At 41.1% G+C, this 144,179-nt stretch overlaps 1 protein-coding gene across 1 annotated transcript; it reads right to left on the reverse strand.

The window, feature by feature from the left end:
- Positions 1 to 12,621: 12,621 nt before the first annotated feature.
- On the reverse strand, positions 12,622 to 114,565 carry CDH6 (cadherin 6). Its single transcript, XM_054163991.1, has 13 exons — positions 114,387 to 114,565; positions 80,802 to 80,917; positions 59,452 to 59,807; positions 36,469 to 36,763; positions 34,870 to 34,989; positions 32,947 to 33,114; positions 31,176 to 31,363; positions 29,517 to 29,770; positions 23,681 to 23,817; positions 19,580 to 19,701; positions 18,664 to 18,781; positions 18,326 to 18,577; positions 12,622 to 14,201 (listed from the first exon to the last, which is right to left on the reverse strand). The coding sequence occupies exons 3-13, from the start codon at positions 59,680 to 59,682 to the stop codon at positions 13,711 to 13,713; spliced, it is 2,376 nt and encodes a 791-aa protein (XP_054019966.1). The 5' UTR covers positions 59,683 to 59,807; positions 80,802 to 80,917; positions 114,387 to 114,565; the 3' UTR covers positions 12,622 to 13,710.
- Between the last annotated feature and the right edge of the window lie 29,614 nt (positions 114,566 to 144,179).

Below are 144,179 nucleotides of genomic sequence, written 5' to 3' on the forward strand. Positions count from 1 at the left end.
TTTCTTGGGCTGTTTTCTCTCGTGCAATGTTGTATCCCTGCGATAGAGTAGTAAAAAGTCCTTATCTCAACTAACATCTTTGTTTCCTGAGCCCTTTTTCACCGTGTCCACTTGCGGGGATGGAAGGACTTGTGGGAACTGGCTGTACTAATGTACTGGCTGTGAGGGACATCTCTACAAAAAATGCTCTATAATGATCTCTGTTTTGTGCTTTTAATATCCAGCAGCAGCACACTTCTTTGGATGCTTTTTCATATAAGAAAGACTGGATCAGGTTTACAGCTGTATTTAATCACATGGTCCTGTATGTAAATGTCTAACAGGATTTTTGGAAGTGACTAAGCAGACTGAGTTCCTGATCCTTAATTTCACTGTGTTGTCCCTGTATTCCTTCAGACATCTGCTCCATGTTACTGATAAATTGGTTGGAGTGGAAACTACCATTTTCTGTGTGCAGTGCTGAGAACATAGGCCTTGCCCATTTACTCTCTAGTACCAACTTGAAAGTGCCTAACAGCAGCATAACAAAACTAGGGGCCATTCAGTGGGAGTTATTATGAAGTAAAAGGAACCATGCAAAAAGGCACCACACAGCCAGCTCATCTGATGAGGAGAGTGAAGAACTCACAACTGGAAACACTGTGCTTAGCAATTCAAGATAAGGCATCGTTTTTCTGTTCTTTGTAAATAGGATTCTTAGGTTGGATGTATAAAAAGAGTGAGAATATATTTTCTTGCTACCTCTGATTGTATATTTAGTTATAAATATTGACTAATAGGGAAACAGCTGCAATCTGAGAATGGGCTTGTGCTGGAACCATGGTGCCAGGGAATAGGAATCTCGATCTTGTCAGAAAATGTGTATAGGAGCCCATGAGCTCCTTCACCCATGCTGTCATTGGCTGCTGTCAAGCAGAGGATTTAGTTTCAGTGTTGTGAGAAACCTTAGGCAATCTCACACAATGCAAGTGAGAAAATGACAGCCCTCTGATGATGCAGCCAGTTTTCCTGATCAGCGTGATTGTATGAGAGCGCTGTACTTAGTTATATCGATTTGTCTCTGAGAGCTCTTTCTGCCACATAAATCTCATCGAAAATCTTTAAAGATTTTGCCCCAGAGTGCCACTATGTTTTCTTTCTCAGTAAAAAGAAGCAGAGCCTGGAATTCATTTCTCAAGTTTTAACTAGAATAGTCCATTTACGAGGCAGATCTGAATGCATCTCTATTCTACATTTTGAAACATTTAAAAACAGCACTACACTTTATGATTAACCTTCACATCTAAGCAGTACTACAAAGAGCTGTATCTATCTCCTCTCCCTTTTCTAGTTTGAGAGCCTCGAATAAAGAAAATCAGCTTGCTTTTATGTCATTTCAGATGGAGGAATTTGAAAGAGCATTGTGCTTATTATAGCTCAAGCCTTAGGTACTTTAGGCATCATATTATAAAGATTCTATTTGTTCTGTTCTGGTTACAAAAACCTGAGCATACTTCTCTGATGATTATTTTTTTTTTTGAGTAACTAAAATTATTTTTAAAATAAATATCTTAAGAATTAGTTTTTTAAACTCAGCCATACCTAAGAAATCTCAAAATATAAATTCACACTAATTCTCTTTGGAGTTATCCACAATTCTTGAGTGTGATTGTATGCCTGGCCACTAATTTGTTTCTAGCACATATGTAAGCAAAGGGAGGCGGTTTTTAGGCTGTTCAGGTACAGAACAGCTTATGTGATGGGGCTCTAAATACTTTTGCAGTACTAAATGTTTGGTAATATTATTTTATTCTCTTGAACAGGCTACTAAATTACTCTGTGGCTTTCTCTGTCACTTGCACAGATGCAGCAGTCTGTCCACACACTGTATTAGGAGACTGGGGACTTCATTACGTTCTCTTTTTTAACTTCTAAACAAACCAACTTCAAGAGTTTTTACAAATAATAGATGAAAAGATGTCATTTATTCATTTAAATTACATGGCCCAGAGCAACTTAAATATAATTATCACACTGTATGATAAAGCTAACTTCTTAAAGCCATGAGATGGCTAGCAACATCTGTCATTAGACAAGCATCCCTCTACAGGGTGGAGCCATTTTCAACAAAGGAAGGTATTGCCTTAATCCAGAACATAACAGGAAATCAAACAGGTTATCATTTTTCATTTTATGCAGAGGGATACACCACTAATTTGTATGGAGCCAGTTTTAAAGAAGTGAGCATTGTGCCTATGCCTTCAAATGGATCAAGTTTAGTTGTGTTCATGAACCCTGGCCTAGACTATGGTCATGTTTGTAAATTCTCCCCAAAGGGGAGGGAGGCCTCTAACCTACTGCTGTGCCAAAGAGATTGAGCAGTGGGAAGGCAGTCTAAGTAGAGAGTGTTTTTTCTTTGATTAATTGAAATATCTTGTGGATTTTCTCACTTCATTGCAGTATTAGCTCCAGTGATGACAGGAGTAACTCACATGCTGTCATTACTGCACATATAGAAAAGAGCTTTTGGACTTTACCAGTGATTAAAAGGTACCTAAGGAGTGCCCATAGCTGTGTGCATCAATGAAATGTGAGTGGTCCATTCACTAAAGCGTGGGCTAAATACCCATCAGAGTTTCAGAAGACAAGATGGAGTTAGATGGTAAGGCTGAGTAATTGTTAGCATGAGAGCTTTTTATATGTATATAGTTAGTATATAATGTAAATGTTTATGAATGTGTCCAGAGTATAAAAGAAAGGAGATGTAAGAATTTGATGATGAAGCCGAGACCCTGACGATACAATGAGAGTTGTTTATTTTAGTTTTGCAAGGTAATGGTAAATGGGCAATAAAATGAAACGCCAAAGTGTTGGCACAGTGTTTTATATATTATGATACTCATGTCAGAGATCTTTGCTCTAGGCCTCAAAAGCAATATCTGTAATCTAAGTCCTTTTGCCCTCTGCTACACATAGTGCTGGTTATCAAACAGTTAACTTGTATTGTCTTTGAGGAATCCCATTTCACCACTGCCAGAATCAATGATAACATTCTGACTTCACAAATGAGCAAGCCCATGGGCCAGATGGATGTTTGATAACAAAACATTTGAAAGGCTCTTTCTGCAATAAAGAGCTATATGAAGTATTTGTGCTAAAGACAAGTACCAATCTTTTATCTCAAGGGCATTTGTAATCAATATTATATTACAGCTTGATTAAATACCAAGATATTAGACTGGTGAATCTCAAAGTGTAGTTTTTACTTTGTTGGTCAAACACAAACGTAAAAAATTTTTAGGGAAATGTTGACAATACTGGAAAACAGCAAAATCAAAATAGTGTCATAGTTACTCTTTCTGAACATGTGAGCTTGGCACGGAGAAAAGCTCATCATCGGATTGGTACCTCGCAAATGCTGTAGGTGGGCAGAATACTATACCCTTGCTGCTAAATACTTTGCCTATTTATCCTGCACTGCTGGCATGTAGGTAGTGGAACATGTGGAACATTTCTATGTACAGCTTTTAGATTAGTATTCAATGCATGCATAAAAGGTGGGTGCCTCTTAAAAAGCTGGTGGCATGCATGGGAAGCCAGATAGAAAAGCTGAAAGCTTTTCTTCACAGATACATAATAAGGGCTATGTCTGGTATTGGAAACTCCATAGATTGGATGGATTTGAAACTGTGGCAAAAAAAGTAGATAATAAAGAGAATAGAGGCCATGTGAAGAGGCATAGTTTGGAGCAGTAATAGGTGGTTTGGCTCTCTTTGTCACTGAATTCTTTTTGTCCCTTTAGACTTCCTGTCTTTGGCAATATGTTTTAGGTTCATATGTACCTGAACGAGAGTAATGAGGTCTTAGACTGGTGTGAGAAGGAGGAATTAGAGAGAACCTGGCTCCATACTGTTTAACTATAAAAGAGCTGAGCAATCAAAATGCCTACTAGTGGCAAAACAAAACTCTGGTTTTTGGTTCTGACAGGGATGCCTTGGTATGTGAGAGGAGAAAAATACATGAAATTAGTAACAGGGTGAAGAGTATACCCACTGTGAGCCAACATGAGACTGAGCCAGCTGTCCCCCAGCCTTTCTTACTCAGTCACTACATCAGCTTCCTCACTATTTTACTTACCAGAGCTCTTTTATTCATTTCTTTTCAGTGACTTGCTACCAAAGTTTAGGTTTGCTCTATAGGGACACTTTTGGGTTTATGTTATTTTATTAAAGGAGGTTTGAGAGTTTGTTTGTTCTAATAAGCTGGAGCTATAATTGGGAAATGGGTTAAGCTTGTTTCCAATTAAGATAATTGATGTGGAATACCCAATTGCATCCTGAGAGAGAGAGAAATAAGTTCCCCAGCTGAGTTGTAGAGGAGAACAGCTTTGTCTAACAATGTAGGTAGAAGCAGATGGTTGGGGGGGGGGAGGGGAAAGTAAAACCAATCAGAAGGGGATTTATTAATTTGTTTATTAATTAAGATGCATGCATGAGCAGACAGCCAATGAAGTTCTCAGTTAAGAAAGACAAAGTTGCAGCAGGGGTTCCAGGGAAAGCTGTATGTATGGTTCGTTGGGGGGTTTTTTGTTTGGTGGTTTGGGTTTTGTGGGTTTCGATGTTTTCTTTGGGGTGTTTTGTTGTTGGTTTGTTGCACTTTTGGGGGGGGGGTGCTGGGGGATTGTATTGGGTTTGGGGGGAGTGGTTGCTGTTCTTGTTGTTTTTATAAATGTGGAAACACTGCAAAACATTTTGTAAGCTTCAAGTCAGTATGTCCCCTTGAATACAGCATTCTTGTCTCTGTTCCCCCGATTTTAGAAAGCTCCCACCCCACACACTCCTTTTGCATTAACAAAGATAGGCTGTATTGAGCCATGAGTATCTCCATAGCTAGCAAAAAATATGCATGGTTTTGTGAACACTGATTTGCCAAGGATAAAAATTGCATAAGGAATACTAGAGCAATGGGGTTTATTTGCTTTCTAATTTGTGGGGAATAAGGAAAGTAGAATCAACTTTTCTGATTGGAGGGACAGAAATGCCTGGGGATCTTGATGTGGGGACAGACCTGTTTAGAACCTGTTAGTTGGTGCAATCAGTTTGGAGAAAAGAAAATGTAGAGGGTGGGTATTTGCTAGATAGCTGTCAGTGCTGATAACAAGGAAAAATGTACTAGTGCTGGTAAGAAAGAGGAAAGGCTTCAAAGACTTTGGATAAGAATATGTACTCTTCTTCCCTTTTTTTTTTTTTTTTAAAGTCTGTACCTTATCCAATTAACTTGGATTTAATTTACAGTATTAACATTATATGAGATCAAAAGTGGAAGGACCAACACTGAAGTCACTTGGTTGCTCATGTAAGTGATCATTCTGGCATTTTTTATGCAAGCATTCAAGCAATAGTTAAATTGATGTTTCCTTTGGCTTCCTCGTTTGAGCTGTTACTGAAATTCAGCAACAGTTAAACCTTTATTTTTAAATGAGACTGTAGGCTTTGATGGCTTGTCTAGTTCACTTGTTTGTGTGATGACTTTGTTAGTATTAATGAAAGATGTGTACTGAGGTGGATGTGGTTTGTATGTTGCTTGTTGCAGGGGTGTTATTTTACTTAGATAAGCCTAGTAAATAAGTTCCTGAGGATCAGATATGCTTTCTGTTTGGAATGCTAGCTTTAGCTGGACTTTTCTTTGTGATCGAGGTGCTCTTTGATCTGGTAAATGAAGTAAGATAATTGCAGCAGATTCATCCAAATAAAAGGGTTAGGATCTTTCTTTTGTCCTTCTGGTACTCTGTACATGTGGAGGGTTGCAGAGATTGGACCACCTCTCAGCAGGTGGACAGTCAGGTTTCTTGCTGATCTTACTGTCTTCACTTAGAAGATGAAAATCTCAAGCAGACATTTTGTGAAGTCTTGTAAGTCTGCTCTAACATGTAACAGAACCAGAAACTGGAACAACTGCAGCCTCTCTATGCATGCTCCACCAAGACTGTATCCTTATTTGGCATATGGAGGGGAGGTGGATGTAGCCTTCATGTACAGTGCCCTCCTTAGTTTCTGTGATTTGGTGTTCAGATAATGAGATAGTTAATAATAAAACACTTCCAATTCCTGTGTAGACCTATGTATTTATAGCCTTATGATCTACTACTGAGTGTCTTAAAAAAATCTCCAAAACACCAAACCAAAAAATACACAACACCCCACCTGGTTTCTTAGGCTATTCGTACAGAATTTTTCTTCTGGAAGTGCACCAAAGATTGCAGGTGGATGTTAAGGCTAATTCCTCTCATCACTTACAAAATTACTCAATTCTTTCAGAAGCCACATAGGAGTTTGTCTTAAACTAATTGGGTTTTGTGTTTTTTCTGTGACTTTTCCTACTTTGTCCTTGTATTTAGGAAGAATTTTAGACATTATGGAATTTCTGGAGATGTAGACAGATCTTTTGTTATGGAAGTGTTAATAGTATTCTCTGCAGGTTGTCTTCCTTATGTAAATGACATCAGGACTCCCCATAAATGAACCAAGCCTTTAAATCTTTTTTGGACCTCACACAATGCAACACAAATAACTAAACACTGCTATTAATTATATACTTCAAGGAGGGTATTTGACATGTTTTACTTTGGCAAAGCTCCTGCTGACTTCTGGGAAACCTTGGCTCATCAAAGTTAGGCCTGTAATCGTAGACTAATATCCTCCTCATAATAAGCATCACTAAATGATGCCTTCTGAAATTATATCACTCTTTTGAAAGGCCTTATTGATCACAGAATAAGTGATCTTTCTGCTCTTACAGCACACTGCAAGCCAGACATAAATGGCATTTGAAAGACTGAGTCAGTTTATTCCTGTGTCTTAAAGCGATTGCAGAATCTTTATAAGGCTTGTCTTCATGATAGAGAAAAAAAAAAACAAGTTAGAAAAAACCAATTTATTAAGTAATATCATATAAATAGCTTGTTACAAAAATCAATTTGCAAAAAGGCAAATTCACTGTGTGAGAAATTGCTGTTCAAATTGGTTTCTCATTAAATCCTTAAATTTCATATCCCACTGCCCTCCCCCCAAACCCCTTCCCACCAAAAAAAAAACCCAACCCAACCAACCAAAAAAACCCCAGTACAGTGAACAGGAAATATAAGGGAGAGAGTGCACACTCTTGTAACAAATTGCCCATCCATGCTGCAGAAGAGATAATCATTCCAGCATGGCCCCCTCTGCAACACAGGGAAGCCTCTAGGTGTAAATCCTTTGGGTAACAAAAATCTCAGTGCCTGCAGATGTTCCCCTGTGCTGAGTGGTGACCAGATCCACCTGATGCTAAGGCTCCCTTGGCATTACCAGCGGATAACATTACAAGAGACCGTGTGTCTGGAACTTGCCAGCAAGTGAATCTTCCTAGGTGGTGGCATCAGTTTGAATTTATGCTTTGAAGTATTTTTAATTAAAAAAATAAAAATAATAAAAAAAAAAATCAATACTGAAAAGCATTTATTTTAAGAGTTTAAAAATCACAAATCACAATAGGAGTTTGCCAGATTGATTTTGCTCAGTAACACAGTTAAGATGCACATAGCATTTATTATAAGGCCTTTCATTTCAGTTTAATTTTTCAAAGCAATGAAAGTAGTCACAGAATTAAAACAGTACAGTGATTTTTCTAGAGTTTTTTTGTGTCAAAATCCAGAACAGTTTTGTTTTTGCAGTGGTGTTTCTTTGTTGTGTACACCTGAACGCATCATAATTCTATACATTTGTTTCTTTAATAAACACTAAAGTAATAGATCATAGAAAACTAAAAGCTTATAGAAAGTGTCTCAAGGTATATTTACATAAATAGTGCAGTCTCATAGGAAAGGTCAAAACCCCATGGAATTGGAAAAGATTTCTCTGTATGCTGAACTTATGCCTTATTTGTCAAATTGACTTTGAGGAAGGAGAAATTTAAAGTTAGCAGCTCTTTTTTTTTTTTTTTTTTTAAACTATTTTTTTTTAAGAAAGCAAAAGACACGTGCAGGAAACCAAAACAAGAGCAGGTTTGTAAAAATCTACTTTGAAATCCAGTTACTCTACGCAGATGAAGGCAGCTTTGTGGCTTTCAAGTGCCATGCACCCGCTTTGCCTGTGACTGATTACCTCACCCCCAGCCCCCGTGCAATTCACCTTTTTGTTTTTTTTCCCCTGCTTCATGAAACTCCTACTTCTCTAACTCTTGAATCCCTGTAACCCCAGCCACGGCTTTTGGATACCTATTGCTGAATCTTAGGAACTGTTTAGGATAAAGGGGGTAGCGTATGTCAAATGCAGGTCTGTGCTGGAAACCGTAATAGTGCAAAATGAAGAGCAGGATCAAGATCGTCTTAGCTGTGCCTTAAAAAACTGCTGAGGGGAGAGACTAACATTAAAAAGTTACGTTGGCTGCTGTGTTTTTTTTTCCTTCCTAATGGAGCAATCGTGAGGCTATAGACATTAAGTATGCTTTTGTTCCTCTTCATTCTTATGTACAAAAACAACCTTTAAGGAAACAAGCCTTTCTGAAGTCCAAAGGGAAAATAAAAAAAGTGCTGTTTTTGACATTTATTGGAAGAGACTGCCATTTAACAGATTTAGAGGGGCTGGGAAAAAAACCTCTGACATATATGTTCATACTCATTGGAAGTAGCATAATGACTGTTAATTTGTTACCTCTTATTTGACAAGGGACCTCAGACTGCAGTGTTAATTGAAACACAAATGGGCAGAGGATGACAGCATCCAGTGGGGACACTGGCCTTCTGAGATGTTTCAATACTACTTACAGCCAAAGGAAACATGGAGAGATTTAAAAGAAATGGGTGGCAGGAAGAGCTAACTTGGTATTTGCAGAGCTACCTGCTCAGAATTACTGTCCGTAGCTCACCCTGCAGAAGGCCATCAAGATAGATCTGCTGCAGAAATTCAACATGTTTTAATAATAATCACAGGGAACTTTCTTTCCTTGAGATCTGCTGAAAATTGTCTGAATTTAATTTGCTTGGTCTGAAAAGGATGATGTCTGTCTTCTATCCATGCAAATCTTCCTCTGGTTGCTGCAGGAAACCTGGAAGTGTTAGAAGTGGCTGTGCATTGTTGGCCCTGCTTAACACAAATCTGGTTTTGAAACATGGCCAGCTACATCCATTTCATGGCCAGATTATTTTTTCCCTTCTTTTTATTCATCCTGTACATGTATGGACTCACTTTTCCAAATCCATTTCTCCCTGCTTGACTTCTTTATGATTGTTCTGTTTTTTATGGTACTACAGATAATCAGTTGGGGTTTGTGTGACTTTGTGGTTTTTTTTTTTGTGTGACAAAGAAATGAAACATTATGCCATGTACTGTAGCCTGCTACTTCCAAAACTGGTTGCCTCTCCTGTTCATTTTTAAGGGCTGGAAATACCTGCCCGTAGAATGAAGTAAGATCTGACAACTAGCAAAATAAAAAATGTCAGAAAAATATCTCTGTTTCTTAGGATGAATTTAGAAAATACTTACGGTGGTGCAGGTGCAACTTTCTGCCTTAGCTCTCTTCCAAGTGCTTGTCTACAGAGTGAGAAGTCCTAGCACAACTGCATTGGAGGTATGTGCTGCTGTAGGATAAAATCAGTTTAAACCAGAAATAATAATTCTTCTGGAGGAAAACCATCCATTTTTCTGGAACAAATTTGCTCTTTTGGTAGCTGGGATGAAATAGCCATACTAGAAACCTTACTCCATTTTAAGGGCAGTAGCATGACTGGTATAATCTCTTAAAGAAACACACCCATCTATCATGTTAACCCCACTGAATTCCTTGGAATCTTTTAATAGGTCCTGTGTGCTTTTCCAAATTAAAACTCAGATGCATTGCTCATCTCTCTACCTGGCTTAAACTTCCTAATATTATTTCTTCTCAAATATGTGTGGCTGTAAAAAGAGCAGGCTTAGAACAGCCTTGAGCCCCACTTCATAGCCCACAGTCTAACACTTGTTTATTATAAATAATAAATCTAGCATAGTGTGAAAGCATTGGTAAATACTAACTTCTATCATCGGGCTCCCTGGCATGCACCAAAGTGCAGAGAAATACTACTGCAAAGTTTTCTATTCACTGCAATGTGGCACTTTAAATATTTAATATGCAGTAATGGTTCTATAAATTGCATTTTGTGGTACTGCCAAGCAGGAGGACAAGACAGAATTGAACCCTTCTTGCTGTGTGAGATGCTAAATCTGTCTGGTTTGCAGGAGAAAACAGACCTTAAAACCTAGATGCCTAAACAATAATTTAGATGCAAGTTTGCCTTGAATTTTCTTACAAGAATTCAGTTGGTATTCAGGCACCATAGTTGTGGTGACATAATTTTATATATATTTACACAATAGGCACAAGTAGCCACTCTATTATCACTTAATGGACAAGATAAAACCAGCTTTCAGTTAGAAAACAAAGCAAAAAAGAACTCCAAAAAAACCCCAAAACCTAAAACTTCTGCATGGACTGCTATTAGCAATCACTGAATCAGACAAAACCACTGTACAACCATAGAAAAGTAGTTACAAGGAGAGTGATGATTCTACTGTCTTGTTACTCCACCCCAAAGAGATACTAGTGCAAGCTGACCTGCAGGGTAGCCCAGCACTGTCTTCCATCACGTGACAGTGATGCCCTCTTCCTTGTGAGCTGGAGTTGGCTTGCAGGACCAAATAAGTGTGCGGTTTCACAGCCATCTCTGCCACTCCCTGTGCACACAGATCTAGATCTGTTTCCTTTGGGCCTAAAGAGGAGAAGGGACAGTTTACTAGTTTTACTAGTTTTAAGCTCAGTGTGACGCTGACCTTGAGGCAATTCCATACAGTAAGAGTGAGACACAGGCTTGTGTTTAGGAGCAATTCTGAAAAGCTCCCTGAGGGATATACTGTCTCCATTGACTGTATGAGGAGAGCAGCCTGAAGTGAGTGACCCGTGGCAGGTGGTGCTGGGCATCTGCTGGTTCTTCAGATACCTGAAATCCATATGGTCCGCCCTGTGTGCCAGAGACAAGGTTTTGGAGAAGTTGTTTCCTGGATGTTCTGATTTCAAGGAAGCCATGAAAGACTAGACTTTCACAGAATCACAGGATGTTACGGATTGAAAGGGACCTCCAGAGATCATCAAGTCCAAGCCCCCCACCAAAGCAGGATCATCTAGGGCAGGCCACAAAGGAACGTATCCAGATGGATCTTTGAAAGTCTCTAGAGAAGGAGACTCCACAAATTCTCTGATCAGCCTGTTCCAGTGCTGCATCACCCTCACTATAAAGAAGTGTCTCCTCATGTTGGAGTGGAACTTGTGTGTTCTAGCTTGTACCCATTTTGACTCGTTCAAAGGCTTTTACAATATAAATTCTTAAGGGGCCCTCAGTAAGATGTAGTAAGCGCCTAGCTGTGCCATTGCCATTGTAATTGGCACGAAAGGCCCAGCTCTGCCTTAATAATGGAGTTGGACACCTTGTTCTGCTAGACTGAAGCATTGTGAGGGGCCTCAGGTGAGACCAGGGGTTCAGAAACTCTGGGCTTGTCCTCTCTGAAAATCCATCTAATCGATTATGCTGGGCATCTGCAAGCAATGAGATGCTTTGCCCTAGACCAATGAACATGCTCCTCAGTGTGAAGGAGTCCTTCCCACTTCCAGCCGTGTAGCAGAGTGTGACTCGCTTATCCTCTTCACTGTGAGCCGGTTAACAAAACCTGAAATACATCATCGTGGTTCTATGAGTCTAATACTGTTTTCTTTGTTTAACTCTCTAGGAGTAATGAGTTCCAGGGATTCAGTCTTAAACCTAATAAACAGTAACGTAAAAGGAATTTTTCCCCCCCTTCTCTCTTTTTAGAGTAAATTTGAGCTGCTTAGTTTTCAAATTGATTCAGTTAAGATTTTGGGGAGGAGGAAGAAAGATCCATTCCTGCAATTCTGTTATTAAATACTGTTTCAAAATGAAATGAATGAGACTAGTTGTATTTGAGGTATATTAAAATAACATTTAAAATGCCATCTTTCCTTGGCACAGTACCATAGACTGCCTCCCTACTTTGGAACACAGTACAACTTTAGCTCCTGGAATTGGACATGTCCATGGCAGCCTCTTGGGGTTTTCTCCATTAAGCCTCTCCTAGGTGGCTGCATTTGAAGAGTAGCAACTGTGTGCGTTTGACAAATCAAGGGAAATACTGAATGGTGCAGAAGCTGTAAAGAAAAGTGGTTTGGCCTGAAACTATGGCATCTTCCTCCCACTTCTGGACAGAAATAATGTAGTTTGGCAAGGAAGATAAATGTACAGAGAAAGACTTGTGATTAACATTTTACCTTTTGTTGAAGTGTTGAAGAACCCTGTCTGAATAGTTTATGTATAAAATGAGTTGTAGTTATAAACCATACTTTTCAGGCCACTGGAACGATGATCAGTTCTTTCTTACTGTTGCATTCAGGGCTTGAATCGGGGCGGTGGGGGAAATAACTACCCAAAAGCATGAGAAATTGCTTCCTTCTGCAGTATGACAACATTTTCAATTTCTGAAGCATTTTCCAAATGACTTACATAACTCTTAAAACATCCTGTTGAGGTAGGCATTATTTGCCCACTTTACAGATAGCAGCAAAACTGGGCAGAGAGTAAGTCAGGAAGCCATCTTAGGCATCCTGGTAGGGAAGGTTAGGACAAGAAGTACTTCTTCCTTTGCACTTGTTCTTTTTGCCCCAAAGGGTGATAGGCCCTTTGAGGCTCCTGCTCCCCTCCTGCAAATGAGAACAAGCAGAAGTAGTTGAGTATGAAAAGTCTGATTCCCACCTCCCCAGCAGAGTGGCCATCACTGAACTGATGCACAAAAGGAGGCCAACCAAAGAAGTATGATGAAAAGCACAGTTACGATCTGCTCCTTCCTCCAAAGTCATGACCTAATCTGGAGCTAGATTAGATGACTTGCCCTGTATCACAAGGCAAGTCTGGGTTAGAACTAGGAAACCATCCAAGAATTAGATGTTGGGGCCAGTGACCACACATACATGCACACACGCACATCTCTCCAGCAGTGCTAGGTCAGAAGAATATATACATAGCAGTCAATGAACACTCTCTCTCTCTCTGTGTTAGTATGATTCAGTGCATTTGGGGCAATGGCAAGCTCTAGAAAAACACTTAGATTTGAATGACCATTACACCCTTCTACCCTCCTTATGAGTAAAATGCTTGTTTGATGTTTGTTTTTCTCAGCTTACTCGTATAATAAACCTTCATTCCATCACCACTACTTTTGACTATAATACACAAGGTAAACTAGGGTATCTCATTACATTGGGATGTGCAATACACAATTAATTGCTGAATAGTCTGAATACAAGTAAAAAGAGCAAGTGACCTTAAACAGTAATATACTCTGATTTACAATATAAGCAGAAAAAGTAAAAATATTGCTCCCCATCTGATCCTTTTTTCCCTTTCCACCACTGCCATGCCAGTAAGATTGGCTGGGTAAACTGGATGCACTAAAAAATAAGAATTTTGCCTCTTGGAAGCTCATATAATGATACTAGAAAAAGTTTTCTGACAGCTGATCCACACGGGCTGCAGTCATTATACAACTGGAACAGGTAGAATTTCACACAGCTGTGGAGAAATAGAAAGAAATAGCCACTTCACTTATCTCAATGCTGTTTCTGAAAACGAGTAAGGGGGGGAAAAAAGGCAACATATCAAGAGTCTCTGTCACTGTCCATTGCGCCATACATATCTGCCAGCTTTTTAAACCGAGGGCCCCAGTCACTGAGGTAATCATAGTCCTGATCTCCTTCTGTAGTCACTGACTCCAAGGAGCTGAGGGATTCGGCCACAGAACCGTTACCTTCGTACGCATAGGTTGCTAACGAGTCATATGGGGGTGCTGTTGGGTCTGTATCATTGTCCTTTAACCTTTGGTTAATGAAATCTCTGACATCCGCGTTATCTCGCACTGTTGCAGTTCGCCGTGGCATAAAAAGTGTTTCTGGCACAATATCTCTGCGTAATTTATTGTCATCTATGGCTTCAGGATTCCTCAGTGTGCCGATATCAAATGCCTGGGTGTCTTCCTCTCCACCACCTTCATCATTATAACTGACAATGTTGTCTCTGATGTCTTCTTTGGAAATAATCAAAGGCTCTTTCTTCCGCTGCCGTCTCAGTGCTGCAAACAGCACTACTGTAACTGGAAACAAAAATAACAGGGGAAGAGAAAGGGAAAGGTTAATCCCTAGCTCCATTAAAACGCAGAAGAAATGCTATGCCTCTGCTTGAATTCAAAGTTGTAAAAGATGTTTTGCAAAACTGCAAACACACACATCAGGTTTTCAGACTGTGGTTGTTCTGCCGGTGAGTACCCTGGGAGATGAGATGGCATGAACATGCACTAGAAGAAAGGAAACGTCAAGCTTGTAAGAAGCCATGTAGAATGTCTTTTTGTCAGCGGGCACATTTTTACTCAGAGTCACACAGCAATTTCATTGCCTTTAGAACAGAACAAGTTTCATGAGAGTTGAGAAGTAGGAAACACTTTCTCCCAAAGCAAGAAACATCAGATGTTACTTACCTTAACCCTTGGAATGAGATGCAACTTGTGCTGTGTACCAGGCTAGTACCTACTGGGCTAGGATAAAAGGTTATCAGAGCTGTATTTTAAGATAAGTAAATCTGTCCTCTTCTGGAGAAAAAAAACAACCAAACAAAGAAACTTGGAATATGGAGTGGATTTTTAGCCAGCACAAAGTCCAGGTTTTATTAATGCCACTGGCATATTTTTAAAAAGTACATCACCTTAAAAAAAGCACATCTTAAGTCTTGCATGATGAGATATGGTAAGGGTATTTTTTAATCTGACAAAGGCATGAGATTTCTCAAACATATTTTATGCCTTCCATTCTACATTGTCTGTACATGCATTTTTAATTTATTTGGAGGTCAGGAGCTTTTTCCAAAGCCCTGATGCAAATTCAGATATTTTTACCCAATGGTACTGTTGAAGGAGGCACAGAGGATGAAAAGGAGTCTTTTCAATACTATTTCCCTTAGAAGCTTATTTCAGATTGTTTAGCTGAATTCTACCTTAAGATGGTGAATGGCTGAATATTTACAAATTAACATCATCAAGGAGCAGAGATGTATTAATACTACCACTGTTGCTTTATTAGTCTGAGATCCACAGTGCCCAGTATTTCAGCTCTGCTGTGCAAAATCCAAGAGATGAGACATTTTACTGTCTTCATTGTTCGTTCACAGCAAATCAAAGCAGGAGCTGTCTAAACTCATTGGTATGAGATTATAAAGTGGATCAAAATTATCTTCCATATTACCTGTGTTTCTAAAGCTGTATGTAAGTTGAAGCACACCTAACTTTTTCTTTTTTTTGGCAGTCCCTTCCTTATTTGTAGCCCTATTAAAAACAATTCCAAGGGCTAAGGACATTTTCTACTCAACATTATAGCCCTTTGAAAGCTGTCTGTCTTAGCTTCCTTCAACAAACGGCTGATTTTTTTTTTATTTTTTTTTTTTTAATCTGATGGGCTTCCCTGCAGGATTGTTTTGAGCAAGATGCTTTCTATAGGTGTGCTCAAGCATGTTGTGGAAGTCTCTTTCTCTCCGTTGATTACGGAAGGATCCCAAGAACACAGGAAAATGCTGTAATTCCTGATGTGACTTTATTGTAAGAATAGTGTAAGGGACAACATCTGTTGATATGAGTTGAAAGGAAAGAAATGAGGAGGTGAACTGAAGAAATTAGAGAGCTGGTTCAGATGGTAAAAGCTTCAAGCTATTACCCTAATGGTGAGGATTTACTTATGGTGTGATGTAAAGTTCCTGATCTGAGTGAAGATTCTTTGTGCTGCTGTGCAAAAATGCAGTAAGAGAGAATTCTGTTCTTTAAGAGCATAAATCAATGACACTGTATGAGAGAATAGAATGGAATAGAATAGAATAGAATAGAATAGAATAGAATTAACCAGGTTGGAAAAGACCTTCAAGATCATCAAGTTCAACACCATCTAATCAATTAAACCATGGCACCAAGTGCCTCATCCAGTCTCTTCCTAAACACTTCCAGTGATGGTGACTCCACCACCTCCCTGGGCAGCCCACTCCAATGGCCAATCACTCTTTCTGTGAAGAACTTCTTATTAACATCCAGCCTAAACCTCCCCTGGCACAGCTTGAGACTGTGAGAGGATTGAGGGAAGGTCTATATGAGAAAAACAGAGATAGCTGGATAAAATTTTGGAGGACTTGAAAAACACAGCATCAGTTTTGTATGGGCTTCTGGATTATTGCCTGACAGAATGATCTGAGAAAGCATCAGAATGGTAGTTCTTATGAGGGGCTGCTGAAGTAACTCATTAACAAAACTGGTATTACACCCAATGTGCAAAGATGAAACTTAGGTAATTATGTTACATCTCTGATACTTGAATTTTCTTACTTTGTGCTGAACTCAAAGGTAAAATCTCCAAAGCATTGGAAGTTATATTTTAAGGTACATCACCTTAATTTGCATGTGAGTGTTTGGGAATGTCTGAGGCCTGCTGATAAGCTGTTAGATTTACTCAAACTGTAAATAAACTGAGCAATTTACAGGCATTGTTTTGTTGCTGCTAAACTTTAAGTTGTGGTTCAGATCTGCCCAGAGTATTGTTTTTCACTCAGTAGTGGCTGCACACACAAACCCTGCAACCAGCCTGAAAATAGAAAATGATATAGCTGAGTTAATTGAAAACCTGCTTATGGTGCATGGCGGCGTGAGCAGTAATTGACATAAAGTGCTGTTTAGCACACAGAATCAATTATTTTCGATTGACATAAACCAGTAAATCATTCAATGTCAGATTGATATTAATGAGCAAAGTTGTACTAATGAGTGCAAGACTATCTGCAGCATTAGATTTCTTTTTCTGGTAAGGAACTTGATAGAAAGTGAACTCAGCCCTTACAGGTGCTGATACCATGGTTTGGGAAATGAATTTAATGGTGAATTAAGGGTAAGATTGTTATTGTGGGAATCTTCTCTGAAAATGGGATAGTGTATATATGGGCAAGCCATGACTATACTGTTGAAGTCTGAGAACCACAACATGATCTTTGAGTCATCACTGGAGAGAGAAATTTTATTAATAGTAATGATCAGTAATGAGGGTGGTGGAGCACTGAAACAGGCTGCCCAGGGAGGTGGTGGATGCCCCATGCCTGGAAACACTCAAGGATTTGAGCCTTGGGCTCTGAGCAACCTGATCTAGTCCAACCCCCTCCATAGTAAGCAGGGGTATCCTTAATTAGATCAGGGTGACCAGAGCTCTGGTGAGCCTCACTTTGAATATCTCCAGGGATGGGGCCCAAACCACCTTGCTGGGCAAGCTGTTCCAGTGTTCCACTACCCTCATGGTAAAGAACTTAACACCCAATCTAAATCTACTCTTCTCTAGGTTGAAGCCATTGTCCCTCATCCTATTACTACAGGCCTTTGTAAACAGTCTCCATCCTTCTTGTAGGCCCCCTTCAGGTTTTGGAAGGTTGTTATTAGGCCTCCCCAGAGCCTTCTTTTCTCCAGGCATGTCCAAAGAAAATACAACTATTGCAGAAAGAAGTGGAATCACTTAGGAAACATTTTCTCCCTGGCATGACTGAAATGCTATAAAATTGTTCTGACTCCCTTCTTTTGTGTCTGGATACTAAAGGTCACTAATAGTGTCTGCCTGAGAACTGCCTGTGTTGTATTGTACAGTTCTCCCTGGATGAACAGACTATGGCTAATGGCTGAGGGATCAACCATCTCTGTTTGCTCTATGAGAGTGGTGGAACCTGAGTGAGAGGAATGTGAGAGATGTTGCAAACTGTCTTTATTTTTATTAAAAAATAAATATTGAGCACCTGTAAGTGCTGTAGGGAGTCATCTGTGAGCTCTCACACTCAGGATCTAATCTCTTCATACTTCCAGGTGCCTGGAGGGGAGAACCCCACAGTTTTTGAGAAAGTGCCTCAAGTAGCCAACCATTTCAGCATACTTTTTTTCTCAGAAGTACTCAGATTTCTCAATTTTGACACAAGAAGTTAATTGTTTAACACTAAGTTATCTGGCCGCCTTCTATGGTGATTAGTCTGTTCCACCTCTGAAACCGGTAAAGAAGTAACTAAGATTAGGTGTGATGTGTTCTATATTCCCTCAGAGAGGGAAGTACCGTAACACAAATGCAGGATACTTCTGCTTTGCTGTTGTTCTAGCCTTGGTATAATCACTTGTACCTGTGCAAAATAACCATGGAAGGTTCGGAGTGCCTCTGAGCTACTTACCAAGCAATATAATGATACAGAGAAGAATGGCAATAAGAGCCCCGGTGCTAAGACCTGTAGGATGAACCAAGGCTTCCGCGTTACAGGACAGCATCTTTCCTCGATGGTCACAAGCACATACTCGAATAGTCACAGTTTCAGTGCTGCTCTGGATAGGATACTCGTTGTCTGATATTACCACTGGCAAGAAGTAGGTACTCATTTCATGCCGGTTATATCTGGTTTTTCGGGTGAAAATCCCTGCTGTGTTGTCTGGAAACACAAAGCACACCTTATATCTTTATCTGAAGGATGAAAGCGAGGATAAGAAAATAAGAAAGGTCTTCCTAGAAATTCACCTCTGTTGTCCTGCAGTGTAAAGTTGGAGCTGCTGGCTGTCTCGGGAGGTATGGAGAATGAAAACTGATGTCCACTGTGAGAGTCGTCTTTATCAACAGCACTTAACGTTTGTATCAGCTGGAATGATAGGAAAAAATTACCTTCTGGGTCAGTGGACCTTATGCTTATTTATGTACTCTAGGATTGTAAAGCAATCTTATTGTATCCATTTTTTATCTGCATCTTTAAAGCAGCCGATGCTGCTATGGTGAGCTTAAGACAAGTGATTCATATGCTGCTGATTAGGATAACCGTGCTATTTTATCCTGTGCCACCAGCCAGTAACATAATGAACTTGAAAGCTGGCTGGAAAATCATGCTGAATTGAACCAGCAGCTTTGGGCTGATGGCACTGCAGACAGGTAGGAAACCTTTGCATGGGACAAGAAGTAAAGATGAAAGGTGGTGTTGACAGTCCAAGCTGACTGTCTGTTTATCTACCCAAATCTCATGTCACAGTAATTGTTTGTCTCAATCTTCCAAATTATCTGCTACTTTGAACCATTTAGTAATAGGACTGTTAGAGTGAGAGTTATCTGGCAGGAATTAGCTGTATCACAGACAGGACTTGCAACAGTTATGGACCTGAAATTGTATTTGAAGGAGACAGTGGAGGTGTCTGAATAAAGCAGAGAATCATGGAATGATAATTAATCAGGGATAACAAAGGGCAGTACAGAAAACAACAGTCTAAAACATACTGTCACATTAGCTGCAAGAATACTAAGTGCAATCAGATCAATGCAGCTACTGTTTAGTTTAATTTCGCAAACCTGCCAGTTTGATGCAATGCAAAGTATGCCTCTTGATGAGACAATGCAAGAGTAGTAACAAAACTCAATTCATTTGTAGAACTAGTACAAGCAGACAACACACCTGTTCTGCCTTTGCATTTTCACAGACGAAGGTCTCATAAAACATGGCAAACTCTGGAGCGTTGTCGTTTACATCCAGAACTTTAATGAACACTGGGACACGGCTACTTTGTTTTGGGTTGTCTGAAATGACAAAACCAGAAAGAACAGAGATTTTGTTTAGCACAGCTATTGACTTAGTGCAGGAGAAGATAAGGGAAAACTTAGGACCTCATTGCCTTAATTCTCATCACACACAACACTTTTGTTCTGCTGCTTTCTGCGGAACATGGTATGGGGTGAATTCCACAAAACGATGCTGTGTTATCATTACCCTGATTCTGTGTAAGCTAAACAGTTAAGATGAGTTGGAGTTCAGGATTTACAAATTCCTTTGAACACTCCACATAAGTATGTGTGACAAACACGTATATAAAAATACAATACTGGAATTAAATGAAGCCTGTTTATTAGCCTGACACACTTTGGGGGCAAGAAAGTTTTTAGAACATAATACCTCTGAAACAGGAAGACTGAAGAGTCATAAAGATGCAATTGTTGGGTTTTTTTTCCCCTCTCCATTGTAATATTCTGTCTCTTACATCTTGTGACACAGTTCCTTAAGCTACCATGATTACCCTTATGTTACAGAAATAGTAACTGCAGCTGTGCTTACATATTTTCTAATCCCTTTTGAATTGATTTGTCTAAAATTCGAGAGTTAACACTAAAGTGTAGCAGCCGAAGACCATCAACACTATATAAAATCTGTAGATCCCCATATGTAAATGTGGGGGTTTTTTCTCCTATAATGACTGCGTAGTGTGAAGAGACTGAATTTGACAGGGATACTCCTGAGCATAACATGCTGAGGAAAATATTGTTATCTTTCTAGATAAAAATCAAAACATTTGGAAATGCACCATGTTGTATAGGTGGTTGCTTTTTCTGTTGGGTGCAGACAGACTTTACACAAAATAGGGAAGAAAGGCCGCTGGCAGGAACCTTGCCTAAGCACCATCAATGATGAAACAGGCAAGACTCTAAGGCAAAAAATCACATCTTAACAATTAGTGATTCCTAAAAGGTGCAAGTTCTGTTCCCAAACCAATTTGTCATCACCAATTGAAAGGAAAAAAAGAGACATTGCCAGGACTTGGTCTGTTCCCTTGTGTGTTTCACATCACACAAAGGCCAGGTCACCCAGTCATACTCACTGTGGGAATGCATGTGACTGAAATGAGCTTCCTTTAAAACAAATGACTTCTCCCTCCCTTTCATGAGGGCTCACACAGCATTTTGCCCTGTTAATTTCCTACCCATGTTACTAATGCATTTTAACCTATGATTCAAGTGAAAAAAAGAGTGCAAGAAAATACCGCAGATCTAAGGCTCTATGTTCCTACAAGCATTCATTGTAGTAGCTTGTTGAGTTAGGGTTTAATAAAAGTCCTATTACTGTGTTTATCATGCTTTTATAAATTTGAAAATGCCTTCTCCAAAATTGGCATTGTATATTTGTACTAGAGAGCTCAGTCATTTGAACAAAATATTATGATTTTGAGCACCACAGCCCCATTGAAGTTAATGTGATTCCCTTAAGCATAAACCACTTTCTAATATGAATCACTGGACTAAATTCATTCCATGTATAAAATAATGGTTTATGTGTGATACAGACTAGGCTGAATTCTGTGATAAAATACATCAATACAAATGCTGAATTTTTCTAACAGGCAGAAAGCAAAGGTACTCATTTGAAGTCACAGGGCTGTTCACAAGACTATTTTGTAAGGGCATAGCTTTCTAACAAAAACATTCAAATATATTGGCAAACGTGATTCTTCTCTTTCAAGAATTACAATAGTTTTCTAACCTGCTTTTTGAGCAATGAATTACCTATTTTTGGTTTACTTCTAGGTGCTTAAAATTCTCACAATGTAAAATGATACTGTAGTTAATAGAAGCTTCATAAAAATGTTGTGCTCTATAGACATGGGCCTCTTTTCTGATTTAATGGAAATGGAAGTTGAAATGTATGTATACATCCTTAAACATTGGTTTGTGGTTGGTTTGTTTGCTTTGTCATTTTTCTAATTATTTGTTTGCATTATCCTTTAATTACTGCTGGTCTCCATTTCACAGCTCCACAGCCTCAACAAACTCAAACAAACATCCATTCATCTCTGTAGTGGTATGTTTTCTGTCGAGGCAGCAACCAAATTGTTGAAATGTGCCTTTTTTAAAAGAATGCAGCCTCAAAGTCTTGCCAATGGTTGATTCACCCTTATGTGTTAAGTAAAGAATATTGTAAAAGACTCTGGGAATTCTTGATATTTTTTTAGATTACTTCAGTGAAATACACTTGGAGTTTGAAGTGTTGATACATCACTGAGAGCAACCAGTGATTAGGTGGAATTTAGTGGACTGGGACTTTATCTAGCTGTCCTAGAAATTACTGGATTTCGCCAGGAATGTTAAGCAGTGATGCTTTCCATTCTGGTCTCTTGAGACTAAAATTAGTGAGGTAGCCTGGCTCAGACAAAGGCTTGTTTAAACAGTAGCTGCATTTCAACCAAGAAAATTACCCTTGGAAGGCATTTACCCCACTTATGCCAAATTTGGTCTAGGCTCATTGAAGCACAACCTGGGAAGTAGGTTGTTGCAGCCTGGAAGGATTCAGACTATAGAGAAGTAACAATTAAGACAGAAGCCCGTGTTAGATACAAAAGGTTTAGTCTGGCCCAGTAGAAGGTCTGCCCTTAGAGGAGGAGGCAAGGAACTAAATGAGTGTTTTGTATAGATTCTGACTTGGTTTTCAGACAGTATACAATTTTCTGTAGTGTGTATTATTTCACCTCTGCTAGGATCAATGCAAGTGTGCTTCTTTAAAGTTCTTGTGTTTTGTTCCTTTTTAGGCATTTATTTTTCCTCTCCTATTCTCTCCAGAAGCTTAGTCTGTAATGTACAGATCTTAACCCTAGATCACCCCTTCAAAGACTTAATAGAAACACAAACACCTGACTGATAGCCAGAAGTCAGTGTTTGGTACACCGAATCCACATACCTAGAGGGAGAAAACTATTAAGAAACATCATTCCTGCAGGCTCTAGCCCACTATCGTTTTACATAACCTATCTGCCTGCTTCAATAGCATTGTTTCACATGAGTTTTAAATTTAAGAAAGACCTGCAGAAAAAAGAAAGCTGTAGTCAAGTACTCCTTAGTTACGTTCTTCTCACTATTCAGCAGCTGATTGAGCTGTGTGTACATATACAACATAAGAAAGTAAAGGTTATATTGAATCAGAATATGGTTATGGGGTTTTTGGTGTTTGGTTTGTGTTTGGTTGTGGGGTTCTGGGGGTTTTTTGGTTGTGTTTTGGTTTGGTTTTTTAAAGACATTTAGCCTCTGAGTTGACCATGTGATGGTGACGTGTGATGGTGTTTATGTTAGTTCTATCCACCATTACACCATGCTTTACAAGCATAGGCACTGTGCCTCTTCAAAAGCAAATAGAATTGCATTTCCTAATACTTGAGCATGTCATATGCTTAAAGTATTAAAGAGAACTGTTTATTGAGGCCACCTAGCATGCACATCCTTATGTATATCCATGAGACTTCAGTTCCAGAAATCAACATGACTACTATTATCACAAGATTACTTCTTAGCAATCCTGAACTAATTGATTTGTAACTAAAAATTGTCATTTCAAAGGATACAAATTGAAGTTAAAAATAAAAATCCTTAAAACTGGACCTAGCTCAGCTTAGCCACCTTAGTCTTGTCAACATCCAGCCTGTACTACACTCAGTGTGGCTCAGACTGAATTCAGTTTGACTTTAAACCATCTTGCTTGCTGCATGCAATTGCAGAATTCAACAATCATGATTAGAAAATGCAGAATTGTTACCTTCCTGCTTTGCTCAGCCAAGTTACCTCTCTTCATGAACTGTTCCCTTAGTAAAACACAGAACTGCAGACCACCTCTTCTGCTTCTTTAGTACTGACTGGACTATCCCTATAGCCTGACATCTGCCCAGCCTTGCTTTCCACACACTCAGCTAGAAGGTTAAATTAATTACAGCAGGGACAGCAGTTCTATTTAGGTTTGACTTACTGATCTCTGCTGCTATTACTGTAATGTTGTGCCACAGCAGTGTTTCCCGGTCAAGGGGTTTTGAAGTAAATATCGAACCATTTCCTGAATTGATGTTGAATACTCTGTCCATATCAGTGTGTCGATCTACAGAGTACCTGCAAATACAGAGACAGAGGTTAGGAGAATGCTTTTCCTTTTCATTTCTCTCTTCTTAAACCATTTTTTAAGATGAGACATCAAAGAGCTAGTAAATGGGGTTGTCTTTTGTTTTCAGCACAGGTTTCAGTCTTTATATATTCACACAAAGAGGTAGTTCTGAACTACTGGATAATGACACATTGGAGGTCTGATTTAGAAGGTGGAGCATTGTCACTGACTAAATGAATTACTGCAGAATTTACATACCTCTGAGAATCATCAAAGCTTTGTTTTTAGTGAGAAATGTGAAGACTGTGTCCTGAAAGATAGGAAGTTTATTTTAAGGCTGAGTTGGCTTTCCATTTTAAGCCCCTCACTTTATTATTTGATATCTCCACTGTTCCAAATAATTTCTGATATTAAAGTTTGACAGCTGGGGTGCATTTCTGCCTTTCACTTCCCAGTATTTAAAAAGACTACCCCCTGAAACCAGGTCAGCATGAAAAAGAATCCATTATTCCAGAGTACATATCACGTGAAGCTTTGCTGTAATTCATTAGAACTAGCATGCTTAGCCCTGCTTGATGGTATTTATATGTTAAAATGAATGCTAACAAGCTCTGGAGGAGCTCAGAGTCTAAATATGTATTCAGATTGTCAGTGTGATCTCTTAGTTTTTCTGCTGAACTGAATCCAACTTTCAAAGCTCTTCAGTTCACAGGTGAGGATGCTGCTGCCCTGATCCCAGGGCAGCAATTGTGACTTTGTTTCACGTCTCATGAAGAGAAAATTCTTGCATAAATTGTGGAATTTTCTGATGGAAGTATGTCTCTGGTGTTGTTAAGGCAAGAAGGCAATTGCATTCTTCTGCTTTTGTTGCAAGCCTGAATGTGTCCTGCTGTACAATTGAGGACAGAGCCTTAGGAAGCCCAGTATGCTCCTTTAATGGCCTTGCAGGACATGTCTGTGGAGGTAAGGCAGCCACTGCTATCCCTTGTGTCCACACAAGGATAAAGATATGGCTGAGCTGGTATGCAGTCACGTGAAAACTGGGCCAGGAAAATGATTGGCAGAGTTTACTGCCACTACAAAACTGATAGGAATGCAAAAGCTGATGAAAAATTCACATTCCCTGCTCTATCCTAGGAGCAACTTTTTATTCTGCACAGAGATCCCAGTGACTGTGCAGTGCCATTTAACTTCTGAGAGAGCTTTTGTATGAAAGAACAAGAGAGCAGAAGAGTCCAGCTGAAATGTTTATGACAGAGGTTTAGAATGCTAACAATCTAACTTTGCTAACAATCTTGTAACTGCACCTTTGTTTTCCATTTGTTTGTTTTCTTCTTTGCAAGTAAAATGGGATATAATATTCACAGCAGATCAGGCTAGTCTTACTGTAAAATAAGAACTTTACAGTAGCTTACCTTCCTAAAACGCCCCTATAGTAAGTGTTAGTTATTTGCACCAAATTATTTTTCTTTTTCCACATTGCACTCCTATGGAAACAACCAAATAAGATTCAAAGGTAGCACCACAAAAAGCTAACTTTTGTGGATTTGCATGGACCCACTTTTCTAGTTTTTTCCAGGACTTAATTTAGTTTTTATTTGGTGCTGTCACTTGACCAACAGTACTTCAATTTCAGCTGCTTGAAATCTGCTGTGGGGTCACTAACCTAGTTCCTTCATGCAGCATTGTCACATTACCATCAGTTTGAAAAGGGTATGTAAGAAGGTATGTAACAGACTGCACTGACTGATGGGACAATTCCAGCAGGTTGTGGTGTTTTGTCCACATCTGAATTAGCATGTGAATTTGGTGACTTACCTGCAATGTTTGATGGAAACAAATTTACACAAATTAGTATAAACTCTCATATTTTGACAAGGTACTTGATATAGTAAATATATTATTTAAATGAATTCAGGCTTTTATATGCTATTATGTTGATATTTTATGAATTCAATTATTTTTCAGATATTCCATAGCATAGTTCTGTATCTTTTAGCTGAAATACTTTGGTATTTCCATTTGGCAGTAAAAGTAGAGTTTGCAGTCCTATTTGAAATGAAGTATCAGGATTTCCAAAGGCAATTGTAATATTATGTTTCAGGATCTTGATCTGCAAGGTATTAAAGTAACTAGCTTTAGGCATGAGTTGTCTATTTGTTGCCCTTTTTTTTCTTCAATTCTTCAATTTCACTCATGCTTCGTACTATGAATGGAGTTTAACAAAATCTCACTGCCTTAGCACATTATAATCACTATCTTTAAAACAGTTCCCAAATTGAATTTGTGGTACAGTATATGGAAAAGGATTTTTTTTCAAATGTTCTGGAATTTTGCAGACATTACCTGAGCTGTAACATTGAGGACCACTTCAAGATGCTGAGAATTTAAAAATACTTTGTAAAGCTGTATGTATGTTCAGTCATTAGTACTAAAAAAAAAACCCCAGCCAACAACCCAAGCACCAAAGAAAAACACCAACCAGAGAACAGCTTCTTAATGAAATGTTAAATTTATTTTTTCATATCCAAAGAAAATACATACAAGGTCAATGCAGTTAAAGTATATTCTAATTATACCATTAACCCTGGTCTAGAAGGATGATTTTAATAAGCTAGACTGTCACTTCTATTTCTCAGTTTGTATAATCCAGTCTCTTTTGATCAAGGACTGTTAATTATGTTGAATTGGTGGTAATTCTGACTTAGGGATCATAATCTAGTAAGAATTAAGCAGACAACATCAAACTCATTTTTACATTTATTTAATGAAATTACTGGTGCGTGTTTGTCAGATTGCAGGACTTCATCCCTTTCAAACTCTGAGGAATTGACAAGCTAGGAAGTTAAAAGTAACGTGTGGATTCCAGTCTCTCTTTGTACATAACAGGAAAAAAGAAGGGGCAAGAGAATCTAACACATGCAAATACGCTGTCAGTAAAATACAGAAACAAAATTAAGCCTTACATTTGTTTGCACATCATTTTCAGCTGGTATACTTTAGCAAATCAAATCACAGCAGGGAGAGAATTCCAGTGACTGATGAACTTCATTATGCCTCTGAGGAATTACTCGCAAAAAAGCTCAACTAGCAATTTGAAAAGACCTGATCTACAATACAGCCGTGGCAGTGCCAGTTGCAGCATGATCTTTTGCAGAATGCAGCAGTTCATAATATTTCTATTTACATCAAACACAAGCAGAATGGGAAACTTTTTCTAATAACACTGCTGGACTATGGAGTCTTAGTCAGGAGTATATTAATGTCACTACACATGGATGTATATTCAAATATAGCCAAACATCTATTGTTGTATTTTCTTAATGACATGTCACAGCAAAGCTTATTTATGGAGGTTGGACTGATGAAATGTAGCTCAACCAATGCACAGGTCATGAACGATTGTGCAGTTTTACAACTAGGGCAGGTATCTGCTTTGTATTTTGCTATTGCTTCATTGTCTTCTGATGTTCAGGAGCCTGCTGTCTAACGTAACCACAAGTCAGGAAGATTTGTGGGTCAGGAAGGCATGTGTGTGTAAATTTTTCATAATGCATTTTCATAATTATATTGTGAAGGTTTCCTTTAATGGAAGATCAAAGGGCCTTTCATCTAACAGAGTTAGAGCTCAGTTTGTTTTAAAAGAAAAATCTTGAGTAGAGGAGAAAATGGGAAGTTTTCATTGTAATATCAAGTATCCAAAGAATTTGTTTTTGGCCATCAAGAAATATTGACAAGCAAGTGACAAGTCATATATATACAGTCTAATTGCATCTTCCCTGAAGCTCAGAGTGAAAATCACCCTGTCAGAAAGATGCAGAATCAACCCATGCCCCTAAATTCTAGAAGATACCCAAGATATTAGCACCATAAAATTACATTCATTGCAGGCTAACTTCTCTGCTGATTTCCTTCTCCTCTTACTGATTTTCATGTTTCTTCTTGCTGTCTTTATTATTCTAACTTCTCCTTTTTTGTTTGCTTCTCCTTTCACCTTGAGTGTAAAGGAGACAAGTTTTCTGCTGCAGTGCATCAGTTTTGACACCTCTGCTAAATTTTACTCAACAATTATCTGATATTTTAATATGCAAAGTACCTGTACTGTATTAAGAACTGCCCTTGGAAAGATAGCTAAGTTTTAGCACACACATTCAATTAATAGAAAAGAGCCGGTAGGCAATACTCAACAATGAACAGCATAATCCCTATCCGCTGTAAATCACTTATAATTAGGAGCTGGAGCTGGTGTGAAATGCAAATGGTTGTAGTTATCACCACAGGGAAGAAGAGGAAAGCAGGGAAGCATTCCCCTTACTGTACAGTGCTATTAAATATTAAAAAGCAAGTTCATACGAAGACTGCAAGGGGCCTGGGTGTCACCCCAACCAATTTTTCATCTTCATGCCTGCATGCCCATGAAGATGTGTGGCAGGTTTACTTTCTGTCCCTGGGCTTCACCAAAGTCAGCAAAACATTATGCTCCATTTTAAATTACTATGCTCTGCTAGTCCAGAACTCTGTATAATTGTTGCGTGTCGTGATATAAATGAAAGCAAGCCTTAATTAAAATTAGAAGGCTTAGTCTCAAACAAGAATTCATGTGCAAAGCATATAAACTCTGCATATAAACTGAAGACAGATAGGCTTTTTGCCAGAAACCTTTCTAGATGTAGTTTCTTCATCTAGGAAATGAAAATGATAGTATTTACTCCTCCCCCAAGATGAGCGGAGAGCTTAAAATTTACCCACGCCTCATAAACAGTGTAAGCTATCTTGATGAAAGACAGTTGTTTGCAGAAGTGCAGAGTATTGGTAGATTGGATTTTTATTAAACCTGCATTGTTCCATTTTGTTCTTAAGACTACTATGGAATTTCCAAGGTGCCCAACCCAGAGACACGCTGAAAACTGACCTGGATTTAATATTACTGTATTTTTCATTTCCTCCTCTTACTGCTTTGTCACTAGCAATGAACTTTAATTAAAGCACATGACTACTTAAAAGTTCTTCTGTAGTCTCTCCAGTATGACTTAAGCACTCCAGTGTATTTTCAACTGTACTGAAACGACTTAGATGTTAAGTTCCCCAAAAATGAAGGCTTAGTTTTAACTGCTCCAACTTTAACTTCACTTCCTCTAAGACTACTTTATGGGTCCATGGCAAATACAATTTATAAAGTCCACGGGACTGATTCTTATCTTACTAACTTTACACTGATGCAAGTGTGATCAGTCTGTGTGTACAGGAGATACTCTTTAGGCATTTCTACTTGCTGTTTAAGAGAAGGTAAATGTGACCTCTGTTAAGCAGGTCTGCTTGGATGGGAGAAGAAAACACTGCTGAATCACCTCCCTGTCACGTAGCCAAGAGGATGCACTGTGCTGCACTGGGAAATGTTAAAGGTAGAAGGAGAACACTAGCATCTTCTTAGTGCCCTTTTTGCAGCAAATTCTTCCATGGTAGAAATAACCACAAACATTAGTTAGTGAAGAGGAGAGGATGTAATTCAAGATGAAAGGGCCATGCAAACACAATCACAAATACCTAGACATGTTTGACTGTAAGAGATAATTTACCATCTACAATACTCCATATTTAATCATACTCAAACAATTTGTTACAAGTGATTTGTGTGTGTGCTATTGTGAATAAAGCAAAACTAAAACTGAACAAAAATTATGTAGAAACTGAAATAGTCTGTGCTTACTTGACAGGGTTCTTGGCAGCATCTGGATCCTGAGCAGTTACTGTTCCTATTACAGTGTTTATTGGAACATCTTCTTTCACTTCCATTATGTAAGCTGGTCTGCTGAACACAGGGGGCTCATCTACATCTTCTACCTGAATTCTTACTGTAGCTGAGTCCTTGAATGGCCCAAGGTAGAGGAATCGAGGGTCCACATGAGTATTGGTAGCTTCCACTTTCAGAATATACAGGTTTTTCTTTTCAAAATCCAATGCCTGGGAAGATGAAAAAAGTTCAGCAGGTCTGTGAGGGCTGCTGTGATTTGTAGTCAGATGAGCAAAATGAATGGGGGGGTGTCATGGACATGCCTGTGCCAGATAACAGGGGCTTGAACTGGAATGAAAATGCCAGCAGAAAGGAGAAAGATCTCTATGCCACTGGTGATACATTATTGAAAAAAACCACCATTTTTTTCAGGGAATTCTATGCCTAGAACTCCTAAACACCAGTTAATCTTTCCTTCAGAAACAGCCTGAACTCTTCCTGCCTTTTATTTTGTCATTTTGATGTCATCTTCTCTACTCCTTACCCCTAAGCACCACATACAAAAGAGGGAAAGATTTTCTAGGAGGTGCTTGTTTAAATATTGGCATTCATCACTGAAAGGAAACACTTTAACATCTAGTGTCTGGACATCCAGGACCATCCATCAAGGAAAATAGGATTTTATGATAGACTGTGACTATATCACACTCTTCAAAGTACAAAGAAGCTGCATTTAATGATGCTTTGTTACAGTAGTTAGAGAAATGTGGGAAAAGAGTAGCCACCCCATTTTTCCATGATGTTGTAGCAAATTTGCAGGTTCTGTCAGCAACATCCAGAAATGCAAACAGAGTTAGACTGATATCAGCAGCAGCCCTGGAAGGCATCTCCTTGAAAACAAGTAATGACAGGTGTCGTACTGATATCACCAAGCAAGTACATGTTCAGAAAATACACAATGTCTATCTAGTGATGACTGCACTTGAATTGATGGAGGATGATATCTGTAACCTTATCAAGCTTGCCTGATAACCCACTGTAAACAATATTTCTCAAACCTTTTCTGACAGCCAATGTGCAACCTAGTAGATGATGTCCACTGTGATCCAGCAAGCACTGTGTAAAAGCATGTTGATGTGTTTATTAATTACACTTTTTTTACAAAATGTCAGTCAGAAGAAATTTGTCTAGATACTTTACTACAATATAGCTATATAATTCCACACCTTCTGATAATGCAAAGCCATGCTGATTATTTCTGTGGTCTTAACACAGCACATTCTAGTAAGTGGGTAAATTTCGTAGGGAGAAAATCACAGCTGGATGTTATTCCTTGAGTTATTCTGTGAATATGTTCAGAGTATAGAATTTTTTCCTCAGTCTCATCCCACTCCCTAGGTTATTTCCTGTCTCAAGTCCTTCAAAGTATGTGTATTGGTTTAGTAAGGAGGGTGTAAGAGGAAGGACCCCAATTGCTTGTATAAAATAAACTTTACATAGGTAATACAGAGATTGCTGATAGATAGCATTCAAATTAATTAACAACACATGGTGCACTAAAAAAGGAAAAGGAATATGTGCTAGATAAAGTTTTGACTGGTATTTCAGAGGCTGGGATTGTGTTAGGATATGTACCTTTTTGACAGTTATAATTCCTTCCTGTGTGTCCTTGTCTGTGGTAATTCCAAACATGTCATATCCATCCCCCTCGGTGATGCTGTATTCAATCTCTGCATTTTCATCCACGTCAGCATCATTAGCTTTTATCCTGCCAATTGGTGAGTCAGCTGGCATAGACTCAGGAGCTCTGAATTGGTATGTGCCTACAGAAGACAGAGAAGGAAATTTTGTCAGTCAGTAGTCTCATGGTATTTTGGACACTATCTTTGAGTCCACTTTCCATGCTGGATATGTACAGATGAGTTTGAGTTGCTGTGTCTTCAGACCTTCCTAGGGAAATGTGGGAGTCGGTGAGTTCCTCGGCCTCTAGGAGCTCATTGACTCCCACAATTCCCCCTTTTTGTTCAGGGAAACAGCCTTCAGCCTTACTTTCCTGTGGATAAAAGTAACATTTTTCTGTCTGTTTTCTAGTATGAAGGATGGGCATTTTGTTTTCCTATGAACATGTATCTCGCGTATCTTTAGCAACACATGTCCTTTTCTAGGTATTATCAGGGTCTCTGTTGGCAGTATTAAAATTGCATAACGAAAAACATCTTGAGGTCAAAGGACAAATACTGAGAACTGCTGAAAGCCAGTGCAGCTTACAGCCAAATTAAGCCCTGATTCCTACTAATCATGTGCTACATTGAATTCTAGTCTGAAAAAACCTACTTGGGGAATGTCAGCATTACAAAGCTGTATCTTTGCCTTTTATATTGAAGATGCTTATGTCCAAGGATGTATAATGAACTTGTCGGGGGCAGAGTGCTGTATTTTCTCTTAAGTTGTTCTAATTTAAATGGAAAGATTTTTCCTATAGCTATGAACAGACTTTGAACTTAAATGACAAGTTGCTTCCAATAACTTTCCCAGCGACTTAACCGCCAAAGCTTGCTGATTTGTCTGATATTTTCTCTCTAACAGCTGCTCCTGACTTTTGACACACACCGACTCAGTGATACACACACTGACTCAGTGATACACACACATCACACAGTGAGCAGTGGTTAGACAAAACCAAAAAGAAGAAAGAGAGAGCGAGAAGGAAGGAGAGAAGGGAGGAAAGAGAGGCAAAGAGAAGTGGACAAAGGCTGAATTGCTTCAAATCACTTATCACCATGAATGCTCATTAATAGAAATTACTTTCCAAGAGAGTATGCTTGGGTGATTCCCTTAAATATCACATACATATCTGCCAGATGATCTGAGACAGGGAGAGGAAAATAGGCAGAAATATCTAGTATATTTATGTATGTCTTTTGTTTCTGCGGGTAAAGAATAAAGGGAAATCCATTGAAGCAATGCTTCCTGGGTGTAAATAGTCATTTTGATAGAATTGCTCTCAGGATCATTTTACATACTTAAATAAATATGTTTCAAAACACAAATGTATTAGATTAGAACAGTTAGCTTCTAATGCAGCCAACCATAAGGTAATATAAATGATATTGAACAAGAAATATAAATTATATTGATCAAAGCTATTTAATAGGTAGGAAAAACAGAGGTTGTTTGTGTACATCACTTCTCAGACTGTCTGCTGCAACTGGAGTAAAAATACCAAAGATTTGTTTCCCAGTTATTGCAATGAACCTTAGCATGATGCTATTGCTTGCTTGTGCGTTCTTAAAGGAATTTTGATTCTCAGTTCACAACAGTAGAAACAACATCTGAGGTGAAAAAAGCCCCAACAGACCAATTTTTGTCCATTTCAGTGTAAAGACAGAACATAAATATTCCATACTCTGGGGGAAGCGAGGTGGATTGTCATTTACATCAGTCAGTGTGATGTTCACAGTGGTGGTTCCTGATAATCCACCCATCTGGCCTCCCATGTCCTTTGCCTGGATGACCACTTGGTATTGTTCCCTGTTTTCACGGTCCATGTTTAGCAAAGCAGTTTTAATAATGCCTGAAAATAAAAAAAGAGAGTTGCCAAGTAAGGTACTGACTTTGATGGAAATTCATAATAAAAAACCACAACAGCCTAAAGAACAAAACAATCTCTATGTAATAAGTAAACTTTGCCCGGTGTAAATTTTTACTGTTATGAGATGGCTCATTAAATTACAGACTTGTCATATCATATCTCAGGCTGCTGCCTATGTGACAGGCACAATATTAGTGGCATCCCCAGAAAGATGTTCTACTTATTTGTAAGCAGTGTTATTTTACATAACTATTTACCCCCTTTCAGTTCCATGCTAAATTCTTTCACTGTAGTGGAAAAAGGCTCTTTGTTCATTATAATGTGCTTCATCTTTTCTCTCCTCTCCTGTCAATATTATTGTTTTGACAGAGGTGTTTTGGGGTGTTTTTTTTTGAAAAGGCAAGTTAACTTCAGCAATTCATCATTAAAGAGGCAGTACAACAACATTACGAGGGAGAAGAGAAATTAATTAAGAAAATTATGAACATCCAAGCATGCCCAAGTATATGTATTCCTATTTATACAGGCATTGAAATTATGTTGCCAGTGACTTCTTGAAAGGCACAAATATCAGTTGTGAGGCAAACTCCTACAGAAATTTAATCATTTAGATTTACCATGAAGCAAAATGTTTGTATTCTCACTGGGTCTGTTAAGGCTAATAATGGGCTCCTTTGTAGACAAAAGAGGTGCAATTCAGGCACTGAAAGACATGGCAAAATTCACAGCAGCTCCAGCAGACTTACTTCACTTTGCAACATGTAATCTCTCCCTCCCTTTCTCTGCCTGAGTCTTTAAGTTTTATTTTTAAAACAATACTAGAACTTGATTAACTATTTGGGATAATCTGTTCCTTTCCTTTAGGGATGCTGAGGAGAACAGACTTCTCAAGCTTCCAGCAGCCTGTCAGATTGGATATTCCCATTCAAGAAGTTTCTTGAAATCCTTTGTTTCTTGTTGTAGAATTGTGTTAAAAATCTTGGGAAGGGACTATCTGTGTAGTTGGACAGTCAGTGGTACAGGAGATTCATCCATAATTCTGGTTTACATGCAGAGGTGCCAAAACTGTCTATTACTCAGACCATACAAAATGCCAGCCACTGTGCATAATTTAAACATCTTCGAAAAACAGACCTTTGAAGTTTGGGATTCTATTTGTTATCTTCCAGTGTAGCACAGCAGCCAATTTTACCTCTCCGATCATTATTCTTAATTAAGATTTCGTTCATAAAATTAGCATTAAAGTGATATCTTGCAGATGTTGAGAAATTATAATTACTTTAAATAAATTTTGAAGAAGCAGAAGGAGAAGGAAAAAAACAACCCACCAAACCAACACACCTGAGCAAACCCTCAGTCTTAATTTAGCCATTATGAAGATCTATGAGAATTACACACTTTTTTTTCCACACCCACCTGTTTCTCATTTTCATCTAGAAGCCAACCTATTTGGTTTAATTTAAGCATCCACAGCAGTCTCTGTACCCACTGCTTGTTAAAAATGATTGAAAACTGGTTCACATCCAGTACTAATTGTATTTATTAGACTTTGCTGGCAAGATTAAAATAATGTAGGTGTCATGTTTACAGATGTATCGCTCTATTAAGTTTGTCAGATTTTACACTGAGCAAGATGTAATCTCTTTGAAGTTTCTGTCTTAATATGTCCTAGCTTGGCTTAGCATGTCATTTTGAATTACAGACATTGTCACAGAGTGACAGATAAGGTCCCCTGACCTGTCTCAGATTCGACAGAGAAATATGGTTGTCCCTGGAGAATGCTGTAGACAACTTTAGCACTGTTCCCGTATGTGGGATCGTCAGCATCGGTTGCAGTGACTTGCACAACAAAGGTACCTGCAATGACAAATCAAAGAAAATTAAAAACCACAGAGTTTTTTTCATGACCAAGATAGTTTTGTGTTGTAGAAAAAACAATGTTAATGTGCAGGTCAAACTTGAGACAAAAAGAGATTCTCTTATTTTGTATAAGCTTCTCTCTTCATAAAAGACATATATCCAGAACCAAAATGATAGCTTGCTTCTCAGAGCATTAAAATCCACAGTTACTGACTGAATATGTGGATCCTTCATCATACCAGAAATGCACTGTTCCCCAGATATTGAAGACATTCAGAATTTGAATCTAGGTCAGTAATATACTTTTGCAAATTTACACGTGCTTGTAAGATGTTTGACATAGGAATGTAAACCTGGGGGGTTTATGTGTCTTCTAGAGAAAGCAATGGTATTGAATCACAGACAAAGTGTTATCAAACATAAGAAATGAGCCTAGGTCTTGGCATTTAAAACAGATTTCTGAATATTCACTTCACATATTAAAATGTGACTGTTAGGTTCTCTCTTCACCAGATGAGGTTTCACCCATATGACAAGTCCTGTGAATGAGAGGAGAAAGTATGCCCCAAAGTCTTTATTTTCATATTGCTTGAGCTTTATTTTAATCTCATTCTTGATTATGATTAATTAATGTTTCTATCCCTGGATACTAGTTGAGATTAGAAATGTGCTTCTTGTGGTTCAACTATCCATCGCTCTCTAACAAAGAAATCAAAATGACTTCCCTAAGAATCAAAGAATCAAAACCTGTCAACTTCTCTAGAAAAGAGCCAAACTTAAAATTGTATTTCAAGGAAGTTCTTTTATTTTCTTTTAATGCATTGATTCTTACAGCTTGATACACCTCAAATCGATAGAATTATTTTAGTGGACTTCCATGGACTTTGGAGCTGTTGTGCTTTGCATGAAAAGACTAACAAAGGTCATAGGAAGTTAATGGCGTACCTCAGATTAGTGACAAGTTGACTCGAGTGACAGTTTTTGCTCCTTAAGTGCATGCAACCACTTTTGTACCTGTCCTTTTCCAATTTTTTTAACCTTTCTGAGCTGAAGAAGGGTTGCTGAACTGATCTAGGGGTGACGTGGACACACTTAGGTGACCACAGATTGCCAGATTATTACACTGCTGTTAAATCATGTTAACAAAGCAAATTAAACTCTTTGGAAGTGTCACGCACACAGCTTAGCTCAGTGCATTTCCACTGTGAGCTAAACTAGATTGTATTAAGTTGCATTTTTTGTGGTACTATAGAGGGAGTGGATTTCACTCAGCTGACAACTCAGATTCCATCAAACTGTTGCCAGTATTTTCCTGGAGTTAGATTTATGTGTTGTTGGGTTTTTTAAAGGCTGAGGTGCTTCTCCTCTAGACTCAAACAGGAGATGTCTGTATTCAGTGCCTGTAAACTTTGAGCCCTTCATTAGCTCCACAGAAAGAACCCAGAGCAGACACTGAAATAATTGGTTAGCACCTACCAACATCTGACATTTCAGGAATGCTGGCATTGTAAACATCCTTTGTAAACATTGGCTCATTGTCATTGATATCATGGATCTTAATGATGAACTCAGATTCTGGTTCCACTGGTCTTCCAGTCCTTCTGTTTACAGCTTGGGCACGGAGTATGTATACAGGCTTTTCTTCTCTGTCTAGTCTCCTTGTGGCCTGGATGTCACCAGTGTTTTCATTGATAATGAAAAGGTCTCCTGCTCCATCTCCAGAAAGGATGTACTTAAGGGATCCATCTCCTTTATCCTGGTCTGAATGCAGCTGTTTGTGAAATGGGAATAAAAAAAAGTGGGATATAAATAATTGGAATACAGTTCTTGGTACTTTAACTGATACTGTGGTACATGCACTGCTGTTAATACCCAGTCAAAAGACTTACACTACTTTTGGGAAAAGAGGTGATACCACAGGAGAATAGTGAATGATAGTTGTGTCCTGATACTAGAATTGCAATGGTCTTCAGTACTGCAAGAAATTGCCTGAGGAAAATCATGAACTGAAGCTGCAAATCATCTTCCCAACCTAAACATCCATCAAACAGATCTATATGCTAGTGGCTTAGATGGAATCCTAGGAATATGTAGGACCTACAGTGAGGTCATACAGTGGAAAAATACTGGATTTGGGAATTGAAGGAAGCAAAGAATTAAAATGTGGCCAGGCCAGCCACTTCTGGAGTTTCAGTTATGAATGCTCTGCTCTTGCAGTCCTGTGGACGTTGTATAATCTACCACCCAGGGCAGAACATAACATACTGAACACATCCACGGGTAGCAGACAAATACAGGCGTTCACAGATGTGGCAAATGAAGAGCAGAGAAAGGCAGGCAGAATGGATCATTACAGCACTAGGAATGGAGATCAGTTATTTTATCCAGAGGGATATGGATCAAGCTGAAACATGGTGGAGGCAGGGGAAAAAAGGGAATATTAGTAATTAGCATGCAAAACACAAACTGCTGAAACATCTTTTTTTTTGCCCCCCCCAGGAGATTTCCACAACTCTTGAAATGCTGCTTAGCACACACACAAGGTATGACAAATTAAACCATACTCTCATGGCAGTTACATTGATAAAGGCCTATTTATCCCCCCAGCCTAAAATCTAGGCTAATCAACTACCATTTATTTTGTTGTTACATTAGAGAAAATAAACATTAAAATGACTTGTAATGGTGGGGCATAGGTGATGAAATTCATTAAAAAAAAAAAAAAAAAAAGAATATATTGGATAGCAGATTCCTAGAAATTACTGACTTCACAGAAAAGACATGCTATGAGTCAGGAGAGCTGGACTTTCTCAACCACCTCTTTGCTTTTCTTGTCCTACGTACAAGTTAGTCAACTACGTATTTTCCCCTGTGTGTGAAAGTTGTTAGCATTGCTGGATGGCATGCTTTGTAGAAGAGAAAGATATGTTGAAAAAATGTAGACAATCTTCACTTAGACTTTACTAATGCCTGGCTATGCCCCTACCAGGCTAGCAGGATAGCCACATGGTCAATTTTTTGGGCTTCCTCCAACTTTGTAGCCACGTCAGTTGTATGCTGGCAGCCTCCTGACAACCCACTTGGAGGCACAGTGCTCCACAATGTGTGTTTAAACCTATGGACCCTACAGAAACCATGATGCATGCAACAAGTCTGCATTAAAGGGCAAAACTCTTTGTAACCAACCATACCAGAAGTGTCCAGTAATACAAAATGCCAGAATTGTATAATGATTAATCATTAACAGACCTGCTGAGGCACTCTTCATAATTTTCTCCTTCAGGGAGAAATGAGCATTCAATGTAACTTTTAAAAGAGCCCTTTCTCTTGATAATAAGGATACCAATAGGTGGCCTTTTTTGGAAGCATTTTTCGTAAGTAGATTTCAGAACCTTGCCTGTATGAGATGTTACAGCTTAACTCTGCACGCTCATCTGTGTTGCAAAATTGTCCTCTACCCTCTACATGTAGTTGATCATGGGACAGATAAATGGACCATGGAAGATGGGTTATGGGATAGAGTATGTCTTGGGACATAGTGCTCGTGTCAGTTTGGCTGTATCATAATACTGTTCCACAATACAAAGTTACTTCAGTGCCTGGGTTTTCAGGGCTCCACTTAGAGGTAGATTGTTTTGTTTTGTTTTGTTTTGTTTTGTTTTGTTTCATGAAGAACTTGATTTTAGTCAACAGCGTTCTTTTCAATTGGTAACTGAACTGAGCAACACCTCAAAGGAAAGTAAAATCATGAAGAAGTGAGTCTATGCAATAAAAAGTAAATGCATCAGCAATTGCACTGTATTAATATTATAGTAACTTGATTCATTCAGGATATAATCTGGACACTTTTGTGAAATCACCCATCAATCACTGGCTGAGAATGAATGACAAATAAAGATTTTATTATGCCTTAGGCATACTTTTACTCATTTTACTTTAATACTACTGTTAAGTGAACCATCTGGTTCGTGCTCAATGACTTCTAGTCAGATAAAAACTGTCCAGATCTTGTCTGTCTTCCCTGCCCCAAATGTCCTGAGCCAAAATAGTGAACACGTACACAGAATCACAGAATATCTTTGATTGGAAGAGACCTCCAATATCATCTAGTCCAACCTTCTACCACAGAAGGCTTCCTGCCTCCAGGAAGAGGTGCTTCAAGTGCATGCAAGACTGCAGCATTAGCTGTCTGCATTTGACATCCTGCTTGTTGTCACATAGATAATTATTTTAAAAGGAGAAGTATTTTGTGAGTTTGGTTTTTTCCAAGTAGCCACAATCTGTAATCCCTTTGTTTGCAGCATTGCTGGCAGAGCCCTCTGAAAGGTGGCAGTGGAGTATCTTTAGCATGACAAAAAAGAAAAGGCAAAGTGAAAGCTGTGCTCAAAGTATTTAGAGCTTTTTTTTTCCCCTGAGTGAATATATTTGTTTTCATCTCCAATAGACAGTAATTCTTCACTTTAAAACAACACTCCAGGAAATTTTTACCAGGATTTTTAAAAATGAGATGGGCCCCATGCTACAGAAATAGGAAGTACTTCAGCAAGGTATATGGGAGAGTTTAGGGGCACGTTTCACGTGCTTTTGCAATAAAACTGTAAATGGAATTGATTCATAGATTCATGGAAAGATTTAGGTTGGAAGGGACCTTTTGGATGTCAGGAAGAAGTTCTTCACAGAAAGAGTGGCCATTGGAATGGACTGCCCAGGCAGGTGGTGGAGGCACCATCCCTGGAGGTGTTTAAAAAGAGACTGGATGAGGCACTTGGTGCCATGGTTTAGTTGATTAGATGGTGTTGGGTGATAGGTTGGACTTGATGATCTCGAAGGTTTTTTCCAACCTGGTTAATTCTATTCTATTCTATTCTATTCTATTCTATTCTATTCTATTCTATTCTATTCTATTCTATTCTATTCTATTCTATTCTATTCTATTCTCTCACTCTGTAGCACTGATTTAAACAGGAGAGTTAATCTCATTTATGAAGTGGCTTTAAGTTACTCAAGACAGCTGTAAATTGCAGTTTAGCTCCCACTAATGTCATATTGCAGGTTATGATTGATATCTGTCAAATCAGTGGGTAAGATGGTTTTCCATCCACCCTGTAGACCAAGTTCTGTTTCCTGTTGCGAATATAACACCTTACTCACTAAATTTCAGAGTAGTTACTGAACCTCTGCAAGGATCAAAGTCAATAGGCCTTGGAATGTACACACCGAACTGTCAGCCTACAATTATCCTGAAATAAGCTGCCTGTGGTGTCTTATTTTTTGTTTGTATATATAAGAGGAACTTGCTAATCTGGGGTTACTGTGGTCACATTTTTTTTATTCTTCATAATGAAATAAAGACCAATTATTAAAATAGTAAGTAAGTGGTAGGTAGCTAAGAGAGAATTATGGGTTTCCTCTTGGCAGTAGTCATAACACATGATTTTGCTCCAGATTTAATAGATCCAAACAAGCAGTCCTGTGTAGTAGTGAACAAATTCAACCACATGTATTGCTTGAGGTCACACAGTGCAATGCTACAGCATTCAGAAAAACTAACGCACTTAAAATGAAATTGCTAATACTATAATATTGCACATAGTTTCTATTTCAGATTAATAACCGTGCACTCTTTCCTGTCTCTTCTGGTGCTCTCTGTCCCTATATAATCAACCAATCTCTTCACTTAATATTATAATTAACACCATTAATATCATCAAATAATCAGCACCAAAGTTTTTGCTCCACTCTGTGTTAAAAGGAAAATTACATGGGTTTTGCACATAAGGTAATCAAGTATGAAATTTAAGTATAGACTTCTTCCCAAGGCACAAAAAAATACTCCCAAAACACTATATATATATGTTCCATTCTTACATATGCAAACACTGTATCATGTATGGTCAGGGCAAAATACCTACACAAATAATTTATTTCCAGCCATAAAAGATCCTGTCTTCTAAAAAGATATTCTGCAGGATCCACAGGAAGATCCAGCATCCACAGAAATAACAGATTTCCTATGGCTATGTGTCCCATGTTTTATGGCCTGTTACGCTAAGCTCTGGTCCCTTTCATGGTCTACATAACCTCTGACTCACCCCTCAGGCAAAGCATCCTGCTCTCTCTCATACCACTTCATCGGCTGCATGGTATTTTATTCTTCCTGCTCCAGCCTGTGTCCTCAAAGCATCTTGACTGCAAAATGCTGCTACTTCTCATGTTCTTTAAATATTGGCTGGAGAAAAGACAGTGTGGGCTGTCGCTGGTGGTGGCTTATTTCTGCATTTGTAGAACAGCCATCTGACCAAACAGTCAAGGTACAACACAGGTTTCTTTGCCTTATGCAGCTATGGTTCTTCCAAACTGTGTATGAAATTAATGGTTTTGACACTTTGTGTCCTCTATAAAATGCAAGTGAAAGCAGTTAATAGATTTAAAAATCATTTAGAGGTGGCCAATGGGAAGAGAGGCTGGAGTACTGAAGCTAGTGATCTGCTTAGGTCAGCTATCTGAAAGACTTAAGTATTAAGCCTTAAGAACCACTATTTCCAAAAGGTACCTTAAGCTTCTGTTAAAAATGAGAGGATGCTAAAAAAGAACTTGGCAAACAATGGCAGAAAGATGCTACAGTGCTTTCAACCTTTCTTGATGTTTAGAGTAACTAGAAAAGGTGACTCCTTTCCATTCTTACATAGGGTATTTTGAAGATTATATGAAGATTTATATTCTGCATCCTCAAAAGAGTTGGAGCTTGAAGTAAGATCCAAGCACTGTCAAACAAAAGAAAACAACAATACCTGCAATGCAAACAGTTCCAGACACAGCACCATGATTTTGGATGTACAGCTGTAGAAACAGCACTTCCATACAGGGCTACTTAGATTCTCATGTTTTTCCATCTCCTAACTAACGCAAGATCTTCTGTCCAAAGCAATCAGCAGTCTTCATTGCTCATCGCTTTCTTGAACTTACAGATGTCATGATTTATAGAATACCGTTTATAAATATCTGAGGGCTGGGTGTCAAGAGGGAGGGGACAGGCTCTTCTCCATTGCACCCTGTGATAGGACAAAGGGTAATGCATATAAGCTACAGCACAGGAGGTTCCACCTCAACATGAGGAGAAACTTCTTCACTGTGAGGGTCACAGAGCACTGGAACAGGTTCCTTAGAGGGCCTGTGGAGTCTCCTTCTCTGAAGACTTTCAAGACCCATCTGGATGTGTTCCTGTGCAACCTGTGCTAGATTCTGTGGTCCTGCTCTGGCCAGGGGGGTTGGACTCAATGATCTTTGGAGGTGCCTTCCAACCCCTAACATCCTGTGGTCCTGTGAACTATATAGTTATTAGTTTACTCTAAGTATAGTTGCTATACTACAGTTAATACAGTAAACCTGAGTATGGCTTAGTGTGCCTGATTCCCAAGTGTTTCAGTTTAGCAATGCAAATTTAACTTGCTTGCTTCCCCCTGTGCCTGGTGAAGAAAAGGTGCACCAGGTACAATGTTCCCATTTGAAGAGATGGTTGCTCTGGTGATTAGAAGATACTCCTGTTTTCCAGATGAGATGTGCTATTCTTGTGCCAGCATTGTTTTTCTGTTCTAAGAAGCTCTTCCCACGTACATAGATTCTTCCTCATCCAACATTCATAGATAATAATCCTATATTCTTTCAATATTCTTCTTTGCTAGGACACCAGCCTATATACAGTCTTTGCTTGCAAAAAAGGCACTTTTGAGTCCTCAGCTGGAATCCTGTTTATAACTTCAGTCTCTTACTTCCAAGTGAATGGATTCTACGCAGGGCCATTGAAGAAAAGGCTAGATATGAAGGGTTGATGATCCTAGTAATTTTTCTGTAATTGCTGCATTTCAATTGCCTTTCCTTCTGTACAAATGGACCCAGATCTTTGAACAATGATGTTAATATTTTCCTATCTCTATTAGAAATGAGTACAAACATTTGCAGTTTTCATTGCAGTATCAAATTAGCTTCCGCCATCCCATGACTGACTCAAACATGCCAGTTTTTCTCCTTCTCTTGCTGTTTCTAATTCATGACCATTCATTGGATTATTTTTAATAACTATTATTTCATGAGCATTGCATTTTCATCTTGCTTCTATTCCTTCCGTTTTGAAGAGCAGCCTTTTCTACCCATACGATATTCTGGTAAGCAGTAAAAGGTATGATTCAGTACTGAAATCAGGCATGCAAGCATGAAATCTGTAGAAAATTCATGAAAATAAAAGAGCACTGAAGAATCACTGACTTTATACAAGATTTCTGCATTTTGGAGTGTTGGTTTCTTTAGAGCCCTTGGAAAATTTGATGGTTAGACTCAGTGATCTCAGAGGTCTTTTCCAACCAAAGCAATTCATGCCTCTATAGACTATGTCCTATCTGGATTTTGCTTACATTTTTGGGTTTTGTTTATAAAAGGTTGTATAGCAGAACCAGAACTACTTTAAACCTTGGCTCATTCAGCCCTTTTTAATAGAATAAGTAACAGACTATGTTTTTATATAAAGTCTATATCAGAAAGCTGCCTTTTTTTTTTTTTTTTTAGGCAAACCATATCAGCCTTCATTGCATGGACTCAAAGGCATGTCAGAAGAAAAAATGCATTAATAAATAAGTAAATTGTAAACTACAGAAGGATCCAATACTTGCACTATTACACAGAATCACAGAATGCCAGGTTGGAGGGACCCCATGGATCATCTGGTCCAGCCTTTCTAGGTGATAGTGTAGTTTAAATGAGATGGCCCAGCACTCTGTCAAGTTGAGTCTTAAAATTACCATTGTAGGCAAATCCATTATTGCTCTTCGGAGATGATTCCAATGTCTGACTGTTCCCATAGTGAATCATTTTCTTCTGCAATCCAGTGGGAATCTCCCCAGGAGTAACTTGTACCCATTACCCCTTGTGACTCCTTGTAAAAAGGGAGTCTCCATTGTCCTGGTATCCGCCCTATATGTACTGGTATGTGGTAATAAAAGTCTCCACTAAGCCTTCTCAAGGCAGAACAAACCTCAGCCTTCACTCACATGGCAGGTCTGCCAGTTCTCTGATCATTCTCTGTTAAAATGCAATTTCTATTAAAAAGCAAATGGAATGTTTTAGTAAAGGAATCATCCAGAATGTAATAGGAAAAGGGTAAAACAATGCCCTCTAAGGCTCCTGCTTTAACCTAAGTACTGTTCTTAGATCTAAACCTGAGGATTTTTTTACCCCCAAAAATGCCAGGAGATTAAAAAACCAACCAAACAAACAAACAAAAACCCTTAAATTGCATCTACTGCAAATGGAGAAAACAACTAGATGTCAAATAGAATTGTTCAGTAACAGCAATATCACCTGCAAAGAAAAAAAATATCATCCTGATACCAAGATGTATAGGAGGAATAAAAAAACACCTAGAAAGAAACCTGCAGTAAGGTGATGCTATCTTTCTATTTCTTGAGAGCATCAAAATGTCAGTGATCTTTCTCATTCAGTGTCAAAAGCAGGAATGCCAATCTGTTCCCTGTAAATGAATGACACTAAGAGAAGCTAAAGCACAGTTATGTGCTGCTGAACAACTTCAGGAATAAAAAGGGACTGAAAAGCAATAAAAACATTTCAACATTCAGACACAAGCAGGCATTCAGAAGGCAAACTCAGAATAGAAGATGGTGGCATCTGATTTCAAAACAAACAAACCATGGAAAGGACACTGGTATAATAGTAAATGGTGGTGGAATGGAAAAAAAAAAGGGGGGGAGTAAGAATTAAAGAGCCTGGATCTGGGGGTGCTGATGGACTGCTGGCTGTCCACATGGCCAAGAAGGCCAGCAGCATCCTGGCCTGCATCAAAACCTGCATGTCCAGCAGGAGTAGAGAAGTGATGGTACCTATGTACTTGGCCCTTGTGAGGCCACAGCTTAAATACTGTGTTCAGTTCTGGACTCCACAGTGTAAGAAAGACACTGCAGTCCTGGAAAGTGTCCAGAGAAGTGCAAGAAGTCTGATGAGGGGTTTGGAGGGCATGTTGTATGAGGAGTGGCTGAGGGAGCTGGGGGTGTTTAGTCTGGAGACAAGAAGGCTAAGGGGGAGATCTTACTGCTGTACAACTACCTGAAAGGAGGCTGGAGTGAGGCTGGTGTTGGTCTCTTCTCCCAAGTACTAGTGATAGGATGAGAGGAAATGGGCTTAAGTAGGGCCAGGGGAGGTTTAGATTGGATGTTAGGTACAATTTCTTTACTGAGAGAGTGCTGAGGCATTGGAACAGGCTGCCCAGGGAGGTGGTGGAATTGCCATTGCTGGCGGTGGTCAAGAAGTGTACAGATGTGTGCTTGAGGATATATTTTGGTGATCATGGTAGTTGGGTAATGGACTTGATGATCTTAAAGGTCTTTTCCAATCTTAATGATTTTATGATTTGTCATTTGACCATGGACAAGGGCAGGCTGGAAAACTCCTTTCTCGTGTTGTGAGGGCTATATGTGAGGCTGCATGACCAAGATATAGAGGGACATCAGCCTGGGTGATGCCTGCATCCAAAATAGTGTGGCCAGCAGGATCAGGGAAGTCATTGTGCCCCTGTACTCAGCACTGGTTAGGCCACACCTTGAGTACTGTGTCCAGTTCTGGGCCCCTCAATTTAAGAAGGACATTGAGACACTTGAACGTGTCCAGAGAAGGGCAACAAGGCTGGGGAGAGGCCTGGAGCACAAGCCCTGTGAGGAGAGGCTGAGGGAGCTGGGGTTGCTTAGCCTGGAGAAGAGGAGGCTCAGGGGAGACCTTATTGCTGCCTACAACTACCTGAAGGGAGGTTGTAGCCAGGAGGGGGTTGGTCTCTTCTCCCAGGCAATCAGCACCAGAACAAGAGGACACAGTCTCAAACTGCACCAGGGAGGTTTAGGCTCAAGATGAGGAGAAAGTTCTTCACAGAGAGTTGTTAGCCATTGGAATGTGCTGCCCAGGGAGGTGGTGGAGTCACCGTCCCTGGAGGTGTTCAAGAGGGGACTGGATGTGGCACTTGGTGCCATGTTGTAGTAGTCATGAGGTCTTGGGTGACAGGTTAGACTTGATCTTTGAGGTCTTTTCTAACCTTACTGATTCTATGATTCTGTGTTGTGATCTTTGGCTTACAGAACAGGCTGGCCAAATAGTAGCTGGGAACATACTGTTCTATTTTAAACGCATGAGGCTACGAATAAACATCCATACTCTGGTGACTCTCACCTTTATGATACATCCTTCAAAATCACAAATGAGTTTTCTAACCTGAAGTGCCAACATGCAGCCACAGCTAATCAGCTTTGCAAAAAATCAATTGGAAAGTATTAATCCTTTCAACATTGCCTAAGGCCTATCAACTTTTTTTCCTCTTGGGTTCCCTAGCTGCTGCAGCTCTTCATAGTGATCAAACAGGGACAAAGGCACAAGAACTTTTGTCCTGCCCTGCAGTTAACTGTTACCTAGGACTAAAAAGGTCTCTTTCTGCTGGCCCTTTTCTCAAGGGGCAACTCATTATCAGGTCTTAATGAATATTCAGCAAAGCTTCAAACTATGTAAAGGTGTCTATGTTCTCCTGAGCTGAGTGGTGTTCAGCTCTTCTGTGATAATGCAGTTTTATTTGTTAGTCTTCCTATTATTTCCAAGCATAATTACAGCAGGAATTTAAAAGTTTGCCTTTACAAAGACAAAGCAGGTCTTTAATTTATAAGGCACAAGAGACTGTGATGTCAAGTCTGCTCTCTGTATGTATGGGCCCTTGAATTTAATGTTCGTTTATCAAACTTCTTGATTTTCTTTGAACTACTGTGTAATAGTAAGAAAAAAAGCTGATCTTTCTTTTACACTCTAAGGAACACAAAACAATCCTTTCTCTGAGTAATAACTCACTTCTCACTTTAAAAAAATTAAAAGCTCTTTGGTTGTAAACTGAATTTTCCCAGTTTTACCTACAGCAGTTGCATTTCACTATGCCTTTGTCTGAAAGACTAAAGAGCCCTCTTCATCTAAACAGTAGTGATGGTAACAAAAGGGCATTGTACAGACTTCTGCAATTACCCTCACAAAAGCATGAAGATCTGGTTGTTCTCTTAAGAAAAGCCAAGGTGGTTTAAAAAACACACAGTCCTATGCTTTTTTTCCGTGGTACCTTAAGACTCTGTGCTAAAGTGAAAAGGAATATATGAGCTTTCATTTCTAGCAGGTGAGCTGTGGGGTTAAGGAAAACTAAGTGCCTGACTTGTAACAACTTTCAATGGGAATACAATGAGTCCCTAATGGGCCGCATGCCTCCCTGGGAAATTTCTCCCTTAAATTCCCATTTTTCAATGAGAACTGTACTAATAATTCAAGAGCATCAAGTATCATTATTGCTTTTTTCCAAGTCAGAGCAAAATAGTTCCAATATCCTGATATTGCATATCTAAAAGACAGATATGGGCACAGGAAAAGGTACCTACAGCATAGTTAATGCACCTGTACTGTTTAAGCTTACTAATTAACATATAAACGATGTCTCATTTTCTTTCTTTCTTTCTTTATTTTTTATGGCAGAACACTTTTGTGGGTTTGATCTAAATATTTTTCAGTTAATTCAAAGGTCTTCAGCTGACCGTAATGGGACTTCTGCCCTGTAGGGCTTTACTCAGTCAAAAAGTGAATTCACATAGTAGTAGATGACAGCAAATACTCCACTGAGATAAGAAGAAAATACTACTTTTTTTTTTTTTCCCCTCCAGAAAAGAGTGCATCAATAATATGGTTTAATATATGTGCCCTAATCTCTAAATTATGTGATGTGTTTAGTTAGTCTATGTTATGGAGCAGCTTTGATTGCATTTGATTTCTCAGGAAATCCTTTTACTCAGGGACAGTTGCTTACTTTTTATCACTGATCACAATTACCCATTTCATCAGTGAGAAAATGTTTTCTTTGGACTCAGGAACTTTCAAAAACGTCTCAAAATTATGCAATGGGCAAATGCAGCACCTTAATGAAGGTATATGAATCAGTACATTTCTAATTCAGTGAAAATCCCTGTGAGGGTGGGGGAGAATCTATCTTAACAATTATCTAGGATAAAAAGATGACAAAACAAACCAAGAAAATCCCTTGGCCCAATATCCAGAAATGACTTATTGGAATACAGTTGAATAAAACATCAGGCTTCTTCAGCAAGTAACAGCTTCTGACTACTCCCTGATGGATGTGCTTGAAAGCAAATGCTCATCTTTTGCTTACTGACAAAGGTGACCCTTTGGTATTCTGAGTACTTGATGCTGACAATCAAATCCTGAAATATGTGTAAGAATTTTATATGAAATATAAAGGTGTGTGTGGCAGGGAAGAAAGGAGGGGAAATGGAGAAGGGAAAATACAAACACTTAAACAAATAAGAACCCACATTCAGATTTAAATGAAGACTTAATAAGAAGGAAATTAATTCATATCCACAGGTTTAGTTGAGTCTTTAATCTACCTGCATGCCTGGATCATTTAGTTCAGAAGCTGGGGAAAAGAAAATATCTCCATGCTGCTGTGTTCCCCAACTTTGTTTCTAAACTGAAGTTTTTATCATGTAAACATAATTAAGGATTTGACAGCAGGTACAATCTTAAAAAGCTTCACATTTAAATTTCCACAGGACCTTCTTCAAAAAGGCTGCTCAACTAGGAATATGTTTATGGGAAACTTTAGCCAAGGCTGCCATTGAATAGATTTTTCTTTCAGGTAAGTATTCCTCAAAGTGCATTAATCAAGATATGAAGTTACAGCTCACATGACTTGAATGCTGCAATTGAGGCATGTAGGTCCTTTAGAAAGTCCACTCCAGGAAGGCAGAGAGGAGAATTAGCAAAAGATCATCTGGATAGGTGGAGCTTCTCTTTGGAACAGGTGACAAAACAATCAAGAACTTGTAGATAAGAGGACAGACCAACACAAGACATCATGACAGGCATCTGCTACAGACCACCTCCTCAAAGAGATGAAGTAGTTGAAGTCTTGTTTATACAGATGGAGAAAATTCTATCATTGCAGGCCCAAGTACTTATGGGAGACTTTCATCATTCTCCTGTTTGCTGGAAGGGCACTATGTCTATATGCAAGCGAACCAGAATGGAGGATGCATTATGTTGGACCCATTACTCATGAATTAAAAAGAACTGCTCAGGGATGTGAAAGTGCAATTTGCCCACAGGCCCCAAAGATCCTTGAGCCTAGCAGAAAATTCTGGTGGAGTGAAGCATTATTCACAGCAGACAAGAAACCAATATATTAGGAGCCTTTTAAGTAAATTGGAAAAACTCATCTCCATAGGGCAACATTGGCTGGATCTAAGGATGCTAATTAAATGTTTTCGTTCTATAATGTCTGAAAAGCCATAATTGTTGGGGAATGTTCTAAAATTCTGAAAACTGTGAAAGGCATACCCATTCCAGAAGAGAGCAAGATGAAGAAGCTGAGAATGTAGTAGTGGCAAATCATGCTTGGCTAACTTGATTGCCTTTCATGAAGGCATGGATGGCCCTGTGAACAAGTAGAGGGCAGTCGATATTGTATGACTTTTCAAGGGTTCTGATGCAGTCTCCTACAGTACCCTGGCAGACAAATGAGTGAGATGTGGAAAATGTTTAATTAAGTGGGTGGAAAATTGGCTGGATAGACAAGCTCAAAGGATTGTGGTCCGTGGTATGAACTCTGACTGGTGGCTGATCACTAGTGATGTTTCTCTCACATTGATGCTGGAGGTAAATTTTACTTAATGTCTTAATGGCTCAAATGATGGAATGCAGTTTTGCAGCTTGTTAAAAAATGGAAGTTAGTTGGGTAGAATGTTCTCAATATTGAGAAAGCCAAGCTGCTATCTGGAGGGACCTCAGCAGCCAGGAGAGATGGACTTATGAAAAATAAGAATCATAGAATCATAGAATCAATAAGGTTGGAAAAGACCTCAGAGATCATCATGTCCAACCTGTCACCCAACACCTCCTGACAACTAAACCATGGCTCCAAGTGCCACATAGAAGCCTTTTTGAACACCTCCAGGGATGGGGACTCCACCACCTCCCTGGGCAGCAGTTCAGTACAGGCAAATGCAAAGTCCTGCATTTATGCTGGAATAACCCCTTGCAGCATTACAGGCTGGACAGGAGAAAGCGTTGCAGTGGAAGTATCTGGGCATTCAGACAGACAAAAAATTAAACATGAATCAGCTGTATGCCCTTGCTGAGAAGAAAGCCAACTGGTTTGTTTTAGTAGAAATATAGCCTTGACTGAGGATGTTGATCATTCTCCTTCATTCTGAGTTGGTGAGAACATAACTGGAGTACTGCATCTAGTTTTGCCCCTCCTTTGTACAAGAAAGAGATTAACAGTGAGTTTACAGAAGGGTCACCAAGAGGGTTAGAGGGGCTGGAGCACATGGTGTGTGAGGAGAGGAGAAGAAATGGGTTTGTTAAGAACTGAGAAGAGAAGGTTTATTGTTGTTTACAGTTACCTAATGGGCAGCGCTAGAGAAGGCAGTGATAGGATGAGAGGCAATAGACATAAGTTGGAGTGAAGGAAATTCTGATTAGATATTAGGAGAGGGAAAAATAAAGAAGGGAGAGATGGTTAAGCACTGAAAGAGGTGCCTAATGAAGTTGTGGAATGTCCATCATTGGAAATACACAAAATTTGAACACACACTCACTGCCCTGAGCAACTTGCTCTAATTGGACCTGCTTTGAGGTGGGGGTTAGATCAGATAGCCTCTAGGGGTTTCTTCCAGCCTTAGTTATTCTGTGATTCTATCTGCCAGGAGTGATAGTCAGTCCCAGGCTTCAGCTAATAGTTCAAGATCCAACATTGCCTGTCTAGGAATGTGAGTTCATTTTGACTGGAAACCCAGGAATTCTTTTGGTGAGAATACTTGCCTATGCTCTTCCAATTACATCATATCTAGTATTCATGAAAGAAGAGAATTCTCTCTGAAGCACACATAATTGGTGTGATCCTATCAGTCTAAATAATCTAAAAGGAATTTTTCATAAAATACTTTCTGTAGGTAAAATAATAGATATTTACATGAGGTGAGTTTATCAGGTGAATGCTCTACATCCTGACAGGCTTTATTACTTTAAAGTAGCAGAGGCTTAAGCTCACACGGTTTTACAATTGCCATGAATATTCATGCAATAATTTTCATCTACAAGGCATTAACTCTTTGCTTGCAATGCCCTTGGCACTTGTTACTTCCTGTATATACAGGACATTCTGTGAGGGGTTTTAGCAGTTGTAAGCAGCATTAACTCTCTTTTAAGTGACTGAAATGTGTAAAACCACACAATGAGCATGGGGTTGAAAGAAACCATGAATGCTCTAACACCTCTGTTTGCATGCCCTTCAAATCCTCTGCTGGTGTTCTGGTCAGCTTCATTGCAATGGCTGCTGGGTAGGATGGGGTATGTCATGGAGCCAAACACACAGTTAAACTGTTTGGTTCTGTCTTTGGGAGAACTTAACCTTCCATTAATGATAAATGACACTAAACACAGAAGTTATACAAGAGACCTGACTTCTTGTTGCCTTCCAATATGAAGATGTAGTATGGGCAAAGCTGACAACCATGCTAAAGATGACTGAATGACCATTATATGATCCTGTGCAGGTCAGTAAAACCTTCTTTGTTCCAGTACACATCTAATGGTAAAATATTGCTGGATATTTCACAAAGAGACAAAGAAATAATGCCAGAGAGACAATATTCCTAAACAGCAAGGCCATTCCAGCTGAGTTGTTCTGGACCCCTGCTCTTTATAACATGGCATATGCACATTAAGGATAGGAGGACTGCAGTCTTCGCTGAATTATATGACTCCAAAATAAACAGCTCTGAAAATCAATCCATGGGATTGATAGTTCTAACATAAACATTTGTTAGATTTCCCCTTCTCCTTTAATGTACATTTTTAACTTCCAGCTCACTGGGAGTATTTTATTTCTTTACAGCCTTTGATGTTCTGGGTTCTTGGTGGTTGTTAGGGGTTTTTTTGTGACATTAGAAGAGAGAAAGGATTGATATTTTTCCTTTCTCCTTTCTTTCCAGAGGGCAATTCTTCCCTTTCCTTCATCTGCCACCTCTGACTTGCATGATAACCACAAGCTTCACTGAATCCTGAAGTATTTGCAAGTGCATGCTGAGGTTTGTTTCACCCCATTAATGGTGAAAGCAAGCCACAGTCTGCATTAGCACATACGGATCAACAATATCAACAGCATTCACATCACAACACATTTTCAGTTTGTCTTTTGAAATGTTACGCTGACTGACCACAGCTCTCAATCTGCTGCCCTGTTGTGAACCTGTGTTCACCACTAGGTGAAACAGCAGCAAAAGAAAAGGGATTATAGTTTATGGTTTAATATTTTTAGTGAGCCAACTGTAAACAATGTAACAATGTGTAACAATGATTCTTTCCCTTGAACTGTCATTAGTCTGTATGTTCCACCTTTATGATGTTGCAGCTTTATAGTGAGGACTTTACTGTGCTGCATATAAGAAAATGGTAATCTCAGCTCCAAAGACCTGTGATCTAAGTAAATTGAACTAAAGCACGAACTTCACCAGTAGTCTCTCCCTGGGGAGGAATATTGTGTTTAGCTGTTTTTCTATAGGTAGAAGTCTAGGGGCACACAATTCAGGAAGACATGCACATCGCTACCAGGAGTAGGGCACGATAATCTGCGACACGATGTGGCCCAAAACATAAGTACTGGTATGAGTGGGTTGTTAGCATATGGAAAACAAGATTGTTTAGTTCAAGGCACAAAAAAATGAAAAATAAGAATTAACAGAAAGATTGGCTTGCAGGTTGCAGGATTTCATGCTTCTCTAGGTGGAATGGGAAGAAGGTTATGTACTGTTGCAGCCTAAGTACCATCATGTGCCATAATGCAGGAAATGTGGTATGTTTGAAACAGATGGTTGTAAGGATCTTATGTTGTGTAATATATTTGGATACAAGGATGATGCCAAGTAGATTCACAATTATGATGATCATAAACATTAACCATCCTGTATTTCCTGCCTTTTCATTTTCTGAGTAACATTCTTGTCCATCCCACCCATTCCTCATTACCTCCTTTCTTAGCTCCCATATGACAGTTTAAAATCTGCAAGCTGTTTCTGGATTGTCATCCTGGGCCTCTAACCTCTCAACCGTCCCTCATTTCAGAGTTATCTCTATTCCACAGAGACTGGCAGTACAGAGAAGTTCTATCAGTGCCAGTAAATCTTTCAAAGAGGAATATAAGACAAGTGTGTGTATGTGTGTGCAATACAATATAGGAATGAAGGGCACTTGGGAAAGTCAAATGGTGGAACATCAAATATGAATGATGGATGAGGAATAAAGGAAGTGCAGATGCACCATGGCATTTGTTCTACCTTTTAAGAGAATGACAAATATTCAGCCTCCTGAAGTGGAAGGCAGGTGACCTAATAATTTAAATGGGAGGGGTAGGGAAGATGGCAAAGAACTTTTATTTTTTTATTTTATTTTATTTTAATCTCAGTTTAGAAATCTGACTTCCATCTGTGCATAAAGTTATTTTACCTCCCTGTATACCAGTTTCCTCAAGTGTAAAAGGCTGATCTTTATGGTTTTTTCACCACACAGTTAAGCATATAATTGCAGTTGACTAACACTGAGACACATAAAGGACACCAAAAAGGATTCTGTGACTTTCTTGTCAGGAGCAAGGGTAGGAGTACTATGAATGGCCTTCAAAAGCCTTATTCCTCTGCAGAGAGAGGTGCAGATGGCCATTAGTACTCCTCAAGGACCACAGCACTCTCACACAGATAGTGTGCTGGAGGGAAGCCTACATTGGGAAGGGTGCAAAACTTTTGTCCTTCTTCTTCTTCATGGTAAAAGATGTGGGGGTCCTCTGAGAGGCACAACATAAAGTCAAATTTTATGTGCACATTAAGCTGTGGAAGAAGATTATTGAGGACTTGACAGGGACAGGGGTCTAGCCCAGAGCCTTGTTTATGCTCTGGGCAGTGCTGCAACCCACAGAGCACCTTACATTGACTGATTCAACCTGGGGGTGACTAATAGCTGTTTTCTATTTTGTTATGAAGCCACTTCAAGGCCAGGAATTGTTCAGGGCTGACAGGTCATTTAGAGACTTAAAACCTAGCTCTTGGACTGCCAGTTCTCCTGGAAGCAGAATGTAGAATCTAGAACTGGAGAACTGTTTTGAGTAGACTCCCTGAATAAATAGAAGTCACAAGGGGAACTTTTAATTGTAGACCTTGTAAAGATAACACATAATCACTGTGTTTGGAATAGGAAACTGCAGGCTTCGGGTTTGTATCATAATGCAAGTTACAAGGTAAAGAGAAATACTGAGCAAGTGTTTGCCAAAAGAACTGCATAAAGGATATTAAAAGTGCAGATGGCAAGAGTGATTTTAGTTAGACTTTTCACATCTTGCTTTTCTGGGGGAACAAAGAGTGCAGAATGCTAGCACACTTAACAATGTGGGAGAAAGTGAGGTTTCTCTTTCTAGTTATCATGTCATCCAATTAAGATGTGATGATACCTTTTAAACATTGGGGTAATGTGAGCCATTACTGCCTCAAATGCTGCAAATGCACAGACTGTATTACATGGCAATAATTTCCCTTGTGTCTGCTCACAGCCAGATATTTTTTTTTTTGTTGCAGTATGTCACTTAGTCCCACTACTTTCAGTGGCTTGGAGAGATTCTACTTTTTGTTTGATTTGCTTCTGTTGGAATACACTGCAAGGAATGATTCTGCTGTTTTCAGAATAGTTGTAGCCAGAAGTAAAAACAGGCAAAAGAAAGAAAAGCGATACTGAAACTATATTGTGATATCATTTAGCTCATACCCTCCTCCTCCAAAGCAGGATCAATGGTACCTTAAACCATTCCTGACAGAGGTTAATTTATAGTTCCCTGTGGTTCTTTCAACACCATACAAAAGGATTCTGGTTTTGCCTACAGTAATGCAGTATTCTTTCTTCTTCGCCAAGCCACACAGCAGCAGAACTTTGACTTTATCTTCTTTGAAAAATAGAGCTGTCAGCAGAGGATGATTGTTTATGATAGGTTGTACAGGTAGTAACATCAGATAGCTTCCAGACGAGCATACTGCTTGAATTATACAAACATCAATAAGACACAGTGAAAAAATGAAAAGTGTGTCTGGAAGTTTCCTTTTAGTTCCACGGTTGTGCTGGTTTTATCAGGAATGCAAGTTGTTCCTTTCCACTGCAGGCTGCCAGAAGTTGTTCCTGTGTTAATGAGTAAGATTTAAGACTTGTTCAGCTCTTTCTTTAGTCTAAAAGAAAGTGCCATCCTATCCCTTTACGTAACAATGATTTGCAGGTATGTACTTCTACAAGACTGCTCAGTGATGGATGCCAGTCTATAGATTTTATGTGGCCAATGGCACAGCCATGAAGTGACATCAAGTGCATACTTGCTTTTGAATAGAATCCTGGAACAGGGCAGACTTTCTTTCACTCTTTTGCTCAGAAATATCTGAAGGCATCTAGGGAATGTAGCATCTATCTTTATATACAGCTGCACTACCACTTCATTGTTTACCTGTGATTTAGAGATTTAGTCATTTACCCCAGCCCTTTGAAACAGTACTAAGCAGCCACAGGTACACCTAGATCTCTTTCAGAACCCAACTCTACTGTTGCAGATTTTGGCTAGGTAGTACTGCTGGGCAATTCTGTACTTTGATGCTCATGTAATCCTTTTATTTTATTTTGGGATTGAGTTCCTGCCAAGTGCCATAATTTCTGAACCAGAAAAAAAAGATATCTTCAGGTTAAAATGTCACCATTCCCATCAATCACACTTCAATGAATAGCTGTAGTTCACAAGTTACTCAGCAGTGCAATGAATAATTCCATTCTAGAACTTTGCTGCAAGTTCCTCATATTATTATTGTCTGAGACTAACCACGACTGGGAGAATTTCTACTTTATTTCACTAATATACAGGAATGAAATTCAGGAATATAAGAACTGGATAATAAAATGATGGATCTGGTGTCAGAGCCACAGCATACAGTCAACTGGAGCTTCTTGCTGGCAGCCACATAGTCTTGTCTAGTGTGATAGAGTAGTGCATTTGGGCTGACAGCAAAGTGTGTAGCATACAAAACTTTTTAGTAGCTGACAGTGCCCATGGGTTCCAAAAAAGGGCTACTTGGTTTTGTATGTGCTTAGGTGATTATCTCCTAAAGGATGGAAAGCATTTGGGTTAATTGGAGAGTTTTAGGCTGGATGATAGGAAGAAATTCTTCACAGAAAGAGTGATTGGCCATTGGAATAGGCTGCTCAGGGAGGTGGTGGAGTCACCATCACTGGAAGTGTTTAAAAAGAGACTGGATGAGGCACTTAGCGCCATGGTTTAGTTGATTAGATAGGTTGGACTTGATGACCTCAAAGGTCTTTTCCAACCTGGTTAATTCTGTATTCTGTATTTATGGAGCACAGCAGTGCTCTGGTCCCTGACTTGGATAATGCCTCAGCACTGTCTTCAGTACTGCCTTGAGCTGTGTCTTCAGAGAGATTACCTTTCCTTTTTCCTCTTAAGCCTGAATGCATTCCGCTTCACTTTTCTCACCTCTCCCCCCTCCCCCCCTGCCCCCCGTTTCCCACTCCCCTCCCCTTGGCCCCTAAAATTATTATGATGTGAATGTGGTATTTGCAGTATAAACAATTACAGGGTTTTACAATTGCAGGTTGGGCAGTTTATAGAAATAACGCTGATAGAATCTTTCATAACAGGTTTCCTGTATCCCACATTTTTATGTAGCTGTTTGATTGAATGGATGTTAACAAATTAAAAGACAAAAGCCCAAGTGAAAGATTTTTTTTTTCCCCTGTAGCTTATATGGAGTCCATTTTATAATTATGATGTTAATACCCACCAGTTTTTATAATTATGATGTTAATGCCCACTAAACACAAAACCCCCCAGATGACCCAGAGCTGAGTGGTTATACAGTAAGACAGAAACACAATTCCTCTTTTTATATATCTATATCTATATCTATATCTATATCTATATCTATATCTATATCTATATCTATATCTATATATATCTATCTTGTTTTAATAGATTTTCCTTTCCCCATTTCTTTATTCTGTAGTATAACATAAATACTATAGCCAAATATTTTTACTATATTTGGTTCATATTTAAGGTTAACATCTAATCCCCTGAGGAAATATATGCTTCATAAACACATTCATTATCTTCATTTGCCCACACCAATCAAGTTTAATTGTTCAGTTAAATTGCCTGGTTACCTCAATTTGGAGACATTCAGCTGTTTCTATCATTTATCCTCACACCAATACTCAACTTTCTCTGATAACAAATGGCTGCTCTTCCATGCCTTCTGGCTAATTGTTCAATTACAAGGGGGTGAGTAGTTCTGGCATTTGAAAGATGTGTGAAAGGCCACATGTGAACAGCCCCAGAACACAGAATCAGTGACATTCATGCAGTATTTGTTGTTTCTGTGCTTCTACCGATAGGTAGAATAACAACTTTTAAAAATAATGTCTACATTATTTTTCTCTCTGACTCCAGTTCAAACTTTCTTATTTTTCTGGTCCAACTAGATAATTTTTAAACTCTCAGCAAACTCACCCTGCAGGAATATTTACTTTCCCATCAGTCCCTCTGAAGCCAGTAGCTTCTGCTCTAATTCTGCAGAGGAGAGAAAGGGGGGCTTGGGGCTGAGCGGGATTAATATCAAAATTCACAGTGAAAATGACAGGCTGTAGGACTCACATGCTTTATCTTTGGAAAAAGAGATGTTCATTACTCTGATGCCCTCTGAGTAGACTGTCAAACAGGAGTGTGTGTTTAGGACTACTTCCTTCAACTGATTTTATTTTTCCTTTTTCCTGATTTTGTATTTCTTATGTGTTGTTTGTTGCTGAGCTTTTTTTGGTTGGTTGGTTTTGTTGTTTTGTTGTTTTTTCTTCACTGTCTCATCTTCTGTTTCTATTTGTGCTCTCTTTAGGTAATCTTTTCCTCCTAACTCCTATCCCCTCATTTGATGTCCCTTTCACCTCCATCTTGATTCCTGTTTTAGTTTTCTCTCCTTCCACCTCTGTCTAATTCTTCCCTCTCATTACCTTCTGGGTTTTTTTCTTACACTCTTGTCTTCCCTCTTTACTCCTCCCTAAGGCTTCTCTGCCTTTGGCTTTTTCCTGTAGTTTGGGCTCAATGGCACCCTTTATGAATGTTGATTATCCTGGTTGGAGCTCTTAAGACTATTACACCAGTTGGGTAGCTCTTCATTGAATCACGCCTCGTGGCCATTTACAGGAAAGGAGTGTCACATCCAGCTCTGACTGACAGATGATTGGCAGGAAAGAAAAGCAGCCACTATCTCTTCTGGGAATGCTCAGAAGCTTGCAGAGGGAGATAAAATGTCAAACTGCTGTGATCCGCAGCCTTTGCCAAGTGGTCTTGGGACATAATCCCATTTCAGTTTGGAAAACTAAGCTGTATTGTTTCTGCTTCAAGTGCCATCATCAATAGCATAATTTCTGCATTCTGCAAGAGAGACTCCTATGGACTGCAGCAGCTTGGGCAGTATAGACTCACTCCATAGGTGCATTAGATCTACAGTTCATCTGTGTTGTTATCTACAGGGAGGTCTGCTTCTCAGGGAGATGGGTACTCTCGGAGTTAAGCTGTGATTTTTAGTTGTGGGATTTTCATTTATTTGGTTTTGCTTTTAATCATTATTGTATTATTACTTTTATAGACTCTTTTCCAACTGCCAGCATGCTTTGAGCTTAGAAATGTTCACCTGCCTGTTGCTTCTTAGTGTACAAGCACAGCGTGCATCAACTCTTTGTAATAGCATGGATTGTGGTATTAAGGTCATGTCAGAGTCCTCAGTGGCACCACAAAACTTCATGAGAATGACTGCAGCATTGTTGTGTACAGTGGGGAATAAAAGGGCAAAGGGCTACCTTCTTCTGGATAGACAGAATCCTTGCCAAAATATGAGTACTGTGAATCCTGCATATCTTGGACCAAATCTTCTCCTGGTTTATCTAGCATGACTCTAGCAAAATGAATCAGCATAAGGGAAAATGCAAATTACATTTTAAAGCTAAAAATCTGGCCTAGACAACCCTAATAAACTGCATTATTTCTGGACAAAAATTAAAATTTGAAATCTTTAACACAACTGTGCATGATTGGCCATGGGACTTGCTGGTTCAATGAAGAACTTCCTGTTGTTGAAGCTGGAGTGTACTAACTGTTCCGTTGAGCACTCTTCAGCAGAAGGTAAGCAGACCTAAAAGTTACAGCAAGCATTGTTTTTACCCACTTGCTATTCCTGGACTTCCAGGGATTCTAAAAGCAAAATGTAGATGCATATGAAAGAATCTTACCTTGCCAACGTATTGGTAGTCAGTTCCTGTGTATTCCTCCAATAAAAAGAACTGATTCCACATCCAGCTCCTTTTGGAACGGTGGAGGTCTCGCCTACTGTTTCCAGACAATACCAAAACCTTTTCCTTTTCTGGAAAGCCACTAGTCCTTTTGGGTAATGGAGTTAAGAAACTTTGGTGGGGCTGACCAGCCCAAAACAGCAGCCAGAAGCAATGGTAAGTTCTCATCATGGCAACGCAAGGTGGTTTAAATAGCGACTTTTTGTCGTGTCCTCAAACTAACCTACTTTACTTCTGTGAATCCAATCTCATGCCGTCTTCCTTCTTTAAATAGCCTTTGCAGTCTCAAAGGATCTCTGAAAAAAACACCAAAACACACAACAAAAAAACCCAAAAAACTTTAGAAGCATTTTCAAAGGTACTTAACATTCATCACTACAGCGAGTAAGTCAAAAAAGTAGGAGAGTAATAATGGTTCTTGAAATGCCGCTTCCAGACATTGCAAGAAGTCTTTCAAATTATCTGTACTGAGTAGGAGAAAGGAGTCCTGATGCTTGGGGCTTTGAGCTTGTGGGTTGTTCATTTTTTTCCTCTTAAACTTCATTTACTTCCATTCATTGACTGAGGCAAACCAGACATTTATCTTTTTACTACATGAACTTTAGGATGTAACTGATTAGTTTCTAACCAGGGATCTTGATGAGGTTACTGTATTACATCGAAGAAAGGCCAGTAAGTGTGCACACTGCCTTCCCAGGAGGCATTCTCTTGCTAATGTTACGGGTTGAAGAGCCTGGACTTCAATAACTCAAGACTTCTTCCCCTCACATTTAAGGAGTTTTGCCTTTAACTTCATTTAGGAAGGGTTAGGTAAAGAGATCAGTGAAATAAATGTCTAAATTTGTCAGCATCTCCCACATACTAGACCTGTTTGATACTGCATAGAAAGTTAAGTGGATATTTTGGTTTTCTCAGTTACCTACTGCCAGCATTTTGTGTATTTGTATATAGTTATATATGTAAATACTTCCATCAATAATATCTACAAATAAACCCATTCAGCTATTTAATATATACCTGTGGGTTCTTACTAGCTCCTGCTTCCTACAGAATAATTACAAACATGATCCCTATCTCTGCATGATTTCCATAACGACAAAAGCTGTAACATACAATGGCATAGTGCGGTGCAGGCAGCTCTTCTGTTTTAAAAAAGTTGAAAGTTCCTATTCAGGAAGAAGAATTTATACTAAGGGTCTTAGGTCTTAGTCATTACCTAATAAACAATTCTGGTTCCCCCAGCATAAGAAGGACATAGAGCTGCTGGACCAGGTCCAGCGGAGGGCCGAAAAGATAATCAGAAGGCTGCAGGACCTCCCCTGTGAGGACAGCCAGCAGGAGTTAGGGCTGTTCAGCCTGGAGAAGAGAAGGCTCCAGGAAGACCTTATAGCAGCCTTCTAGTACCTGAAGGGGGCCTACAAGAAAGCTGAGGAGAGACTTTTAACAAGGGCTTATTGTGACAGGATGAGAAGGTATAGACTGAAGCTTGAGGAGGGTAGATTTAGACTACACGTTGGAAAGAAATTCATTACAGTAAGGGTGGTGAAACACTGGAACAGGCTGCCCAGAGAGGTCATAAATGTCACCTCCCTGGAGGTGTTCAAGACCAGGTTGGATGAGGCCTTGAGCAATCTGGTGGAAGGTGTCTCTGCCTATGGCAGGGGGTTGAAACTTCATGATCTCTAGGGTCTCTTCCAACTCAAACCATGACTGAAGAAACAGCTTTGGAACATTTTTATAAGATGAAGAAATCAGAATTGGTTGACAGAAACATTACACAACATATATTAAAACACTTTGTTATGTCCAGCCAGATCCATACCCTTAAAGAAGGATCATTTGATTGATTTTCCTTTGGTTTTGCACAGATGCTCTTTGGAAAAGTTTTGTGTTCTTTTTTTTGTTGTTGTTCAATATTCTGATAAAAACTCAATAAAACATACTGAACCAGCTAAAAATTCAACACAGCAGCTCTCAATAAAGACTGTGGAATGACAGTCTGACTATGCCAAATTGAAAAGAAGTGGGGGTTTTGTTTGTTTTATTTTGTAAGCTTTTCACACAACACTACTGTAGCACACTCTATATCACAGGCCAATTTTTCCCTTGTATTATATGTGTTTATTTTTAAGGTGCAGATCATGCAGAATTTAGCCTTTGAGCTATACTCATGGAGTTAAACCATTTACAATGCCTCGAGCTAGCCATTTTCCTGGTTGTCATTGCTCTTAGCAATAAATTGTATAAAATAAGCTCAAGTCTCTTACTGTTCCTCTCAGTAAATCATTTTCTGTAAAGAAATACCACTTAGTGTTTAGATGGATAGTAGGTAATGGAACAGGACTGTTCAAACAATATTGTTTTACTGCTCCACAAGGCAAAATGCTGTAAAAAGGTAACTTCTGGGTGAGAGTCAGGTTTTTTGCATTAAGAGGAAGAATGGAAAAGGTACAATGAGCTGTGAAGGAGCGTCATTTTCTCTGGAGAAGAGGGAACATATTCAGTTAGGTCTCATGATGGCCAGAGAACTTTCTGTAGGGAAAACCAAGTTGTCCTGCAGGTCACGGGAGCTTTGTCCACAGAGACACAGGGGTATACACCCATACATGCAAACACACACGTAGCAGCAAGAACAGACCTGCTGCTCACCACAAGAAGGACTTCACAGAGAAGGAACAGAAAAGAGCCAGTGTGACTGAGCTTTACAATGTGCTCAACGACTGGTTCAGTGTGAGTCATGGAGCACTGGCAAATAGATGTGCAGGTCACTAGAGGACAGATTCTGACTCTAGGCTAGGGAGAGCTGAGGTGGCTTTAACTCTTCTCAGTTTATAGTGTCTCTTAACCCTTTTCTGTAACCTTCTGATTTGCAAAGGGCCTTGCCCTTTACAGCTCTAACCTTATAGTACCCAGCTCCAAGTGGAGCCTGTTATGGTTGGCATATCCCCTGACATGACACAAAAGAGGAAACTGTGTCTCACAACATATTTTTTACTTCTGTTTTTTCACCAGGTTACTTTGCAGGGAGGTTGGGGCCTGCCCAGGTAAGAAAATTAGTGACCCAAGCAGCAGCAGCAGTAGCAGGTGGCCATGTAACAGCACACCCATCATGATCTGTGCTTGGAGCGCAGATGTGAAAACATGGATGAGACAGTAGCTCCGGCTATGTGGCTTGCCTTACTGGAGAGGCAATGTTTAAGATAGAGAGCACAGCATATGAGCAAATCTATTATTTAGCTATTAGTGAAGTCTGCATGGATTGCTGAGGTGTGAGGGGTTGAAAACTACAACTTGACAGGCTTCCTCAGTGCTTATCTCATTACCTCTATAGCCAAATTCCACAGTGGGTCTCAGTACCTCTGCTCCTATGTGTAACATTGCCTTAGCAGTGCTGCCTGGAGTAGCATTACAACACAGGATTTGTGCCTGCCTTTTAAAGGATCAGTCCTTCAAATGCCAATTGCCAGGAAACAATTATTCCTGCGGGGAAATTTTCTGCACTTGAAGTCAGCTATTTTTCACAGCTCTGATGTCATGGGAGAAGTTTTATGGTGGCTCATGCTGAAATATAGCTCACGAGAATGATATCATAACTGTGAAATATAGCCTTTGACTCTGCACTGCAGAGATGTGTCCAAAATGCTGAAATAAGGCTGTGATCCCATAATGTGCTTTTTGACTGGGTAGTCTTCACGAATCAGCAAAGCAGCTAAGCCCCAGCAGCTTCCCTGTGAGCAGCAACAGAGACACACCTTTACAAATCTCGGCTGAAGTGTGCACCTGGGGTAAGTACCAACTGAAAAGTCCGCAAGCAGTGGAGATACTCTTCCATATTCCCACAACCCTGCTGGAAGGACCTTCCCCTGGCTTAAACATCAGGGGCAAGTGTTTAACACACAAAGCCTGAGAGAGAAGACATCAACACTGAGGTACAAAAGGTGGGGAAGGTATTAATATGAGAGGAGGATAATAGCCAGTTAGGAGTTCTGTGTTGGTTCTGTTAGATGTGGTATGGAATGGCCAGCCTGTTCTAGTGTGGAGTGTCCCTGCCCATGGCAGGGGGGTTGGAACTAGATGATCCTTGTGGTCCCTTCCAACCCTGACTGATACTATGATACTACTATGAATGAGGCATGCTAGGTAAAAATCTGGAGATTATTTGCTTAGCTTTTGCCTTGTTGCAAATCCCTGCTGAAGAAGCACTGTTCAAATGCCCAAGAGAGCTTCAGTGACTCAGAAGAGCCAGGACCCCAGGATGCTGTTGAGACTGTCCTTACAAACCTTAAGTATGTGGTTCTGCCACCCTGCAGGTTAGACTGCAAGGAAAGGATTAAGGCTGTAAGGAAAATCTGCAGAAAAATTGTTTTCTCATCATGAGGGGGAAAGGTTAAAATAGCAATAGCTGCACAAAGGAAAGTATTCCAGCTAACACACCCAAAAAACAAATTAAAAAAAGAAGAAGCTTCCAGATGGATCATATTCACTTCTTTTCAGTGTCAGATTCATACATTTTAATATACCATATTGATACATTTTCATACACAGCAAAGAAGTCCTTGTTAGATATTTTCAGTAACAGTTAAGTTTCATGTGCTCAGAAGCTGTAACACTGCAGATGTGTCCATAATTGCCTTGGACTTAAAAAAACAGTTGTGGAGTTTGCTCTTCCTTTACAATCATGTCTCTCTTATGGCCAGTCAGATCTGAAAGTCGCCATCTAGTAATTTTCTCAAGTGCGAATTAGATTTTGCAGCCCTGCGATCCAAATGTCCCTTCTCCTTCACGGCAAGCCCGCGAGGCATTCATTGGTAAATAGCAGTCACAAAGAGAAAAAAAGGTCACATTTTCAGAAGAAAGGCAGCTGAAGAAATTTTAATATTCTGATCTTCACTTTTTTTCCTATCTTTGTTATATAAACCTGTATGCTCCGGTGAGCATTCCTGTACGTAACAAAACAGAACAGAGCCAAGAGAGAATTCAAAGTGAAAGATTTGTGGTCTTAAACGCGGGGTACTTTCAGAAGACAACAAGTACACAATGTAATTGCAGCCAGCAGTGGTTGATTATAGTGTCTTTCAAAGTCATTTGGCCTTGGTTTTTTTAAATCTAGTTCTCTCAGCAGGGAAAAATATCCAGAGCTATAAAAATAACTAAATGCAGCAGAAATGGTAAGATAACTACTATCTCCATCTTGCACTGTGATCTGTTAACATGGTGCTTTTGAACCATGCAAATGCTTTAACCCTAGTGGACCTGAATGAGATGAACATCTGCCTTCACAAAAGCACACATGGACAAAGAGGGAAAAGGGAAAAGTGAGAAATGTGTCTCCTTTTTTAGTTTGTGAATGGCAGTGGCAAAAGATGACTGTGTAACTTCATTCAGAAGCTGGTGAGTGCATTGATAACATTTGTCTGTGGGTTTTTTTTTTTCCTTTTTTTTTTTTTTCACCTGGCATTTGAGAAGAGCTTTAGTGTCATCTTGTTTCAGAAGTACCCACTCTAAATCTCTCTATCCATCCACACTGGGAGTGTAACTTTTATCTGTTGTGCACAAAGAGCTTCAACATACAAGACAGAGGAAAGACACAGAAAATAAAATCTTGCTTCCATTGTATCACTGCCTTAAGTGACTTTTCTGTTGTTGCTCAAGAATACCTGTGGTGGGGCTGGAACCTGACTCCTGTTTCCTCTTACACAGCAGCATTTTAGTGACCAGTTTATTCTTTCTCCTTTCTGATGGTGTGCCAGTCCAAGGCATAGCTGTGCTTTAACGACCATGTGCACCTTTGCTGCATATACTAGCTGGACACTGGCTTATGCTGGAGGGTATATGGACACTGCAGCTGGAGCACCTGCAAAAAGATCTGACATTCCTTAGGTGTGCAGGCAAGAACAGTAACTGCTGCTAGGGCAGCAACCTTAGATATGTGTCACAGGCTAGTCTCCTCTGCAAGCAGTTATATGGAGGAAGAAGGACAGACTCAGCTCTAGCAGATCCTGTCCTCTGCCTAGTGTTAACAGGAAGCAAGAGCTGCTCTTGCCAATGGCTCCTAGCATTGCAACTGCTGTGGAGGCAGGCTTCAATAGTATTTCATTGTCCTGCAGAGGGAAGCATTTCACTACGGATCAAGGGGTCCCTGGTTCATATCCAGGTGCCCCTTCTGACCTGCTTAGTGGTGGAGGGAAGGGCTGTGGATATTGTTTATGTGGACTTTAGTAAAGCATTTGACACCATGTTGCACAGCATTCTCTTGGCTACTTATGGCTTGGATGGGTGGACGCTTTGGTGGGTATAATAGTGGCTGGATGGCTGGTGGTAGTGAATGGAGTTAAATCCAGGTGGCAGCTGGTCACAAGTGGTGTTCCCCAGGGCTCAGTGTTGGGGCCAGTTTTGTTTCATGTATTTAGAAATTATCTGAATGAAGGGATTGAGTGCACCCTCAGTAAGTTTGCAGATGGCACTAAGGTGGGTGGGAGTGTTGATCTGCTTCAGGGTGGGAAGACTCTACAGAGAGCCCAGGACAGGACAGATTGATGGGCCAAGGCCAACTGTATGAGATTAAAAAAGGCCAAGTTCTGTGTCCTGCAGTTGGGTCACTACAGCCCCATGTAATGCTATAGGCTTGGGCAAGAGTGGCTGGAAAGATGCTCAGCAGAGAAAGACATGAAGATGCTGATCGAAAGCTGACATGATATAGATAAGCAGTGTGCCTAGGTGGGTAAGAAAGCCAACAGCCTGTATTAGGAATAGTGTGTCAAGCAGGACCAGGGAAGTGATTGTCTCCCTGTACTTGGCACTTCTGAGACCATGCCTTGGGTACTCTGTTCAGGGTTGAGCTCCTCACTACAAGAAGAACATTGAGGTGCTAGAGGGGAGCAACAAAACTGGTGAAGGGTCTGGAGAAAAGGTCTTATGAAAAGTGGCTGAGGGAATTGTTAGTCTGGAGAAAAGGAAGCTGAGGGGAGACCGAAGCAGGCTCTAAAACTACCTAATAACAGAAGGCTGTAGCGAGGTGGGTGCTGATCACTTCTCCCAAGTAACAAGTTCTCAGAGACTGGAACAAGCTCCCCAGGGAGATGGTTGAATCCATATCCCTGGAGGTGTTTAAAAGATGCGTAAATGGGGCGTGGAGGGACATGGTACCAGACTTGATAGAATTAGGCAATGGTTGGGCTTGATCTTAAAGGTCTTCTCCAGCCAAACCATATCTAAAACAGGGGACAGGTATAAGACTAAAAGGCAACAGAGAATAATGCTGTAAATTATATTAAGTTATTCCTTGGTGGAGAGAGGAACTAAACAGTTAAGCAATTGACTACATTTAGCAGATCAAATCGGTGGCACTCCCTACTGCTGTGCATATCCAGTACATGGATCTTTTATTACTGATCAATAACTTAATGGCAGAGAGCAGCACATGTGTATGGAACAATAGCCAAAGGATTTTCAGCTGTACCAGAAGTGCCCTCAATGTCATGAAAATCCTATAAGAAAACCTTATTGCTTGTTGCAGTACTTGATGGAAGTCTGCAGTACTGTCACCTCGTTGTAAAAGTTGTTGCTGTTCTCAGAGACAGAGTAAATTACAATCAAAGATGCACTTGCTTTTGTAAAGTTTGGGGTTTCTAGGCCCCTATTTATTTATTTTAGCATAGGAGACTAGCAGGTTCTTCAAAGTGGGAGTGTAATTTAAAAGAAATTCAGTCTACATAAGGTATCAAAATCTAATGTCTGAAAAGGAGGCTAGTTCTGCATAGCCAGTTAACAGAAAGAGGAAGGCTCTTGGATGACTTAAGAGCCTGAATTAAAAGCATTTTGTCTCTCTGCTGAAAAACTACATTGTTTGAATATCTCTCCTTCTGTTTCACTTTGGACTCTGGTACTTGAAGTCTCCTAAACAGGCTCTTTGAAGTAATCGGTGAATTTTTAGGCCATCCTTTTGTAAGCAAAAAAACAAGACTCCATTCTGAGTTAGTATGAGATGCTGCCAGTACCCCAAAATCTCTAACAAGGGAACTATACCAAATCTTTAGACACATTAAAAAAGAAAACACCTTGTCAGCTTCTTCTTGTATTCTTCTTATTGTAGGTGAGCTACCCTGGTTTGATTTTTCCATGCATGCTCAGACTACCATTAGGTACCCACCTCTCAGCCATTGAAGAAAATTCATCCACAAGCTTGAACAGAAGAGACAGAAACACAGACAACAGATCCTTTCTGTAGCTGATCAGCAGTTACTTAAAGCTAAGGTGTCAGCAATACTCTCCAAACACAAGAGACAAATATGGGCTTGCAGCTGCTTTAGTGGCATTGCGGTTCTCCCTCAAGTATTGGCATGTGATAATGAAGGCGGATGCTGAACTGCCACATGCACAGGCAGGAATAAAAGGAGGAGGTGAAGTTTCTTTTTCAACAGGCACAAGCCTCTCTTCCTGTCAAACACTGACTCTTTTTGACAGTAGTAATTAAGCAGTTCAATAGCAGACACAAGTAAAAGAAAATTCTTTGACAGGAATGTTTTGGTGGTGCTTTGGGCAGTGGGTATTGTTGTCAAACATGGTATTAATTGCTGAATCCCTTCTTTATTTCCTACAGAAGAAACACATAGACTGAGATAGCAGAATTGTTATAGCAAGTAGTATGGCTGAGTGCAAACTGGTAAGAAGAGCTCATCCGATTCTATTATAGTGATATTAGAGCTTATGCACTTTTCATTTGTAGAAGACAGATTCCTTCTTTCTTTCTTTCTTTCTTTTTGAAGTTACAATCTGTAACTTCACGCTTCCAGGACAGCCACAATCCTGTGTGTGACTACTGCTATCTTTTGGTTTGGTCTGGTTTGGTTTTTCCCTTTCCCACTTCCCCCTTACAGGTATTCTCCTTTGTAACCCCATTCCCAGCATACCTCATTTCATCTGTGGTAGAGCAAAGCAGCTGTCAAGTATTTTTCTGTTCACCAGCTGTTACTTGCTTCTTTCTCTCTGCCAGAGGCTTAGTGCTTACTGTATTTTTCTTTACTTCTTGACAGAAATGTATGCTAATTTCCCACTCTGAGTTAAGCCAAAACAATCACTAGGTGGGACATAAGGTACTGGATCTGGAGAGGACAGAAACAGCTGAACTTTGGCTTTGAGTGTCAAAGGCTTTCTTCTTATGACTTTTATGCTCATTTACCACTGTGAAATGGATGCAGAGTGCTACCAAATCAGAAATGCCTCCAATGCTCAGCTTATTATGGGCAAGTGAATTCCATTTGCGCAAACAGGCTCCAACAGGAGCAATCAGCTGGAATGGAGGGATGCCCATTAAGACTCATTTCCCTGTGAATGCGCTATTAGAAGAACTGTAGATTAGTAAGTCACGTCTCTTTTTCGATTAAAGCGTCTATTATTTCTTTGATTCTGATAGTAACTGGCTGTACTACAATGCTGCAGCTTCTTTAAACCCACTTAATGTTACCCGTATTAACTGCACAGCTTAAGAAGCTGTAGCAAAAGACACAGATCTGGCCTCCCTTCTCAGATCTCTTGATCCTGCTTGGTATCCTATTAAGGATCTAGGAGATCTTCTCAAAAAGGGCTAGAATAAATGGCAGACAATAGGAATAAGCACGGTTAATCCTCCAGGGTTATCCTCATGGCTAGCATTAAATAAACCAGCAGTGAGAGGAACTGACCATTTCTGGTGTGATGTGAGAGTTACTCCTGAAAGGAGGCTCTAGTGAGGCCAGTGTTGGTCTTTCCTCCCAAATAACTAGCAATAGGATGAGAAGAAATGAGCTTAAATTGTGCCAGGGGAGGTTTAGATTGGACATTAGAAAAAAATTCTTTACTGAAAGAGTGGAGAGATGTTGGAACAGGCTGCCCAGGGAGGTGGTGGAGCTGTTCAAGAAGCATGTAGATGTGGCACTTCAGATATAGATTAGTGGTCCTGGTAGTTGGGTTATTTTTGGAGTCGGTGATCTTAGAGGCCTTCCAACCTTTAGGATCCTCTGTTGTCTCAAAACAATGCGGCAGGACCGGGCTGATAGCTCATACTGACTCTCTTGTCTCAAACAAGGTGTTACATTGATGGTCTTCAATAGCTCTGGAGGAGAGCTGCAGGCTTAACAAGGAAAAGATCTAATTACTGTGGAGGTAGGAATTCCCTCTTTACAACCACTGCAACAGCACCACTGAAAGGCCAATGGAGACGTTGCACTGGAGTGCACACCTCACTCATGCACACTTCATGATTTGGACACACACACACATACCCCCTTGTCAAAAGGGCATAAAAGGACCCAGCGTCCAGGGTCCATATCTTGCATCTTCCACAGAAGACCCTGCTGGGATGTACACCCTGAACGACTTGGACCATGCCTGTGAGGCCTCATGAGAACCAAAGGTGGTGGTATCTTCCTCTCACTCTTACTTCTTAATGCTCTTTTTTCCTCTCTCTCTTTTTTCCTCTCCCTTTTCTTCCCATTTTCCTCTGCTCCAGTCCATTACTGAGCGTTTTCACTGTCTCTAACCAACCAAACTCATCAGCTTTCTGGTGCTGGTTCACTTTAATTTACAGCAAGGGAATTTTTGAATCTTAGCACAAGCTCCCCCACTGCCCAGGGTTGGCGTGGGACACCAGGTTGTGACAAGTGACTATTAAATAGTAAGTCATGCTTACAGTTCATCCAGGGTATTCATAAATACCATGCCATGATGACAGGGATGTTCTAGCAGTGTGACTGGTAGGACATTCTTGTTGAGGCAGGATGGTATCTATTCATCATACAATTGCATGCCAGAAGCATCTACAACCTGCCTGTGTCTTCACACGAGGCAGTACATGTAACAGCTTCAGAGTGTATTTCCAGCCAGGGTGACTCCTGTTTTTTTGAACAGTGAGTGATGTTTCTAAAACTCTTGAAATTTCTTGAATAGGTAACATGCATACTTGCTTTTCAAATCACTAATCTGAGAAATGGCTTTTTCTTTTTAAAAGGGCCTTTAAATATGTTTTTGCTAGTAATTTTATGTTTTTCAGAATAGGAAAATGTGTAAAAGAATAATGTTGCTTGCTACTGAATAGCTTCTGAAGTATTTAATAATACCACTTATGTCACTAGCTCTTTGAAAAATCTTATGTGCTGTTTAATTAGGAGTATTTAGGAAATGTGAATAGCATGGCTTATATTTTATTATTTTTATGCCATCTGGGTTCACACAGCTCTGCATACATACACTGTGAACATCAACTACTACAGAGGTGACTAACCCTTCTGCTTGTGTTGTTAAAGCATACTCCTCTGGGCACTGATACTAGTGAGCAAATTCCTTTTAGTGCTATATGATCAAAGTCCTGTAAATACGTTGTTTCTTAAGAGTGAAAAAACCACCCCAGAATGCAAGAAAGAATCTGGTCTGAATCAAAACAAACACTGTTCACAATGTTGTTAAATTCTCTGCAATTATATGTGAAATCTCTTTGGGATATAAACAGAGTTTGTATTTTTTTGGAAGTGGGGTCTCTAAAGAAATTACTGAAATCTTCTGTTTGTGTAATGGAGAATTGAATATGGTGCTTTGTCTGGAACTGATTTTAAAAATAGACTCTTGGCTATTGTTTTCCATGGAAAGGAGTGGGAGCAATGCTGCAACTCTTCACTGTACTGTTAATGCTAAAAAACTCCAATCATCATATGCAGCACATCGGTGATGAGAAGCTTCTAGGACAGCTCTGCTATTATGTTTTAGACAACTGAAGTAGCTAATCCTAAAAATACAAAATGTGTGATGCAAGTGGTTGTTCTCAGTCCAGGATTCAGCAGAACATTGCTCTGTGTGCACCACAGAGGGCTGCAAAATTTGCCTTCTTTGTTTAGTGGAATTTTGGGTTTGATTCTGCATTAATTCTATGGAGTTGCCGGGATTTACAGTCAAGATCAAAACCACTGGATAAGTGGCTTGGGAGCAGCAGAATTAAGAGAAACTATTTCTGCATAATTTGTGCTTTCATGCCTGTAAACAGATGTCTCTGTTTAAAGAAACAAAGAGATACTAATCTGGACAAGAGAGACTTCCTTCTTATTTCAGAAAATCCTTTTCATCTAAAAGGTATTCCCCTGAGCAGTTAATGCTTAAGGAAAGTATTTCCAGTAAGAAAAGAAACCTGACCAACTTAAGTATCACTACAACCTCTGACACTATTCTTCACATCAGAGAGGGGTAAATATGCAGTTCTTCCATCAGGGGAAAGACTATGTCTTAATTATTTGAGCCAAAATGAAACTTCTCTGATGCTCTTATAGAAAGTGGTAAACAGAAACAACCAGCCTCAGTCTTCTTGAAACTGATGAGAATTTAATGTTACTAGAGCCATCTTGTCACTCCTCATTATTTTTTTTTCATATTTCTTAGTTCTACTTTTTTGGCATCTCTTGTATATTGCATCTGTTGGCCTCTGTTGCTTGTCTCCATGTGCATCTTGGAGCTTTCTCCTGGGATGGAGTAGATGCTCCTTTCACAACAGTATTGTGTTGGACTGCAGGACTTACTGCAGGAGGCCTTGAGCAACCTGGTCTAGTGGAAGGGGTCCCTGCTCATGGACCTCGATGATCTTCAAGGTCCCTTCCAAACCAAAGCATTCTATGAATCTATGAAATTTCTGATAGCCAGTTTTCAATGACTACAGCTGTTGACACCAAAGCTTAAATACCACATGATGTGACCAACTGTTTGCTGACTGTATCTGGGGAAATCCAGGCTTTCACAGCAAAGGACATCTTTATTTTCAAATATTTCTAAAAATTCCATGTATTTGCACTTGCAGTGTGTTCCACTCCAATATCTTAAATATTACATGCACTTGTAGTGCCTTGTGACTGTTGCCAGCTTAGGCTGCTTCCTTATGGAGAGATAAAAGCATCCTTCCTGTCAAGGTCACTTAGCTTTGATCCTGAAGTCCTCCCACTTCTTGCTTTCCTGTTTCCTTCTCACCTCTAATTATGGGCAAACCAACGTAAGCTGAAAATTGTCATAGTGCCCTGAAGGCAAACATCAGTGTTTATTCACCTGTCTAAGGTATCCACATAGTCTCAATTACTGGGGAGTTCGATCACTTAATAAACTTTCTTGTATTTATCCTCAGAGTAATTTTGAGAGAATTGCAAAGCTACCATTCCTAAAAATGGAAACAGAGTGAATGTAAAGGCCAAACCTGCAAAGCCACTTAGAAACCTCTTACTGTAATCAGGTTAATGGCATTTAAGCCTCCTATTCCATGTTGTTTTACCACTAATTCATAAATGGAAGACAATGTGGACACACAAAAATCTGATGAATCATTCTAAACTGAACAGACATAAACTGAAATACATGCACATGTATCCTTCTCATTGCTCTGTAAGATTTCACCTGTTTCTGCCCAAGTCTTGACAACTTCTGGTTTTAAATATCTTTTCTTAAATAAGCTGGAAGACATTTCTAGTTCTTATGCTATTTCTTACCTGCTGGGTGAAGACAAGTATCAATATACAATCAAAATGAACACCAGCAATTTATTAGCTCCATCTACACATCATCTAATTACATACATAGAATACATACATACATACATAGAATAAACCAGGTTGGAAGAGACCTTCAAGATCATCACGTCCAACCCATCAACCAATCCAACACCACCTAAACAACTAACCCATGGCACCAAGCACCCCATCAAGTCTTCTCCTGAAAACCTCCAATGGTGGCAACTCCACCACCTCCCCAGGCAGCCCATTCCAATGGGCAATCACTCCTTCTGTATAGAACTTTTCCCTAACATCTAGCCTGAACCTCCCCTGGCGCAGCCTGAGACTGTGTCCTCTTGTCCTGGAATTCATTGTCTTGTAATGAAATGTTACAGAAGTAAACCACATTTCATGTGTTTTATAACAAAAATTAGATTCTCTTTCCTGTTTAAAGCCCTTGTAATTTAGCAACAATTAGGTGTTAGGTTGATGTAGGTAATATGATGAGAAGTCTGCCCTGGAGTTACCTGCTCCCTCCCCATAATCTCCACCCAATACTCCTCATGATTTACTGCAGATTATTTTACACTGCAGACTGTAAGAGGATTTATTTTGAAGTATGAGCACTTATAAAGCAGTAGGGTTGAGCCAAGATTCAGGCTGTCTATGAAAAAAATATTGTATTTCACTAAGTAGGTAGCCTAAGATTTATTGTTTTAAATTTTCATGCATTTCTCTTTATAAATGCCTGAAGTTTGTTATAAGTGTGATATATTGTCTTTTAATACCATATTCTAAGTGTTGAGCTTACATATATATATATACACACACACACATTTATATTTACGGCCGCACCTGTGTGCTGCACACTGCTACCTGTACTAGCAATGGTTGTTGTAATGCTGTTATTGCTGGTGGGAAGTGAACTTTGATTTCAGTGCTGAATGGCTGAAGTGTTTCCCTCATCCCTCATCCAGAATAAGATAGAGGCTTAAAACCACAAGCTGCTGTTCCTCGAAATTGAAAGGGCGACTCTATCTGATGTGAACAGAGCTGAGCGACTTCAGCTTGAAAGAAAACCTCAGGTATTTGGGGGAATAACATCTAACAGTTGGACTGCAATTCACTTGACTGTACGAGGAAAAGATCAGGTAAATAGAGCTCTACTGACAGAAGCATTGACAGAATTGCTCTGTATGCATCAGCAGTACCAGTGTGAACACAGCTTTTGTAGTCCTGCACCTCAGGAAATGAGATGTTGCCATTGCTCAAAAAGAAACTGCAGATTTATTTTTTTTTGCTTTAACACAGGCCACTTTAGGCATTGCCTATTCCCATGCTTATGTTAGGTTCTTTCAGCTGAACCAGCAAGTGCCCAAACAAGTGACTCATGTCCAACTTACTTCTCGTGTTAGCTTAACTGTGAAAATTGCATGGGTTTACCTAAAGAAATTGTACCGTGTGTGCTGTCCCAGCAACTCTTAAGTGAATATTCTGTAACTAAAGTCTGGCACCAACTATAAAAGCACTGGCAACAGACTGTGTGAATATCCCACGGAGACCCAGCACCAAAGAGGAAGAAATTCTGACCATCAACAGCATATTCTTCCCAGTGAGGAACTTAGGGTACTAATTATCTGCTGTTGCTACTCATACAAAATTTGAGCATGACATGACAAAAAGACGTAGATACCAGGAAGGTGGTGACTAACAAATTGGATTGTACTGTTAATAGGAATTAGAAATAATTAGATAGTATGGACTATAAAAGTTAGCATCATTGTAACTGGACTTAGATTCATTTTGATTTTACTGTTGAAACATTAATTAGACTAACAATAAACTTTAACTGTTGGCTCTGCATGTAAGGTGTGTTCCCCTGTGCCCATAATGAGATTTTGACTATAACACTCTTTGTCAGACAGGCAATTTTTATGCAGCAGAAGTGTGGGAATGGGGAAAATAATGAGAACTAGCAGCAAGGAGAAAAAGGAGTGGCAGCAGAGAGGCTCCTAGCTTGTCAGCACTTCAGAGCTGGGACCCAGCTGGTTATCCAGCTGTGAGCCTGGGATGCAGTCAGATGAGGAGGGCTCAGGGCACACCTCCCAGATGTACCTTTTCACTGAATTTCTATGAAGCTCATGGCAGTGGCACTCTGACATACCGATCAGCGTCGCAGGGGGCCCATATTTTCTTTGGCTCCGGACCAGCAAGGAATTTGAATGAGTGTCCCTCCCGTGTGCTGGCCACTTGGAGCAGCATTGAAGGCAAGTGACTGCGTGCTGCCACAGGGGCTGTGATTGTGCTCTTGGTCACAGCATTAATGTTGCTCTCGAAGCAGCCCCCTATTCTCAGCAGTTTTGCACCACAGGGATGAGCTCCATGCCAGAACAGACAACATCAATTCATTAGGCAAGGCTGACTGAAATTCAGAGCCACAGCTCAAAGGTGCAGCCTGACAAAAACATGGATGAGGGCGACTCTGTAGTCACTATAGCAGTCTCTACATCCCCAAATTTAGAAGCTGCAGGGCATGCTCCCTGTGCTCATAATATATGTAAGCAGAGTTGCTGGAATTCAGTTCCTATGCAAACGATGAGGTCTGGGGGGACACGTCCTTTCTGATGGTGTTTGGGGGTTTTAAAGCTCTTTTAACATCTCTTAAACAGATCCTTTAGTAACACAGGGAACCTGGGAGAATGAGGGATGGTTGCCTATTCATAGCCAATTGCAATGTATGGTGTGAGAGGTGAGTTGGTTTTCTCAGTCATAAAGAGGAAAAAAACAACATGCCTCACTGCTCTTGAAAGCTAAACAGGAAAAAAGAGCACATCATGCCAGTGAAGTTGCATACCCACAGAAGTGACATGGTGGGGAAGGGGCCAGGGTCTGGTTCCTGGGGTCTCTGAGTTAAAAGGCACTTGAGCCATGCATCCTGAATAAACACATGAAGGAAAATGAGTTATCTTCAAGGAAAAATAGCAATGTCTGGCTTGCTTTGCCATTCCTTCTCAAGAGCAGGAGTAAACTCTGTTAAGCCTAACATTTGGATTTATTAATAGTACAATTTCTCTCCTCCATTTCCCCAGGATAAGAATTCAATCTTTTCCCCCAAGAGCTGCATTTTTATGCATAGTTATGGGTAGGCAAGGTTTGCAGAAGGTGACTCCCTACAGAAAATGTGTGGTTTCTTAATGTCATTCTGTTTCTGCGTTTGCTGGAGGACTCTATAGTAATTTGGATGAATACCTGATCCAAAGTGTAAAGAAAATATATTGTCCTAGGAGGTATACACTAGCATGAGAATTGGGGGGGCAGGGGGGAAGTGAAATAATCCTTATTCCATTTAAAATGAGCAGAGTTGTTACAAAATGGAGAGATTTCCCTTTGTGTTCCAAACTAATTTAGAAGAGTTGGGCTGGTTTTTAATTACAGCTGTTTGGTGAGTGGGATGGGAAAGAGACAGGTAACTGATGAATGTGCTTTTTCTCATGTGGGGGGATGTAAGCACAATTTGTGGCTGAGGAAGAAAGGAAGATTAATTGTCAGGTGGTCTACTGTGCAGAACTTTGGCAGACTTCAACTGTGTGGAATCTACACTTCCAAAATGTGCTCTTGTGGCCAAGAAGGCCAATGCCATTCTGGAGTGTATTAGACAGGGTGTGGTTAGTAGGTCGAGTGAGGTTCCCCCCACCTGCCTTCTACTCTGCCCTGGTGAGGCTGCATCTCAAATACTGTGTCCAGATCTGGGCCCCTCAGTTTAAGAAGGACAGGGAATTGCTTGAAGGAGTCCAGCACAGAGGCACAAAAATGATGGAGAGGAACACTCTCTCTCTTTAGCCTGGTGGAAACTGAGGGGTGACCTCATTCGTGTTTATGAATATGTGCAGGGTAAGTGCCAAGAGGATGGAGTCAGGCTCTGCTCAGTGATGCCCAATGACAGGACAAGGGGCAATGGTGGAAGTTGAGGCATAGGAATTTCAAAGGAAACATGAGGGAAAGTTTTTTTCACTGTGAGGGAACACTGGAACAGGCTGCCCAGGGCAGTTGTGGAGTCTCCCTCTCTAGAGATACTAAAAACCCACCGGGATGTGTTCCTGTGTGATCTACTCTAGGTGATCCTGCTCTGGCAGGGGGATTGGACTGGATGATCTTTTGAGGTCCCTTCCAACCCCTAACATTCCCTGATTCTGTGAAAATGTTTGGTTTGTCTTCTTTCCCTCTATATATGTGAATGGAATGCTTCTAGTTCTGAGTGTGGCAAGAAAGATGTTAAAATGCAAAACTGCAGCAAGAAAACTGCAAGTAGAATGTATCACCATTGTACTTCTAAACATTCCAGAGCCTGGGAAGGATATGAAAGGAGTGATAGAGAACTCTCTCTGACTCAAACAGAATTTCCCCTTGGGTTTAAAAGGGACTGTGTGCTGTCATTGTATCTCTTTCAGCCACTGCGAGTGGGATAGTAGTCTATGAGCAGTGAGCATCTAACCCTACACCTTGTGCTTTTAGCTACGTCAGCTTTGTGGCTGTGGGCCCTCTTCAGCCTTCTGCCTGCAGCTACATTTGTTCTAGTCATGATTTGTTGTTTGGTTGGTTGGTTTTGTGTGTGTGTGTGTCTCCTGAATTGCTTCTAATTGCAATTTAAGGCTGTTGTATTGTACTTTATTTTCATCCTCATAGTAGAAAGGCAAAATCTATAAATTCTATTTTAGACAAGCTCTGAATAATTTTTTTAATCTGGTTTTCTTACTTGGTGTTATTTATAGGCTTGACCTCCACTAAGCTCTGTAAGAAACCACATTAAGACTTAACAAGAAAATCTTTAGGGTGAGATCATAACAAATAAATGGAAAGGACTCATGGGTAAACTGCTATTGTTTCTCCTTTTTGTGTGTGTATTATAGTATTGCTGTGGTTTGATAGGATCAAAGCAGTCTGGCTTTTCTATTCCCATAGCTGGTCACAGGCTGCATGAACATTTTTCAAATTCAACCTTCCACCCAGGACATGTACTAGCTCTCAAAGAGGCATAAAGGAAACATCCCAATCCAATGACTGCTGCAGATGTGTTCAATAAAAGAAGAGCTGTAACTACACAAATTACCTTTGCTAAGCTGCAGGGTGCTGCAGAACTCCTGGAATGAGTTTCTCCTGCCACAGTTTTCATTCTCTCTGCTGGTTGTGAATGAATACAAAATAAGAAGAAATCTCTGAAAGAGGCCATAGGCCTATACAAATATCTTGCAAGAGAATTGGGCTGCTCATACAGCTGATTTTTTACATTGCAGAAAGTTTTTGGAAGAAAAGGATGCTACCTCTTTAGAAGTGTGTGTGAGAAGGACAGGAATGTGAGATACTCAGCACAGCCAACTGTTAATTTCATACCAAGTCTTGCAATAATTGGTATGTTAATTAAAGCCCCAGCTCCTGGAGATACGTGATTGTCAAAGCATCTCCATTTTCATTTAAGAAAGTTTGTTTCTGGGCTGATACTTGCCAAATAACGTAACCTGCACCCTATCCACTCCAGAGGTGGAATGCAATGAAAGGCAATGTGTACTTCATTGTTTGAGACAAAATGCTTCCTGAGTGGAAAGCTAAGCTAATACATGTTGGGGCCAGGCCCCAGACTTTCAAATGCGACATGGTTAATTCTGGAAGTTTAAACTGAAGATCTAACATGTGCTGGAACTGAAACCAGCACATGGAAAGAGCAAAAGGAAAAAGCTGTGGCAGCCTGTCACAGAGAGAGGAGTGGAGCAGGGCGTGCACAATGCCTGATGGAACCAGGAGGAACATTCTAGTCTTTGTAAACTCCTGTCTGCTAGTTGCATCTTGAGGAGAAAAAGCATGCTCCCTGCCAGGGAATGACAACTAATAGAAAAACTGCTGTGTCATCTTTTCTGAGGAAAACAGCTCCCTTACAGAGCCTGATTTACTTCATCTTTTGGCTCCAAAAATGCCACTAAACAGTGTATTCAAAACCTGGGCCCTAGTTTCTGCCCATAAACAACCCAGACTCTCTCCAGACCTCTATACCTGGCTAAGGCTCAGGCAAATTCTTTGACCAGTGGCATCCTCAGCTCTGTAGTGTTCTAAGAAATCCACTTGCTGCTTCTCTGGCAGAAGCACAGATAAGAACCAGTTGTATTTTGGCTTTTTAAGTGCAAAACCAGGATTTCAAATGTTCTTCCATACTTACAGGTCTGTTTCATTTCTCCTAGCAACTACTTTGTAGAGTCCCTCCTACTGCAGAGCTAACATTTCCCTGGGAAACGAGACCAGGAGTTTACCTACAGGAGAGATACATGCTGCTGGAGTTTTATTGCCCTTTGTGAATTTTCTATGCACAATTAGTTTCAAACTGCTATAAAAAGAGCCAACATGAAAGAAATTCAAAACCCTTAGTGAAGTGTTGCCTTTAAAAATAACAACATTTTGGCTTCAGGCCAACCATGCTGAGAACAAATGGAAGAGAAATTCTCTTAAAATATTTACTATTACACAGTGGATTATACTGGATTACAAATAATCAAACATGTCTGTTTATTTTATACAAGACATTCATGTCAAGTGGAGTTCTGTAGCTTTCATGTTATGTTTGTTAGTACTCAATAATATTTTAGTAAAAGCCTCTTACTGGCCTTAAAATAATACTTCCTTCTTTATTGGGTTTTGCCTTTTTATTGCATCTACATAAATTCAGAGGATTTTTTACATGGACTTTGAAACGAGTAACGTAGAATCCCTTTCTAATTAGCAGATGGTACTCTCTTCTTCCTTCCACACCTCAAGAAACACGTCATGTTACACACAGAGGGATGGTCATGAAGTGTCCTAGTTTGTTGAACCATATCATCAGTGTGAATATAATCAGTTTTATGTATAATCTGTTCTGGCATTAGCTGACAGTATAGGTAATTTCATACCTTTTTTTCTCCCCAATGAGGCTGGTAAGAATCTCCACTTACATCACTGGCAAAGTTTTGGGAACAAGCTTTCTTAATTTGTCTTCTTTTAAAAGGATAAGTATATCAGGAAGGGAAAAAAAATGGGAGAAAAGAAAGGAGTAAGAGTGAGTATTGTGTGGGGTTTTCAATGGACTAATGACATTTCAGGGACAAGGCTGGTCGAGAAGTGTGAGGGCAGCCTTCGAATTATGGAAGTAATAGTTGTCCAACCATTGAAATAAAATAGGCAACAGGATCAATTCTTGCATCCTGTCTCATGGACAAAGAACTTGGGCCCTGAGGCTCAGTATTTAGAGCCTTTGAACTTTTTCTCAGCTGCCAGCTTACCCTGGTGGTGCCAGAATTCCCCAGGCTCTGGTGCTTCTGCCATCAAAGCCCTCCAGGTGCATGTACTTCTGCTACTGAGAAAGGGCAAAATTATGCAAATCTGATGCAGGCAGGCAATGTGGCAGCTAGTACTTGGCATGATTCACAAGTTAGACCCTCCTTTTCTTCTGTCCCCTCAGGAGCCTCAGCTGGGACATCAAAATGTGTCCACCAAATTGGAACACCATTCAAGACCATTTCAGAACTCCAGGCACTGCTTTGGAGGGGCTTTCTGAGCTGGATCCTTTTCAAGTTGTTGTGCTAAGGCTGTGTGACATATTGCAATATTCACAGCACTCAGGGCATCCATCTGACTGTCCTAACCACCAGATCTAAGCCTCTGCTCCAGCCTTTCTTTGGCCCCGTAGCAAAGGGAAAACTTTGGCTCAAGTTCTTTCTTCTGTTTGATGGTTTTCCTTTTCCTTTTATGGACAGAATATAAACTGTATCGCAGCTTTACCTTACACAACCAGATGGGCTCAGATGGGGGAGTGAGGCCTTGTCCACATGTTCTTTCTCAGCTGCAGCTGTGTTGGCTTCAAAGCCTTTTTGTCACCAGACACTCATCTGCACGCCCTGCCAGGAGAAGAGGTTGTTAGCTGTACTACGCCTTAATCCATTTCAGTTGAAATAAGCTCATTGCAGCTTGCAGATTTCTAGAGGACCCATAGTCTTGACACAAAGGAGGTGGGGGGAGCTCCCAGGAGTGGTTCTGTCTCTGAGTAATCATCTCTGAGAAGATGGCCTGCAGGTGAAAGAGCGGTGTCTCCTTCACCAGCATGGCACAGCCAGAAGAAGAAATAGGAACAAGACTTCAGCCACATTATAAAATGAGGGCTGATGAAGCTTCTGTGCAGGATAGATGAAGGGACTGGACTGTGTCTGAACCCCTGTGCTTTCTTGTATTTTCTGGCCTGGTCTGCAAGGTGCCAATTTAGCTACTAAAGTCTAATTACAAAATGGAAAGCTCAATTATGAAAGATGAAATGTTGCACTAAAGGTTAATAGAATGGTCTGATAAACAAATCAGTTGTTGTATTTCATCTTGCTGTTATCACATAACTGCTTTGTCAGCTGCATGCTTCCATCATTTCCTTCTCTGTGTTTTGTTTGTAATGCAGTTGCTTTATGCATTATCTCTCTTCTCTTTGAACATTACAAAATGTAACTAAGACTAAGCTACATCACTTCAGTTAAAATACCTCCTGTTCTTTTATACCTCAAACCCACATCTCTTGCTTCAGTCATGCAGAAATGTATGAAATGGGAATCAGATTTGGGGGATTTAATTGCAGTGGCGAAAGGCACGGAGAGCCCTGAGGATTTGACACCTTCTTTTAGCCATACGTTGTTGACACCAGGGAAATTTGAGATGAATGTATCTGACAGAACAGACATCATCTCCATAAAAATCTCCCGTTTCCAGTTTCACTGAATATTGTACACTCAGGCATTTGTGCCAAAGTTGAAAACCACTTTGTAAACACTGAGTGGAGCCTTGCAACACATTTTCATGCTAAATACTGTCTTTATTTGAAAGATTCAAGGGAGAAGAAGAGGGAAGGGAAGCCAAAAGGAATTACTGACAAGAGGCACTCACAAAAATATTTTTGTAAGTTAAAGCAATGGAAGTTAGGCACCCCACTATCTTCTGTACATCCCATGATAGCATCTAACTGCCACAAATGAACTCCCTCAGGTCATCTAACTGCCACAGATGAACTCCTTCATCTTGTGTAAGTCTCTTGAAGTAACATTAAATCACTGCAAATCTCATACAGAAGAGTGTGTCAAGCCTTGAGCTGACTCTGATAAGGGCTAAACATTTCTAGCTATCAACCTGTAGAAGTCTAAGGGGATGACAATGAGCCTGAATGGTCCAGCAGCCTGCCAATCTAGTGGTCTAGGTCAGCCAAGTGTGCTCAAGACCGAAAAGACTCCACATGCTCTGGCTCTGCGTCCAGGATCAGTATCTACCTGGTACTTAGGATGGCACTGGGTAGCCCACAAAAGACTAACAGCTCCATGGTGACTTGCACATGCCACTCTATAACAGAGCAGGAAACAAAATCTAGCTCATCTTACACCAGCCATGGTGGTTCTTGGTGTAGTTAGTGGTAGGGCAGGGAAGGAGCTGAGGCAATAAAAACTAGGAGGAAGTGACCTGTTTCCCCTGAAGTACTGAGATATCTGGTAGCTTTTTTTGTGGTGGGGAGTTCAGAAATGCTCAATATTTGCAGTGTTTGGTTGGTTTTTTCCTACTGCTGATCCTTTGATCTGTATGATTATATACAGCCTTTATAAGCCTTTTGAATTAAAGGATGTGTTTTACAATCTCATTGTCTCAAAAAATAAAACAACATCTCCATCAACACAAAATCTCAGCAAAACAAGTGCCAAATCCATGCTTACAGGCAAAAATTACAGATACTAAAAAAGTACAGGGACAATGCAAAGTAAGATAGGATTTCAGTGCTAGGTACTGGTTCAGTATAGATCAACACTGTCAGAGCTTTTTTATCCACTTTGGACATGGTTTAGTGGCCATGGTGGTGTTAGGTAGATGGTTGGACTCCTTGATCTTAGAGGTCTTTTCCAAGTAAAACAATTCTATGATTCTATGGAACCTCTTCATACATTTCACAGTGTGCTGCAAAACTATCAGGCTTGGCCCCAGTGCTTCTCTGTTCCTGAAACAAGGAGAAAAGCAATAGCAGAAATGACAGCCACCTCTGCTGATGCAGTGAATGCTCTATCACCTGCTGAAGCCTTGCTGGTACAAAGCTTCAGGTAAAAGTGTGTGCATTTTCTCAGGTGTGAATACAGGTATTGCCTGCCTTTCTTTACATGGATGCTTTTGTTTGCTGAGTTTCCACAAGCTTGTTTTAAAGGCTGGCACATCTCGTCTTTGAAGCTCTGAATTCCTCAAATTCCATCCAAGCATACTGCCAGCAATCCACAGCTGTACACAGCAAGAGAAAGTGAATAAACCAAGGAAAGCAAAGCTGCTTTGCTTTTGTGTCAGCTTTCTCTTTAGTCCTGTGAAGGACCCAATTTAACAGAGCACTTTACTTTCAAACAGTATGCTTTTACTGAAGGTTGCCAGCAGACCTGAAGATGAAGGGTACCTGAATGCTTTCACAGAAACACAGAATCACAGAATGTTAGAGGTTGGAAAGAACCTCCAGATATCATCGAGTCCAACCCCCCTGCCAAAAGCAGGATCACCTGGCGTAGTCCACACAGATTGCATCCAGGCAGGTTTTGAAAGTCTTGACAGAAGGAGACTCCACAACCTCCCTGGGCAGCCTGTTCCAGTGCTCCATCACCCTCACTGTAAAGAAGTTTCTCCTCATGCTTTGCTGAATTGAAGCCTGAGAATATGAGCACAACATTGGAGGAAACATTGATCATTATCCAAGAAATGATGGGCTAGCATCATGGCAAGAGAAGTGCACATAAAACCAGTAGGGCTTACATGCGAGGTATGGATTTCTGCATCTTCTCTCTCACTCATTGAAATCAATGGGTCTATATCTCCAGTAAGTTTCTTTAACGTATGCCATCCAAACAGGTACTTTGTGTTTCAGCCAGGTAGGGAAGCAGGTGAATGAACTCTTCTGATTGTTCTGAAAGTTTAGGGCAGTCTTAGTTTTTCTCCAGTGACAGATCTGTAAGTATGGTGGGAGGCTCCACATGGGAAGCTTTGTACTGAGACCTTCCCTTTGCCAAATGTCAAAGAATTTTCTTTTACAGTGGATTAGCAGACCAGGAGCGACGTGGCAGCTTACCATCTATGCTGGAGAACACCCCACCTTGGCATTCCCAAAGTACAAAGGTGTTTCTGAAGCTGGGAAAAGCAAACAACAATCTGGTAACATAAATGTCTTCTCAGTTAATTGAGGTAACAATTTCCCTTACAGGGAAAGAGAAGAGAGAGGAGAATTTGAATTTGAATGTGCTCCCCTCCACACACATGCACATATACACCTCCTGCCAAAAGACGCATCTGGTTCTATAAAAATCCCAGATCCTCTTGTGTGAATGCAATCTGAAGTTATAGGTTTGCATAAGAAGCAAATCCTCAGCCAGAGGGCTGTGAAGTATCTGTCAGCCTGTCAGCTGGATACACACAGAGAGAGCTATTTAGAGCTGATGTTGCTACTTGGAAGACAGAGACTTTGTTATCTTTATATTTCTGTGCACCTGTGGCCTATCTTGCTTATTTCTACTTGCATTTACCTCACCTTGTTTGAGCTAAGGGCAATGTCAAAGTAAGGGGCTAAGGTTTGGCTGTGCTAACCCTTGCGCCCGGCAAACCATTACTCAGGGACAGTGAAGCAGTGCAATGCCGAGGTGCTGCCTGGGGAGGGAGGGCCCCACGTGGAAGGAGAGACCCACGTGGAAGGAGAGACCTATGTGGAAGGAGAGCCCAATGACTGTCTGGAAAAGTAGTCAGCAACGCCAAAGGGAGTGTAGCTGACCTGTCAGATGTGCAGAGAGGTAGTTTGGGAAAGGTCTGCTTTTATGGAAGGAAGCAACTGCAGCACAAGAAGAGTCATGAAATAGTATTAGGTGAGATTCCCCAAAACCTCCCACCTTTGTCTCAGGTGATGTATGCTCTAATTTCTGGTTCAAGCAAACTAGAGGCTTTGAACAAAAATGCAGCCAAACCAATGCAGGTTAAGCAAACAGGCTTTCAGAAATCCTAGTACTGGTTGGTCATATCATTCTGCAAATAACCACCTCGAGAGGGCAATGACACCACTGACTCCCTACTTTTTTAAAAATAGGAAGAGAATAAAGGAGGCTTTTGGTCCCATTGTATCTAGATCTAGATCAGCAACGGGGCTCTACAAACTCTCAGGAAGTTACACAAAGGAGATGCTGCAATGCCTATAATGTCAGCACCAGCAGAATCTCTTCTGAGGTGCAGGTGTTGGCTAGCAAACTTTAAATTAAATCCCACTGTGCTCTTCTTTTTCCTATTCCACTGAAACACATGGGGTAGTGGTTCAGTGCTGACTCTTCTCAAAGTGTGGTCTGTGGCAGTCATCTTAGAAAACAGGTTTGCGAGGCAAGCTCTCCTGTTCCTGCTCTGAAGTGCTCCAGCAGATTAAAAACAGTGGGATGGAAAAGGAGAGGTTGCTGAGCAGTTAATGGCACTAGAATGGGGAGATTGCATGTTGTGATGAACATTGCCAGAGTTTTTGACCTTGCCTGGTGCATGTGGTGCTGATTATACCAAAGGATCAAGCAGATGTGAAGGAAAATTGAGTTTCATCTCCTCCCAGCTATCATAGGCCTTCTTTGGTAAGTGGAGGATTATGATACTTTAGGAAAATAATGCATATGTCTCTGTGTGGCTGCAATAATGCTGAATTTCCTCCCCACCCCCCAACCAGAGTAACTGTGATTGATGCAGCTGGCTGCAACCTCTAACAAACACTAAGGTTAACTGGAGCCAAAGGCACAGCAGTAGCATTATTCTGTGAGGCACTCATGTGCTGTCATTAATTTTCCTATTTGTTTGATTTTATAAAAACACATTGAAAAAACTGTGAAAAGAACAGAAAAAAAAAAAAAAAGAGCTCAATTAAACCTTTTACAAGGTAGTACTAAGGATGGTAAGGAGCTGAATCACCCAAGTGCTTGATGACATTATGCTTTTTACAGCACAATGCCTCCAAGTAACTAGAGAGCAGGGGCATTTGCTACATCTGTGCTTTTCTGACTCCTCTAGCTGATACACTAAATGATTGGGCATCAAAACAATTCCAGGCCACAGCTATTTTATTACAGCAGCTCAACTTAAGTGGGAATTTGAACTCCTGAAGCACTAGGGAAAAAAAATAAAATAGTATAGAACATAGGACTAGAGCCACTGTGCTGTGTGAGAACAAACACATGGCAGATTTAGTCTGGTGTCTCTTCTCTGAAGGTGGCCAGCATCTGCTGGATGCTCAGCATCTAGAGGAATGGTCAAAGATCCCACCAATAGGCTGAAACAGGTATAATCTGTTTCCTGTGTGGGGATCCTGATCTGGTAGAGTTAAGAGACTGCTTTGAACTCTGAAAATTTGAGTTACTATGGTCTTGCCAAAAGCAGTTGTGGGGACCCTGGGGCATACTTGTTCACAGTCTGCTGGTTTTGTCCACATGTGTCCCATTCCCTTTTGGACATTAGTGAAGCTGAGCTTAAGCAGGGTTATGTGTTGCTGTGATTCCTGTAGTACAGATTCACATTATATGAAAAAGCCCAACCATTTCCTATCCTTGGTATTTACACATTTAGGGATGGGGCCACAAAGATTAGAGTTGCAGGGTGCACTGCAAAGCAGCCATAAGAACAGATGGTAGCAGGAATTGCAACAGTGATGTGAATGAGAACCAATAAAACACAGATATCTGACAAATTATGTTTGTCTCTTGCTGATCCCACAGTCTTGCACTAATACGCAAGAGGAGTCAAGCTCATACAACATGTGAAATGTTATACACTTGTCAGAACACTCCAAACAAACTCCCTCCCCTCCCAGCAAACAATGCAGTGTAAGAGCTTTTGCTTTATTATAGAAGTCAACGAGTCAAATGATTCATATTCTTATATAAACTAGGTATTTTTTTTACAAGGTTTTGTTTGAATGAATGGTGACTGTCAGTGTATGTCTGTATTAGGATGTGTAGAAGGAGAGCTTGCAGTGTTAATGTAGTATCAAGGACACAAACTAAATTCAGATTACAGGGAAAATTAGGTCCTTATGATCCACTTGAAACATGCTAACTTCTAATACCTTTGCAAGACTCCAGGGCAAACAATAACGTGCCAGAAGCAAAATGTACTGCCCAATTCATTCCATGAATTGAAAATAAACACACACGCTAAGAAAACTGACAAGTGTCTCTGTACTGCCTACGAGTAACTCCTTCTGTGTGCTTTTTCACACTTGCACCCTCACAACATATTGCAAGCACGTGAGAGAGAGGAGGAAATCGGAGCGGGGGCAGGATTCTTGCATGTTACAGATACTAACTGCTTATTTTAGTCTTTCTCCAAGATCTTCTGCTTGCTGTATTTCATGCATGAGAAAATGTCAAGATCCTGTCCTTGTTATCACTTATTCTAACAGTAATGTGTGCCCTGATGAGACTGTTTTCTTGGATATATTCTTACTAGTGCTCTTAAACATGTATTTTGATATGCCTGTTTTGCCTCAAATGTCTACTGCAGACATACTGGAAAATGAGGACATAAAACTTTTCCAGGTTTTTGCAAACAGCCAGACTTCTGACAAAGAGGAATTATTACTGCTTTTGTACTACTGCTTTCTTGGGAAACATGAAGCCCTGCTACTGTGTCCAGTATTGCACAGAAATTACTTGAGTTGAACAATAATGTGTCATTGTCAATCTAACTAATAAGCCATGGAAAAGCTGGCAAGTGAAATTCAGGCTCCTGAAAATGATTTTTGAATATATTTCACATCCATATTTTTAATTATTCATTAAAAGAAACTGGAGTGACTGACAAGATCATGGTCCTTTTCAGTAGGCCCTACAATGTAGTCAAGATATTAACTCTACCCATGGTGGGTTTTTTTACTGGAAATGTAGGAAAAAAGTAAGAAAAGCATAGGTACAACTTGAGGCAATGCATTCCCTAGGTGTTATTGTCATGTATTACAAAGGCAGCAGAACAGTGTTCATGGGTCATGTGAGCCTGTATTTCAGATGGGGATATATTGACAGGGACATCAGACTCAGGGCAGTACATTACCACAATGAGCAAAACTTTGCTTTTGGCCAGTATCAAACAGAATTGTTTTATCATGCAGTTTTCAGCTCAGCAGCATGACATTACATGATCCAGCAGAAACCATATGGTGCAAACTCCTACACAGCTGCAAAGCACTCAGGCTTTAAAATGAGCGCCACAAATCTTTTTGCCAATGCTCTGTACTTCTAGAAGGGATTATAAAGATAGCATTGCACAACAGCAGCACAAGGGAGCCTGACTTAGACTAAGCTGTGGCTTAAGAGCAGCTTGGGGCAGTCTGGGGAGCAAAGGTGAGAGTAAAAGGTGGTTCTAAGTCACCCTTATATCCTACTTTTCCATCAAGTTTCTGCTAGATCATACCTTTGATCTCTTTCCTTTATTGCAATGTTTTGCCATTTTTTAGCTTCTTCTGCATCTTGTACTTCAGGTCTCAGGAGGGTAACAGGATGTAGTGAAGGGTGAAGTGTACTATGCACTTCTGCAAACTAGATGTCTGTTATGTGGAGACTAGTGATTATGGGAGAACAGGACCCTGTCCCAAATGACTCCTTCTAGAGCCATGTTCTCAGGAAATTCAGCAATATTTGGAGTAGCCTGAAGGCTATTTTAAGTTGTGCCAGCTGCTAAACACAGCAGGGATTCAACAGGGTGATAAAGGACATTTAAGACCAAGTCCTGACTTAAACTCTCTGCAGAGAGTGTAACACAAAATCTGCTAGGAATGCTCTGCTGAATCTGAGAATTCACCTGTTTTGGGATAAGCTTTCCAGAGCTGAGCAAGAGGTGATTTGTAGTAGAGGAATGGTGTCAGTCTGCAGTAATGCAAACAGGGTTTGACTTTGGAAAGGCAGTAACAATAGCAGAATTATTTAAGGCCCAGGATTGATATCTGAGACCTAGTTGGCTGGAGGCTGAACCCTTTGGTATTTGATTTTTCATTTGTTAAACTAATAACTTGACCCATTTTCAGTCCCCATTAATGCAACTCAATTGCATGAGTGCTTTATCAAGCCACCAAAGGAACCATCTTATAGAAATAGATGGACAAAATTGTGTCCATATTATTGAACTGTGATCTGATCACAGGCATGATGTTCTGACCATGAGCTCCTTCAGAGCTCTGACTGGAGCTAGTTAAAAGTAAAGAAAGGATGGGATGTTGAAGGGAGACTCTCTAAGCTCTGTGCTTTCACACGTGATTCAAAAGCTGGGATTTTGAAATGACACCAGCTGGGTATAAATTGAAGCTGCAAGAAGCAGCAATATGTCCAAATAAAAGCACACTGCCTTGTTATACATATCAAAATAAGGATACTGGAAATTTGAGGAAAGAGTTGATGCTATCAGCCCTTCTAACTTCCTGTGCTTTCTATCTTGGTAAATTTCTGTGCTTGCCAGAAAAAAAATGTTAATCCTTTATGGCCTGCATGTTTCTAATGTAAGTGTTGGAAAGAGGCCACAACCACCCTCTCATGGAAGGCACAGGCTGACCCAGTACATAGGCTCTGGAGCTCAAAGAGGCAAGGGCTGTAGTCAATATGATGCAGGTATTTGCAGGGCTCAGACCAAGAGCTAAGTCACAGCACCTCATTGGAAGTCTTTACCCAGCATGTGACACAGTCTACATGGGTGCAGTTCTCAGCTGCTCTGGTAAAAAGTCTGCACATTGAACGTACACATCAGTGAAGACTGGTTTGAGTCAAGTCTGGGTGACTTTGCACTCAGTCAATACTAACTGCTGCATGGCAACATGCAGGCGGTGCCAAAATCCTTTTAAACTATTTCCACATTCTGTCCTGTAGCTGAATGCTTCCCCAGTGAATGCCCAGTGGAAGCACATGGTATTTGTGGCCCCCTGACCCACATCCTGCCCGTGCTTACAGCCTTTTGTGTTTGTCTGACAGCACCACATAGCCCTCTTTAACTCAGCTACTCTCCTTCTGTCAAAGGACACGACCTGGCCTTACAATAGCCATGGCAGCTTAAGTCCCATTCTGTCTGCGGCATCCAGGGCATCCCACAGTGACTTGGATGGAAAGGAGCTATGACCCAAGGGGATGACTCAGTCCAACAAAGTCTGACTACACTACTCTCCGGTGGAATTTGTTTCTCCTCTTTCATTGCTCTTGAAGATAAGCTTGCACAAGTAGATTTGATAAAAGAGTGAAAAAAAAAAAAATAAAAACGGTACAGGTTATTGTTGGGGGGGTGTGGGGGTGTGTTAACATTTGAAAGCAGCACTGCAGTGTCGATTTTAATGACAGACGTTTGCCTTTGGCGGCAGGGCTGAACTTCTGGCTGACTCGCACATTTGTATGTGGAAGGTGCAGGGAAACCCACCCTGCAGGCGTCCCGATCTACTCCCAACTCCCGCTCCGGCCCAGCCCTAGCTCCCAGCTCGCTTCAGGCTCCGGCTCCGGCCTAGGCCCAGGCCCAGGCCCAGGCCCGGGCCCCGCCCGGCTCCCGCGCTCGGGTCCGCTCCGGGCGCGGGCGGCCACATGGGGGAGCTCCAGGCTTTGCAGACCGCCGTCGGCCCGGGCCTAAACTGGTCCTCAGATTCGGTCCGCTGATGGTTTAAAACAGAAATTGAATCGGTGCTTCAAAGGGATATGTAGCTCGGGAAATAATTTAAAGGCAAGTAGAAAAGAGCTGCCAGTCTTTTTTGTTTTTTTAAAAGTATATATTTCACTGATCTGTACTTTAAAACACAAACGGCTAATCCTTTCTCTGTTTCTTAGTGTTTGACTGTGACAGAAAGGGTGGGATTGAGCATTTGTAACAGTTCAGCTGGAAGCACAGAAATTAGCATGAAGTGAAATATTTATGAGACCTTAATGCAGTTTAAGATTGTTATTTTCTCACCTGTAAGACACCAGGGCCAATTAGCTATTTCAAATTAAGTAGCCTAAACCAAAATAGCACACAGCAAGAAACAGTGGCCAAATAGTTATGATCAGACTGTGAAGAGATTGACCATGAATGTGAACTAAAGGAATTGCTGATATCAAAATATAAACCTAGTATAGCATGAAAAGGCAAAAATTGAATGAAAGAATGAGAAGGGTAAATCATGCTCAGAATGTATGTTACATCATTCTCTTCAAGTTCTGCCTGTTAAACATGAAGCCTTTTGTTTGCCTAGATGGGCATCACAAAATTCTACTACACACCTATGTAGTGGAATGCATTCCCCTCTACTCTGTCAAATTCCAAACTTCAGTTGTGTTTTGGGAGATTTCTATACAGAGCAAAGTTAGACTTCTAAATTCAGATAAAAAGTATTTAGTTTTGTCTATCAATTGCTCAGGTTATGTCTAATCAGGATGTCACCAGGCTGTGCACTTTGTTACTGTGGATTTTTAATTTTTTGTTTTTTACAATGTTTTATGGTTTGGGCACCTAAACAGCTGACATTGGAGTTGGAAGTGTGTATCTCACTGTCTGAATGAGGAAGGGTTAAAATACCTCTGAAAGGGATGAGGTAATGTTTACAGATTTATAACCAGGCTGTTGCTTGTGCTGTCGTTTGCTCTTCAAGGTTGGGTTAACGGTCTAACTGCCATGGTGACTCTCTGGAAACCTACACATGCAGAACAGCACTCTAGCAACTGATAAAGACAGAAACCTAATGTTAGATTACAAGACACTTCCTAGAAAGGTGAAAAATTTGGAAGAAATCCTGCAATCCCAGAGGCTGCGTTTCCTTTCACACTGACAATTTATGATGATGATTTTCTCACATTTTGTAATGCCACCTCAGGTAAACTGCCTTGCTCAAAACACAGAGCTTGGCCACAGTGGGGAGAAAAAGTGCAGTGCAGCCTCAGAAGTAACGCCTGACAAAAATCTTGAGATGTTCTGATACAGGCTCAGAGTGGCTTTCCAAATGACAAATGTTTTCCTGTGAGCCCAGGATGAATATATACATCAGCAGTTATTTTTCATCTGCCATTTTTCACAGTTCAGACAACTCTGAGTTATTTGCATTGGAATGGTAGCTTAAAGCAACCTAAAAAGACACGGGTTTAAGCAACATTGTAATGATCTTTCTTACAATCGTTGCATGCAATGATTAGATCTTTCTTAAACCTCTGAATGATAAGGAAGTGGCTACAAGTGCAAGTGCTTGAGAGTTTTTCTTTCTGTAAAAATATGTATCTGCATAAGTATTGCAGGACTGGGCTCATCTGGTCTACCCTCAGACCATCAGAGCTAATTTGTATTTTAGTGTAACCGTTTTGGGGGTTTTTAGCACTCAGAACTGTGCTTTGTTCAATACCCTGATAGTTTTGTCACACCACTACGAACAGCAGCAGTGGTTTCAATTGCAATTTGGTGTGAAGAATTTTCTGAACTCCAGAAATGAAAGAAGTTTGCATTGACCTCACATCCACGTTTCACGGTGCTGGCAAGCTCTCTGCTCCAAACCTGGGATAATAAAGTGCTGCAAGCGCTCGCTGCCTGCGTTGTATGGACTCATGCTCTTTGTCTGCAGCACTTGTAAGGGCATGACTACATGGCTGTGCAGCGGGCTGCAATGTAGAGAGCCCCCAGCTCTCCTCGCTGTACCAGCAGCGTGCTGCACCTTGCCTCATCCATCCTGCGGATGAGCAGAGTTAACCAGCCAGGACACAGCGCAAGGCTGGTACAGCTCAGCTGTTGTGGGATCTCTGCCTGGCACTGATTCTGACCCTTGTGCAGGCACTTGTGATCTTTGGGATCTGCAGCGCAGCACCAAACCCCTCCAGAATGATGTTCTTAGCACCTCAGTATCAAAATCAACCAGTAGTGCTATGAAACTGCCTAGGAGAGACACCTGCTATTTAAATGTGTTAGAGTGGATGAAAGAAATTGAAACACAGAACCCAAACACAGCCTTTTTTCCCCTAATATAATCAGTGTTTTTAAGCAGTTTATCTGTTTATTAATAGGAAGGTTTTACAACATTTTGCTTGAGCTGACATTCTTTAATTATAACATTCACACTGCTGAATATGCAGTCACACCAGCAGAAGCTGCATTGTGAAAGAACTCACAGATTCAATCTGTTTCTTTCTCTGAATTTTTCTGACTTGGTTGTATTTTTCCATTCATCATTTTTTTGTTTGCTTCTCACATTTCTTCTTGAATATGTGGGTTTTTTTCCTCTGATTCTGTTGTTCCATTTGAAAACACAAGGATTAGCATGCAGATGTTTTTTTGATCAGAGATTTTTGGGTTTTTTAATCATTCCCATTTTCCACAGTCTGCTTGTGTAGCTGGGGATTGTTTGTTTATTTTTGGCCTTGCATTGGTTTATTTTTTGGTTTTCAATGAAAAATGCATTACTTTAGTCTTCTGAGTGTAAACACCTTCTGTTTGGTATTCTCTTAAAACAGCCTTGTAGAAAATTAACTATTTCTTCTAGATCATCTAGATCGTGGACTATGCTAACTATGCCAGTCACTTATTATCTTCCATGGTTTAGTGCTTTGTTAACCACGAAAGTTTAAGTCAAAGAGAGAGTTTTAGGAAGATTTCTCAAAAATGAAATTATAAAGAGGAGTTATCTGTTGTAAAACTGTGCTGTAATACTTTTTAAAACTGCTTTTAGAATTTGCCTAAATTACAGGATTTGCTGAACATAAAGTAGGTAGATGAGGAAAGCAATCAGACTCCTTGCCAATAAGAAAGGACAGACTTGTCATTTTTTATTTATTTAAAAAGAGTAATAACCTCTTTAACTAGGCACCCGGTGGAATTTTAGCTGTCTTTTATCTGCAGGCTGATGTTCACAGGCATTGAATTACACTCTGATTTTTAGAAAGCTGAGAGGAGAAAAAGATCTTCAGCAACTTAGTGTATGGAAGCTGCCATCAAATGCCACTTAAGCAACGATCAGCTCAACCCAATCTGTTACCACCCATGAAACTGGCAAGATCCACCTTCATTAAATCTGTATTAGAAATCCTGAACTTCAGAAATGTCTTCTCTCTTGAATTAGAACAAATAATCAATGGATTTTACAGGGCTGGTATTTCAATATAAATTTTTAATGTCAAGAAACTGAAGTTGGGTGTGGGGGAGTGTTCTTCCATTACCCTCAATATTGTCAGTAACTAGGGTATCCACCACTACAACTTTAAGTGTCTGTGTATCTTCTTAAGAACTTCCCAAGCATCGATGTAGGCTGGGCAGCGACTGGATTGAGAGCAGCCCTGAAGAGAAGGACTTGGGCGTACTGGTGAACACAAGGCTCAACGTGAGCTGTCACTATGCACTTGCAGCCCAGAAAGCCAACTGTATCCTGGGCTGCATCAAGAGAAGTGTAGCCAACAGGTCGAGGGAGGTGTTTCTTGCCCTCTACTCCACTCTGGTGAGGCCCCACCTGAAGTAATGTGTCCAGTTCTGGAGTCTCTATTACAGGAAACATGCTGGAGTGTGTCCAGTGAAGGGCCATGAGGATGATCAGAGGGCTGGAGCACCTCTCCTATGGAGACAGACTGAGAGAGTTGGAGTTACTCAGTCTGGAGAGGAGGAGGCTCCTAGGAGCCTTATTATGGCCTTCCAGTATCTTAAGAGGGCCTACAGGAAAGCTGGTGAGGGACTTTTTAGGATGTTGGGTAGTGACAGAATTAGAGGGAATGGAGCAAAACTACAAGTGGGTAGATTCAGACCGGATGTTAGGAAGAAGTTGTTCCCTATGAGGGTGGTGAGAGACTGGCACAGGTTGCCAGGGAGGTGGTAGAAGCCCCATCCCTGGAAGTTTTTAAGGCCAGGCTGGATGGTGCTCTGAGCAACTTGATGTAGTGTGAGGTGTCCCTGCCCCGGCAGGGGGGGTTGGAACTGGATGATCTTTGAGGTTCAAGTCTGACAGTTCTGTGATTCTATGCCCAAAGCACCCGTGGAGGGGGAATCTCATCACCCTTGACATGGAAAAGCAAAATTACCTTCAACAATGTGTTCTGGGAGAGCTCAGAAATGCCATGAACTTAAGTTGTTTGGGAACCTGGCCTAGCACACAGAACTTCCAGAGTTCCCTTCATTCCTAAAGCTTTGTGGGTTAATAGGTTTCTGTCATCCAGAATGACCTTGTTCCCTGTTGGGCAACAGTAATTGCATAACCATGTCCTGGCACCCCTCAAAAGCAGCTCTGGGGTAGCCTCATGGAGCCTGAAAAGAGGCTCACCAGGCAGAAAGCACAACCCACACAATTTAGCTTACTCTTAGAGATCATTTGCCACTACCTCTTCCATTCAGTCACCTTAATTCTTGAAAATTCTTCCATGCAGTGGAATTAATTCTTGAAAAAGGTTGTTGGCTGAAGTTAAAAAACAAGAAAACATTGAAATGTGAATTCTCCCTTGGAAGGTTTTCTACAAATAAGTAAATGCAAAAATCCATGGATGGTGCTTTTGTCCTTTTCTTTGTTGATAAACACCTCATAAAAATCTAGGAAATTGTGACAGTAAATGTTTTAAACAAGCTATCTTTTCTCCCACGAGATAAAGCAGATTATCTATTACCTGTAGCTATAATCAGGTTAATATTACAAATCTGTTTATTCCCTGTAATCCTATTTCTTTTCGCTCAAGTAATTAATTTTTTGTGGCATCACATACTTCAAGGGAAAAAACTCACAATATGACTCTCCTACAGCTGTACCAGGAGAGCCGCAAAGAGGATTTTTTCCCCTCTTGCTCTGCAGTATGTAACAGAAAATGCTTTAGGGGTTAGTCAGCTTTCTTTAAACCTGTGGCAATTAAAAAGTGTCTGTGTTGTATCACAAACAGACAGGCAAACGTTCCTGGAGCCCTGCAGCCCCTTTGCACTGCAGCTGAAGTAAAGGCAATGCAGGCAAGGTGTAACCACTTCCAAAAGAAGAGTAGGTGTTTGTGCAGAAGTCTAGATGTGTGCCGTCTCCAATGAGGGACCTGGGTGTATGAGGTCACAGAGAGATTATCTTAAAGCTGCCTCCTATTTTATAATCTAGTGATTTCCCCTCCCAGCACAGCAGTTTTACTACAGTAAGGACACAATTTAGCATCTCTGAACACACCATTATTACTGAATGTATTGTAATTAGTTCCTGCTTGTGAAGCACTTGGACACGGAGGAACATGTAAGCCTTAAGTATTACAGTCATTATCCTTCACCTTTATTTGATGCATTTTCATTTTATTTAGCTGCTTCTGATGAAGACATCTCTGTGTGAGGCTGTACACAGGCCAGCCAGTGAGACCACAGGAAGAGAGAGGTGGAGTTCTGAAATCTGCCCTGCTCTGGAAAGCAGAGAGGTAAGTTTGCTGGTGAGATAATAAGCTACCTGTTAGTGAATTATTGCAATTAAATTAACTGTATTGCCAACCCTGAGTCTCCAAATAAATCATAAATTGGACTGACTTTAAAATAATTTAAGCTTATTCTATTTTTATCCCCTGGTAGCCTTCACAGTTCTAAGGCTTTCTCTGTATAAAAGAGCTAGGAATTGTACTTCTTTAGTGATAATTAAAATCCCTGTGTAATAACATCTTTACCTTAATAGGTCAGAGCTTTAAGGAAACTGAATGGTAAGAGTGTACAACAATGAATGACAGATGCAATGGATGCAATGGATGAAATAAACACCACCAAAAATAAGGGCTGAGAAACTATAGATAAGATCTTAACCTCCCAAACTCATCAAAGTCCATTGAAAATATTTCATAGATTCATAGAATACCAGCTTGGAAAGGACCTCAAGGATCATCTAGTCCAACCTATAGTTTAAAGGAGATAGCCCAGCACCCTGTCAGGCTAGGCCTTGAAACTCTGTAATGCAGGGGAATCCACCACCTCCCTTGGGAGTTTATTCCAATAGTTCAAATGGTGAAAAAAGCTTTTCTGGCATCCAGTCCAAATCTCCTCAGCTGCAGCTTGTCCCCGTTACCTCTTGTCTTTACCATGGGACTCTGTACAAGGAGAGTCTCCCCTCCTCACAATACTTCCCCTTTATGTACTTGTCCATTATTATGAGGTCAACCCTAAGCCTTCTTTTCTCAAGGCTGAACAAACCCAGTTCTCTCAGCCTTCCCTCACATGACAGGTCGATCATTCTCATGGCCCTTCTCTGGACCCTTTCCAGCCTGTCTGCATCCTTCTTGTATAGCAGGGACCCAAACTGTAGATAGTTGCCAAGATCTCCAACGGTGAGGGAAGACCAATAATCTGATTTAAAAAGAGAGACTGTAGGTGCTGTCACTTGACCAGATAACCTAAATGACAGAAAACAGGATCACGTCCTCAGCTGTCATAAATTTCATTCAGTTTTGCTTTGCTTTTCCCTTAGAATACTTATTTGCCGGTCTGATGAACTGAAACTTAAGGCTGAGCTTTAGGTCTGACTTAGCTAAGTGGAAGAAAACTGTGTTTTCATGAGCTGAACAGCTATATGCATTTTCAGATGCACATCTATTGGTGTGAGGGCAAAGGCTTTGCTATTTACAAATGCCTGCCATATGGTCTCTTCTTGCATATTTACAAAGCATGAATACTCAGAGAATCTTCAAACATCAGTGTCTAGGTTTACAAACTCCTATTCAAGTGAGTCACCACTGGCTTCTTTAAACAATTTTTCCATTGTAAATTTGCAAATGATCTGCCCTGGGGTATAAAGCCCTTAAAACGTAGTGATAAAATGCAGTTTCCTTTTAAAAAAAGAATTGAACTTAGCAGAAGTAATGATTACTCATAAAAGGAAGGGCACTGGCATTCAAATACCTAGCCTTATCCCATTCATTTTAAAAACTTGTCCCTGATGGGTGGTTGCAGAGCTGTGTCTTTTGTCCCCTCCTGTTCACCCTCCATTGCAGGAGATATTGCAAGTCAAAGTTTTAAGGTCTAAGGTTTAAAAATGGGGTCTAAAATGCATTAGATATATTCACTGCAGATCTTTCCTTGCATAAGTAGTGTGGGAGAGAAGTGAATTCCACCTTGAGATAAGATACTGTCCTGCCTGTAGTTCTCTGCAGATATGAGAAAATACAGGCTGCAGGCTTTCCAAATAACTCAGGGGCCCAAAAGTTCAGGAATCCTACCTGTGCCTGCCTCCATGGCAAATCAGCTACTTTGGAATGAGCACTTTTCTTTTTCTTTTAAATCTCTGCACTGATGTAATGCTTCTGCAGTGGTAGCTGCAGAAGCTGAAGGCTCTTGCTTGTCCACAGAGCAGATAATGGATGAAGACCAGCACTGAGAATTTCTTAAGCCTACCTCACCAAGGAGCTTCAAGCTGGTTTTGTGGTGCTGTCCTCCACACCACTTCTACTAGTTCATGGGCCACTGAAGTTCTCAACCAACAATGCTATTAATACAACCCCTGCTATTTAATTTTGTTCTGCATGAAAGGGGATGGAAATACTTGTTTTGCTTAACCCAGTCCTCTGAAAAGCCATTAGATTGTACTAATGGTGCTTCTGACTGCTGGCATCTTTTCTAGATGGGGTTTGAATAGGGGACTTGAAAGTAGAGGGCTTTCAAAAACCTGTTTGCTTGCCAGTTCTCTGAGCAATACCAGCTATGTTAGTATCAACACACTGAAAGATGTGTGATACCAGCCAGCAGGCCAGGTGCTCTCAATGGCAGTTTATTGAAAGAGACTGGCATGTAAGGGTGAGCTATGAAGATGTAAAATTTCTCTTCTGAGGCCTTTTAAACTCTTACTCTGCACTGTCCAAGTAGCATTAGTTAAAAGCTTTTGGAGGCTGTTCAGTTCTTTTCCCAGATACCATTCTCCCAGAAACTTTTACCAATCCACCATATTATAAGGAAAAGTGAAATGTGAACAGTGAAAAGTGAATCTCTCTTTCTCTTTTTGAAAACAGAATTTTAGAATACTGTTTAGTATAGAATATTACTCACTGGCCAGGATGTCACATTTCAGTCAGGTTAAAATGACCACTACCAGTGTCCAGAAAAACTGGGATTGTAATCTTTTAAGGTTGCTGCTTGCCTTTTGTTGTTGTTTCGTTTTTCTTTTTTTTTTTTCCCCCTTCCCTGATGGAGGACAAATACCACAACCCCCCAAAACACCCTTTCTGCTGTGAGATGGTCCCACAACATTTCCCCTCTTTGCTTATGGCTTTTAAAGAGATCATTTCTGCAGGAGCTAGCGTTCAGCTTCCTATTTTTGGCACAGTGTCCATGCTTCTGACTTTGCATAGGAAGGGTGAGAGCTGAGAAAGCAAAGCTGGGTATTTATATTACAAGGTATGCAAGTTGTGCCTAGAGCCAAGCAGCGGAAGCGCAGCAAGCTCGCAGTGTGTAGGTATACACCCTGTTCTGCACAGCAGACAACATCCAGAAGGCTACCTCCATGAAAATGTACTCCCTCCCTTTGGCATCCTTTCAGTCATGCAGAAACAATGCATAGCCCAAATGTGCCAAAGCATCCTCTGCTTTGCAGTGGCAGAGGCTCATTCATCAGCTGGTAGAGGCAATGACAGTTCCTTGACGTTCCTAGAATTAAGCATGGATTCACTCCAGTTAAGGACTTGGCCCACTTTTTGGGTTTTTTTTTTAATACATTAGCAGATGGCAAATATGCACTGAGCACAGATGAACTACTGGCTTTTGAGGGCAATGGCTGCTTGCAGTGCTAATTTGGGGCTTTTTATTTATGCAGGCTAACCTGGAGGGACACATTTCTGAGCTGGGTTGAAGCAGCAGAAAAACTCAAGCCACAAAGTGCAGAGATGGTTGTCAGTAACCCATTTAAAGCTAAAGTGGGTGAATCCAGGGCTGGGTGTCTTCTTGTTGTCAGAAGACTCAGGAAATTAGGCAGGAGAAGATGTTAACACATCACAACTTCATGCATTTCCCTTATTTGGTCATGCCAAGACGAGGCCACTTGCACAACACAGACCTCAGTTCAGTCTCCAAACACCTTCATATTGTGCAGGTATTTGGGCCTCCTAGTTTGGATTCAGGCCAGCCGACACTCCACTGCAAGCTAGTATGTTCTCCTGGAAATGACATCCACATGAGAAAATTTCAGTGCACTGGTCTGTGGTAGAACTCAATTAGTACTAAGCATCCAAAAGAGAAGGTTGAGAGATGTATTCAAACCAGGTGTTGCAGATTTTGTTCATCTGGCAGTTCCTTTGACGCATACCATGTCCGTATCTGCCAACTGTGGTGCGCTGTTGCAGACTCATGTGGAACAAAGCCAACACTCCCCACAAAACTCTGTCATCCCTGCTGCAGACAACAACTCAGGAAAACCAGAAAGTACCTACTGACCCAGGATGAGCAGTATATATATAACAAGGTACTAGAGAGTGGCTAGGTCTGTGTAGCCACAGAATAGGGATAAAATGAAAAGCAAAGCAAAGAAGAGGTCATTTTCTTGGCAACAGTCCTAACCACAAATACAGTGGAAAGATGTGTGGCACCGAGGGCAGAAGTCATTCTGAAGACCATTGAAGACAAGTATTACAGTCTCCACTGACCTCCAGGAGCTCCCAGCAAGTGTTTTCTATGTCACTTGTTATTTCCTAGTTATTTTTCTTACTTTTGTCAAATAATTTTGATACCAGGTTAGGTGTGATACCATGTTGTTCCTTTACTGAACATATGCTTCTGTGTTATGATCAGACCTGCTTTAAAAAAAAAAAAAAGATTATTTTACTTCTGATTCATTTTAGAGAACCAAGAAGTTATCATTGTGAGTGAAAAATCACATTGACCTCACCTGAGAATTCTGTACACAGAAGACTCTAAAATCATTCCAGTGGTTACAGAACGAATCATACCATAGTAGGCATCCAGCTACTTGTTTTTCATAAGTGTGCTTTAATGGGACAAAAGCATAGCTGATGTGTTTAACTTACACATCTATTACAGGGTAGAACTCAACTACTCTGTTCTGATATGATTTCCTTTGAAGTTAGCCACATTTTGGTCAAATAATCCTGCAGCCAAGTCTGATTTCTCTGAACATATTTGCCAGCTGGGACTCTATTAGGTTAGAGCAGTGCTTCATGCAATTAGGACCTGTGAGCACGAATACCATACAAATAAATAATAATGTGTTGCAGTGGCAGGGTTTGGATAAATTCATCACAAAGATTAAGTATGAAGTACTTGCTCATGCTTCTTGCTTGCTATGCCACTGCCCTGATACTGCTCCTGCTCTCTCGGTACACAGCTGAGGATTTTTTAGTGGGAGAATGTGGAAAGAGTGGGGGGAGCTGACTGCTCTCAGTTCCTGGGCATGTCCACTGTTGATAATTTATTCATGCACTTTCTTCTGCTTGCTTAGTCCAGTTTTTCAGCTCATGTTTATCATTACAGCTCCCCAGAAGTCAGCTGAATAATATTAATTTGTTTGCCTTTGACTGCAAATGTGACTAGATAAAATTTCAGTCAGAACTGAAGAATAAGATAGAAACCTTGAGTGTTGCTAATCCTGAATGTAAGTGCCTTATTCCTCACAGGTACTGCTCGCTTCCTGATTCAGCACAATCTTTTGAGCACTTGCTTAAATCCCATTGACAGTAATGGCCCACAAGCACATGCTGAACGGAAAGTGCCACAAGAAAATATTCTGACTGCAATTCTCAGTCCTTCTAACAGCAGATCCTCGAAATGTGAATGCAACCCTAAAACTACAATTCAGTTTATCACATCCTGAAAAGCCAGGAAAATGAGAAATCTTCTCTGAATGTGTTAATGCTCATTTTTGCTTTGAAGAACCAGCAGTTTTCAGATTACAGCTCTAGTGTTTTAAAGCTTAAAGCCCTCAAGTCTAAGACAAAAAAAAAAAAGCTATTGATTAAAAAAAAAAAAAGCCATGGAGATGTTGAGAGTTCAAATAAAGCAATGAAGATGCTTAAATATCAGCATTTCTTTTGAGCCTTTTAGTGTCTTACTGACTAGAGAAGCTCAAGAAGACAAAAATAACATTTCTTGCTGTGAGCCAGTGGAGCTCATAGCCCAGAGCTGACAATCTCTTCCCTTAGCTCTACAGGCTATGACCACCACATTCAACCCTTGGCAAAATGAGCATTAAATCCACTGAAGAGTATCAGAAATGGAAATACACAGGGGGGGGAAAAAATAATAAAAGAAAATATGCCATACAATTTTCTGAAGCAGCTGAACTTGGAGAAGACAAAGTCAAGGGGGAGCATTAGGTCAATTTGAAAATAGATAAAAGAAGAGACCATTGTTATTATTTTTTATTTGAACATTAAAAAAAAAAAAAAGTAACATCAAAAATAGCTTTGGCAGAAGTGGAATAAATTCCACTCTGTTCCATTAAGCTACACATCTTTGGCCTGATTTTGTACTCTGGAGAGTGAGCAAAGTTTGGCCAGCAAGATTTACTGCTATCTGCTCCTCAATCCCTTCCCGCCTGGTAGCATGCTCCATCCTGGGCTGCCTCTGCATTAGCAAACAGCAAGAGCTCCTGCTCCATTGCTTTCCAGAATATAGCAGCAGGATCACCTCATCTTGTCTCTTAGCAGAGGCTGCTCAGTAGTAACCTAATAAGAAGGGCTGGGAGGCTTATAGAAGACCATCACCAAGACAGAGATGCAAATAGTTGCACAAAGTAAATGTCAGAAAGGAAAATTCCTCTCCAGGAACATATATCAGGCAAGCCTTAGTCACGTACACCTGGACTCCATTCTCTAAAGTAATGTTCAGCTCCTGAGCTTGCAGATCCTAGCCTGTCTCTGCCAAGTGCCAATCACCCTCCATCCAAACGGACTTCAGGGACAGTCAGAGACAGAAGACAGCAAGAGACAAAAGTCCTAACTGGAAGATCAGACCCATTGCATGACGCAGGAGGCCAGTTTTCTGCCTGACACATGTGAGGGGCTGAGGTACTGAAAGGTCAGAACTGCCTGCAACGTTCACCTAAGCAAGTTTTCGAGGCAGCAATAGTAATAATAAAAATAACAAGTAATGAAAATATAAACCTGGGTATGGCCTCGCTTAGATGCAAATTAGTATTTAAATATAAAAATGATAGGCTTCTGCTAATCCTTCTTAGTAAGTCATAAATTGTTAATCAGACCTTAGGCGGTGTTGTTTAATACCAACTTTAATAAAATAGCTGCCTGAAGCAGAAAGACAGTTGGGATCCTGACTCTAAAACTTTGGTAGCCTCATCCACATTTTTGTAGCCTGAGGCTCTTACACTACCATTGATACCAACTCCTTTGAAATATGCTCATTTTTTAGGCTGCTAAATTATTAAACCCCTTATTAGTAGAAAGATTAGATGGGAGAAAAGTCATCTCTGTATGAGGGAAAATGGATTGGAAGAGGAAGGAAAAGTTAAGGGAATACTTATATAAATGATACCGCTCTGTTGTTGATATACAGAGGCAATCCATAATCCATAATTCGTTCAAGAAACGAACCCATCAAATTACATGACAAGGCGTGACAAATTGCCACTGTTGAGCTATCCTACAATAAATTACATAGAATCATTCCTGTCAAGAGAAAAACTCATTTGAGGCTAAAAAAGCAAGGTTATTGTTGTTCCATGGGATTTGTCTAGCAGACATGTTTCACATTTCCATCATATACTTTGATGGGAATAGCAAAAGTTCCCTGATACAGGCTAACCACAAAGTTTGCCAAATTAAAACTGCTTTGAAAATTACAAGCAAAGGGGAAACAAAGAAGAACATTTTCTTCTTTATTATTCCTTAATAATATTTGTCAGTCAGGTTCACAGGTGTGATAGAAGCCTCATGCCTGGAAGTTTTTAAGGGCAGGCTGGATGGGACTCAGGGCAACCTGATCTAGTGCGAGGTGTCCCTGCCCACGGCAGGGGGGTTGGAACTGGGTAATGTTTGAGGTCCCTTCCAACCCTGACAATTCAGTGATTCTGTGATTTTTAGACCCACACCAAAAAAAACCCCACCAAAAACACAACTAATTTCCTTAAGTGCAGTGCCCTTTCACTGTCTGTCCAGAGCAGCTTGTTAGCATGCTAATTGTTTGGTTTAATATGCAATACAGAGCACACTTACTACTTTGAAGTGCTTATTCATGATGTCATGGTTATTAGTGTATATTTCTTAATTACACAACAGTACAATCTTTGCCCACTTCAATCTACACTTTCTGTTGCTCTGATTGGTTTCTTTAACTAGCCAGAATAATCATTTTGCCACACAGAAGCAGATAAGGAGGAAAAAAAAAAGTAAACAATTTTAAAAGCCATTTTAATTTAATAACAAATTGGGAGCTGTATTTTGTGTTAAATTAACACTGCAAGCCTCATAGCAATTCAAGGCAAGGTTCCTTGTTCGTTACTGCTTAATTAATCAGTCCTGTTTCCATGTAAATGAAAAGTTTTCTCTCTCTCCCCTATCATCTCTAATATCTCATTTCAGGCAGCACATCAAGTTAATCTTGCTTACATTAGCAACTTATTTCTAATGGCTCATCTCAGTTATTTACAATAATTCATCGTATCCCAGCTTGTGGCTGAATCCTGCCTGGTCTCTTTTCTGTGTTTGAGCAGTAGGAGAAAATGGTAAAACAGCAAGTGCAGAGCGAGCTCATCCAGCCCCGTGATGCATCATATGAGGACAAAGACCTACTTCCAACACACGGATGTCTACTGAACTTTTGGCTTCCTGGCACACCTTGTCTTCCCAGAGGCAACATGACGTTTAGGGACATGGTTCAGTGGACTTGGCAGTGTTATGTTAACAGCTGGACTCGATGATCTTAAAAGTCTTTTCCAGTCTGAACAATTCTCTGAGTCTAACATGCACAGAGCTGGGCAAAGGATCGTTACCTTAACAAACAACAGATGACAATGAAACAGTTCAATGCAAGAATGAGAATACAGAAAGTTGGGTAGTGCCTGAAAACATGTCCTTGTTACCCTTTATACAGTACACAATCATAGAATCATCCAGGTCGGAAGAGACCTCTAAAGGTCATCTAGTCTAACCGCCCTGCAGTGAGCAGGGACATCCTCAACCAGATCAAGTCATCCAGAGCCCCGTTGAGCCTCACCTTTCAATAATACATCCCATAAATAATGCTGGCATGTGTCCTGCACCATCAGTAGTATACATATAATATACATATAATATATATCAAGGCTTCTGCCATACCACCTTTGAAGGAAGCGAACACTGGGACTTGAAGCTGGCTGAGTATCTCCTCCGTCTGCTCACCCCACCATTTCCACAGCTGGAAGCTGCTGTCACTACCACCATCCAGTACTTTCTAACACCATGGTAGCAAACCACACTAAGTTTGGGACTGAACTGAAGATCTCTGGTGTTTTGGACAGCACCAACCTGGCCCCACTGAAACACTGACTGAAGCTGTGATCAGGGGTAGCCATCTAGTCTATGTCCTTGCTGTTTCTAAGTTCAGCTTCCAGAAGTAAGATTCCTAGCTGCCTCCTGGGGCTGCAGTGCCACCTATATCAAGGTGCCTGCCTATGTCAGGATGCTTGCTGCTTAACTCCCACCCTCCCCACCCCCCAGCAGCACCACTGCTCCAGCAGGTTTGTCTGTCAGTGACCCACAGCCTCTGAGACGTAACAGATACTTGCTCAGGTCAGGGCTCGAAACAAAATCTGCACCTGAGATGCCTGCATCGCATGAGGCATGGTTTTAATGCCAGTTTGACCAAACATAAATGTCTCTGTAATGAACAGAAAATACTCTTAACATGAAATGAGCCATTCCAAGAGGGCAAAACCTGTTTGTTCCTGAGCAAGGCCAGTATTTACTTTTCTTTATCCAGGCTTCAGAATGGTGCTGCAACAGAGAACAAGGATGTGCAAGGTATTCTAACCTCCTAGATTTGCTGCAACCAGCTTCTGACCTCACATTTACTAGCCTGGTTGAAATTACAACCTGTTGCTAAGGAAAACTCTGTCATACCTTAAAGTAACTGTGATATCAAGTAGCTTTGAGATATCTGACAAGGAAATTACAGTAGGCTAATGAGGAGCCAATTCAGAAAACCTGCAAAAGACACCCTAACATGTTACAGTGTAAGAATACATTTAATAATAATAATACAAATTCTATGCTGAGAAAAGAGGGAGCCTTATTTTGTGGATTTGTTTTGTTTTGCTTTTCCAAGAGGAAGAGGAACCCTTCCTACAAACCAGAATGCATACCTCTGTTTCTGATGGGAAACCCTGCTCTGAAAAGCACTGAATCTCAAAGCTGCTTAGAATAGACCGACGGTGTAAATATTAATAAATAAGATACACTGGGCCAGCTTTTTTCCTTGGGTGCTTCTGCACCACTTCCTCTTAAGTGCAGATGACCTGAAGACACAGGCACCAGAAAGAATTGACTTTAGAGATGTAACACACAGTGACACTTGCACAAAGGGAAGATGCTCCTGCTATGTTGCAGCAGACCCAGACAGCAAGTGACAATCTCAGTCAAATCCTTTGCATCCTTGCTGCAAACGTCCCAGCTGCTGATGGGATCAGAATGACAGCAGAGAATCCATCTCCATGCTTCACAAATGAGCCAGGGCTATGTTGGTGAAGGAGCTTTGATGGGAAATAATGATCATTCCTTATATAGGTTTTTTTCCATCCCCACTTTTCCTTGTCTACTATTTGGGGAGATCAACTACACAAATTATTAGATGTTTGGTCACCATAGAAATAATTGCAAGGTTGTAAACTCTTCATTATAGTGTCCTGATGTCTTGATCCAGAAAGGCACCTAAGTATTCAGGCTTGTGGACCTCAGTACAGTTTATTGGTAAGTTTAAAAGTTAACTTCTTTGGGATCAGGTATGATAAGGCATAGAGAAGAACACTGCTTTGTTTATAGCAGAAATATCTTGGTGATTATCAGCAGTGAGAAGTGAAATACCATAGCAGGGCATTCATATTATTTAGACTTAAATGGCATTTAGATGAAATACAGAGGTTTATAAAACTGGTTGGCACAGCAAGAATTGCTTAAAGGGATGTGGCTGCCAGACTTGAAAGTTGCTTCTGCATCTTTTTCCCTTTCAGTAGTGACAACTAAATTGAGCACCAATTTCAAAAGAGGAATTTACTCCCTGAAAGGAATTCTAACTCTATGTATTCCTGCTCTGTGATCTGCCAGAGCACTCTTCACAGTGTGAAAATGAGGAAATAGGCTCATTCTTGTAGTGGCTGATCAGTTGGTGAGGCCAGCTCCAAAAGCATTAGGGGCATAGTAGGTGGCACACGGCTCAGAACCTGGTTACTATCTGGATCCAATCCTGACATATAACTTGTGAAATTAGTGTTTTTTTCCTCTGTGTTTTTCTAATTCTTCCTCTATTTATTTACACTAGGATCAATACCTGTGCCAGGGGTGTTGGTATATGCCACCTCTTTAGGATTTCACAATTCTCTCTTTATTTATACCAGGATCAATACTCATGCCAGGGGTATTGGTGTGTATCATGTCCTTATTCAAGTAACTTCCCTTTGACTCAGCTTCATATCTATGCACTAGGAATACTGCTCCTTAGATGTTTACAGAGCAGGGGTGCTTTGAAATGAATTCATACAGGCATGGATGTGAACAAGAGAGAGTGTGATGTGACCTCTGGCTGCCCCAAACCACGGGCAGCAGCATGCAGAAAAGGCAGCCTTTTATGAGGCTTTTTTATCCCCTTTTCTCCCACAGGCATAAGTAGGTGGGAATGGACAAGGCAGGGAATCATAAAGAAACTCTGTGGCCAGTCCAACTGGGCCAATGCAGAGAGGAAGGTCATCACCACCTTGCTTGGGGACAGCTCAGATTACTTTCTCCCGGGAGTAAGACACTCAATCTTGTCACAGATGGCTCTGGAACTACCCAGCCTCCGCCCTCCCCTCCGCACAGAACACGGCTGAACAAACAGGCAAAAAACATTCAGAAAATTCTTTGGAGAGAGTGTCAAAGAGGCTCCAAGGAGTCCTTGAGAAAAATACTTGGCTTTCTTTTGGATGAAAAAAGAGATCCAAATCTGATTCTCTTCCCTCTGTCCATTCTTTGATCAGCTCCAACAACTCAAGTGAGCAGCAGAGAGGCAGCAGGGTTGACTGCAAGCTGTACTTGCTCTAAGATCCTGGTTCAGCATCCCTGCTGTGCTTAAGGCCTCCTCCAGCGACCCTGGGCAAGTCACTCATCCCTGCTGTAATTTGCTTTTCCCTGCTCTAGAACAAGGCCAGTTATACAGGCCAGTCTTGCAGGGGGACTGTGTGATAAAGACACAATTTTCAGATATTGTGGAACACATGAAGAGTTTTGGAATGAAGGCTCCATGTGGAGCAACTATGCTTTGTCCTTCACTTGAAATAAGATTTCCAAATGTTCAGAGCATCTCACAATGATAGTGTTGGGTTTTTTTCTGGTAGGATACTATAACCTGTTTAGTTTTCTTTTTGTCCATGAGGATGCTTTTGTCAAATAATGATTGCCAGATTAATGACTCCTTAAGGTTACAAACCACCAGGCACTCAAAGAATCAATTCAGCAAAGAAAGAGATTTCACCTGAATGCTTAAGGCAAAACTTAAAGCAACTGTGCTTTTAATTTTGTTAATGTATTGGAAGTAGGAGGGGATGATGGACGAGTGGGATTTCCCTTGGGTGAGATTGTCAGTACAGAGGTTGGTCACCATGATGCATGTCATCTGCATGCTGGTTGGGACCTACAGGCACACATGGTTTTCCTTCTACCCCACCACCCCACACACAAGACAGGTCTGGATCCCCATGACCTCTGAAGTCAATGTCAAAGCATGCTCTGAGCAAATGTCAAAGGCAAGTGTTTTCTTTGAGTCCAGTCTTACCCTTCATTCCAAAGCAGAGCTACATGCTAATGATCATGTTGATTAAGCAGCCTTTGTGCTTATAGATGCAACTGAAATGCAGCAGGTAGGGAGTAGGCAGCTCTGCCTCACAGCCACACAAGCACATACCTGCAATACCTGGGTAAGCTCAACTAGTGTTTAGTTTCTGTGCTAATTTTCAATTCCTGCTGACCCTTCTCCTAGGTCCTCCTGCTCTGGCTCTGTGATTAGATGCAGAAGTGGGAATGCTGGAAAGATACACTAGCTATTATCTCACAGGCAGCTGTAAACATTACAGCAAGATAATTAAATTAGTTCAGTTGAGAGGAGTTAAGGTACCCAGATAGTACAGGACCAATCTCATTCATGAGGTGCACTCTTCTGTGCATTGTGGAGTGTCACTGAGGAATAGCAGAGGGGTTAGGATGGGTATTCATGTTACAAATCAAATCTAACAGTCACATTCTGGCTAGAAGGAAGCACTTTCAGATGTATATCCTGACAAGAAGGGCTAATTAATCTATAAAATATTTGCCCACAACTCCAACCAGAATAATGCCATTATTGAACAGGTTACTTAAAATATAGAAAAGTTGGCACTGTTCCTGAATGTGACCAGATGGAAATGTATATGGTCTTTTGTCTGTGCACTTGGCAAAGAGGAGACTATGGAGAGGGTGTTTTGTGGCTGGGTGTGAAGAAAGATAATGCAGTATTAGAGCAACTTTGGATGTTTCAGCAGAGTGCTATCAAGTGCTCTGGCACTGTCACAGTTAAGCAGTCGCTTCTTTGCTTAAAGCTTCTTTTTGGAGGTCCAACACCATAACTCATCAAGGACACTGTGCCAGACGTGTCTTTTCCATCCTCACAAGACTCGCAGGCTGCAAGGAGTCCAGAAAGATGCAGTTTCCTTTCCCCATCAGCATTGCTCCTTGCTGCTGCTGAAAGGGTTGCAGCTGCAGTTTCCACACAAGTTGCCTCCCTCCAGCCCTGCAGGAAAAACTCCTCTGTTTTGAAAAAAGAAAATACTCAAGGAATGGACAGCTCCAAGAAACCAGACGTACCAATGAGTAACGTCAATTCATGCCACTCTTAAATAGTCCTAAGCTATAGTTATCCTTATTTCTTCTTCTTCTGTTAACCAACAAACACAAGCATAAATACAAATACTCACAGAATCTGTATGGGTCCTTTCCTTGCCAAGTGCACAGCCAGGAAAATAAATAGTGAAAGCCAATGCTGGCAACCAGCCCCACCTGGACTGAGTGGTCACCTGGTCACTGGTGCAAAGAAGGATAATGCTTCCTGAAATAGGGAAAGCTGCTGATGGGTGAGGAGGGTTAGGACACACAGCAGTGCCCTGGAGAAGCTTAGGAAACTGAGGCTGGATGGATTCCCAACAGATACCGGGCAGTCATTGAAGAAGGATAAGAGAGAAGCTGTTAGGCTGAGATTTATGGCAAAAACACCCAAATGAATGTAAAATGTTCAAACTAAAACTTTGAAAATGCTTTTATCGAGCACTTTCTCCAGCCAGTTCCACTGCAGCATCACTCACAGCACAACCTAGAGAGGACTACTTTTTCTGCTGATATTTTGCGTTAATTATGCATTCATAAAGGTGTTTTTGAAGCTCTGGCAGGGACTAATAATCTGCTCTGTACCTTTTGTTAAGCAGTAAGGACCGATAACAACTGAGTTTAATGGCACGAAACATTCCCTCTACATCTCTCTCCATCCCCAATGAAACAAGGTGAGATGTCGTAACGCCTCCCTCCTCACAGAGCCGTTTCTCCAAACCCCTTGGAAAAGTCTGCCATGACTATGCAAGCAGCACGAACGGATCAGCTGCTACTGGATTTTTATCTCTATCAGAACATATTTAAACTTGAGAACTGTATTTATACTGCAAGTTCAGCAGCACAAGCCAGTCACTTCATGTGGCGAATGGGGGACTCACTTTAAAGCTTTTTGTTGAAATGATCCTGAATTTGGCCCCACAGGACAGTCAGGATAATCCCAGCTATGTTTTAATAAACATAGTAAGGCCGATGCCTTGTTTCTGTGAGTTGTGAAAAAGGAAAAAGTAATAAACCCCAAATGATGCAAAGCCTTTGAAGAAACCAGAAAAATTACTGTAGCTAACTAGGTTTTTAAGGGGTTAATGAAGAAGTCTCCCTAACACCCAGCTTCCAAGGCACAACCCCTCCATGGCATTTCCCGCACGCTTATGATAATCAAAAGATACTGAAAACCAATTCTACTTTATTCTGTTATAATTGCAGCAGAGCCACTAGAGGAATTGCAACCATTATGCAAGACGAGGCACCATCACAGTGGGGCCTGCTGTTTTCAACAAATTCTACTCACTCATTTTTATAGATTTCAGCTATCTTTCATTTTAGTAATTAGCCACCATTTCCAAGGAGATCCATAAGCAATTTCCTGCCCATCTTGAGCCATAATGCTTCAAGACTGCACTAGCAAGTGAACATAGTTTAAAAGTAGTCAACAAAGAGCAGACAGCACACTAGAAAGTTCTGTCAAGCAAAAGGCTGAGACTGTCATTTCATGTACCAGATAGGTGTCTATGACCTCTAGATCTGCTTGACCACAACATGGTGTGCAGGCATCCCCTGGAAAACCTGACAGCAGTTCCTTCCAAATTCCAAAATACTGCAGGATGCTATTAATAAACAGCAGATTGGTGTCCTGAAATCTTCCGTACAAGCAAAACTGATGTAGCAGGCTTGAGGGGACAGTGGATGGGATGGAGGATCCTGCCCCAAGGAATCCAGTGTGCCCTTGAGCAGAGGGTTGCTTTCAGACAGAAGGTGCTCTGGCAGGATCTCAGCTGGCGCATTCCTAACTTCTATCAGGTTTGCACTCGTTTCGAGATTTTCAGCAGAAAGGAGGGAAGAAGAATCCACAACTTTTTTTTAACATGTATGTTTTGCTTTCAAGGAAGTCTCTCAACTAAATATTATTGAAACAGCAGATGGCAAAATGCAAACTTTATGAAAGGGAGGGCTGCCTAGTGCAGCAGGTTACTGTTTGCATTGGAGGGCTGTGCAAGGGAGGAAGCAAGGGAAAGAGGGAAGAGTCAGAAGTTAAGATGTGTATTTCCAGCTGAACAACTTGGTTAGAAAATTATGACCATGTCTATAAATGTAATCTGTGGCATGCTGGCATGAATATATGTGAGAGCTGTGAACTAGCATGAAATCTAAAATACCTAGAAGTCCCTACAGGGATCCCAGTTCCTTAAATGGCTGCAGAGGATAACTGCAGTGAACTACAACAGGACTGAATCAATGCCATTTACCCTGAAAAAAAGAGTAATGTATCGCTGCCTCTTGACTACATTATTCTGAAAAGACTAGCTGCTTTCCCCCTCCCTCTCCCAGCTCAGAAGTCAACTGCAAGCCACTAGAAATATGTCCAGAAAGATTACTGTGCAGCTGAAAGCCAGAAGCATATGAGATTATATATTTACCGGTGCTGTGTCAGATAACATCTCAGAGGAGAGGAAAACGGGATTCAGCCCTGCAGTTTTTATTAGCATGTTTGGGCTGTTTAAAGGAGCTATCCAATCGTGTCATTGCAGTCAGGCCTTTAGAACTGTATGTATCCACGATAAAGGAATCTGCTTGATCTCGATCACAAGCCTCCAAGCCCTACCCAACTCTCTTGTGATATGCAAACTTACTGCCTTTACACAGGAATTAGGAAAAAAAAGAATAGGGATGCCCCATTACCCATAGCATTATACTGCATTGCATTATATTGCTCAGGAACAGATGTTAATCAATTTTATGGAATACTTTAAGTAATATGCAAGCACTTTTGCACAGAACTGACTGCATAATAGAGATTTCAGCCCAGCAAATACATGACATAAGCCTATATCTTGACTGGAAGGGGTTTGTCTCTTTTGATTAAAACTATAAAGGTCTGCACGTTCAAGCAATTTTATTTCCTTGGAGTTCTGTTATTTCCAAGGTGCTATTAGGTATGGCTCCATGACAAAAAGAAATGGAAATAACCTTGTACTTGATTGCAGTGTTCACCTAGTGCATATGTTCATGCATACAGCTCATGAAGTACACATGTAGGATGGATGTTCTGTCCTCACAGATTCCTGAATAGACAGGAACTGCACTTTATATTCCAGCTGTGCTAGAAGTACAGTAAATCTGGAGAAAGGACTGACCTTACACTCTGTAATTTTTGCTACACAATCTTCCATGCAGTGCTAACAGAAGTTTAAAATCCCCCACCATACACAAGGGAAAAAGGTGCCCCATCTTCTCAGTTCGTATAAAAGTAGCAGCTGTGCCATCGTGTTGGGAGTAATTTTGGTCATTAAACTTCTTGATCCTTGAATGTCATCGGGAATTACTAGGGTGACCATCCACTTGCACTTACAATGTACTGCATTTAACTCTGTAAAATATGGATTTTATTGCAGCAATGACAAGACTTCCTTCCACGTCCACTGACCTCTACTGCTATTATCTCTTGACTCAACCTTTTGCATAAGAATACATCTCTAGTATACATCCCGTGCGCTGTGCTCTTTGTGTGCACATGTAGGTGTTCTGTCCATGTGAGTACAGATACAGTTCACTGTGACATACAAAGTATGCTGCCGCTTCCTTAGGAATATTTGCAAGAGAACCAAATTCTGCACTTTCTTTCTGCAATTACCCAACTTCTCTCCTGTACAATGCCTGTACGCCTACCTCCTTTCTGCTACCACCTCCATCACTCCCCATCCCCTTCTTTTACCAAACAAGATTTCACATTTGTCAATTCCTGTAACGTCCCCAGATCTGCCCCCTCTGTCCCCTTATTTTCTCTGAGGGAGAGCCTCGTTTCAACTATGCTTTACATTCAGCTCTGCACTTTGCCTCGGATTTTGCTCCCGATTCTAAGGGTTTTGCCCTGTGTCCATTTCGCAGCAAGTAGGCAGCGTCAAGAAACCGAGCCACATTTTTATTAGGATTATTTTCCAGTTATTCATTAGGCTTCTCCTTTTGTTGTTGTTCTTATTAACTGCCAAACGCACGACTTTCCTCCCGCTCTCACCACCTCCCCTCGACCGAAGTGTCTTGCTGGCGATAACATTTCCCAGGAAAACGCCGCATCCCTTCGCCTGCCGTAAGAACGACAGCAAACGTGGTCGCCCCCCACGCCCCTGAGGCAGCGGGCACGCCGCGGAGCCCGGCGTAGCCAGCGCAGCGCAGCGCGGCGGTGGGTGCAGAGCTCTCTGCAAGGCACCTGCCAACTTTGCAAAATAAGTGCTTGCTTCCCCCTGCCCCCCCTCGCCCCCCCCCCCCCCCCCCCCATTAGCATTCCCAATAAGCACGGCAAAAAGAAAAAGGGGGGGGGGGGGGGGGGGGGGGGGGGGAGGAGAGGGATAACAATTGAAACTTGCTCCTAAAGAAGTGCAAAGCCGCATCTCCTTACCCACAAGCAGAGGTGCCGGGGCCGAGCCTCGGCGGGGTCGGCGGCAGCGCGGCTCCCCTGCCCCTTCTCGCCGCCGCTCAGCCTCCCCGCTTCTCACTGGGGCTCCCGCTCGGCCAGCAGCACTTTTTAACTCCAGCATGCAGGCAGCCCAAGCCGAGGGGGCTCTCTAGCTGATTGGTTTCCATTCAGTGCTCCTGATTAATAAAAAAAAAAAAAAAAAAGGAGGGGGGGGGGGGGGGGGGGGGTGGGGGGGGCGCCAAACTCCTCCCTCCCCGCTTGCCTCCCCAGCAGGCGCGCACACGGTGCCACACGGTCGCACACTCGCTGGCACGCTCGCTGGCACGCTCAGCCGCTCACACTCACCCGCTCGCACTCGCTGACATGCTCACACTCGCTGACACGCTCGCACAGACACACGCAGCACTCCTGCCCCCGGCGCTGCGGATGCCGGAGCCGCCGGAGCTGCCGCACTGGGGCCGGGGAGGCGCGGAGCGGGCGCGGAGAGGGCTCCTCCGGGCGGGCAGGGATTTGCAAGTGAATGCGGTAGGAGGGCAGAGGGGGAGGGCTGTGGTACGGCGTCCCCCCTTCCCCGCCGAGTGCCGCTCCGTGCTTGAGGTGGAGAGCAGCCAGTTTCTTCCTAATCGTTCGGTAGTGATAGTAAAAGAATAAAATCGAAGCGGGGGAAGAGGGGGAGCGGATAAAGAGGAGGGGGAGGCTGCACCTATTGTGAACTGTGTATGTGTGCGGTGCGGCTTCTCAGCCTCAGAGCCGGGTTTAAGTCTCGCTTGACAGCAGAGATGCCCACCTGGTCTTTTTCCACACTTCCCAGGAACTTCCTGGACTTGATGAATCAAGAATTTCAGTGAATTATTAATGGAGATGACACTTTGTGGGGGTGGTCACATGTAGTGATACCTATGTGAATGGGAAGCAGCGGAGGAGGGCTTTGCAGGGTGCCTGTCTGTGCTTGGGCCCCTTCTTCCCAGCAGGCTCCCCACGCAGGAGGTTGTGACTAATCTTGATGCAAACCGGACTGAAATCGGGGCTTTTGCCGCGGGACTCGTGGAGCCCCTTTGCACACATGCATGCTGTACCGCCCTACCTCGTTTTAGGTGTTCTAATCTAAATATTAAATGACAAGATGGAAATTGCCTGACACTTTATTATTTACCTGACAAGACTCCACTCGCAATTCAGCTGCTGGCCCCTTAAGATTCATGGCAAATGTTGCAAGAAGTGAAGCTTTCTGCCATTTGCCTCTCCATCTCCACAGTGAGAAGTTTGACCTTTATGATGTTATTTTTTTTCCCCCCTGCTAGTCAATCTGAAGTCATCTTTCTCCCCCCACCCCCCACCCCTTCCTCCTACCCACCTCTCACAATTTGTGCTTGCTGTCTGTCGTAAGGACGGGTCAGTGCTGGCTCTAAGCCACTTTTGTGTCCTCCTGTTTCTGGACCATTTCAAGCTTTTAGTATAATTTAAATACTCTCAGCACCAGAAGTTCAGGTAACAGTTTAGCTGCTTGTGCTGCAATTTCTACAGTGCTGCAGCACCATCTCCACAGCATAGCTGTTACCCCTGAAAATGGTACTGGGCTTCTTAAGGAAGCCTTCAAGCTATTCCCTGCAGTCCCTGTGTTGGCGGATCTTTCTTCAGCACAAGATTTAGCTTCTAAGGACTCTGTCATACCTGCTAAAGCAGTGTAAAGAGCCTGGATTCTGCTTTCCATATATTTGTGAACTCTGCTTAAGAGTATCACCCAGAAAAGCCACTTAGGTACGACTGACATTATCTGGCCATTTTAGTCTTTCCACACAGCTGAGTTTTTCCAGCCTGCAGATTGTTCTGATTGCTCTTCTTTGAACTTCCTCGAGATCCCCTCCCCCCCGCGCCCTTTTTTTTTGGGGGGGGGGCAATGATAGGTCAGGATCTCAGTAAGCATTTGCAGAGTATTCCCATGAGAGCCTTCTGGACCATCTATCTCTCTTTTATGACAGACCACATTTGCAGGCTTTCTTTTTCCGTGCCATATTGCGTTGTCAATGTCTGATTCACTGCCCACTCTGACCCTGAGGTCTCCTTGGGCATTATTCTTTCCTGGATATGTCTCATTCCAGTTAGCTTTAATAAGGTTGGGTTTTTTGTAGTTTGGTTTTTCTTTTTCTTATTTCCTCAGACAGGACAGACTTATTTATGTCCAAGATGGACATTTGTGGTTTTGTCAAAAAGGAAGAGTTAGTACTGTTTTGTTTTGCAGAGCGTGTGCGTGAGATTGTTATCTTCTCATTAATTATATGAATTTGTGCTTGACAATTTTAGGTCCACAGCTGTGTGAAGAAAACTTTTTTCATTTTTGATGGACATTGTCAAGATGGTTCTCTTCCTTCTCAACTCTCTTCTCTTGACAGCTATAATGGTATTAGACTAGATCAGGTCACTAGCCCATGAAGTGTCCTGTACCCGACTCATTAGCTGAGTGAAAGGCTCAGCTAGGATTGTGAAAATTAATCAAGATCAGCATTGGTTGAAATCAGCTTTCCTGTCATGAGAATTTAAGAAGATCCAAATAAGGACTGAATGTTTACATGTTTGGCTAAGACTAGAAAGGAGATCAAACTTTTTTTTTTTCCCCCAGCTCTTGAACTAATCTAATATTTGGAAATCCGCATGAATATTCCATGTAAAACATATGTCTCACACCTCACTTCTCTGTTGCTCTTTTCTGAAGCAGGTATCCCTGTCCATGGACAGATACACCACTGAATTAGCCAGAACAAAGATCCAGAGTGGCAACTACTGCTTCCCTGGTCTCACTGGAATGGCCAGACACTGCAGACTGTGACAGAAATGTCCACGAATCTCAGTCACTGGTACAAAACCAGAATACAGCATGAGCTAGAAATACGTGATGTCTTTCTCCAAGCTGTACAGGAGAAATCTTGTTTCCAAACAATGGAAGATACCTATATGGGATTTAAGGACTACAAAATAAAATCATGACGCTGATGAAAAGCCACCTGTGGCTCACTACAAGCTGCAGTATCTATGAAACAATCTGAAGGTCTCCCTTTGTAACTCCTCACATCAGTCAGGCACTTCAGAGTTTTCCCAGCCCTGCTTATTTTCCAGAAATGTGAAGGAACCTTATTCTAAATGTATAAAGGGGAAACTTAAGTCTGAGAGAATTTCTTTTCACTTTGTTCTGCCTTTTTTTCCCCCTTTTTCCCAGGGGGAGGGGGCTGGGAAAAGGCAGCCAGGGAGAGGTAGAAAACATTCCAAAAAAGAGTATGACTACAGTTTGCATCACTGCAGTAGAAGGGGGGGGTGGGGAGGGGGAAATTACATTGCACCTAGTAGGCAATTAGATGATGCCAACATTTTGGGGGTAGAATAAATTGTTAACTTGGTGTCACGTCGTTATGGATCTATGCATGGTCACTCTCCAGATCTTTAAAAATCCAACACTGCTGTCCTCCTGGGATAATGAATTCCACAGGTGAACTGTGCAGAGCATAAATATGTCTTTGTTTCTTTGTTTGCTTTGTATGTATAGCTTTTTAATGCCAATGTCAGTTTTATATTAAGTATCAAGAAAATAATGAGCTCCTGGATAGTTTCAACCACAATTTTCATTTATTCTTGCTAATAGAATGTATTTTTTTTTAATTTATTCTTGCTTTCCCAAGAAGGACTGCAATGTCTCCATAGCCTCTAAACCCAGTCCTTTAGATCTATGAGCCAGGCAATTCTCATAGCACTGAAACTGACTCCTTGTGTTTTCCTAGTCCCAACCTGTTCCAAATGCAAAAGAAACAGGTTAGCCCCAATCAGTTTCCCAGCTTCTCCTATCCATGCCCCTGGTCTGCTGGATCACTGAAGGAGTGATGGTTTACCAGATGGACTCCAGTCATTGCATGCAGATTTGCATATTTCTTTCCCTCCTCTGAATGGGTTTGTTCTTGATGTCCTTCTTTCAGTGAGGCCCCAAAACTGGAGAAAGAGAAATCTGAATTCCTTCTTTTAATTAGGGTTTGCTAAATCTTTTAGCACCTAGAAGTGATGAAGAAAAGCTGGTGATGGCTTGATTAGCTGCATCGTAAGCCACATGAGGAACTTCTATATTTCTGCCTATACCATAGATAGGTATTCATAGAATCAATAAGGTTGGAAAAGACCTCAAAGATCATCAAGTCCAACCTATCATGTGATGTGAAAGAGATTTCCATTGCAAGGTCCAAAAGAAAGAAGCAAATCAGAGCTTGCTGATTTTATGGAAGCATTATGAAACCTGCCTGGTTTTTCTTAGCTTACTGCCTTAACCTCTCAGCTGCTTCCCAAACTGCAGTTTCATGGTTCTTGAGTGTCCTTCTTTCCCCATTTAAGTGGTGAACGTCAGGACATGAAGGTAATTAGAAAATAGTAAGAAGACTTTTGATTTATCCTTGAAATAGAATAGTTGTATTCATTAATAGTTTAGCTTCTCTCAACAAACCAGAACGTCCATCTGTTGTCCTGGTTGAAGATGAGAATTTGTTTTAAAAAGCATTCTGGAAATTCAATTTGCCACTCAGCTACCATGCTACCTATTCCTCTGCTACTCTGTGTCCATGTCAACTCCTCCAAATAGCAACACTTTGCTTTAAGAAGCAGCTATTACTTCTGAATTCAATAATCCTGGCCATCCTGGCCTTCCTCAAAGTCATCCTCTGGTGTCTAGTCTGTGCCTACAGATGGCAAAACCAATTGCATTTCAAGTTAAACTCACACTGAAACAGATATTTTCAAAGTTGTCATACACCTCTGAATTTCTTACCTCACCTAATTCCAGTGGTATTAAAATACCACAAGAACAGCTGTTGTTATGTTGCCTCTGGACTCAGTAATTATGGAATTGTGAAAGTAACAGGCGAAAGGATGAGAGGTAAGTTTCACATGCACCTAGTTCAGGTATGTTTAGTTAAACAATGTTTGCATTTCAGGGTTCACTCCTTACACAAACTGCCATTAAAAATGACAGTAAGGGAGTCCTTCAGCTCTGCATTACCAATGTGTCTGATTTGTGATGGAAGCATAAAAATGTCAGCATAACAAATAAGACGTAAATAGCAGTTAATGCCTTGGGAGTTTCATTGCCTCAACAGGTAGGGGAAGTTATAATTGCTCTAATCAGCACTCCCACAAGCAGTTAGCACTTCTACTTGCCATAGAAGAGGCCTGAAAGGACAAAAACATTTTCTGTTCAAAATACAATAGAGATGAAATTGATCATAACTGATACGGTCTTCAAAATCAAAAGCTTGCATTGTTACCGTGAAGAGCCAACACACATCTGTATGCATGGGAAATTCAGATGCTATCCCTCTAGCTGAATAATCATTATACAATAAAATCAGTTAATGACCAAATTTCACTGTAAATCATTTGGCTCTGGTCAGAACTTTCATAGCTTCCCTGTAATTGACAAATAAATATTATCAGTAAGCCTCTGCTGCTGCTGTTCTAGGAGTTTTTAGTCATGAGCACTAGTCAGAATCTGTCAATGTTACTCCTTTCCACACGTGGTGTTGCAGTAAAATTGGAAAGTGATGCCATTTTGCCAGCTCTCTCAAAGTTTGGGGTGCTTTGGGAATATTTTACAAAAGAGATTTTTCAAGAAGTGCTTAATATTCTGAAAAAAACCCCATCCCTCTTTTCAATTAATTTACTGTAGAACCTGCAGAACTCTTCTACAGGATTGTGTTTGCTATCCAACACCCCATTGTGTCCATGAAACACATTTATTTGTATGAAGCTAACATTCTTACCAGTCCTGTCTATTTGTATTAATCAATTCTCTTTTCTCTTAGGGCTCAAACTTTCTGTGCAAGTTACCATGGTTTAACCAGTTCCTTTCTCTCTGCCAGACCCACAGTAACCATCTGTGTGTACTCTCAGATGGTAAAGAACACATGTACTTTGACTTTGTCAGTCCCTTTTCACTGTGTGCTGGGCTAAAAAGAATTATTTTCCATTTGTGCCTGGCTAAGAGTGCCTCTATAAACAGTTAACTATGCTTGAGCTGATGTAGACTTCTTAACTGTGCAATAATAACTTGCTTGTGAATCTGACACAAACATACTTTATATTTTAATAACCTCTGGAGAATTGACTGTTTTTTCTGCCTCCACTTGCACAGCACCTAGAACAATAGAAGCAAAAGCATTAAAAAACCCAAGCAAATAATTAAGACATAGAAATCACTGTGTATATTTCATTAGTATACTCGCACACATCCACTCAGAGGCTTCCTGGCCCAGAGAATTTGTTACCTAAATAGAACTGAAAGGGAAATGCTGAAAAGGAAAATGAAGAGATGAAGTGAGTTAAACTTCATGCAGCAGGTTGTTTTAGATCTGGGGATAAAATCCAGACCTGATTCCTACTCCACTCCAGCTCAGACTTGTTCCTTATCCTTTTATTCACAGTGCCTGCCACGTCCAGTTCCTCCCAAAGGTTTAAATACAGGTCTATCTGTTTCATTTCGCAGATAAGTACTGCTGAAAACCACAGGTTACTCCTCTCCCCTAGCTGATCAGTTGGTTCTACTCAGGATTATGACTTAGTCTAAATCTTCATCCTTCCTGATAATGCTATTGCTGCTCATACCTGTTAGTGTGTTAGGTTAGCTCATCTACACAGGAAACAGGAGATAATTTTTGAGTAGTTTTCTAAAACAATGGTGCTTTGCTTCCCCCATTTCCTCTGCTCCCTGCTTCCTGTAGTCCCAGGTATGTTTCTTGCATGGCTGCAATGACCTTTGGAGTCCAATTCTGACTAGGGTCCAATTCTGCAATACACATCTTGCACTAGGGTTAAAAATCCACGCTGCATTTTTCTTAACAAAGCAGCCTAAGTTGTTTTCCCTTTCTTTACTTGCATACTAGTCACTCCTGCCTCTGCCCCAGCTCACCTGCCTCCAGAGTTTTGGGATATAGAAACTGATGTGGTTAAAAATGACTGTTGCCAAAGTTAATTTTGTAACTTGGATCATCTGAGTCACCTGTTTCAGTGGTAAGTCTGAGGGAATGGTGAACTACGGCATCTCTGTGTACGTGCAGGAGAGCGGTGGTTGGGGGAAACTTTGTAAACGACTATGTCATTGGGAAAAATGTAGTGTCACGTTACACATTGAAAGATACAGTCCCTTTTCAGGAGAAATTATATAGCAGCATAGTAATAAAAATGATGAAAAGTCCCCGGGACGTTTGTGAATGATACTTCTCTGACTGTATAAAGGATTTGCAAAGTGAGCTGGAGTTCTGTATTAGCATTCACTTGAGCTAATCAGCAAATCTGCTGCTGCCTTTCTATTTGCAAACTGCTATTGTCATCCTACAGAAAACAAACACCTTCTGCACTACAGCTTCCTGGGTCCCTATATGCCACTCAGTGCTCTGACTTGATGTTCCTGAGGTTTTGCTGAAGACAGGGGCCTACCAAAGATCTTGATATTTCTTGCAAGCTATTTTATTCTTCCCCACCGTGTATCTTACTTTCCCCCCTTCCATCTCTTTTTGGAATTATTCTCATCTGCTTCTTCACAATAATATCTGTCTGAAAAGTGGAAATCGCAGCTTCTTGTGCCTATCTTTAAAGCTGTCTAGTGGACTAGTCATTACAGACCTCTTTATGATCCTAGGTTTTGGCGTCCAGTGACCAGAACGTTTTAAGAGCTTTCTTGTCCCTACCTCTTGTGGATGTGAAAATTGCCTTACTGTAGGAGAGTGATGCTAATCTAAGTCCGCATCTTAGGAAGGCAGGAGTATTTTGAATTTAAGTGGATGTCTAAATTTCCAGTGAAGGTGCAGTTGCAGCTGAAAGACTGCCTGTGCAGTGTTTCTACATGTATACACTTTTCCTAGGAGCCTACAGCATTCCCAGCTCATCTGCTCCCATCCTGGTTGCTTGTAACCCCTCATCCTCATCCTTCAGGGTTACTTACATGGTTGTCCAGTCATCCTACATCCTCTGTCTTCCAAGTCCTGGTCCTTTCAGGGAACTTGTAGAAACTAGGAGCCAAAGTCTTGGCAGAATTTTTTATGACTCCACTTCATATGGAGCTGTATAACAACACCTATGGATGACATTAGGACTACAGTCCTTAAGGGTGTGGCACCTCACTGCAGGTTGCCATGAAGTGTGATTCAGTTGGCTACCCAGCCTGCTATTAGTATTATTTTGGGTCTTTTTTTTTTTTTTTTTCCTTAAATGGAGAGAAACATTCTCTCTGCTGTAAAGGATTTCCAGTCACAAGAAGAAGCAGCAACCTTTAATTTTTCATTAAAGGAGAATAGCCTCCCTCTAGAAAAGAGCATATTGTCAGGACCTTTTTTATTTACTTTTGCAATTAGCAGCAAACTGTGATAGCAATTCACAAGAGAATTAACACACTGGCTCCTTCATTTCACTGTCTCCTGTTCCTGTAGCTATTTTAGGAACTGCAACGCTGTGGGATATACCTAGTTCCCGTTAATAGGTTCTGCACTGAAAAGGAGAGAGCGAAACATCCTTTACATGATCCTCTTTAGAATCTCTTATTCAGTAGAACTTCTAGCAGGGCAGGAAACATTTTAGCAGGAATTAGAGCAATGCAAGTAGGCTTTTGTAAGAAAAGACCATCTTGAATGAAAATAAGCAGACTAGCAAGAACCCATGCTAAAACAGGGAAAGACAGTAGCTGCTCTGGGATTCATGTTGGAAATGTTTGTTCATTGACCTAGGCTGTAGCTCTGCAAGTTAATTAGAAATAGATTGAACTATGGGCACCTGAGTTGTCCCCACCAGGGCTGGAATAACTGTCTTATGTCTTTGTTGGATCATGGCTTCAGTTGCTATGGGAATTAGCACCACAGTAAGTCCCCTGTGGACTATGAAGAGTTAAAAAATTCTGTTTACATGTTCTCCTTGAATCGGGTGAAGAAATATTTCCTGAACCCATAGGCTTTGTTTCACACTTGAAATACTGTATAGCCCATTTGAATATTTTTGTAGTGCTTAACATTAGCATCTCTCACACAGTTTACATTACTTTGACTTATGGAGGTCCCACTGTGGAGGACTGGGAGAAACTAAAGTTCTGTATTAGTAAGCCTATGACAGAAAAAGAGGCAATTATCTCTTACATTAAAAGCTCCAAAGTGTAATTCTTGCAATTAATTCCTGCAAGGTTCAGAGAACCTAGGCTGCATTTGGTTTGTGGTAGATATTTACATTCTCTTTGGACCAGCTATATATTTATATATAAGAACAGTGAATTCCATAACAATCTTCTACTTAAACTTGCAAATCAAACAGACCCTGTGGGGCATCTGATGTAAATTAGTGAACCATCCTTAGAGGTCCAGCTGAGTATCTGATGCAATGGATAAAATTAGGTTTCTTGGCATGCTTTCGACTCAAAATAAATAATATAAAAAGGATCTTTCTTGCTAGAATTAATTCCCTCTTCTATTTTCTCCCATATGATTTGTTATGCATTAGCTAAACATCACGGTAGGGAAAATATCCAGCAACTGTTTGGAGACATAAAAGCAGCCTAATATTGCAGATACCCAATAGGAACATAACCCATAGGAGCTGTCAGGGTGGGGCCTTAGAATTGGCCATGGTTCATCTGACAAAAAAAGAGAGAAATTCGACTTCAAAAGGGACTGAAAAATGTGAACCTGCCAGATTCTGTGCATTGTGTTTGCTTTGGATAGTGCATTAAGATCTCTAGCAAAGCCTATGCTCTTTTGAATGATGGAGGTCCTACTGTGTAGAGCTAGGGGAAAAAAATTGTTCTGTATTAGTAAGCATGTGACTGGAAAAAAAGGCAATTATCTCTTTCTTTAAAAGCTATAAAGTACAGTGGTGGTAGCTTCTGACAATAGTAAACTAGATGTGCATAGCTTAAAGGCAGACTGAGGACACACAGATGAAAAGTTCAGCCCTCTTTTCCTTCCCCCCTCCTTTCTTTACCCACCCTTGTGATCTCTTTGCTACAGTTTGAGAGAAAATCTGGGGCACTTGTTTCTTTTATTTCTTCCAGATTGTTATTTTATCTTCATTTTTGGTAGAGTGGTAATGATATCCAGTGGCTGCTTAGATGAATCACTGATAGATATTCCTTAGGGATATTCCAGAAAAATACATCCCAGACAGGACTTACTTCCTAAGTCACAGCATGAATTTGAAACCTATACAGTCTGCCAACAGTAATCAGCTCCTGTCACTGGTCAGGTTTCCATTATTTTTTCCCTGGCACTCTTCGTCAACCCTCCTATTTTCTCCACCCCCACCAGCAATTAAAGGCTGCATTGAATCTCTTACGTGTGTAAGAAAGTGAGGACACACAAAGGATCCTTTCTTACTGTTGCATTTTGTCTGCAGGACATTACAGGTTTATTCTCCCTTTGCCCTCACTGGCTTATGCTGGCTTGCTTTGGGATTTACAAGATACAGCCATTCCTTTTCTTGGGTACTTCTCAAGGGGAAAAACTGGCTACACATTTCTCCCTTTTGAAATCTGCATAATCCCCAGAAAAAGAAAGGATTGGGAATATTATGGTGAAAAAACAGGTGAGCTCTATTCAGGGATCCAACATCTTGAAATGGAAAGTGGCATGTACAAAGGCTCCACATCAGTCAAGAAGGTGAATACTTCTGCTACTATATTCAGTGCTGGCTTCTGAAAGTGCAAAGTAATCTCCCCAAAGTGCTGCTTATGTCATGAAATTACCTAAGGGCTGTGGAGGGGGGTTGTCCTGTTATTTCTAACGAGTCATCTGAATTTGGATCATGCTGATGGCAGGATTGGTTTGAAACTGGGAACTAATTGTCACAGAAGCTGCTCTAGGAATGCTACATCTTCCTACAAAATCTAGCTGCAACGTTACCTTTTCTGGAAGAGTTCCTCTCCCAGTACAGCTTTTGGAGTGGCAGAGCACATCAGCTCTCACTCCTCAAGAAGATTTTGCCAGTTGGCCTTTGCTGCCTGTTAGAGGCAATCCAGTGCTTTCACTCAGTTACACAGTGGGCAAATTTCTATAGAAAAGCACCTTTAGAGCTCAATGGAAATCATTTCCCAAGCTTGCAAGACAATGTATCATAGCAGTACTGAGAGCTCCCACAGCCAAGCTGATGTGGTATTGAGTGCATACTGCTGGCTTGTGTGCACATCCTGCTGCCACAGCCACTGCTAACCCAGGGCTCAGGCAAGTCAGACATAAGGCAACCGGAGGGGATGAGGCAGCCTTCGCTCTAGCATCATCACCCAGCCTGTAATTCTCTGCTCCCAAGCAGAGGATCTGGGCAGCTGGATTGCTGCACAACAGGCATCTGGCTTGGGTCAAGAACAGGCTCCCATTTGCATTTTGTTGTTGAAGTAGGGCACAGATTTGTAGTACCAGCTAACAGTGCATTGTTACAACTGCTGCACATTGGCTATAGGACAAGAGACGGCTGCTGAGACAACCAACTGCTAAAAATTCACCTGTCACAACTGGCAGAGTGATTGAATACCTGATTCACAGATTTCAAGTCTCTCCATCCAAAAGCTATGATGAGCTCTGAAAATATGTGTACTATATTGCCAAAACACAGCCTTATTGTTTTGGGGATTCTTGGTAAAAGACACACAGCTTCCAAGGCTGCAGAGGCTCAGGATGGTGTAATTGCTTGTTATGTTTGGGGAGGATGCTTGGGAAGTACTGAAGACTGCATTGCAGTTCACTATCCCAACTCCCCCAGCTGTGCTGACACAGCTCAGTGAGAGCTGAACCGGTGAGCTAGGTCATTGAAGTTATTTTGCTGTTACTTTTCAGGGTTACTTTTAACCCCAAGCATTTGAGTGATCTGGTTTACAGAACAGTGAAATAAACAGTTGCTGTGGCACACCAGGGAGGGTGAGACTGCACTGTGAGTGGAGAGGCAGAGTGGGTAACTGTGATGACCCAACCGCTCTGTGTTGAGCTCTCTGGCAATCCCCTCCGTGTCAGAGTTGAAGAATATGGTGTACATTTTGCAGCATTGCTCCCAGAGGTATGGGTATCTTAGGAACAGTGTGCTATTAAATGGGCATTTCTCACCATACAGTCTTCATCTTAAAACAGACAGAGCAGGGCAAGAGATGTTTGTTTACAATAAAACAAAAGCTCTAGCTGGAGCATATTAATCTTGTGGTATTTAAGTTGTGATCCAGGCTCATCTGTGACTCTTCCTGTTTATCTGCAATTAAAAGAGCATGTAAATGCACATAAACATTTTAGCCTAGTCAGATCTGGGTGCTGAACTTCTCTTGGTTTTTAGTGGCATCTGGGTGCTAAATTGTAATTTCTTCCTTTAAAAGCAACCCTAGAATTCAAGGTGGGGTGGTTTTGTGTTGTTGTGCTTTTGGGGTTTGTTGTGGTTGGTTTGTTGTGTTTGTTTTAATGTGTGTGCATGCTTAGTTTTTATATTATAGGGATCAAGTATATATTATACAATTCTCCCACTAGTATTGCAATAATAACTCTGTGTAATATTGGCACTTCTGCAGCAAAAAAGCCACGCTCATGTACATAACATTTTTAGCAAATCCTAGCTATCTCGTATTTTTGCAGGGTGCCATGTCATGATCAAAAACTTGTGTATTATCTCTGCAGGAAAGCCCCAATGAGGTCATATTACATTACCTCCTGCTGGGGATTTTATCTCTCATGTCTTCTGCTTGGGGCTAAAAAGACTGTAAGCTGGGTGTTCAGTGTCCCACAGAATTAGCCAAAATGCCAGACTAGAAAGGAGTGATTTCTGCTTATTTTAATCAACTTTGTACCAAATTAGTTCATCGTCCTTTCAACAAAAGAATTGTTTATCCCATTTTTGTTACTAGATCTCAAATCTGTATCTTCCAGGCAAGGCACAGAAACTAATTGGAATAACAAGTGTACTCCTATTTGCTAATATATTTTAGCATGCTACAAATAACACAAATGAGTAGTATTTAACAAAAGTTTGTCTAATGGGACATATACTGAAATGATACTCTTTTATCCTTGCATCTGGCTATAGTGATGTGACTTCTCATGTTATATTTTCTCTGTCTTTCTAGGCCTTTATACTGCTGATGAGCAGAAGGCAGAGGAGGGAAGGTCACTTTTCTTTTCCTGCATCGCTGTCACCAGCAGCAACTGATGTAGTTGCAATAGAATTAATACTATTCTTGTTTGTTCTCTCCTTTGAGACCATTGAGAAACTCTTCTGAATGTTAACAAAAGGCTGGAAGTGTCTGTGTGGTATTTACAGAAAGGCCTCTGTCATCCTGTTTCCTCCTCCTTAATATTGGAAGTAGCTGCCGGAATCATAAACCCAGCATGGTGGCAGTTGCCTTTTACAGTGACTCAATTTATTTTGTTTTAATAGATCTTTGAAGTAAGATCCTCACTGTCTTAATCAGGAGAAACTCTTTGACTTTCTAGGCTTCACTGTCAAACACCAAGCCATCCAAGACATGAGATTGAAGACATGGTGTGGAGCAGGCAAAAAATAGAAATGTGTTGTTCAATGGGATGTTTGGATGACTAGAAAGTTGAGAAGTGACAGATTTTGTTCCCTTCTCAGTGCTTTGTCCTCTGCTACTGTGTTGCAGGCATAGATCCATCCATGCCCATGATTTGTCATTGTGGCCGACCAGAAGGTGTTCTTGGGCTCTTGCATTACTGCCTTTCTAATCACAGAAAATGATATTGTCACGAGTACTTTGTAGGGAAGAACAAAATCTTTTTGTTTCTGTCTTTCCAGATTATGTTACCACAACCTGTTTGCAGTGATCTGTACTTTCTTTGGAACAGACTGATGAGGAGTGAATGCATCTCACTGTTTTGTATCCATCAGTTCCTGCCAATACATATAGATGCTTTCAATCTAAACCAAACCGACAACCCAAACCCAGGCTCACCTTGTATAGTCACCATACTTGATAGTGTTTATTGTAATTTGAAAGACTTCTTACAATAGTTACCACCACACCCATTTTTGCATATCAGGGCTCTGCCTTCATGTTGTGTCCCATTCTAGGCTTCTCACTACAAGAGAGACACAGACATAATGGAGAGAGTCTAACAAAGGTCCATAAAGATAATTACAGGACTTCAGCATCTTTCCTATGAGGAAAGACTGAGAGAGTTGAGGAAGAGCAAGCTCAAGCAGGGTCTTATGAATGTCTACAAACAACTGAAGGAAGGGTACACAGAAGATGGAGCTAGGCTCTTCTCAGTGCTGACCAGTAACTGTAGAGTGAACAGAACAATACTATATATATTTCTTTTTTGCTTGTTTTAAACACTACTGTGTCATTTCCAACCATACATTTTAGTGGAAAGGTTAAGAATAGGAGACTGCTAAGAGTGAAGTGGTTTGAAAGTTATCAACTTCAGTGAAAGGAATTGTGACTAAACAGGGATCTCAACTGTGAAAAAGGAAACAAATATATTTAATTATGGCAATACCATCATTTGAGCACTTTACAGGTATTACTTATTTTCTCAGTTCACTGTAGCTTCATCAGGAAAAGTTCTGTTCTGAAGTGGGAGCAGTATCAAACTCATTTAAAGGTGTGACAGACTTCTGCCACTGAACTGTGTATGCATTTTGCCATCTGTGGGAGTTGGCTGTTGCTTCTAGCGTCCTGAGAGTATTAGTTGACAGTCACATATGAGATGATGGAATGAAGAGTATGAAAATAATTTACCAGCAATTATAATATTTTTAATTCCTCTTCTCAACAGAGTCACTGCAACTTTGTGTTAGTGCCTTTTCGTCAAATAGGAGCATCAGCCAGTACCAGAACAAGAGGACACAGTCTCAGGCTGTGCCAGGGGAGGTTTAGGTTGGATGTTAGGAAGAAGTTCTATACAGAGAGAGTGATTGCCCATTGGAATGGGCTGCCCGGGGAGGTGGTGGAGTCGCCATCATTGGTGGTTTTCAGGAGGAGACTTGATGGAGTGCTTGGTGCCATGGGTTAGTTGTTTAGGTGGGTTGGATTGGTTGATGGGTTGGACGTGATGATCTTGAAGGTCTCTTCCAACCTGGTTTATTCTATTCTATCATCCGGACTACGAAAGCTAGGATGTGGAGTGTTTGGTCACGGTCCTGTAGGAAAAGACTTAAGGACCAGAGCAAACCCTTGGTGAGGGGAGTAGGAGATTCTTTCTCTCCTGTGAGCAAATGAGGCTGTTCAGGGAGAAAAGACTCTGGAGGATGGGGGAAGTATGAGGGACTTTCAACATTGCTGAAGAGGAGCAAGCAAACACAGTGCCAGGCCTCAGGGGACCAAAGAGCATGGTATGGCATTTTCTACATCTCTGAACTTATGGACTGAAAGCTTGGAGTCATGGAGTTCTCTATAGGGACACAGTGGGATGAAGATTTGACTGTATCCTGCTTTGATTTCTCTTCTACCTCACCAATTCTTTTAAGTGCACTGACAGGTTCAAATTTATACCAGGATTCCTGTAGTTTAGAAAATTATTGTCGTAGTTTAATCAAAATTAGGGTCTAAGCTCAGAGTACATTTTGGCTGGGAGGAGGGGGTTTACCTCAAGTTAAAGGTGTAGGTATAACACCCCCAAAGTTCTTACTGATATGGATTCCCTCCTCTTTTTCCATAAACTACAGTAGCATGGACAAATGCAGGCAAATTAGGCTGAGGGAGCTGGGATGGTTTAGCTTGGAGAAGAGGAGGCTCAAGGGAGACCTTCTTGCTGTCTACAACTACCTAAAGGGAGGTTGTAGCCAGGTGGGGTTTGGTCTCTTCACTCAAGCAACCAGAACAAGAGGACACAGTCTCAGGCTGCACCAGGGGAAGTCTAGGCTCGAGGTGAGGAGAAAGTTCTTCACTGAGAGTCGTTCGTCATTAGAATGTGCTGCCCAGGGAGGTGGTGGAGTCACCATCCCTGGAGGTGTTCAAGAGGGGATTGGATGTGGCACTTGGTGCTGTGGTCTAGTCATGAGGTCTGTGGTGCCAGGTTGGACTCGATGATCTTTGAGGTCTCTTCTAACCTTGGCGATTCTGTGATTCTGTAAAAAAGAAAGAAGAATGAAGGAAATCGCTTAAGTGTTATACAAGTTTTTGAGCAGTCCTGTAATGAGCAAACCTGCTTTTGGACAAATTGTTCTGTGCAAACTGCACTACTCTGCACGAAGCTGTCACTTTGTAGTCATGTGTGCTTCTCACCGAGCAGACCAGATCCAGTGGCGGGTCAGCCCGCGCTGCAGAATGAGCTCGAGGCAATCGGGGCCGGCGAAAGGCTGACTTCGGGGCGCTTCTTGAAGCCGGGACAGCGGCTGGCCCGTGCCGGCAGCTCGCGGCGCCTGAGCTAAGCGAGGCGTCAACGGCCGGCCGGCCACTCGGCCAGGACAGCGGCGGCAGTGGCAGCGGCAGTTCAACGCGCGCTGGGGAAGGGAATAGAGTATCGCCAAAAAAACCCCAACAAAACAGAACAGGCCGGCAAGGAGCTCTTCCAGCAGGCGAAGACCTCCTACGGGGCGCGTTCTGAAGCCGGGAAAAGCGGCTCGCCTGAACCGGGAATCAGCAGCTCGTGAGCCCACTGCTGAGGCAGCGCGGGCGCTGCCCGCACCACCGGCGGCAGATCTAAACGAGGCGTTAGGGGGGACAGCGGTCCCTTGCCGAGAAGACCAGTTCTACTGGCAGGTAATTCTGCACGGGAGAAAGAATTCGAGGCAATAAGGGTCGGCAAAAGGCTGTTTTGGGGCACTTTTTGAAGCCGGGAAAGCGGCTGGCCTGTGCTGGGAGCCGGCGGCTCGTGGCAGGGCTGCTGAGGCGGCGCGGGCGGCGCCAGCACCGCGGGCGGCAGACACAAGCGAGTGGTTAACGTGGCCACTCCCCCCGGTCACTTGCCAGCTCTCGTAGCAGGTAAACCCGCACCTAGGAAAGGATTTGAGGCAAAAGGGCCGACAAATGCTCTTTTGGTGAGGGAGTGGGGCTTTTTGAAGCCGGGAAAGTGACCGGCCTATGCTGGGAGCCGGTTGATCGTGGGCGGGCTGCTGAGGCGGCACAGGTGTAGCTAACACTGCAGAGGGCAGATCTAAAAAAGGCGTTAACGCCCCAACGGTCACTGGTGGGGGCTCTGGCCCCTCCTGAAAGCCTCTTGCGAGTGCAGCGACCGGGACGCTGCGCGCGAACCGCGCAATCACTGAGTGCGTGTCACCTGTGAACACCACACCAAGGGCAGGATCCCTGGGCGGGCGAGCAGGGCGCAGCAGTTTGCACGGGCGGGCGCCGATGGCAATGGTAACCACACAGCAGAAGAAGATGTCATCCCTGAGCCCTGTTCCCACCAGCTCTGATGCTGCGTTACAGACGGGGCTCTTGTGAAGTACACGCTGCCAGCCACGCTGCAGGGCGTGCCCTGCTGTTAACGCCGATGTCGGGTGGCGGTGGTGAGCAGCCTGTGGGAGGTGTGGCCAGGTGGAGGAGCGCCTCTGCTTTGTGATGGAGCTCAGAGAGGAGGTAAGCAGGCTGAGGGCTGAGAGATTGATGCTTGGAATTCTATTTTACTTTTCAAGATAGAAACTCCTGCAACAGAAAGCTCCCTGTTCTCTCTCTGCTTGACTGAATGTGGCAACATGGAGAGAAGAAGAGTGAGAGGGGCTTTAATAAATGTTTATAAATATCTGGGGACTGGGTGGCAAGAGGGAGGGGTCAGGCTCTGCTCAGTTGCACCCTGTGGTAGGACAAGGGGCAGTGAATACGAACTACAGCACAGGAAGCTCCACTTCAACATGAGGAGGATCTTCTTCACTGTGAGAGTTGCAGAACAGGCTCCCCACAGAGATTGTGGAGTCGTCTTCTCTGGAGACATTCAAGACCCATCTGGATGCATTCCTGGGCAACCTGCACTAGATTCTATGGCCTTACTCTGGCAAGGGGGTTGGACTTCATCTTTGGAGGTCCCTTCCAAACCCTAACATCCTTTGTGAACCTACAGGGCAGGGGGCAGTGGCAAGTGGCTTCTGCCTGGTGCAGCAGCCACTGCAGATGTCTGTCCATTGACTCCCCCTTCTTCCCAGATGCTGTTACATAACTGGTATGATGTTCTGGAAGGGAATAGGCAGGAAGAATTGGAGATCTCTGGGTAGTCACAGGGCCATAATCTCATTGCAATTACAGTATCACAGTATGGTAGGGGTTGGAAGGGACCTCTGGACATCGAGTCCAGACCCACTGCCAAGGCAGGTTCACTTAAATTTCTGAAACTGGTAGGATAACTCACATGACTGGGATGCTCTTATAGCTGCCATGTCCTTTTAAAAAAAGGCAGGCTGGCAAGGTGAGGTGAAGGAGTTGCTCTTTATGTGAAGGAGCAACTAGAATATATAAAGCACTCCTTTGGGACTGATGAAGAGTGAGTTGAAAGCTTGTGGGTCAGGATTAAGGAGCAGGCTAATGTGAGAGACACTGTTGTGGTGCTTATTAAAGACCACCTGATCAGGATTGGGAAGTTGATGAGTTTTTCTACAAACACCTGAAAATAGCCTCCCAATCACAGGCCTTGGCTCTCATTTGGGACTTGAATTACCCTGATGCCTGCTGGAAAGGCCACACAGCTAAGCACGTGTAGTCCCAAAGGTTTCTCCATTGTATTAAGTTTTTGACTTCCATGGTGGAGAAACCATCAAGGAGAGATGTACTTTTGGATCTAGGACTGACAAAGAAGGGCTAGTGGAGGACATTAGGATTGGAGGGCAGCCTTGGCAATAGTGATCATGAGAAGACAGTGTTCAGGATCATGCATAATAGCCACAAAACAGCAAGCAGGATTGTAACTTTGGACTTAGATGGGTTAACTTTGTTGTCTTCAAGAAACTGCTTAGAGAAATTCTGTGGGTCATGGCTCTGGAAAGTAGTGGGGCTCAAGACAGCTGGTTGATGTTCAAGAACCATGTCATCCGAGCTCAGGATCAGTGTATTTGTAAGAGGAAGAAATCAGGCAAGGGAAGCAGGAGAACTGCATGGTTGAGAAGGGAACGTCTCAAAAAGCTTGAGTGAAGGAAAGTTTACAGTATGTGGAACAAGAGACTGACCACTTGGGGTGATTACAAAAGTGCTGTCAGTATTCAGGAATGAAATGAACTATGCAACTGAAACTGGCAAGGGATGTTAAGGTCAGCAGGAAGGGTTTCTTCAAGTGTATCCAAGGCAAAAGGAAAGCTAGAGAAAATGTGGCCCTGTGTTTGGAGGCAGGTGCCATGGTGACAAAAGCTGCAGACAAGGTGAAGTTACTGAATGCTTGCTTTGCTTCAGTCTCCACTGCTCAGGTGGGCCTTTAGGAGTTCCTGACCTTGAAGAAAATACAAAAAAGCCTGGAAGAAGGAAGACTTCCCCTTGGTTGAGGAGGATCAAGTTAGAGATCAATTAAATGAAGTGGATATCCACAAGTCTGTGGGTCTTAATGGAATGCACCTGTGAGTGGTGAGAGAGCTGGCGGAAGCCATTGCTGATATCCTGCTGATATGAAGCTCTGTTAATGTCAAGGGCAGGGACTTCAGTGGACCAAGTGAGCAGTGTAAGGACCCAGCACTAGCTGTAATGTTTGATATCTACAAAACCCCAAATCTTTATAAACGGTAGTTCAGAAGACTACATTTTGAACTAGTTACAAGGTGTTCGTAATGCTATCCCAGATCCAGGAATCTTCACTACTGTTTTTCAGCCGGTCGTTGTTAAAACAAGGACATGGGCATTTCCCTGTTCTGGAAAGAAGATGGTCCCTGAGCATCAGAAGCAAGCCTTCTTTCCTTGGAGTAGGCAGTTTGAGGTTGCAGAACTGTCTCTTATGCTTAGGTCAAAGCCTTTCAATCATTCTTTCAGTAGTAAAATCTCCTTACTCTCTCATCTCTTTTCATCAAGCTCATTGGAATGTATGACTTTTTCAGCCTCTGTCTTCTTGTCAGGCATCTCTGAATCTGGCTTCAAAAGTCGTGGTGAGGACAAGGTCTTAGATGAATATCCACACGAACAGCAAATCGCTTTGGAAAAACATCTTTGAAAACAATACCACACTGCAGCAGGAAAGGCTATCTTAGTTTGGAGAGCATAGTAATGAAGTTGGCTGGAAATGTAAGCTGCTTAAACAGTTTCACTGAAGCACGATTTTATGAAATTTTATGGAGATGGAGCTCATTTATCTGTGATTGGTATGATAACTGAGGCATGTGTTTTAAATTACCCCAAACTGTAATTCCTAGATATAAATTTACCTGGCAGTTGGAATAGCTATTGGAAGTCCCTTCAAAGGCTTGTTCTTAGTCCAGTAATCTTCTCAAGAACTGAAACTGTTCAATAGTTTGGAGACTGAACTTCGAGAGTTCAAGAATTGAGTCTAGCAGGTTCAAATGAGCAGTTGGTAGTGCTGATGTCATTTTATGTGGTCAATTTCAACTCCATGTTGTGCTCTCCAAATGCCTGAGCTGTTCATTTTAGTGGTACCAGTGCTGACTCAACAACAGTGGGGATGGAGCAGTCCTGCTTTGTAACAAGGCAAGTAAGCATGCAGGTCAGAGGAGTGAGAGTAAAGCAGCTTAATCCGCTCTAGTCAACAGTGGCTGCCAAATGGTACACCAGTAAGAAATGCTAAGAACATGCCTGCTGAATCTAAGGAAAGAATCTAGCAGAAAGTCTCCCAAAGGCTTTTTCTTGAGTACTGTGAAATTGTACTTGTATCAATGAATGGCCTGAGGAAGTCTGTCCAAAGCTGACTTGTAATCAACCTGACCTGATTTACGTGAATAATTTGAGTAATAACATCTTCCAGCTGATGACTTAGGCTCTGGCAGGAATGGTCATGTCATAATTTATCAATGAAATAGCCTTCCAATATGCAGAGTCAGCAGGATCTTTTCCTAAGCCTGCGTAACAAAAATTGTTGCCTGTTGCATGGTCAGAGGTGAGATACTGCTCTTTTGGCCTCATTAAGCTTATCAGAGAGCCTGTGGGTTATTAAATAAAACTCAACTGTAAATCCATTGGTGCTTTGGGACTTAGCATTCTTCTCACAGTTAGGTCTATTTTTGTGAAATTCAGACAGGCTCCCAGGTGTTCTTTCCAGGCTGGTGTTTTTGTGGTGGTGTGGTTGTTGGGTGTGTGTTTTGTTGTTTTTTTTTCCCCCCAGTGAAAAAACAAGGAGGAATTAACTGAACCTGAGCATAGGTTTCTGGTTTAGTCTATGCATTATGAATTTATCTGCTTCTCTACGCTCTCTCTAATTTTTACTTAAGGCAAAATAAAACAGTCCTAATTTTCTAACATTTTCTAAGCTATTACCTCATTTGTTTCAGAGTTTGTGCTGTTTTGACATGATCATCCTTATAAATGCAAACATTTAAAGTACAGGTGTCAATTTTTCTTTAGCCTTTACAAAGATTTTTGTTTTCTGTTGCTAGAGAGTATGCTGTGGCTCTGTCATATAAGAATTTGCTGTGTCTTAAAATCCTGCATTTGTCAGGGATCCAAAACTATGTAGTTCATAGAATCATAGAATGGTTTGGGTTGGAACGGACCTTAAAGATCATCTAGTTCCAGCCTCCCTGCAATGGGCAAGGACATCTTCTACTAGACCAGGTTGCTCAAGGCCTTGTCCAATCTGGTGTTGAGCACCTCCAGGGAGAGGACATCCATAACCTTCCTGGGCAGCCGGTTCTAGTGTCTCACCACCCTCACTCTACAGAGTTTGTTTCTAGTACCTGATCTAAACCTATGCTCCTTAAGCTTAAATCCATTCCTTCTTGTCCTATCACAAGAAGCCTTTCTCTGCTTTCTTGTAAGCCCCCTTCACATACTGAAAGGCCACCAGAAGGTCTTCTCAAAATGTTCTCTAGGCTGAACAGCCCTACCTCTTGCAGCCTGTCCTTGTAGGGGAGGTGATTCAGCCCTCTGATCATCTTCATGGCCCTCCTCTGAACCCATCTCAATAGTTCAATATCCTTCTTGTGCAGGGGGCACTAGAACTGGATGGAATACTCCAGGTGGGTTTCATGAGTTCAGTAGTCTCTGATTCATCAATGCTAAAGGTCACAAAACCCATAACCAAAAGAAGGAGCTTATCTTCCCTACCTGCCTAGGACACTCATCTCCCAAATAAGAGATGTCCAAATTGCTATGCTTGCAGTCTGATCTTGGAATAATCTTCACTACTGCATTATTTACAGTTTCAGCGGAATAGTGATATATTAGAAGATAATCTCTTCTCAGAGGCTTAAATAAGCCCCCAAAGAGAAGAGCTTTTCTTTCTGATAAAGTTTGCTTGTGTCCATGTGGTTGCTGGTGCTGGCTATGGCTTTGGCTCATGTAGTCTAATAAATGTTCAAATGTTTAATACCATCCCTGACGAAGCAACTGTTTGTGATTCCAAAAGCACTGGTTGGTATTGCAGCATCAAAGATGCAGAGTGATTTGGAGTGTTTCCATTTACCTCAAACCAGCATAAGAACTAAAATGAGAATAGTGTACAATTATGAATGCTTCTTTATGCTCTTTTTACTATCGGGGAGGCGGACTGGTCTTTGTATTTTTTTAGTTTTGATAATTAGGAGGAGGGATTGTGCCAGGAAGCATGTAAAGCTTAACCACTGGCTATCTTCAGGGACATACTCGGCAGCTGAAAAGGAAACAATGGAGGAAAGGAAGAAACCCCAAATGTTACAGATGTCATTCAGCTACACACTGGAGTTTTGCAGAAGTTGGGTTTTTTTCATACATTCAACATGAAAAATGCACAACCAGAAGACGCCCCTTCTGTGACCCATTTCTTCTAACTTCTTTCAGTCTTGCAGGCCCAAACAATTACCTGAACTTACCAAAAATAAACCAAAACTCACAAAGAAACCTTCCCCCACCAAACTCTTGACAGCCCATCTGTACTGAAACATTTCTAGTGATGGAGATTCTGCCCTGTAATACCTGCAACATTTTGATGGTTAGTTTTCCTCCCTTTAAAACATCTGCCTTATGGTTGGCTTGATTTTTTTGGACTACTTCTGACTTTCAGACTTTGTTTTTTCTTACACTTTTGTGTGCTAAGTTACAGTATCACAGTATAGCTAAGGTTGGAAGAGACCCCAAGGATCATCGAGTCCAACCTGTCTCAACAGACCTCACAACTAGACCATGGCACCAAGTGCCACATCCAATCTCCTCTTGAACACCTCCAGGGACGGCGACTCCACCACCTCCCTGGGCAGCCCATTCCAATGACGAACAACTCGCTCAGTGAAGAACTTTCTCCTCACTTTGAGTCTAAACCTCCCCTGGCACAGCTTGAGACTGTGCCCCCTTGTTCTGGTGCTGGTTGCCTGGGAGAAGAGACCAACCCCTTCCTGTCTACAACCACCTTTCAGGTAGTTGTAGAGGGCAATGAGGTCACCCCTGATCCTTCTCTTCTCCAGGCTAAACAATCCCAGCTCCCTCAGCCTCTCCTCATAGGGCTTGTGCTCAAGGCCTCTCCCCAGCCTTGTTGCCCTTCTCTGGACACGTTCAAGTGTCTCAATGTCCTTCTTAAACTGAGGGGCCCAGAACTGGACACAGTACTCAAGGTGTGGCCTAACCAATGCAGAGTACAGGGGCACAATGACCTCCCTGCTCCTGCTGGCCGCACTATTCCTAATACAGGCCAGGATGCCCTTGGCCTTCTTGGCCACTTGGGCATACTGCTGGCTCATGTTTAGATGGGTGTCAATCAGCACCCCCAGGTCCCTCTCTGTTTGGCAGCTCTCCAGCCACTCTGACCCCAGCCTGTAGCTCTGCATGGGGTTGCCGTGGCCAAAGTGCAGCACCCGGCACTTGGACTTGTTAAATGCCATGCCATTAGACTCTGCCCATCTGTCCAGTCGGTCGAGGTCCCTCTGCAAGTTGAGGTAATGAAGGGATGTTTATAAAAATTCTTGAGGTAGTGCTGCTCTACATTTGTTGAAACCATAACTCCAGCTCTTTGTTGTTAGGCTAAGAAATGTCACCATAAGGCATGTGTTTAATCATCCAAGCACCTCTTTTCATAACTTTTGTCAGTTTATTATCATCCTCCCTGTGTGTGGACATTTGAACAGGGCAGTATGTAGTCTCACCCCATGGAAATAACTATAACCTGTACCTTAACCTCAGTTGGAATTCTTTTGCTTATTAACCCAACAAAAGCTTGAAGTGACTTTGTTTAACAGAGGCTGTTGTCAGAGTTGAATCTTGGAAACTGTCCATGTCTATCATGCAGCTTGTGTAGAGTAGCTAAACCTTTCATGAGGCATCTCATGGTTTGTATTTTGCTGTGGCCAGTGCCATGGATAGTATATATTTTCAGCACTCTTGGAACAGTTCTGTAAAGGAATATGTCTTCCCTTTGTAGCTTGTCACATGTTCCAACTCTCCTGAGCAATTCATGTGCAGTTACGCATCCAAGTATGTTAAGTGATAATTATCCTAGGTCAGTTATCTTGCAGAAGCTGGCAGGTACTCTACCTTTTTCCCTCTCAGTGCCATTAAAGTGAAGGTCTACTTGAGTTTCAAGCTTGATATGTATTTCCTTTTCTACTCTTCAGCAACACCAACAATCCTAACATTATCTCTTTTAATTTCTTTTTTTTTTTTATAACCTTGCCCTACAAAGTCTTTATTTGTGAATTTTCTTCTGCTTTGCTTTTATCTCATCACCTTTAACCTGGAAGTGAAGCATTAATTCCTCTGACTTATCAATCTGTTTCTTAAGTTGTAAGTTTGTATATTTCAAAGTATGAGATGCATACAATAGCTTTTATATGTTTAGGTTGTGTCTTATCAAGAGCAAGTCATCTCATCTACTCCCTAATTTTTTAGAGGATTTTCTAGAAGTGACATCGACTTGGCCCAGGGGTGTTTGAGCCTGTTTTCTTTGGGAGGAAGACTGTAAGAGAAGTCCTTTCTCTTGTTGTGATAGGCCTGAGGGCTACATGGCATATCGACCTAGAACGTTCTGCATCTAGAGGGCTCTGCAGCATTATCTGGGTGAGGTTGGTTAATGTCTTGAAGAAAGATGATATTTGTTACGCTGAGGGAAGTTAGGACTATTTCAGTGGGCTAGTAACTTGCCTTTCTTCCTCTGTTCCATTACAAAGGTTCTTTGAACTACCATGGTGCCCTTGGAAGTATAAAATTGGTCTGTAAATACTTTATTTTTTTGAGATATTTTTAATGTTTTCTCTTCTAGCTGAATGTAACAGCTGTGTGGCTCAGTTGGTAGCACATAAGACCCTTAATGGGAAGGTTTGTGAGTTCAAGCCTGCAGTGGGCAGTACTGGCCTCCCTACTCTAGTCATGAGGTCTGTGGTGACAGGTTGGACTCGATGATCTTTGAGGTTTCTTCCAACCTTAGGAATACTGAATACTGAATCTTCTGGCATAGCATCTTCTCTTACTCCCAACTGGAAGTAGGAAATGCAACAGTAAGTGAAATTGGACAATAACAAAGACAAAAAGGGGGAAAATTAAAACAAGGGTCACAGAGGGTTTGTACATTGTGTTGTGGGTCTTGATCCTGCCAACCGTTTCCCTTGTAAGTTTATGCCTATGGGTACTCCTGCTGAGTTCAAAGTTATTCACATGAATAATTGATTGCAGGGTCTGGGACATAGTTTGCAATTCCTTTTTCAAGATAGTTCATTATCATTAGATCTCCTCTTGCTCCAAACATGGGAGAGTTATGGACAAGGAGGTCACATGGATACCTGGAGGCAGTCATGTGGGTGTTTTTTGGTGGTGGAGGATCAAGCACTTGACTACCTAAAAAAGAGTCACTGTCACTCTTCTGTTGGGGAAGGTTTTTATCAGTGGTGAGCTTTGAACTGCTTGTTCAACGAGAGTTCAAGTCCCAGGGGAAGAAGAGCTCAGAAAAGCTTTACATTTTACAAATGTTTAAGTGATATCATTCATGGCATCATGCATTACCTGGGTGTGCACTTCACAGCTCTGCTGCTGCATCTTCTGCCATATGATTTTTTTCAGAAGACTTATGTCTCCATATTTATATTTGAGGTAATCAGTGTAACATAGATGAAGTAAGTAATAATAGAAGTGGATTTTACCTACTTCACCACAAGGGTCTTACTCGGATCAGGCTGGCTCTGGCCAGCCTGATCTAGTGTGAGGTGTCCCTACCCATGGCAGAGGGGTTGGAACTAGATGATCCTTGTGGTCCCTTCCAACCCTGACTGCTTCTATGATTTTTGGCAGTTACTGTACCACTTTGGCAACACCAACTTAGTGAAGGGAAAGAAGGAAAAGAAGTAGGGAGTTGTAGAGGATGTGAGAGAAGAACAGAACAGAGGACTTTAATCAGATGCAAATAGAAATGCCCCTAAAGATTCTGGCAACACAGCCTTTCTCCTGACAATGAACATTTTCATGCAGTAAAATCCATTTTTGAGACTCATTAGCAAATGCTGTGATCTTGTTTATTTTCTATGGCAGTGTCTAGTTATTTCAAATTGATTAGGAAACCTCTGATGTGAGAGAGTGACTCATGAGCTGTTCTAGGTATTTTTGTAATTGGTTATCATGCTTAATTACAAATGTTGAAGTACTAGTTTGTTCTGAACTTGATTTATCTGCTTTTCAGTTGCTGCTTAATGTAAAAAAAAATCAGAATACTTTTTTTATGAAAGCTGAACATTTACAGAATGATTTAATTTAAGATGTACTATCAATAATGATTTGAAAACAAAAGATTAGACTGTCTATTGATCACCTATCTATCTCAGGGGCATCTGTCACTGTCAGTGTTACCAGTCTGGTTTGTGTCTAATTACGGTTCCTTCCACATGGCAACTTCCATTTGCTGCTTACTGGCTAAGTTTTAGGCTGCTGAAAACAAATCCTGAGTCTCTCCTCAGTTACGCTGGCATTTTTGTTCTGCTCTGCACGCTACTGCATAATCCAGAAACTGGAAGACACACTAAACTACAATGCTTGTGGGAACACCATAAAGAAGAAAATGCTGTCAGGATTGTGAAATGTCAGAAAAAAAGCCCCTATTTTGAAGAGAAACAGCAGAGGCTTTGAGGAATAGTGTTGTCCTTTGGTGTTGGCATCTGTTTGTTTTGCAAGCCTACAGCAGCCATTGACAGCATCATAAAAAGAGAGACAAGCAAAGCACTAGGACAATAGAGAACACCTACAGTGACACAAAAACATTGTTTACCATAGGCTGAAGCAAATTGCTTGCCCTGTGTCCTTACATCTTTAACTAGTTGCTGTATCCTTATGAGCTAGCTGCCATGGGTTTTCACCTACATCACTGAAATTCTAAAGTTTGTGATGTATGAAACAAATATTTATCATTCAGATCTGTCAGGAGACTAAATATTGCTAATGAGGCAACTGCAGCAAAGATTGTTTCCAAAACTTAGTCAGTTCTGTTTGGCTCTGTCGCAGCTTTAGGCATGCTGAGCACAGGGTACTGCTGTTCTGTAAGAACTTTTCCGTAGCAGTGGCTGGTCAGCAGAAAGGACTGCTCTTCAGAATGAGTAAGGTATAATGACCCTATAGCGCAAGTGTAGTTAACTTCATCCAAAATACCCTGTAGCACCTGCATCATCACAAACATTTGTGTGCTTGGATGTCATCTCACTAATCTCTGTGTGTTTGGGTTGTAATTAGTTGCTGGAAATTAGCTCCATGAGGCTATTGTTATAGAGAATAGAATAGATTAAACCAGGTTGGAAGAGACCTTCGAGATCATCGAGTCCAACCTATTATCCAACCCACCTTATCAACTAAACCATGCAACCAAGCACCCTATCAAGTCTGCTCCTAAACACCTCCAATGATGGTGACTCCGCCGCCTCCTCAGGCAGCCCATTCCAATGGGCAATCACTCTCTCTGTGTAGAATTTCTTCCTAACCTCCAGCCTAAACCTCCCCTGGTGCAGCTTGAGACTGTGTCGTCTTGTTCTGGTGAATGGTCTTCTGCACCTTCTCCTGAAGGCTAGTTTCTAAGGGTTGGACAAATGAGAAGCTAATGTCCTGCCAGGTTGTGTGTCTTGATTTTGATAAGCTGGACCTTATTTTCGGTTTCTTAGTTTTGGGGAAGAATATACAGATACACAGAATAGTCCAAGCTTGACCTTTGTCTTATGGCAGTTACTACTTGCCCTGTGGTGCTGAGAATTTGTGGTGTAAACTTCTAGGTCACCGCATAATTTCTAGCGAACAGTAATATTTCACATTTACATATTTCCCAGGTTTGTAAGAATTCAAATGTCAGCTAAATCTGAGGAGGGAGACATTAAATGTTTCTTCATTTGCTAGTTGGTATTATATGAAAAGAATGTGGGGCTTCTGAATTGGAGGTGAAAAAACACTATCTGTTGTAGTTTGTGCAGGGTTCTTTTCATCATTGTCAGTGTGAAGAAGAGGGGAGAAACAGCTTTTACGTTTGATTTTGATGTGGTCACACTGGTGTTACTTGCTTGCAGACGAGAGTGAACCATAAACGTTTTAAAAATCACAACCTCAATTTAAGCCTTAGCTAAATGAAAATGTTCATATGTGCATTTGAAGAACAAAAAGGCAGGTTCTGAAGGTTTTTTCCTCTCTGTAACACAACCACCAGTTCTTGCTGTCCAAAGTATTCTCTATCAGCACTTCAGTTAAGCCTCTGTGCTTTTGCTGGCACTAACATTTTTCTTTAGATTTTCCAGCATTTGTACAGCACTGATTCACCTCTCCTGATGATAACAACAGTCAGAGAGGCTAAGGAGGACTAGCTGCTGGCATTTTAATCTTGCACAGTGCAGGCAAGAGTGAAAATCCTGTCACTGCCTAGCCTGTGCTTATCTTACCCTGTGGTGAAGCTGTGCTGTTGGTGGTAGCTCTGTGGAAATTTTGGGAAACAGCTCATGTTGTGAAAGCCTATTGGCCCTATGACAAAGGGAGAGACCTTCATTTGACAGGTAAAAAATGCTTACAAGAGAACACAGGTGTATGTGAGGGAATAAGCAGACCCCGATGTAGCCAGAACAAGGACAAAAGAGAGTTTCCTACTTACTGCAGCAAAGAATGTATCTGCACAGTCTCAACTTCTATGTTTGTTTTGAGGTGAATGGATATTTAAATGAGATAATTTGACTGTGGATTTACTGGAGCATAAGCTAACTATTTGTCACCTTTCTTATTCAAAAAAATACAATTTCCATGGAGATAAAAAGAAAAAAAAATCCCCACTTCAGGAGCCTTGCATGAGGATACTTTGCTGAGATTAGTAAAGACCAAAGCACACAATGTGATATGAATAGAATTGCTGGAGTCTGCTCTCTTCTCAATGGGGGCCTATTCTCTTCTTTCCCTCAATATGCATACCCCCCCATAAATGTTAATGGGAGTTATTCACAGACACTAAGAGTCCCGGAGACTCCAACGTATGCAATTCCCATTCACCATAATAAGCAGGGACATTTGATTCTCCTAATGCCAGCCTCGGGTCTCTCTAAGAACTTGTGCAAATAAGATGTGGGTATGGACATCCAAGTAAGTTTCTACAGAGGAAGTGAAGCTATGAATTCAGTGTCCTAGCAGCTCCATGGTAACATTTTTGCATGCATACTCTTACCCCATGACAATTGTGAAGTAATCTGAAGTATTTCATCCTTCTATGAAAGAAGGGAAAATGTAAGACACGATGCATTAATCATAGGTTTAAAAATGTGGAGAAGGGAGGGTGATGTACTGCAAATTTATACTTTAGGTTGCCCTGCAAA

This window comes from Dryobates pubescens, chromosome 9, assembly GCF_014839835.1.
Source record: "Dryobates pubescens isolate bDryPub1 chromosome 9, bDryPub1.pri, whole genome shotgun sequence".
NCBI classification, from domain to species: Eukaryota; Metazoa; Chordata; class Aves; order Piciformes; family Picidae; genus Dryobates; species Dryobates pubescens.

Bases quoted from the DNA above. Each gene is read 5' to 3' on its own strand.
- CDH6 (XM_054163991.1), bottom strand. From the start codon at position 59,682: ATGATGAGAACTTACCATTGCTTCTGGCTGCTGTTTTGGGCTGGTCAG. The intron at 33,115-34,869 runs GTCAGGGGACCT...TTTTATTTTCAG, and splicing joins CTCTGTCGAATCTGAGACAG to GCATTATTAAAACTGCTTTG. The intron at 31,364-32,946 runs GTATGGAATATT...TGTCTTCTGTAG, and splicing joins TCCACCTCGCTTCCCCCAGA to GCACATACCAATTCAGAGCT.